Source organism: Sander lucioperca, chromosome 3, assembly GCF_008315115.2.
Source record: "Sander lucioperca isolate FBNREF2018 chromosome 3, SLUC_FBN_1.2, whole genome shotgun sequence".
In the NCBI taxonomy this organism is placed as follows: domain Eukaryota; kingdom Metazoa; phylum Chordata; class Actinopteri; order Perciformes; family Percidae; genus Sander; species Sander lucioperca.
The window spans coordinates 1,502,023-1,631,318 of NC_050175.1; the positions used below are offsets into that span (position 1 = coordinate 1,502,023).

The 129,296-nt window shown below is 41.2% G+C and overlaps 4 protein-coding genes and 1 long non-coding RNA gene across 16 annotated transcripts in view; 4 read left to right on the forward strand and 1 right to left on the reverse strand.

Moving 5' to 3' along the window:
• The first annotated feature begins 1,373 nt into the window (after positions 1 to 1,373).
• tdp1 (tyrosyl-DNA phosphodiesterase 1) lies at positions 1,374 to 21,701 on the forward strand. Of its 4 annotated transcripts, none has more exons than XM_031309486.2 (17): positions 1,374 to 1,491; positions 1,534 to 1,542; positions 1,869 to 2,504; positions 2,605 to 2,648; positions 3,162 to 3,217; positions 3,712 to 3,808; positions 3,969 to 4,003; positions 4,702 to 4,794; positions 4,983 to 5,153; positions 5,244 to 5,322; positions 5,914 to 6,090; positions 6,850 to 6,898; positions 7,127 to 7,193; positions 7,794 to 7,901; positions 8,436 to 8,538; positions 8,637 to 8,739; positions 10,296 to 10,369. In XM_031309486.2, the coding sequence occupies exons 3-17, from the start codon at positions 1,871 to 1,873 to the stop codon at positions 10,367 to 10,369; spliced, it is 1,890 nt and encodes a 629-aa protein (XP_031165346.1). In that variant the 5' UTR covers positions 1,374 to 1,491; positions 1,534 to 1,542; positions 1,869 to 1,870. The 4 variants fall into 4 exon arrangements, with proteins under 4 accessions (XP_031165346.1, XP_035855016.1, XP_035855017.1 ...); XM_035999123.1 differs by adding an exon at positions 21,662 to 21,701 and having other exon boundaries at positions 1,396 to 1,542; positions 10,296 to 10,373; XM_035999124.1 differs by having other exon boundaries at positions 1,396 to 1,542; positions 1,869 to 2,023; positions 2,057 to 2,504.
• LOC116057076 (homeobox-containing protein 1-like) lies at positions 12,484 to 35,331 on the forward strand. 3 transcript variants are annotated; one of them, XM_031309487.2, is made up of 10 exons: positions 12,484 to 12,704; positions 19,404 to 19,907; positions 22,006 to 22,091; positions 22,185 to 22,295; positions 23,949 to 24,105; positions 24,220 to 24,302; positions 25,157 to 25,252; positions 27,720 to 27,814; positions 28,125 to 28,208; positions 28,786 to 35,331. In XM_031309487.2, the coding sequence occupies exons 2-10, from the start codon at positions 19,405 to 19,407 to the stop codon at positions 29,113 to 29,115; spliced, it is 1,545 nt and encodes a 514-aa protein (XP_031165347.1). In that variant the 5' UTR covers positions 12,484 to 12,704; position 19,404; the 3' UTR covers positions 29,116 to 35,331. The 3 variants fall into 3 exon arrangements, with proteins under 3 accessions (XP_031165347.1, XP_031165349.1, XP_031165355.1); XM_031309489.2 differs by having other exon boundaries at positions 27,723 to 27,814; XM_031309495.2 differs by having other exon boundaries at positions 27,726 to 27,814.
• A 1,643-nt stretch (positions 35,332 to 36,974) lies between these two features.
• kif13ba (kinesin family member 13Ba) lies at positions 36,975 to 88,345 on the reverse strand. Of its 7 annotated transcripts, none has more exons than XM_035999121.1 (41): positions 88,248 to 88,274; positions 87,290 to 87,472; positions 86,747 to 87,077; positions 80,491 to 80,584; positions 69,058 to 69,070; positions 68,354 to 68,414; positions 68,033 to 68,125; positions 66,307 to 66,487; positions 64,287 to 64,374; positions 63,735 to 63,869; positions 56,488 to 56,600; positions 55,913 to 56,024; positions 55,571 to 55,783; positions 55,379 to 55,489; positions 55,062 to 55,196; positions 54,425 to 54,555; positions 54,178 to 54,264; positions 53,636 to 53,826; positions 53,264 to 53,543; positions 52,926 to 53,088; positions 52,676 to 52,831; positions 52,254 to 52,403; positions 51,738 to 51,863; positions 50,716 to 50,889; positions 50,361 to 50,518; positions 50,112 to 50,244; positions 49,823 to 49,978; positions 49,607 to 49,706; positions 49,271 to 49,397; positions 49,074 to 49,129; positions 48,856 to 48,980; positions 48,486 to 48,761; positions 48,231 to 48,383; positions 47,928 to 48,005; positions 47,772 to 47,819; positions 47,374 to 47,530; positions 46,413 to 46,510; positions 46,104 to 46,163; positions 45,092 to 45,668; positions 42,300 to 43,686; positions 36,975 to 40,158 (listed from the first exon to the last, which is right to left on the reverse strand). In XM_035999121.1, the coding sequence occupies exons 3-40, from the start codon at positions 86,814 to 86,816 to the stop codon at positions 43,481 to 43,483; spliced, it is 5,385 nt and encodes a 1,794-aa protein (XP_035855014.1). In that variant the 5' UTR covers positions 86,817 to 87,077; positions 87,290 to 87,472; positions 88,248 to 88,274; the 3' UTR covers positions 36,975 to 40,158; positions 42,300 to 43,480. The 7 variants fall into 7 exon arrangements, with proteins under 7 accessions (XP_035855014.1, XP_035855013.1, XP_035855009.1 ...); XM_035999120.1 differs by having other exon boundaries at positions 46,104 to 46,160; positions 46,413 to 46,543; XM_035999116.1 differs by having other exon boundaries at positions 46,413 to 46,543.
• Positions 88,346 to 118,742: 30,397 nt separating this feature from the next.
• pnoca (prepronociceptin a) overlaps positions 118,743 to 129,296 on the forward strand; it is a 16,702-nt gene continuing 6,148 nt past the window's right edge. Inside the window, exon 1 of the mRNA XM_031309508.2 lies at positions 118,743 to 118,844. The gene's annotated coding sequence lies outside the window, so the exon portion shown is untranslated. The remainder of the gene's footprint in view (positions 118,845 to 129,296) is intronic.
• LOC118494669 overlaps positions 122,410 to 129,296 on the forward strand; it is a 14,509-nt gene continuing 7,622 nt past the window's right edge. The window contains exons 1-2 of the long non-coding RNA XR_004896794.1: positions 122,410 to 122,420; positions 123,000 to 123,003. This is a non-coding gene — a long non-coding RNA (uncharacterized LOC118494669). The remainder of the gene's footprint in view (positions 122,421 to 122,999; positions 123,004 to 129,296) is intronic.

The window sequence follows — 129,296 nt, forward strand, 5'->3', positions numbered from 1 at the left end:
GTCATTTAGCATGTTATTGTACTGTATCACAATATGAGGATTTAATGGTTTAAAGCTGATAGAAAAGCAAATGCAGAACTGCCTTGACTCCTCACAGTAGCATAGGCGTAGATGGAGGGGATATGTCCCCCCCCAATATTTAGAAGAGGTAGATTTGTCCCCTCTCAAAAAATATGAAAGACAACCCACTCCCCAAAAAACTGTTCAGGGGGCTCAAAACATGTAAATTCAGCAGAATGCAGGAAATGAAGTGTTTGAAGCTCAGAATGTTCTGGGGGACGACCCCCAGACCCCTCAGTCATAATGTGCTCTCCCCATGTTGAAACCAAACCTACGCCCTTGCACAACAGTCATGTGGTTCAAACTTAAATGATTATTGTCTTATTTTGTTTGTATCTAATTCATTGGATTAAAATAATGAAATATAGCATATACCTTTTTTATATTCAGTGAAGGTTTCTGAATTCAGAAGTTCATTTAAATTTGCCCCAAAAAATTAAGTCATTATTTCGTTTCTATTATGCTGACAATCATAATAGAAATGATAAACAGAAAAAAACATCTCCTAAACAGCAATTTGAACAAAACAAACATGATCAAAGACCAAAACTTCCAGACCAACAGATTTTGTGCTATGATGCGACTCTATATGTTATTTGTCATGGTTGTGTACCAGCCCTTATATGTTAAACCTATTGCCAAATTGCTGGCCCCTGCTTGGTTTTATTTATTTTTAGTTTTTTTTTCATTCAATTATGTATATATTATTTTTTATTTTCTATTTTATGTTGTATGTTTTTATGTCTAAAGAGTCTGGAAGAATATGCAGAATCCACACAGGAAGGCCCAGCCAGGACTGGGGATCAAACCAAAGGTCAGAGCCTTTAATGCCTATGTGTAGCTGTGCTAAACACTGAGCCACTGTTCCACCACATAATAAATGTTGAAAGCAGTCATAAAAAGTCATAGTAGGGCGCCTGGGTAAAAAAGTCATAAATGAGTCATGTCGAAAAACGCCCTTAAAAATTCATAGTATAGTATGTTGAAAAAAGTGATAAAAAAAGTCATAGTATAGTATGTCAAAAGAAGTCATAGCATAGAATGTTGAAAAAAGTCATAGTACAGTAGCATGTCGAAAAAAGTCATTGTAGAGTATGTAAAATAAAAGTGATAAAAGGAGTCTGGAAGAACATGCAAAGTCCGAACAGAAAGGTACTGCCAGGAGTGGCGGTCGAACCAAGGGTCAGAGCCTGCAACGCCTATTTGGAGCTTTGCTAACCACTGAGCCACCGTGCCACTGCATACATTTTTTTATTATTTTTTATATTTATACAGTCCATGGTTTGTATCCCGCGGTGGCGGAACGACAGGAAAGGAAGGAAAAGGAGTTTCAACCCGGACACGTGTTCCTTGTGCACCTCCTGCACTGTGGTTAATCCATCCATGGTAGCGTACTACTTGAATTAGTTTGGCGGTGGATTGATACGAGGCTCTGCAGTCACAACCCCGGCCACCTGGACTGCTGCTCACTTATCTGACTTGGTAAAGCAAACATCACGCTTGGCCATTATGTTACATTATTTACGCTCATTATGATATCATCTTATCATTTGTAAATTGCAGGACTTCCATTGTCTCTTTTTGTTTACTGTGATACTCTTTAATATACATATTTTTAGTGCCGCCTATTTGCGTAGCTATAATTCATATTTTGCACATTTTTTTTAACCATTTCCAAGCTGGTGGAGGTGTCAAAGCAGGGCAAATTCTAGCTATATCAAGTGGTGCTGGGCCTTTTAAATGCTGTACTACACACACAGTCTATCAGGTCAGTCTGGTAACATCCACTTTACTGTATTTCTGGTCAGGCATGACTCAGGACAGTCAACATGGCAAGTGGACCATCTCCAGCAGTGATGACGATGATGAGGATCTTCCTCTTTCTGGGACTACAACATCTAAGCCCCACCGAGCCGCTGTATCCAGTCACAGCTCCCATCTGTCTGCCTCTCCTCCCAGCCCCAAACTGGGACCAGTAACAGCCACTGTGGAGGTGAAACCGGAACCAGCAAACACCCCTGTATCCTCACTTGTTATCGGCTCTGAGGCAAGACAGTTAGCAGCAATGAACCAGTTAAATCCAGTGAAGTATGAAAGTAGTCCGTCATTGGCTGGAAAGCGGAAGAAAGAGGTGTCAGACAGCCCAGGCTGGGCTCTCTCAGATAGTGATGATGATGATGATGATGATGATGATGATGATGGAGATGTGAAGGGGAAGAGCCTCAGTAACTTACCAAAGAGGGCGCCTCCGAGCCCTAAAACAAAGAAACCCAAGGTGGAGAACGAGCGTCCTCCGAGTCCCCACGGCCGGCTCTACTACATCGATGAGCCAGAGGACTTCTTTGAGTCCAGTATTCCTTGTCTAAATGACACCTACAGGTTTTACCTCAACAAAGTCACAGGCCTGGACAGGAAGTACAACAGTGGAGCTCTGCACATCAGAGGTCAGCAGAGTGATCTCATATGTAGATCACATGAGTACAGCTACCAGTTCTTTTAAACATTCTATTCTATCAAGTAATCTTTAGTTTTTCTTTCATCTAGACATTCTCTCTCCATTATTTGGGACCCTGAAAGAGTCTGCTCAGGTCAGTAAGTTTTATTTTTTAGCCGTGCTAGCAGCATGGCGATGTCGGTCTGTCAGTGTCACTTGATCATCTACCACTTTGGTCCAGACTAAAATATCTCAACAACTATTGGATGGATTGCTGTGACGTATTGTACAGCCACCCCTGGTCTCCAGAGGATAACTCCTACTGACTTTGGTGATCCCATGACTTTTCATGTAGTCACCATAATGAGGTTGACATCATTGGATAATTTGCCATGACATTTGGTGCCATTAATGTTCCCCTAACATCATCACTTTGGTGATCCCAAAAATACAAAACTAATGACATTCATATTCGCCTTAGCTGTACTACTGCTAAACATCAGCATGTTAACGTTGTCATTGTCAGCATGTTAGCATAATGACCATTTAGTGCAAGTACAATTTCACAGCTAGCCGTTAGCATTCCTGACAACTCCTGTATACATCTACCTACCAGGGTTGGAGGGAATTTGGTCCATTAATACAGGTATACTCTCTTTCTTCATAGTTTAACTACTGCTTTGATATTGCCTGGATGGTTAAGCAGTTCCCGTCAGAGTTTAGGTAAGTTCTACTTTTTTATTGCTACGATCACATTATCATAAACAAATCCGCATTTTTTATGATTAGTAGGAATCTGCTCATGTCCACATTATATGATGGCAGCCCCCTATATTGTATTATGGCTTGTGTAATATGGTTGCAAATGTATTACTGCATGTGAGATATTTTCTCATAAATAAACTGGAGAAAATCTGAAAAATCTCTAACCAGCTCTCTTGTGACAAGTTTGTGTTGTGTGCAATTCTGCAGCTAACCATGAATTAGTGTGTAATAATGACATTCTTTTTTTCTTTTAGTATGAACTAAATGAAGGTGATACACTACACATTTAATTATGGGGGAAATGGCATTTAAGTGAATAATTGCTGTAACAAATGAATCCCTCCAATAATGGCAAATACAAGTACATGCAAGTGGAGGAAAGTAGTGATGCTGGTGACAATCCGGGGAAGCTTGCCCAGTCTTAACATTTGGTTTTTGGCTTGTGTTTACAGGGATCGTCCAGTTCTGATTGTCCATGGAGATAAGCGGGAGGCCAAGGCCCGGCTGGTTCAGCAGGCTCAGCCTTTTCCACATATTCGCTTCTGCCAGGTACATGTTCACCACCACCCTAACACCCTTTCTCTGAAGTGCAGCTGGCTGATATTAGAAACACTTATCTGTGGAGTAGGACAGTAATACTGGAATATGCCTGTTAATGAAACTGGATTTCCATTTAAATGGGACTAATGTGTGCGACTTTCCCTGACAGGCCAAGCTGGATATTGCTTTTGGAACTCACCACACGTAAGCATTTTTTTTCCTGCCTGGTTTCATACCTGTTTGTTTTTTGTTCACACATCTCAGATCAGATGTTTTTGCAGCTTTATGGATTGCAAGGTCCAGAACTTTGTCCAGCCTGAGTGCCCATGACATTTTGTACAGACATTCAAAACAAAACAAAGTAATTACCTGCATTATCGGGGCTAAAGAAGTCCAATTATCTTTCTAGATATTATGACCACTAGACATCACAATGATTTGTAGAGCCCAGCACCTTTTTCACAGCAGACATTTTGACTTGTCAAAGCAGGAACAGCACAGGTGTATTTCAAAAAATGAATGACAGTTCTGTTCCCTTTATGTGTCCCAATAAGCTATCTATCATGTTATTAAATATACCTGAGCTTTTACTGCTATGAAAAGTCCAAATGTGTGTTTTGAAATAGGTCTGTTATTATTGCACTGGTATCAACCTTATTAAACATATAACTTGTAAAAAGTATTTGTAAACTCTCTGTACATTATGACATGATTGAACATTAAAGTGTGTTGTCATGCAGATACAGTCAGTGGTATTGCAAATTTTGGACGATACAATAATAATAATATGCATATATTTACATTTGGCACGAGGTGACCTGCATTCCAGATAGGAAAGGTCTTGGAGTGTACTCTTTATTGTTGTTGTCATGTAAAGCAGAACATTGTGTGTCTTTGTGCAGGAAGATGATGTTGCTGTGGTATGAGGAAGGCTTCAGAGTCATCATTCTGACCTCCAACCTCATCAGAGCTGACTGGTACCAGAAAACACAAGGGTGAGTCTGTCTGTTATAGTTAGTTTTTTTTAAAACCTTTATTTATCCATGGAAATGTTTTGAGGCCATAAACATCATTTGGACAGCCACATGAAAGAAGAGATAGTCCAACTTGAGAAAGTTTCTTTTTTGCACTGTATCCTGATATAAGGTTTGGAATTCCCCTGAATATATTATTTCCAAACCAGAATGTGGATGAGCCCCATGTTTCCACGGTTACCAAAGGGCAGCAGTGAGAGCGCAGGTGAGTCACCGACCTTCTTCAAGAGGGACCTGCTGGAATACCTGGCAGCATACCGCGCACCAGAACTCGAGGAGTGGATCCAACGAATCAAAGAGCACGACCTGTCAGAGACCAGGTAAACTGCAACATATAATTCAGTTGTAAGTAAATTTAAAATCTGCATAGCGAGTAACTCCTATCTTCTACTCATATCTTCTATTATCAGGGTTTATTTGGTCGGCTCAACCCCAGGGAGATATGTTGGCTCAGACATGGAGCGCTGGGGCCACCTGAGGCTGAGGAAGGTACACATTTCTCCGTTGTATTTAATTCACAACAAGAAGAGGTGGTCTGTGTGCAATTTTAAATACATTTTTAAAAATATGCATTTTCTTACCTTTCATAGTCATGGTTTCAGTTTATTTCGATGCAATGTGAAAATCAACTTTTAGACCTACTGTTTAATCTGGTCATCCCTCACACAGTCATGCCATCTTCATTTCAAAATTTGGAAAATGGTCATCAGTAGTGCATAGTTCAAACTATTTGTAGTAGGTGGTCTAAAATGTGCAAACACAGGTATTTTCCTTTTGAATGCTTCATGGCTGATTGTTTAGCAACACTGCTCATATCACTTAAAGGTATTTCCCAAAAAACACTCTCAGGTATTTGCTTGCATGTACATAGTCCATTATGAACAAGTTTCAGTTCAGCAGTAGCCCAATAACCAGGTGAGTTGGACAAATATCTAAATGTTGCTAATGTAATGTAAAAATAAATGGTATTTTCACAAGGCAATGACAACATTTAAAAAAAATTATGAAAATTAACAATTTTGTTGTATTCTCTAACTGGGATTTCCTCATCTCTTTCTTCTCTTCTTCTTCTTTTATTAGCTGTTGTATGACCACACAGACCCAGTTGCCGGGGAGGAAAAGTGGCCTGTGATTGGCCAGTTCTCCAGCATCGGCTCTATGGGACTGGATAAGACCAAATGGTTAAAAGGGGAATTTCAGCGCACAATGACCACGCTGGGGAAATCCTCTCTTCGCTCAGACCCCCCCATGCACTTGGTATGTTCCTCCAACACAAACTTGATGTGGGGCACGTTCAATCTCAAAACGGTGTGCACCGTTTTGCTACGGTTTCCCTGTTGAACGACATGTTGTTTGGTGGGTGTGTCTCTGGTTTATTGGCTGTGTCCCAGGAGATACCCAATCAGCAGAGACGTGTCTGTAAACTCGTGGTAATAAAAAGGCAGAGCGCTTGCGCACACAACAGCATGTTCAACGCACCCCCGTTTCAGTTTAAAAAACCGTGTTGCTGCGTTTCGTCGGGGCTGAACGTGGCCCTGGTCTGTTGCTCTGTGATGCAGCATTCTAATGCTTTGAAAAAAGATCAGACAAAACAAGGTTTGAGGTTACATGTTTGCACTTCCTCAGAGTCCCTGCAGGACATTTGATTGCCTAAAACCAATTTGTAAAGGGTTTCAGACAGAAAAGTGAACCCCTACCTGCCCTTTTGGTACTACTGACTGATCCCTTGTATGTAATGTACTCTGTGTCTAAGACCGATAGAACAATACACTCATTTCATAAATTAAAGTGCGACTATGTAACTTTTGAAGAAAAAAAATAACACATTCTTCCTCGTACATATAAAAAGTGAAATGCATAAGCAATAAAACGGTTTACTGAGTTTTCTCTATTTGCTGAACTTGGCATTAACCATTATCCTGTAAACGCAAGGTTTGGCCACAGTTTAGCTAAAATGACATAGCTTCACTTTAAGATTATAAAGTTTTGAATTTCTAAAACAAGTCGTTTTTACAGGTGTATCCATCAGTGGAAGATGTGAGGACTAGTTTAGAAGGCTATCCAGGTCAGTAATGTTTTTTTTGGAAATTGAATTTGTTATTATGTCATGTGTCACAGAGAGGTCAGCCTTTACTAAATGCAGGTACATTTTGGTCACAGCATGATCACTTTTGCTTAGTTGTTTGTTTATTTAATTATCCACCTCAAACAGCTGTGTTTGACTGCTCAGGGATTTGATTATTGAGTGATTGCCGTGTATTTGGTTGTGACGTACATCTCTTCTGTCCTCCAGCGGGAGGCTCTCTTCCCTACAGCATCCAGACGGCTCAGAAACAACTCTGGCTCCACTCCTTCTTCCAGTAAGTTCACTCCTACCAATCAAAATGCAGTCCTCATGTAATGTAATGTAAGGTGTTCACTGGTACTTCTATGTTACATCACCTCTGTGAACCCTGTTAGCTAGTCATGATATCTTCCATTTTTCCATTTGTAATACTCATATTGCATATGGCTGGTCACACTGCACAAGGTCCTACATAAGTTACATTTGAAATTTGGTCAGAAATGATGGGACAGGGGGATGGACAGGATGCTTTTAGCTTGGTAATGACCTACATAATAATAATAATAATAATAAATATACATTTATTTGTTTGCACAACAAATTTATAAATATATATTAATAAAATCATGTAGTAAGTAAAATGAAAGGTATTCAACTAGTTAAAACAATGATGTCAGTAAAATCCACGTGGATATGGTGAAACCTATGTTGGGTATGCCAATCTAAACAGATGTGTTTTAAGATGTGATTTAAATTAATGAAGAGATGTTACAGTTTAGTTTATACAGTTATATTCATTGTTATACATTCCTTAAAGTTTAATTCAACAGATTAATTGTGTGTGTGTGTGTGTGTGTGTGTGTGTGTGTGTGTGTGTGTGTGTGTGTGTGTGTAGCCGTTGGAAGGCAAATGGGACAGGAAGAAGTCATGCCATGCCTCACATCAAGACATATATGAGGACATCACCAGATTTCACTCAGCTTGCCTGGTTCCTCGTCACAAGGTGTGTGTGTGTGTGTGTGTGTGTGTGTGTGCGCGCACGCACGCTAGCTTTTTGTTGTTGTTGATTTTTCACTATGTGAAATTATTTATGTGTCTCAATTTGTATATTTGATTTTGTTTCTTATATCTTACATGTTACTTACTGCTGGAACTGGTGTGGTAACTCATTAATAAATGTTACCATTAATGTTATCCAAAAGCAGAAATCCATTTTGTCGTGTTTCTCATAAACATAAATCCTCTACATTCTTGTTTTTTTATTCACAGATCAGACTTTTGTAATTGAATGTCCTCCTCTTATGTAACTAGCAATATACTGTGTGTTAGATGTAAAACATAATCAATAATGAAACATGCATATGTTTCTCATCAATCTGTCAGCTGCCAACACTGTCCATGCCAATTATTTTGGGCAGCAGCACTGTGTTCAACCTCAACACTCGGATCAGACCCCATCCCACTGAAAATACATTTAGGTGATCATTTCTAATTTACATTTACATTAAAGCTTATGTGTCTATGTGTGTGTGTTCAGTGCCAACCTGTCCAAAGCAGCATGGGGTGCACTGGAGAAGAACAACACTCAGGTGATGGTTCGTTCATACGAGCTGGGAGTCCTCTACGTGCCCGCCGCTTTTGTAAGAACAACACATGGACAAACAGCCGCAGTATAACACGTGCTGCATAACAGAGCTGGTGAATAGTAATATGTGGTGTGATGGTTGTCTCCTTCCAGAACATGAAGACATTCCCTCTTCACAAAAATCCGTTTCCTGCCTCCTCCTCCTCTGGTTTCCCTGTGCCATTTGACCTCCCCCCCACATGCTACTCTCCTAAAGGTACAGAAGTGTGTGTGTGTGTGTGTGTGTGTGTGTGTGTGTGTGTGTGTGTGTGTGTGTGTGTGTGTGTGTGTGTGTGTGTGTGTGTGTGTGTGTGTGTGTGTGTGTGTGTGTGTGTGTGTGAGAAATCTGTATGTATTCATGTACAGACCGGATTATTCAGCGAGTCTCTCTCCCTTGGCATTTGATTTTTGCTTAACAGCAGTTTAGATTGGGTCCTCTCAGGTGTAACCCTGGTTAAAATACCACATGGTCTGTGCTGTTTGTACTAATTATCTTGGCAAATGGTAGTACAAACATCTTAGCAGTTTTTTTAGTTTTTTGTCTGATTTCAGCATTATACCTTAGTAAAACCACTTGCTTACTGCTTAAACTGCAGTTACAGTGACATCTAGTGGCATTTAGGTGAAAGAGTTTATACTAAAACCATAAGACCAAAAGACACATTAACTTATTCCAAAAAACACAGGTTCATATTTGTCCTAAAAGCTAACCTGTCAACTAAGCTGTGTTTTGTGTTGTAGTTTGTGGCTTTTGTGTAAAATATTCTCTCCTTTGTTGTGTGAAACTGAAACAATGTCCAAGGAGTTGTGGCTTATTGTCTTATCTGGACAGACCTAAAGTTAGGTTTTACTTGTATCATTAGTTTGTGGGTTATATCTTTTTTGATTCCCCATTTAAAGCAATATTCATAAAATGTAAAAAAAAAAAAAAAAAAAAATAATTAAAAAAAATAAGAGTATGAATGGATTTAAAATTATGACAATGTCATTCTGACTAGATCAGCAATATCACCCAAAATCTTATCAGACACTCTCTCTGCTGGGTTCAAAATGTAGTTTGCTAATAAATGGCAGATATTAACAAAATTCATTCCCATCTTCATCATCATCATCATCATCATCATCATCATCATCATCATCATCATCAGAAAGTGTTGTTTTGGAATTGACATATCGGAGGACAACTCTGCCAATTTGGCACTTTATCATAGTTCTGTTCAGTGTCAATAGTAGCAGCAGTACGCACATCATCATAATTCTACCAAAGAGGTTGAATGGATTAATAGTTTTCATGCAGTACTTCACTACTGGTTTTCAAAGTGTAGTTTCCGGAGAAGCTGAAAAGCAGCCATACTGAAATATCTCATAATCACTAGTAGTCTGCTATGCTCATTTGTGAAATTTTAAGTCATTGTATTTCCTGGCTCCAGTAAAGACAGGGTTTGAGTGTCACTAAGCCATATTTTGTTAAAATATTCTAGTACTTATTCTGTAATTATTCCAGAAATAAACATTCTCATCGTATAGATTATTTCTGAAGCCAGCGCCATCCAATCCAATTTATTTCTGGCATATCAATGCAGCTAAGTGAGCATAATTGAAAATTGAAAGGATCTATGAGATACTGTTAAGGTATTCATCCTTGAGTGGGGCATTTTCTTTCACTTAGACAGTAGATGAAGACACATTGTCCAATGTAATGTCCTTTCTATTTATCAAACCATGTATTTGCATTTTTAATTTAACTGACCTTTTTTATTTCTGTGTTTTCAGATCAGCCTTGGATCTGGAACATTCCGTACAGCCAGGCTCCTGACACACACGGCAACATCTGGGTTCCCTCCTAACACAATACACACACACACGCACACACTGTACAGACCTCTCTATTACTATTGTCAGTACTATATCTAGGTGTTAGTTGTCAGTAACATTTATTTTTTAATTTTATACCTCACTGTAGACTCACATGTTTTCTAACAATAAATAAAATGATGTTATCATTGTCTAGTTGTGATGTAAAGTTTCTGTAAATGTTGCAACAGGATTTAAATGTGAAAGGAAATATCTCATTAGTTTGGGTTACATTTTGACTTAATTCCATTATTTAAATTTATGATCTCACTGAGATTAATGTTTAGTTTCATAAAGCACCATCACATAGACAGGAAGTAAAAGAGGTTGTTATAACTCAGTGTGTGATTCTTTAATTCATTTTTTGATTCTTTAGACACAGTGCAGTAGGTCAACAAATTATCAACAGTGTCAGTGAGCAAACACATTTGTCCTTAAATGTGTCCAGAGGTCAGGTGGGACCATATTTTGGCTTAATGCAGCAGATTCAGATTCATCTTACTGAGTAAATCTGAGATCCTGCAAGAATAGACCACTTCTTCGAAATCATAATTGCTGTACAGCATGTTCTAAATATGCTGATTCAGCAGTAAGTCGTTCCTGAATATCATGTTTTCATCATGGATAAAAACTGATTTTAATAAATACAGAACACAACTTTATAAAACAAACAGGACTTGTAAAGACACCGGGTATAGTCTCTTTTCCTTACATACAGCAGTGGCTGTAAGACCCACAGCACTGCAGGTTTTCTAACCTACCAGGTTGATAATTGTATTCCTACTGTATGGTCTCCCAGGTGTTAATGTGTCACTGATTCAGCAGCTAGAATGCAAACCAGCAGGGCTCTGTGTAATGAGCACAAGTCTCACTGATCTAAGGAAGGGTCATACATGCATACATATTGTAGGTTCCTTCTGTTCACACCATCAGTGGTATTCTGGGTAAAGGAGTCCGACCCTGGTGTCAGCTCCACAAGAGTCACAAGTAGGTACTGTCCCTGTGCTTTTTGTTCTGAGGGCTGAAATTGGTGAGAATGTTAAATGTCACTACATGAACAAACTGTGACCTGGTGGTTCCAATTACTCAAAGGTCAGGAGCAATACTGTGTCCACCTCTGTCTGGTTCATGTTTTGCAACAAGACATTTGGGAGAGTTTTTGAGTATGATTAAGTAATGTTTACTTCAGCAGGATGGCTGTTTTTTTAATTTTTTTTTATTTAGTGTGACACTGAACTCTGTGTGTGTGTGTGTGTGTGTGTTTTAAGAGTCATCTAAATGTTCACACTAATACATGTAACATAAAAAAAGAAAAAGGAATTGTTTCATTGATTGTGAAAAAGGTAAAAAATTGTTGGAAAGTTGGATCTGAAGCTGTATATTATAACCACCCTGAGACAAAAGCAAACTTAGTAACATAGATAGATAGATAGATACTTTATTGATCCTGAGGGAAATTTTAGGCATCCAGTAGCTTAGACAACCATAAGTTATAAAAATCACTCACAGAAATTTAAAGAGTTAAAGGTGATGGTAGACTGTGTGCAATGGTGGTAGTGCAAAAGAGAACAGTGCAGGGATTGAACAGTGCAATAGCTTATTAAATATTAACTATGACTATGAAAAGACAAGAATGTAAACATAATAGAATTAGAATTGCTTGACAAATACATTATATATACGTTAAGAACAATATATAACAGGGAATATGTTATAAGATGTAGATATTATGACCAGAGTCCAGATTGTATAGGAGGGCTAATATAATATATAGACAGTCAGGTGGCTCATGCTGAAAAGTCCATTTCTCCCCTTCCCCTTTGTGTGGTATTGAAGAGTTGGATGGCCCTGGCGACAAAGGACCTCCTCAACCTGTCTGTTGAACATGACAGTGACAGAAGTCAGCCACTGAACATGCTTCCCTATTTAATGAACGTAAAACATAGTGTCATTAACATATAAGAAACAACCTACAGTGCAACTTCCCTATTGTCCATAGAGTTAAATCAATACTTCTCTGGCACTGACAACACAAGCTGATACTGTATTGAATTTCAGTTGTAGCCAGGTGTACCTAATAAACTGGCATCTCTGTGTGTACAGTAAATTCCGTAAACTGCGACTCCCGTCGGTCCTTGCGTCATTGTGTCAACATGGCGCCTGTCTGCCGGACAAAAGGCGAATCTGTTTGACGGTGGATTGAAACCCAATTAGAAACAGAGGAGACATTTTGGGAAAACTGTCAGTGTCCGTGTGTCCCGGCGCCCCAAGGCAAAGGATATATGGTAAAATTAACATCTGTGGAGGCTCTTAGACTGGAATATTAAGGTAAGTTAAGTCCCGCAGCTCCAACTACTGCAGTATTAAAACGGTCCTGCTAGCCCGATACATTACCTTTTCTCTGTACGGCGATAACTGAAAACTCCTTAAAATCCGACTGTGCTGCGGCGTTTTATTTGGCGGTTAATGTCAACACTGCCTAAACTGGTTTACACGGTCTTATCTGAATAATAAAGAGTCAGTTTGTAATTCGGCGTGCACATAGTTCACCAAGAAACAGTTAATCAAACACAATGTCAACTTTTACAGTTGGACTACAATGCTCGCTACCGCGATGCAGTGTATTTAAGTAGAGTGTGGTTATTACGGTGCAACAACAGGCGAACAAGCAATGCAATGTACAATTTTGTTGTGCGTAGAATGGATTAATTTATGCTCTATATGCCGAATTGAGGAGTTATCCTTCATTATCAAATTCAAAATTAAAACACGTTTTTTTCCTGATGTGATTCGGCGTGAAAGTCGATCATTTAAAGCAAACACTCGGCATTGGGTTTACCTTGACATTTGGGACTACTACAGTGGAGTCTGCGGCCACATGAGTCTGCTGTTCTGTTTTTGGGTAAATTTCGGGGTTTCGAGGCTAGTTAAAAAGTTGCCTACTGTAATTAAATGACTTGTATATGTGCTCCTGGCACATGTCTACAACCAGGATGCAGTTCAACGTTATGCCACGTCTGGTCAGGATCTTAAGTCAGGTCACTGGGTTCAGGAATAGAAGTACAGTTTATTGTTAAATCTTCTTTTTTTTTTTTTTTAGAAGTAATCGTTCAAGTATACACGAAATGATTTTGGACAAACACTTTGTGAGATCCTGTTTTTGCATGGTGTAAAGTTTGTCTGAGAGGTGTGAGGAGTGAACCTGATGGCGATGCAGAGCCTCGAGCTAGAGACAATTTGAGAGTGGTGTGACAATGTAATCTGGGATTCTGTTGAGAGTTCTCTGCTCCAGGGGGAGGTCAGAGTTCAGGTCAAGTTCAGCTACAGAGCAGCACCTGGAGCTGGTGTGTTCAGTGTCTTGCTCAATGACACCTTATGATTTGAGTCAAACTGTTAAAGTATTACCCTGGTTGTGACTGCATAGATCTCTGAAGGAGTTGAGCAGTGCCAGTCAGCACTATTTGATTACTAGTCCCTCTATCCCTACTGTACTTGCACACATGTCCCAGCCTCACATAGTCACACATGCTGTAACACACTATATTAGTCTACAGTATTCTACCTGTTTGCAGTCAGTCCTATAAATCCTAAACTCTTTGTGTGAAGTATTTGCTATTCAGGACTGTACCAGGGGTGCTGATTACCAGGTACTATGATTGTTAACACTATTAATGTGCAGTCAGGCACAATGAGACACTGGAAGAGTCCTCTTCAGTTGTGGTTTATTGTAGACATAGACAGGTGGTAAGGCAGAGAAGGCTGGCACCAATTGATTTTATCAATTTTATCCGGCAGCAGTAACTCCTCCTACCAATGATTCACCTAAATATTTTCTGTTTAATACGGTACCGCCGACGGCGACTATACATCATATCCGAACATGTTTGGATGGAACATGTGTACATTTAAAGGTTGTTTAAGTCGTGTGAGAGAAAACTCAGATTGGACAGATAGTCTAGCTAGCTGTCTGGATTTACCCTGCAGAGATCTGAGGAACAGTTAACCATAGTCCTCACAAATCCACCAGAGTTTAGAACACCAACACAAAGGAAGAGGAAGGGGACGGACATCCGGTGCAATTTCCGGTGGCACATGAACAATCCCGGAAGACGGACATCCGGCCGAAATGAGGGACATCCGGCGGAATTTCCATCAACAACGGAGCAATCCCGGAAGTGTAACCTCGTCGATATATAGTAGGGGTGGGGGGAAAAAATCGATAAAATACGACAGCATAGTATCGCAATATTTTCCGTGGCAATACTGTATCGATACACAGATGCCAAGAATCAATCTTTTATTATTATATATGTGTTGGTCAGTTTGTCTGCTTGACAATCCCATTTTGCAGCAATAAAATTGAAGTGAGATGAACAAACGGAGAAATGTATCTTTTTTAGATAAAACAGATGTTGACAAAGTTTCCTTTTAGGGACATCATTTGAAATTGGGAAAAATTTGAAGTTGGAAAAAAGGTAATAAATTGCAATATATCGCAGAATATTGCAATATGTTTAAAATCACAATAATATTGTATCGTGACATAAGTATCGTGATGATATCGCATCGTAAGGCCTCTGGTGGTTCCCACCCCTAATATATAGACTGTCTCATTACCAAAGTGAGTGTGGCTGCTGCAAATACTGTTAATCTACTGCAGCCATCATTAGAAACTTCAGTGACCACCAAGGTGTGAGATAGTGTGAAAAAATAAAAGCTTAAACTCAAACTAATCCGGCAGACTCAAATGGCAAATACAGTACATCAAAAGTTGGTTTCCTGCGCTGTGGTGCCTTTTAAAAGAAGGTTGCTGAAGTGGCTGCTAGAGACTGACTTAGTAATATAGGTTACGCCAAAATACCCCTATTTTTCCCTGGTGGGTGATTTACGCCAAAAACGGGAAGTTGCGGCCAAATTAAATGTCGGCCATAGAATACCTGCAGCCAATCAGTAACAGAGTCTGACTGTGACTCCTGTGAATTGTTGACCTATGTTTACAAAGAATTTCTTCCTGCTTAAAACACATAAGCACTCTCCTGGTCGAAGAAACATGTAATTATTACAGCGAGTGGCACTTTGCCTCTGCTTGGTGTGTTTTCGGCGTTAATCATTTATTAAAATCTGTCCAAACATTTTGTCAGCTGTCACTTGCTCATGCACTCATAGGTGTACAAGTAAAAAAAAATGTCTTGGTGTTTTGTTTGTGTTCATCTTAGTTTACAAACTTGGATTGATTTTAAATCTACAGAATATGGGAATCCACAATATTCCAGCTCCCTTTTAGAAAATGGCTTAAGGGTTTTGATTAGAGATGGGTTTTCAGATGTCGCTGTACATGTTAGGAGATGTTGGAGTAGAGGCCAGGTGTCTGTAAAGTTAAAGCCAGTTTTGTTAGCAATTCTTGCTCTTCACTGCACAGCTTCAGTGCATGTTTTGTAAGGCTGTCACTGGTTGTATGTGGACCATTGAAATGGCACTTAGATACATCCTGTTTCCTTTGATCATTCTAAAATTGTCTCTAGATTGCATCTGGTTTGCATCTAGCCATTCCATTCCCCATCTCTTTTTTTTTCTTCATTTCCTCTCATCTCTCTGAGCGGCTCGCCAGCTATTTGGAGAAAGGCATAAAAGCTGATATTTATGAATATTTGCACAGTGATAAAAATCTAGAACATATTTGTCACTTTTCAATTAAGTAGTATTCTTATGTGTTTAGTTTTCTTGCATGCTCCACTTTGTTTGGTTGTCTAAACCACAGATAGTTTGGTTGGAAAGCGTATTACAAGGAAGGATGCTATATAATGTGTTAATTATATCAGTTTTGTAAAGAGCTGCAATAACGGTAATGCAGGAGTAAGTAAAATCATTTCATTGTTAATTTGAAACAAAAAAAGGGAAACTCAAGTTGTTATGAAAATGAAAACCTAATAGTTGATATGATCATTTTGCAGTCCTGTATGGATCGTATGTATCAGTCTGACTTTATGCAGCGTGACTCATCTTCTGCTGCAGTGAAACAAAGTATGGAGCTTGGCTGTCTGAGATGTACAATTTATTTGGCATTTTTCCCAAGTCGTATGCACACACACACACACACACACACACACACACACACACACACACACACACACACACACACACACACATATACACACACAGTCACCCTCCTTTGCTATATAAGTGTCGACATGTCTGCTGACTTGGATTCTCTGCTGTGTCTGTTTTTCTTCTCGGGATTAGAAAGAAAAGCATCATGGCAGATGTGTTATCTCATTTTTCGTTTATCTCTCTATCCCATCTTGCTCTCGCTCAGTACAGTTCAGTGACTATTTTTACGACATTTCTTTTTTAGAAATGACAAAAGATCAGTGCACATTTAAAAGAACATCAAACAAATCAAACCAATATAGATGGGAAACTACTTTTTTGTTGTTGTTAAAGCTACAATAAAGTGAGCACATTTTTGATTTGAAAACATACCACACATTACATAATTTGGGTAACATTATATCATGATTAATGGGGTTAAACACGTATCCACTATGATGAAAGCCTTATTTAATCTGGAGGAATGCATTTCATATCTGGATAGCAGCTGCTGAGCTCTGATGTCTTACAATGTGTGTGTGTGTGTGTGTGTGTGCGCGCTGTAAATCGGCAGGCATGAAGCAAACGGATGTGACTGTTCTTCCATTTTGGGGATGTGAAGCTCAGTGGGTAGAGAAAGGTCACTAATGGGTAATAATGTATCAATTAATCAGAAGTAGAAAATGTAGAGTTCCGTTACATCAGCTTCCATTTCTGACACTATTCATTACCAGTATTTTTTGTGCAATAGTCACTTAATGTATTTGCATTAGTTCATTTCCTTTCCGCAGTATAAATGACTTTTATTTGCCACTGGTCAGGCCCTCTTTACGGCGTGGGTTTAAAGTGTGCACTCAATGCAGGAGGGATTCACAGAAAACAATGCATGTATAGAACGTGATGTGGAAAATTAGAAGCCAGTGCATGCGTGCATGCCCACAATTACGCAATGCAGAAGACAACTTTCGAGCATGAGTTTAGTATTACCATGTTGGACAATATTGTTTACTGTCTTCGTTAGTCCCCTTTATGATATGAACGTGACACGATGAATCCTTTCAGTGGTCGATACGTGAGTTCAGTTCAGCGACTATTATGATGCCATATCTTTTTAGAAATGACACAAAATCGGTGCTGTGGGACCTGTATTGTCAAAACTCACTTACAGTTACCAATGGTAACCACGGGTGTCGACAAATCAACCAGGACTGAATTATGTTCTCATCGACCTACATTGTTTGTGCCTATGACGTCGACTATCGATATTTTTCCAAAGCTGTTTTTTTCTCTCAAATATTTTAAACTGTACATTGTTTACATCCATGTTATCTAGTTCACAGTTTTATTTTCACTGTCTTTGTTGGTGCATTGCTACACTCCTTTTGGGCGTTACTGCCACCAACTGCAATCAACTGGAAAACCAATGGCAAGAGGTGAATCACATAGAGCTTAGATCAGGCCCAAAAAATCCAGCCCGACCCTACCCGAGCCCGGCCCGGCCCGACACATTAACTGGAATTATGAGCCCGAGCCCGATTTAAACCCGACAATTTTTTAATATGTGGGCCGTTATAACTGACGTTCTCAACTACAATTGACCCTTTGCTAAGCCCCGCCCTCCTTAGTTACTGTTGCTATGCCTGACAAGCTTTCGTGCCTGGCATGTCTATTACAGTATGTATGCACTGGTGTCAGACATTCCCAAGGAGATAATTAGTCATTTTTGGCAAACAGGGGAAATATCTGAGAGAGCAAGACAAAAGGGACTGCAGTCTGCATTCGAGGGATATATCCATGACATCATATGCAACCGATGAGAGAATAATTTCATCAAAATAGAAGCTAAAGCCTATAGGTCGTGTAATAATGTGAGCCGCCTCATACGCTGACCATTCAAATGGGAAACACACAAATTGAGGAACAGCTATGTTCATGCACAGCAGGGTAAGTGACATTTGAAAATAATAAAATAATTATAATAATTATAAATCAAACAGCTTATCCATAAATCTTGTGGAATAAACACAAGACATTAGCTTGAACACTTTGCAATGATAACATTCTCCTGCTTATATTTTTAGCGATTAACAAAATGCTGAAATATATTTTAAAGTATGTCAGTGAGCCTCCGTCTTGCCTTTAATCATCTTAAGGACGGGTTACCCACTCTGTTGCTCTCTGGGACATGTTTTCATGCTAATCAAATGTGTTTGTAGCTTGAAAGAAGCTAGCGCGGGCCGCTGATTAGCTTACAACTTCAACTTCAACGGTAGCATAATGAGGGTCCCTAAATGTTAACTGAAGCATTGAGAACTTTGTAAGTGTACAGACAGTTTATTAAAAAGATAGTTTAGAAAGACAGTAGCTCCCAAGACGGCGGACGCCTGTATACGAGAACGCGACTGTCTTTATAATCTATCTCTTTAATAAACTGTCTGTACACTTACAAAGTTCTCAATGCTTTGGTTAACATTTAGGGACCCTCATTATGCTACCGTTGAAGTGTGGTGATATTTTGAGCCTTTTTAGTGGTATAAATAGCGATTTGTTTTTACTTTCCCTGTACCCTGACTCAAGGGCCCGGCCCGAGGATAGCGGCAGAAAATATCAGCAGAGAATCTAAACTCTACAATCACAGCGCCTGTGTGCGCACTACAAACACAAGAGGGATCCACTCCTAAAACATTTCTCCACAGCGCTAATAGTGGTCAAAAACTCTACAGAGTACTGTTTAAATACTTTATTTTCCCAGCATTAGAACAACGCTCCATTTTTATGGTTTTTCTAGTTGCATAAAAGTAAAGGTTAGAGACAGTAAAATGTTCTACATGTATAGAATTGTTTCTGTTTGCAGAAAAATACTGTACTAACAAAGTAGAAAGTAAATCTAGGGGGTTCCTTTTCCTCTGCCATTATTGGTATTGTAATGATCTCCTCCAGGATGTTCCAGCAGTGTGAGGAGCCTCGTTTCACCATCGAGCAGATTGACCTCCTCCAGAGGCTACGGAGGACAGGTATCACACAGGTGGAGGTCCTCCACGCCCTGGACACCCTGGACCACCTGGACCGCCAACATGGACACAAGTTGACCCATAAGCCTCCCTACATGCCTCCCTCGTCTTCCTTGTCTTCTTCCAGCGCCGTTGTCGCCTCTTCTTCCATGACTTCCACCGCCACTCAGACAAGTTTCCCTAACAACCGACTCTCACCGTCACCTAATAACAACTTTGACACCGCCTCCCCGCTTCTACCGATTCCAGTAGCATCGCCTGTCGCCATGGCAGCGGTAGTCCAGAACGGCCTAGTTGCTGTCACCAACGGGAAGCTGTCACCTCCCCGGTTTCCTCTTGGTATTGTGAGTGGCAGTGTCACGGCGCCAGGCTACGGGTTCGAGACCAGCGAAGAGGACTTAGATGTTGATGACAAGGTGGAAGACTTGATGAGGTAAGACCAGACTAGACCTGTCTTAACTTAGACTAGGTTGGACAAGTACTGACGAGGCCAGGAATTACCAGGCCAGACCAGCTCAGAGTAGATTAAATCGCCAGGCCAATATTTTGGTCGATATTTGCTCATTGCAGACATATCGGTATCAGCCTATACAGTATGTCAGCCGACTAATGACAAGAAGTCAAAGTACAGAAAGGCCAAAGATATGTTTTGAAACAGTGTCACCATGCTATAGTTTGTCCAACAGAGAGTAATGACAAGTTGATTTCATTTCCACTGTAAAATGCCCTCCCCAGTGCATTTCTTTAGTGCATAAACATGTTTCAACTAGTTGGCAAACTCCATGCCTCATGTATTTTCATTTCCTTAGACTTCCAATAAGCTTGTTGCTGACAGTATTAAACAAGGTTAAACACACTTTATTTAAACTGTCTGTATCATTGGCTGTAACATTAGCTATTATGCGATGCTAATGATGCCAATATGAACACAGAGTAGTGTCAGCTTTGAGAGTGCTAGCTATAAAAGGTTTACCAATTTAAACATGCGCATAATGCTTAGCACCCCCGTCAGAAAAACGTGAATTACTAAATGAAGGAAGACGTGGATTCACAATAATGTACACTTTTCACAGACATCATACATTTACCGTATCATAGCAAAGTAAACATAGTATCTAAATGTATGTATCTAAATAATAATGCTAAGTGCAATGACAGTATTTTGTCCTTCTTAACTTGGGAACCTGAGATGTGCTACCTTTTTGTCACTTTTTAATAATAATAATAATAATAATAATAATAATTGCGAATTGGTAAACCAAAATCAAACAAGCCATCTCATAATTGTATTAACTGCAGCATTGTTTGTTTACCCTGTTATGACATGTCTGAGGGTCTTTCCCACAATGTTCTCACGACAGAATAAAGGACTGATGATGATGATGATGATGATGATGATGATGATGATGATGATAATGATAATGATAATGATGATGATGATGATGATGATGTGTTTAAAAAAAAGGGTCAGGGCGTCCAGATAGCTCTGTTGGTAGAGCAGCGCCCATGTATAGGGGTTTACTCCTTGACGCAGCGGGCCAGGGTTTGACTCCGACCTGCGGCCCTTTGCTGCATGTCATTCCCCCCTCTCTCTCCCCTTTCAGCTGTCCTGTTAATAAAAGCCTAAAAATGCCCCAAAAATAATATATAAAAAAAGGGTCTATTCTCCTTTTCAGTGTGCCAACTCAGTAGAAGGCTGACAAAGTTACTATTTTCTGTCACCAGTGGGGGAAATGTCTTACATGTACTTTGACGAGACCATTAAAATACTTAAGAAATCATACAACATGTATTAATCACAATGTAAGGTTTAGAAATGGTGGTTAAAATGGACTAATATCTTGTCTTATATACTGCAGTTGATACGTACAAAGTAAAGTCACTAGCACGACCAACTGGATTTAGAGCTGTCAGATAACAAGTATATTCTGTACGGTTTGCTACAACCATGACAATAATTAGTACTCTGAATTATAATTTACATAATTGCGATTGATATGATTTATGAAGAACCCAACATATTCAATAGATCGCTGCACCAGAGAGCAGGTGTTAATACAGAGGGTCTGATGGTCGACAAGCCTGCCTGTAGCTCACACTGAATATGATACAAGGATTTATGCCTACATGCAAGCACGCACACACACACACACACACACACACACACACACACACACACACACACACACACACACACACACACACACACACACACACTCTCTCACTCTCACTCTCACACTCATCTGTAGTCTGCAGTCAGACAGCTGCAATCAGATGGGTATTGATTTGAGATTGCGTGAAGATGAAATCAAACCAGAAAGCAGTGAATATTACAGCAGCAGGATCTGGCCTCTGATTCCTGCACATATTCAACAGCGGCTGGCAGTAATATATATGTGGATTGCAGAGTTACAGCTGGTTTAAGTATAGTGCCTGTTACTTTGTGCCATATGTAAAATGTGAGACTGTTGAGAGATGTAAACAATTATTGTACTTTGTGTTAAACAGTAGATTCCCCTCTCTGCTTGTAGGCGGGACAGTGCTATGATCAAAGAAGAGATTAAGTCCTTCCTGGCGAACAGGCGGATCTCCCAGGCTGTGGTCGCTCAGGTAACGGGTGAGTATCGACTAACCACCAGAAAGGGTTGACATGCCAGCAAGCGTCCAGCCTACTGACGGTACAGATCTCGCTCTGTTCCTCCTCCTTCAGGGATCAGTCAGAGTCGGATCTCCCACTGGCTCCTACAGCAGGGATCAGACCTCAGCGAGCAGAAGAAAAGAGCCTTCTTTCGCTGGTACCAGCTGGAGAAAACCAACCCTGGTAACACCACCCACCACCATCACGCTTACATCTCCTGCATAACTCCCCAACTCTTCCACTAGTAAAAAAAAGAAATACTTCAATAACACCTGGAGTTTCTTAACATTGGCTGAGCAAAAATCATGCCATTCAGTTAGGAGGACAATCCCTACTACAACACAATGGCAAGAGCTTGTTATCTGTTAAAACAGGTTGTCATTGCCAAAGTATTATGTATTGTCAAAGTCTCCTTGAGTAGGACTCTGGACACCCCCAGATTGACAGCTCTAATACATCAGTGCAGAAAAGGAAAATTGTCCCTCAGCTCATTGGTATTCATAGCTGGGATTTCAACAAGAAATAGGACAGTTACATTCCTTAATTTCATTGCAGATGTGACAAACTGTAAGTTGTAATCAAAGAGTTTTCAGACAGAAAAGAAAGCCACGGAACGTTTTTATGGGCATCTTGAGATCTCCCTGGTTACAGAAATAAAGACTGTAAACTGTTTTCCTGTGATGAACACTGAATACATTGTGGTTAGACCAACAGAGTGGAATGTACGGTATGAAAAACCAGTACAGTCTAGTTATCCTGTGAAGAAGAGAAATTAGAATCTCTTGACTTTCATTTGGCTAGATGCTCTAAAATAAATGAAAGTCAGGTGTAATAAATTACTCTTTGCCCTTACAACCTCATGATGAAGTGTACACACACAGTAAATGTGCAATACACAATGATTTCTTTTCATTATTCTATTTGAGACCTATTTTTAGGTGGTGAAACGCTAAATAGAAAAGTGCTTGTGAATTAGCAATCAGCTGTGAAACTAGTCCTACTACTCTCTAAGCATCACACCGGGCCTTTCCCATTTCCTAAATTTGTACCTCCTCGCTCCTCGATCCTCCGGCTTGTGACCCGGAAATCAGGTCGCCATGTTGAAGGACGTCCCAATTCCTAAAATGCACATCGAGGAGTGAGGATCGAGCATCGAGGAGCCTCCTCCTCCGAGTTCAAATCGAGGATACACTGATGTCTCCTTGCAGAAGACTTTTCACCCGCCGCATGTAAACATAGAGGTGTGGCAGAGCAAGAGGAGGAGAGAGAGAGAGAGAGATATAATATCCTGACAGCTGAGGGCCAGCTAAACGTCCATGCGGGTCTCTAAATTGGAGAAAATCATTCATTGGGTGGAAGGTGGTAGAGGTTAAGCTTATTTGGATAAAGAGCCCATCCACGCAGATAGAGTGTGTTTGTCTGTATATAATATATGCCTAGCCTTTATTTTTGTATAGTTCTTTTCATACAAACATTTGTAGTGTTTTACACTAAATATATAGCCATACCGTGTATGTAGGCCATAGGCTATTATAAATATAAAGGCCTATGTATATATGTGTGTGTGTGTGTGTGTGTGTGTGTGTGTGTGTGTGTGTGTGTGTGTGTGTGTTAAATACAACAAATAAAAATGTACGACCCCCATACATTCTCATCCACATTGTGAATTGAATTCAAAGTAAATATATAGAAGTTGTCATGAACAAGGTTCTGCTCCTCTGACAGAGATCATAAAAGGCAGCGTATGACAAAACGATAGACAGCTGATGCAGTGGTGCTGCATCAATGAAAATAAGCTTTCTTATTATTAAAGCTGTCTGGTGTCTGTGACTTCAGGTGCCACTCTTGCTATGCGAGCCGCCCCATTGGCTCTGGAGGAGGTGATGGACTGGCACCAAGCCCCACCTCCATTTGGCTCAGCCCCCGGGGGCTTCCGCCTGCGGCGAGGGAGCAGATTCACCTGGAGGAAGGAGTGTCTGGCTGTTATGGAGAGGTGAGCTGTCTGGGGGGTGAGGAGGAGGTGTGGACTGGCTCAGAGTGTATTTAATCGAGTTTGATGGCTTTGTAATTATACCATGGCATGGTGAACATGTGTGTGTCTACACAGTTACTTCATTGATAACCAGTACCCCGATGAAGCCAAGAGAGAGGAGATTGCCACCGCCTGCAACGCTGTCATTCAGAAACCAGGTAGGTAATAACAGGAATGAATGACTAAAATTATAATCCATAGTACATAACTATAAATTGTATATATAATTTCTTTGTTAACAAAATAGTTTTACTCTTTACTTTTAGCAACTTGGCTCACACTTACAAAGTAGTTATTTAGCTCTTGAATCAGAAGCAGCTTTTACTGATTGAGAGGACGAGCGTTTATTGTTTTGCACATGGCTGTTCAACGGCCTCTTTAATAACATGTCCATGTCAAGTAGCCATATGGCTTAAATGCAACTGCATGGATATTTCTAAATATGTAATTGGCTATGAGTCGTATTCCATTTAGTAATGACTGATGGGGAAATACATGATGATATAGTTAAAACACTCTGTTGTTCCCTCGGTCATGTCCGTTACTTTGTATACTGAGATTTAACAGCCAGTGTTGCTTTTACGTTATGTCCACTTATCAAGACTGCAAATTGCCAGCCATTGTCATATATCAGATATTAACTACTCTCTTGGTTCCATACATAATGGTCATGTTGCAACAAAAACAAGGTAACTAGAAGAGTCGCTTCATAACAAACACACTACTTATATATACATATAATACTTATATGTTGGATAAAATTAGCAGCAGCAATGAATCGCTGAACTGCATTGTAAGCTTTTATGTCTCAGGAAAAAAAAGCAAATATCATCTATCAAAGGTAGAACCTTGCATTGACTCGATGACACTTTCTGACCAGTGGAATCAAATCTGCTTGAATGAGCCTTCAAAACAGTCACATGAGTAGAGGACAGACAAGCAGCAGCCCAGTAGCTGTGATCTGAGTGAGTGAGTGTGTGTGTGTGTGTGTGTGTGTGTGTGTGTGTTACAGGAAAGAAGCTGTCCGATTTGGAGAGGGTAACATCTCTGAAGGTCTACAACTGGTTTGCCAACCGCCGCAAAGACATCAAGAGGCGCGCTAACATTGGTAATGTCTACCTCTGTGTATGTGTGTGTGTGTGTGTGTGTGTGTGTGTGTGTGTGTTTGTTAACAGTAGTGAATGTTATTAGAGTTACACACAATACATCCTAGTATGACTAAAGGCCGTAACATGAAGAAAATACTTACAAACCCAATGTATGTTATCCTTTTAAGAACCTTATATCCACTGTGCTGTCAGCCTCTAAATAAATCATTAAACACACACAAAAGAGCTTTTACTCTTCAGCACCCGTCCTTGTTGACCAACTGGATGTTGCTTGCTCTCTGTATCACAGCCAACACTGAGCTTGCTCATCACAACACTGCTGTAGAATTTCACACACACCTGGGGCCTGTTTCACAAAACCAAGATAAGGGATTAAGCCGGGATTTATCAGTTATCCTGGATGAATTAAGCCTTGACTCGGTTTCACGAAAGTGGAGGCACATAAATCACCATGGAGATTTATTCTGTGCAGCTAGCCTGCTCCCGACCAGGCTAACAGCCAGGCTAACAGCTAGCCTGCTCCTGACCAGGCTAACAGCCAGGCTAACAGCTAGCCTGCTCCCGACCAGGCTAACAGCCAGGCTAACAGCTAGCCTGCTCCCGACCAGGCTAACAGCCAGGATTTATTAATCCTGGAGCCTTTTCTGATCACCCAGCAGTGGTTTTACCCTATTGTTATCAGCCTGGATTAAAATACAACAGGTGCATATTGCTGTTCATTTAAGTACTGTTATTATTTAAAGTTGTGACCATAATTGTTTTTAATAATTATTCATGTGACAGTCATTGTTACTATTATATTGCTGTATGAAGACTGCTGTTCATATTGTTGTTAGAAGTTTGATGAATATATTATGGCAGTTGTTGAGATAATTAGAAAAGGCTGATAACATTTCAAATGTGTTTTAAATGAAGTCTGTTACTAAGGGCAACACATACAATGTTTTACATTTCTATAGTTGACCAATGCACCTTGAATTATTTTAGTTGATAAATTTTTTTGAATTCTTTAACAATAAGGATCATGTTTGCATTGTATTTGGCATTCTTAGCACACAATGTGTGTTGTCCAGTAAACTGGGACTATAATTTGGGAGGATTGTACAATTTTAAGAACATATCCTAATTGTACAATCCTCCCAAATGATAGTCTTAGTTCACTGGACCAGTAACTATCTAGTGATGTAGACTACTGTACATTCATGTAACAACAGGGAGAGGACACCCCAATGGTTTTTGACCTTATGTTTTGCTGGGGGGGGGAAATAACTGATGAATATACTCTGTTCCATTCATGTTTACAGTGTGCATGGGATTATCACTTAATTATCTTTATAGTTTCTAGATTTTAGAGTCCAATTTCTTCAGTGTCTTTATTTTCTATGTCCATATATACAAGGGAGCAAGGCATATAATATGTAGAGAAGGAAACTCGTCCTCTATAAAAAAGAAAAAAAAACGCGAGAAAAAGCATGGCTGATAATAGCGGACCGACTGAATGATAGTCTAAAAATATACATTTATGAACTACTGCTCTTAACTGAATTTTTTTGCAAAAGCAAACAGTTGTACACTTTGCATTAAAAGCGAGCAGTGGAAGTTAATATGACTTAGGAAATTTATATTTTAGCCCATGAGAGAGAGGGAGAAACAGAGTGAAAGAGATATTTACACATCATACTCTAGCGTTGTAGAAAATTGATCTTCATGGTACATTTTCTGAGTAACATTATCTTTGTCTGCTTACTTTTAAGGCAAAGAGTACAACTGTTAATTTGTGCAAATGATTAGTGGCCTAATCCTTGAATGGAATGATTATGACGGTGTCAGTTCAGAGCAGTGGTCAGTTAATGTAGATTTAGGCTACTTACACATTCAGTCGGTCCGTGATCGTCTGCTACGCTTTCTCTCACTGTTTCATTACAGCGGCCGTGTTTCTTTTCTTTTTATACAAAAAAATGTGTTTCACGTCATCATACTTCCACAAGAAGCTGCTGCTCACTCTGTATAAAGTATGTACAATGTGTATTCTCCATTTTGGCATCAGTAAATCTGTGATCGACCTCGCGGTCTTTTGAGGAAAGCCGTGGACGCGCATCTATCTGAATTACTTCAGCCTGACTCAACCTAGTCTCTTCTCCTCAGCCTGGCTTGGCCTTCGTGAAACGCACCAAGCCAGGCTGCACAGATTAGACTAGGTCAAGCCTCGCTTTATCAGTTATCCTGGATACAGGCCCCTGGGCATCAATGAGGAATACACATTCCTGGAAATTCTTGACTGTTGGAAATGCTTCCTTATTTTTAACAACAGCACTAGCAGTTGTTCTGCTTTAAAAAAAAAAAAAAAGCAACTCCTTCATTCTTACTTTGCGTCACTGTTTGCTTGCATCTGAGTGTGTTGTTGTTGTTGTCGTTGTTGTTGTTGTTTGACGTCGATATGCTATGATGAGGTTTGTGTTTTTGAAGAAGCAGCCATCTTGGAGAGCCACGGCATCGAGGTTCAGAGTCCAGGCGGTCAGTCCAACAGCGATGAGGTGGATGGCAACGACTTCCCCGACCAGGTAAACTGCACGTAAATTAGTCGTAGGATGTTTTTGCACCGAGCAGCTCAGAGGTATGCACGTGTGGAACAGGAAACGTACGGGGCTCAGTGAAGTTTGTCCGTCAGTAAAGTTAAACAGTGTATGAAACATTACACAATCTTTGTTTTGATTCCTCTTTGTGTAACCTGTTGTTTTTTTTTACATTCAATCACATATTTGACTCAAAGATTATGAATCACTAGTTGTATAGATGATTAGAGGCATTATGACACTATTCTTGTGACAGCAGACCTGGTTATTGTGTAACCTGTGTGCTGCTCTGTTACAGGGTTGTGAGGTGTCCTTATTTGACAAGAGAGCTTCAGCCAGGCACTTTGGTTTCAGTCGAGCTGACCTGTCCTCTCCAACTCAGGTACAGCCCGACTAGACACACACACACACACACACACACACACATTGGTGTACGTTCAAAAGTTGTTTTAGTCGCGGGCGCCCGGTTAGCTCACCTGGTAGAGCAGCGCCCATATATAGAGGTTTACTCCTCAACGCAGCGGGCCCGGGATTGACTCTGACCTGCGGCCCTTTGCTGCATGTCATTACCCCTCTCTCCCCTTTCAGCTGTCCTATAGAAATGAAGATTATCTTAAAAAAAAAAAAGTAGTTTTAGTCGTGCAACAGAAAACTCAGATTGGACAGATAGTCTAGCTAGCTGTCTGGATTTACCCTGCAGAGATCTGAGGAGCAGTTAACCATAGTCCTCACAAATCCACCAGAGTTTAGAATTACAACACAAAGAAAGAGGAAGGGGACGGACATCCGGCTAAAAAGAGTGACATCCGGCAGAATTTCCAGTGGCACCGGAGCAATCCCGGATGTGGAATATTGTGGATATAGACTCTTCACTGCATTGATCAAAGAGCTCTGGCCTCAGATGAAGAGATGAGGGAAGATTTACAATAAACATAATCATTTCTCCTATTCTCGCTCAGGTACCCACAATGCTCCCCAGCTGGTTTTCTGCCCTGGGTAGAGGAGGCTTGTCTGGACAGAGGGGCACTTCTCTAATTGGCCGTTCCCTCGTGTCGGGGGCGGGCCCTCAGGCAGAAGGTTCCAGATTGACAGGCGTGTCCTGGTCTCCCCCCTCGCCCTCCCTCCAGGACGAACCCACCATTCACAGCGCGCTGTCCGAGCCCCAGGACCCAATCGGTTTGGAGAAGGCGGCTGTCAATCACAGCAACCAAGCCCTAGCCAATCAGGTGGATGCGGCGGCGCGCAGTATTGGGAATGACATCAAGACGGAAACGCTGGAGGACGACTGAAATGGGTGGTGGAAATTGGAGTTGTAATGGAACAGGATCAGAGGTGTGTTAATATGCAAGCAGATTTTATAGGAATGTAATAAGTGGGGAAAAAAAGACCAAAAGTCGTGTAAACTCCAACCCTGAGATACCTCCCAACCCTACCTCCAACCACCAACCTGCTCTGCTACGCTCTTATACTGTAGGCATTACTAGTATATTATAATAATGAAAATAATAACAATAAACTTTGATTTGTTAGAGTGCATCCCAGCAGGCTATGGAAGATTACAAATGCCTATATAATAACAAATCAAACAAAGAAAGTGAAATAGATGATGAATTCTTTAATTATGACACATAGCAGTGTGTATTTCTTTGCTGATTTGTTTTAGGCATTTCAAATCTTCCGTACGGCCTGTCTAACAGGACTTGATGCATTGGGCAGATTTCTTTGGGAACTGCATTTTCCACCGCAGGACAACACTGTATTTGACACAGGGTTCAATTCATTTCAGGGTCTTGCACTGTGATCACAATACAACTGAACAGCCTCAAAATGAATTTGAAGTTAAGTTACTTTTAACTGATTGTTTTTAAAATGATGTTAAATTCATTAATCACAGTTGATTATATTTCAAATGTTGGCTGTTGGTTCCTTCCAGTGGGGAGAACAGCAGAATCACAGCACGTAGGGAATATTTCTGTGGGCCTAAAGATGATTTGAAATGTTAAAAGAGAAAGAAACAGAAGGAGCCACACCTCCGTACTCTGCCCTGGTTTATAAGCTCAATATAAGGAAGCAAAGAAAGGAATACCTAATTGAAATTTAAATAGCACTGAGTGGATAGCATTGACATGTTTTAATTCACAAACCATTCCAGTGGTTGAATTCCCTTCTTACAAAATTCCAAGTAGGTATTTTAAGTTACTATTTTTGAGAAAACCTTTTACACCATCATTGACGGCTGACTCGTCACGCCTCTTAACCGGACGGTAGGGGCAGCACGTGATCAAAAATAAATCACAAAAGGCATTTCCAGCAGCCGGTTAGCCTAAAATCAAGCCTTACCTCATCTGTTGCAGGCCACATGTTGGCCTTTGTCGTGGCTCAAAAACTGACATCCATAGAAAAGTGTGGACTCATTTTTAACTGGAGTATCTGCACATTACTGTAATTCCTTACCCAATATATTGTGATCCACTAACGTTAGGCATGTTACCAGAGAGGAATAAATCATCTTGGCCATAGAGCTGCTGCATGAGCCGCGATGTACTCGCAGGGAGTGAGTGGTGGGGGGGGCAGCGAGGCTGGAAATAGGACAGTGGTGTTTTAACAGAGCCAACGGGACAGTTGAGGCAGATTCAACTCGTTTGTTTGAGAGGGGAGACCCCATGTGGACATCTGCACTTTTTTAATTGCACAACTTGAAATTACGAAGAGGAATTTTCTAGATAAAAATATTAAAAACTTTGCGGTATTTAAATATTATGTATTCACTAGAGATCAAATTTCACAATAAGGTATTCAGTTGCTTATAATACTCAAATCCTTACGGCCTCTCTTTGCTTCCATATTAAATACAAGTAATAAAATAAAAGTTACTCAATACATAAATGTTGAAGCTAGAGGAAACAGTTGACAGATTTGTAAGAAAACTAGAATTGAATAATAGAATGAGTTTGTGGTCGATGGCTGACCAGGCGGAATGAATGCTCACTGTGAGATGATCTATAATCAGTACAGGTCAGTCAGTTGGGAGGTATTCAACAGTGTAATAACGTGTAACATGAATACATACATATACTACACATGGATGTATGCAAACACACGTATATACAGTATGTTATATAAACTGTGGGGTATGTACTGTATATGCACCCTGATCCATTTCTAGTTACAGTATATAGACTTATTAGCTTCAAATGAGACAAACTATCAGTATGAGTCTTTCTTGTTGGTGAAAGGTGAGTGAAGCATTAGCCAAAGTATTACGTTTGAATTGTGTGTATTTTCTGAGTGTGTGATAGTCATGGGTGGAACTATGTATTAGAGATATGCTTATCAAAGATGCATCAGATGTGTCAAATTATTGCAAAGGAAAATGCATTTCCTGTTTTAGGTATATCTGTGTTTGTGCTTGATATGCCATGTGTTCTAAACACATGCTGTCAAGTTGAAATTGTATTTTCATTTTAAATGACACTTTATTGGATCCATGTGATGGTGCTTCGAGTCCCTGCTGTTTAAACATTCGATTGATCAGCATGAATGACTGATAGACCAGAGAGGCAGTAGGAAGACAACAGGATTTCCTCAGAAAGCGAATAGTTCCCATTTAGTGAGCGAGTTGGATTCTCTCGAAACAACCACAGCAGGAATTGTTCTTTAGAAAAATGAATAAACTAGTAAAATCAAGAAATATTTATCTCGGTACAGCCATCGTAGAGGTCTATCTACATCCCCACAAGGAACTATTAAAAGTCAGGGTTTCCCTTTTTTTAGCCATTGAAGTGAGGGGATACTTAACCATGGTCTGATAACTGGTTGGGTTTTGTCTTAAATACACACCTTCTCTTCAAAGGGGAACACCACCTACATTATGAATTCCAATATGTTATTTCCATGGCCTAGGAAAGTTCAATCAATATTTGTGAACATGAGTTACTCTCTCTCAAAGCCAGAAACCAGAGAAGAGTCTCAAACCTTTGATGACATTAAGAATAAAGTCTGGAGTTTTCATTCTGTGGTAGCGTTGTGAGATCTGAAACAGCTCTCAGTGTCCTCTAGAACATCGTTCCCAATCTATTGTCGATGAAACACTTCCAGACTTTTTGTACTTGATGATGTCACAAATTTGAGTTTCAACACTAGTTTTGGGATTTCGGGAGAGAGTTGATAATGTTTACTAATATCGTTGGACTGTTTTATACCATAGGAATAGCATGTATGTACATGAACATAATTTTTGAAAATGGACATATTTCCCCTTTAAATTTAAAAAGTCCACAAACATCTTACCACGTGTTTATCAGGAAACATTCTTAGCGTATTGTTAAACATCCCACAATAGTATGCCACTATATTTAGCCTTTCAAAACACTTTGTTGCGTAAAGGTGGGGATGTGTGTATCTTAAAGAAGCATTCATTACATTTTTAGCAGCAAACACAGCCCTGACATATTCCTTATAACGTGTTAGACATCCACCAGACAAGATTGACTTAGCTCTGTTTTGGCTTCCACCAACCCCTAAGGACAAGCTCTGGCTCTTCAGCTGCTTAATGCTCCACTATGTTCACTATGTACTTTGTGTCTGCTGTTTGGTGCTGGGTAGGGAGTGTACAGCACTATAAGACACAGGGCGGCTACGGCTGGAAACACGTTTTAATGAGAGTGGAGTTTGGGGGCTAGAAAACTAAAACAATGAGCCAAAAGAGGAAAAATGAAGGAGCTAAAGAGTTGGGTGATACTTGTCTGGTTCACCACTAGGAGTGACCTTTTCACTTCACACATAGTAGTTTGATCCACTTTTAATATTAAAAAAGCTAAGTGCAGCTTTAATTGATCAGGTTCTAAATAAAAACTACATTTTAACGATACTGAAAGTTAGTGTTCAGTAGCTGATACTCTTAAACACTGTAGAAATTCTATCAGCCATTGAAAGTGGTATCCACCTCTTTTGTTTGTATACGTGTATTTCACTCAGCAGTGAGACACATTAACAACTGACAGTAAACCCTTTCCCACTAGTTAAAGAGTTTGGTGTGTCAGTTATTAGGTGATCCAGCAATCCAGAATCATTTTGGTAATGTTACATCAACACATGCCTTGTACTGTATGGTTTTTAGTTGAAGTGCCTTATTTATTTCAGTGCATTAACACAGGATTAGTGCATGCAGAGGGACTTCTACGATGGCTGTACATATATCACTCTATCAGAACCAATGCAAGAAAGCGCCAACACTAAAGTGGCTTCATTCAAACCGGTTTATTATTGTTCATCACCAGGTGCTTTACAGGCTAAGCTACTAGTTCAGAGTTAGAAACTCAACACAAATACCTCACTTTACCCCCCTCAGCTATAAGCTACAGCCCGCAGGTTCCTCCACAGCTGCTTCAATGTGAATCCAAGTTTAGACGGTCCAGGGTAAAAAGTATCTGCAGAGCCGATTTATTCTGAGATTAACGGCTATGAAGACGCTTCACTGGCTGATCTGGAACACCAGAAATGACAGCGTCCTCTAAAAGGGAAAATTCCTTCTCGAACTCGAGCCAATATTAAGTTTGAAAATAAAGGGAAATTCCACTCCAAAAAACAATTCATCATTCATAAGCTCCTGCTTCCACCAAGTCCAAGAAATACTTCTAAAGTATGTTTTCCCTTCTTCCTGGTGGAACACTAACAGTGTTGGTTTCAGATTGAACGTCTGAGAGAACTGAAGTTTTGTGGTGGAATGTCTCCTTCGTTGTACGGCAGCACAGCTGTCCCAGGTGTCTTTGCTTTAAGCGTTTGTAATACTCTGATCATCATTAGCAAGTGACGTAGCTTTTCTGTCATTTTCTGTTTGAATTATTTACACCAAAATATTGAAAAATATTATCCCACTAGGGGTTAGAATTATTATTTTTTTTATAAATCTGCCAAGCAGAAGCCTTTGAAGAGAACCCGTGGGTTCATTTAAGACAACGTGCTGTTTGAGATTATTTCAGGATTTTGAATCCTTGCAGTTGCTGCCTTCATGGTTTTCTCATAAAGTTGTACTTTGGAGTTGTGAAGTAGCAAATTGATGTGAAATGAAAAAGTAGTTTATTAGTGTCAGTTGTAGTCATTTTAGAGCCAAATAATCTGAAAGTAAAAAGAAATGAAAACGATAAGAGAATTAACATGAGACCATAAACAAACACACACGCGTAATCAGAAACCTCTTATCTTGTTTGTCTTTAACAGATGTCATTCCTATTGATTGGTCTTTGTTTCTTGACATTTCATTTTGCTTTCAGTTTTTTTTACCCTAAATTGGCTCCGTACTTTGTCTTTACAAAGTGTTTATTCTTATTTTCATCAACTTGGAATGCATAATAAGTCAAAGTTGTCATGAAATGGAGAACCAGTTTTCCCAGAAAGCCTTTGCTCTTCCAGTGAGATCAGCACGGTGTCACCCTGACAGTCTTCATCGCTTTAAATCCAGTTTCAGCATCCGCCTTCAGCCCTCGGTTGCCTCGCTCGCTTTTGTTTAGAAGGATGAGCTTCCGGGGGCGCCTGGGTAGCTCACCTGGTTGAGCGTGCACCCCATGTACAGAGGCTCAGTTCTTGATGCAGCAGCCACAGGTTCAATTCTGACCTGCAGCCCTTTGCTGCATATCATTCCCCCTTTCAATAATTCAGCTATCCTATCAAATAAAGGCCTAAAAAAATTATCTTAAAAAAAGAAAGGAAAAGAAAAGATGAGCTTCCTCCCGCTGGTTCTTCACACGATGAACGTGGCTGACGTTTCCCATCCGATCCCTGGCGGTGACTACATCTTGATCACATTTGTCTTGTGTGTTTTGCCAAATCTAACTTCCTGACCCTTTTACACAGACAGTACAGTAAGACATGCTCTTAACCCTTCTGTTTGGGCTGTTAGTGTGACACTATCAGGGTGTTAATGGGGTTGGAGAGAACGTGAGGTGAGGTGTGCTGTGTGAACAAAGAGAAGCACAGTGACGCCTCAGGACTGAACGTTGCCGCTGTCTGTTGCTTAGCCTTCGTCAATGTTGTGAACACACGAGATGCTGTAGGACATTTGAACAGTTGTATTCCAAAATGCTGTTTTTAATTTAGGTGAAACAAGTTCATCATTCATGCATTCAACATAAAATGTAGATGTTTCAGTGTTAATGTCCTTTAATCAGCCCATGACTGTAAATACTACTTAAAAAAGTAGGGACTACTTCTGAGTGGCTTCCATTTCATTTTGGCAATAAATTATTCAATAATTCTCTATAGAATGAAAAATATCAAACCTCAGCAGGATGTTTATTGTATCATTTTGAATTGATTTTTATCCCCTCGTTCTTTTCTATTTCAAGATTTAGTGCCTTTTTTGGACGGTAGACTGTTCTGTAATCGCTATGTAGAAAATCTACATATGCCTTTTGTTACTTTTTCATCTGTTGGATAAACCTTATTTGTTATTTTTAAGGTGTGTTTTTATTGATATTCTATTTACAAGGGAATAAAGTGATCCGAGTCTATGCAGTGTGTGTTGGTTTGTTGTGTTTGTACTTGCGACAGTGTGTGCAGTTAACACAGATAGGATTGGGGGTGGGGGGGCACGTACTGTACATGTAGATGAAGTAGATGGTTTATGTAGATGAAGTCAAAGTACTGTAAACTTTCCTGAAAACTTTTTTTTCTCAAACATTAAATACTCACAGCTAAAGTAGTAACAATCACAGAAAATGAAAAGGCCCTTATTAGAATCAAAAACTCTGCTAACCTGCTTCATCAGGACCATATGATTGTGGTTTGATCAGATTTTGAGCCACAAACGCATCAATCGTTGTCAGATTTTGATACAAATATTGCTAAACTAATTGGTGCATCCGAATCCGCGATCCCTTTCTTCCACTAAGCCCTGCTCACTTCAAACCGCAGACACAAAAATACTAATTTTACATTAAATAACCAAAAGTGTTAAACCAAAGTTCACTCTTCAGTTTGGAAATAATCCCAAAACAATCTCAAATCAGATGGAGTCTGAGATAACGACGAGGTACTGTACTGAGCTTCTAAACACATCCGTCTCCTTGACAACTGAGCAAACTTCATTGGTTGATTCCACGTGTAACGTTGAAAGCTCCGGAAAAAGTTAGTAAGAGGACAATGAGTTAGGATTGTTTTGATACAGTATAGTTGATTATTTAGAAGGGCTGGGTACAGCTACTGATTTCCCGATTTGATTTCAGACTCGATTTAATATGAATTTAATCAGGGATATTTCAGTTACAAAACCAATTTTGCTTGGATATGAAAAAGATTCTCCGAACTAATGCTGTAAATTGTACAAGGAACTCTCTAACCTGGTGCATTGTTAAAAATAATGTTTACATTAAGAATTAGCCCGTTATTTAACACAAACAGTCACACATTTCTTTACCCATACACTTTTACTGGTAAATCGAATGCAGTATAGAGGTGGATGAATAACGTCTTTGTCATGCATCATGTATTTTTGTTTTGTTTTGCTTGTTTGTTTTGTCAATGTCACCATTATGTGTACCTTTCAATGTTTAGTGAATGAGCGCTGTATGACTGCTGGTTGTCTCTGTTAGTCTTATGTCACCTGCCTAGGGACCGCAGATGGAAAGTAGTTATTTTAACTAATTCTGGCATATTTACATGGTGTTTTTATACACCAATGTTCATAAATATGCATGGTCCCTATCAAATAAACCAATAAAAAAAAAAAAACACACACTATGGCAGTACAGAATCTACAGTCAGTCAGTATTGAGATTTCTTGAGGTGAAGTCAAGGGAACCCTTTAAAAAAGGCCTTTTCCCTCGCCAAAATGGAGCCTAACTTTGGAGCGTTATTGAACCCGATGGGTCTTCTAGTTTTATATGATACCAGAAAAAGATTGATTCTGGGTTTTATGAATCGAATCAGATTGATCAGATAGATTTACATGGTTTAAAACCTGGCCCTGTTTTTAAGTCAATAGAGCCAGGTTTGTTTTGAGAAACGCAGTTAGCTCACCTCATCAAAAAGCATCTTTCAAACAATCATAACTACTTACCTATAGAGCTGCCAAGTCTTTGGGAAAGTAACACTTCTAACACTACATGCTGCAACATTAAATCAGTTTGGTACAAATAAAGAACAAATACTCTTTAAATCTTCCTTTTATTTTTTCTTACCAGATTACTGTTCAGATGATAATAAAAATGAAAATTATAAATGTATTATAATACATGTTTATTCTTTGGATTGCAGCATAGAATTGCATAAAACAATTAAATTAATCAAAACCCAAACTTGTGCTCAGATTTGTCTTTTTATAAGTCTTAATATGCGCATATATACACATACATACATACATACATAGAACCACTCCAATGGTGCACTCACACGTACACATGACACATCAAGGCAAACCCGTTCCACAAAATCAACAGTAGCAACAAACAACTGATAATGATTAGTTAGGGTGATCTAGTTATAATGTTGACCGGGCCGAGGCCACAGTAAACTCATGTCCTATTGTTCTAACTTTTCTTCAGCTGAATGTGTCAATGCTTACAGGGACTGGAGGGGCTTTTCTGCAGGAGTAACATGGTTCTACTAAAACTCCCTGACTTAGCAAGCACCAAGCCCTCTCCTTAAGCTCCTATTAGCCTTCCATTATTACACAGCTCAGTCAATATGGCTGCTGGTACCTAAGAAATTTTAATGCAACATTGCGTTGATACCAACTGCCTCTGAAATGCACCAAGAGGAGAAGTTGTGTTTGGAAGTTTTCCTGGAACCCCACTGTTGACATCATCTGTCATTGCCAAAAAACATACTGCAACAAGGCTGCATTGCATCACCTGACAGCCAGGTATTGCTTGTTTGTGAGGCTTATTCTAATATTTCAGAACACACAGAAAGTGAACTGGTTGCAGCCAGTTCAGCAGTGAGACAGGTTACAACTCTTTGGCCCCATTTTCACCTGGTATTAATTAAAATCCAATCTGAGAGACCCAATCACAGGTGGACTGCTCTGAGTATGTGTGTTCCCACCTGGCAACAGAATGGGTCTCCAAATGTGTCCCGAGTGAGCACCTGTGATCGGATCTCACTTCCCCGCTCTATATAGGGTTAGCTATATGCTAACCCTAACCCTGCTGCCACATATCTCCAGACAGCTGGGGATATAAGAGCAAGCAGCACGGGAACAAAAACGGCGCCACATCACCGACAGTATGCATGATAACATCCAAAACTCAGTCTCAGTGCTTTCTGTGACACAAGACATACTTTGAGTACATACTTCCACTCAGTTAAGTAGGCGTTCCTTAATGTGGACCAGGACACTGACACGTACACACTGCTATAAGAATGTGGTCAAATGTGGGCTAAGCCACCTCCGAATGTGGTCTGAGTTATTGGATCTCAATGCGCCCTGAGGGTGGTTTTACCTGTACATAGAGCAGTCCACTCAGATCGGGTTTTAATACCAGGTGAAAACAGGGCCTTTGGCAGCGAAAAAAGGCCTCAGGGAAGAAGTTGGCAGAACACTGGACAGGCAAGAAAGAGGTAGTAAAAAAGATGAAGACTCACTACCAAGGCAGGAAAATATGTTGTAGTACCTGGCAAACACAACAAAATCAAGCAAACTACTTTTCTGCAGGTTCAATTCTTTTTTCTTTGAACAGAAGTGGATCAGATCAGATGTGGTGCTGTAATGATCCCAGGTGGGGCACTGCTGGGTTGTAAATTCACTGATGATTTAATAGTGGTATATAAAATTCCCTGTGTGGAAGTCAGGCCTTTTTAGACTGAGGTGTGACAGCAGCCACCAGGGGGGTAACACAATGACTTTCCCTCCAGTGAGGCAGTAATACAGGAGGTTCAATCTGTGAAAATCATATTCCAAAACCCCTTTGATGTCTTTAAAAACCTGACAGCAGCTGTGACCAAATGACCTACCTCAGAAGATAAAGTTACTCCAGTAAAAAAGGGTGATATTTCTCTGTCTTTTTTAAATAGTAAACCAGAAAGGTTTCAAATGGGTTTGGAATGGTCCTGTTAAATAATAGCAGAGGACACTTCCATTTTATAGCACAACAGTGATGTGTTTAGTTAGAGAGCTGGGATTGGTTCTGCTAAAAACCAGTCTGGCTCCAGGTTGAAGGCCACGTTAAGGCAGGGGACTTGTCGCTTCAGACCGGTTAGCCCACACAGCTACAGGAAACGCAGAAAAAGATATGGAACCAAAATCTGAGCAAAACAGAAGCACTTGAGACAAGAAAAGAAACCAACAAAAATGAAACATTCTGAGGGGCTGAAGATTAATACACATCAATATGAATATGCTCGGACACAAATCACATCAATAAAAATAGAACTGAATGTGGTTCTTATGGTTGATACAGACCCAGAAATAACACTGCTGGCTGTGCTCTAATCTCTACAGTGGCAGAGATGTACACCACTCAAAGTTACCACATTAAATCCATTCGGAGCAAAACAATATTACTAATGCTAGTTTTCCATTTTTACAGTTCCTTATTGAAATGGCTATGGTGCATTAGGCAGCCCACAAGCTGCCCTTTCCTGTTTAATGTCAGTGTCACACTTCATCTGTAATGCATGTATGATGCTGCAAACTGAGTGAAGAGTTATAGAGGAAGATGTGTGCTGGGAAAAGACATGTATCTGTTGGAACCAAGTCGCTTATTACCACCATGTTTGAGCTTAGCTCTGCTGTCAAGTAAAATAATAGCTCCCAATTTAACCAATAGTCGTATTTTGTACTTGAAAGGTGATGAATATGGCTGAAGAATATTGAATTGAAGGCAGAGAATTTAAACTATATCAGTACAACAGCTAACTTGAGAACACTGAATCATAAAATAAGATCAGGTTGTATTTTCTTCCTACATATACAAGCGTTCCAGAAATGAACTCTTCCGATTCCCATCTGGAGACTTTTGTGCAAACGAATTGAAGCGTCAATATGAAAACAGTATGTGGAAGACAGATGATCATATGGTTTCTGAGGCACAATAACATAAAAAGGGACATCCAGAAGCCTGAAGTGATCTCAAATCCCTATTACAGTGCCCCGAGCTAAGACCAGGATGGGAAATTACACCAGTCAGAGCCTGGGATTCTAAATGTATCACGAGAGCAGGGAGGTGAAGGGTTGCTGCTCTCAGCTGAAGTCTGTAGAATAAGTCAAGTGGCAGCTGGTGGTCATTTCCCATCTTGGCAAGAACTCGCAGACACAACTAAATCAAAGCCAGGTCTCTCTCTCTCTCTCTCTCACACACACACACACACACACACACACACACACACACACACACCTCCCTTCCTTCATTACCACATAGCTCTTATGAACCACATTACATTATGAATTACATTACATAAAACAACCAACCAGGAGTACCTACAAACCACTTCACAACTTATAACATACCAGACAGACACCTATAGTAACCAACCAACCAATCAGAGGACTCCAGGGTCCAGATAATAAATACACAGGTAATAACTAGACTATGGTGATATATCGTCTCCTCTTCTCATACTTTTCCTCTAACTCCAACATTAGATTTCCTCTTCAAAACTCCATGCAGGAGTCAACTTCCAACAAGAAAATATTCCAACCTTTAGTCCCACATCATCTTCCAAGGCTCACATGACAAAGTGCCTCATTTTTAGGAATTTTACTGCTTCATATTAAAAATATATTGGCCACTAAACCAAAGCGCGGACTATAGTTCCTCAGATTAAAAAAACACTTTCTCACAAACCAATCGAGTATACAGTAAGAGATACAGAGTGTTAGATTAATCAATTGATCCATTTACAGGTAGATTTACAATGCTAATAGCAGCAATTTTCATGGAATCATTTGTGCAATATTAAAATAAAAAGGCTTTTTATCGATTTCCATGCGATAAATGCATGTGTACAAGCATTTCAATATAAATAGTAGATTCAGACCTCTCGAATTAAGAAGACGCATGATAAAAAAAGGAATGGAAAAAAAAATAGTATCCATAAAGATGATAGAGTTTGGACATACTGAGTGCGTTTACATGCACGTGGTATTCCAGATAATGTATTCATAATCATATGTATGCAACGTCACATCAGAAATCTGTGTAGACTCCTATACATGGATAAAATGAATGTCACCATAGAAACAGCATATAATAGCATATTCAGGTTTGCCATCACCAGTATAAGAACTTATAGTCGTTGTAAATGAGATAAGGTACTAAAGTATACCAAGTGTTGATGTTGAAATATTATGGTAATATTACTTTTTCTCCATCAATCCAACCTATCAGCACATGCCCGCTGCTCACTTGGTGAGACAGCATCGCGTAAACTCAGGACTTCAACCAAAACACTTCACCCTGACCTTAATCCAGTTATTAAAGGGTTAACCCTGATGACATCATCCGGGTTATTTTCTCAGACTTTATGAAGCTCCCCCAAAGCTACAGAAGACATTATACAAGTTGTTTCACAGGCTGAGTAGTACTCCTTATGAAGAGTAAACTAAATGTCGTGTGTAAAAATTAGTATGGAAAAAGTATTGGGAGCACTTGTGTATTTTGTTTACACTCTTCATGAATTGATTGCTATACACAAAGCATACGAAAGTATATAAAGTATGAAACAGTGCTATGATGTATTGCTAATGCTTTGCCATAAATGAATACACAAAGAATAAGGTCACTGTAAAATGTTAAAGTCCCTCTGGAATGTGATGTTCAATAAAAAACTCATTTTAAAAATCCCAAGCTCTGGCACATCATCCTGCATTTTTCTTCAGCAGACATGCCAGGAATGTTCAGTCAGTCACAACTGCTCTCTTGTTTAATACTTTCCCAAAACGTACAGCTGGTTCTCCCACTTGTGAGTCATTTAGAAATAAAAAGATAAAAACTAGATTTAAAAAACTGATGAAATGCATAGAAGCAAATCAATTCTCAAGTGTGAAATACCCAGCAGAGCTCCTCACTTTCTTTTTCCTCAACACATACACATGCCTATTCCCACCAACACCAGAGTACTACAGCCCCCCCCCCCCCCCCGGCGTCCAAATGTCAGTCACAGAGGATAACTAGCAAATTAGCTTCAAGAACAGGCATCCAGATGGCCCACTCAGATGGACATAAACTACATCAACAACCATTTTCACATTAGTAGTTGGTTCGAGGAAACTGTTTACTCGTCTACCTCTCTGTCTCGCTCGCTGCACCATGACCACAGACACGTTCTGCTAGCATACAGATGCTTCCTATCCAATGTCTCCAGTGCAAAATCGACTTTTAAAGCCTCCCAATACAAACAATTTGCTCCTATAGTGGCTTTGTCCAACAAGGACACAACTTTTCCTGCTCAACACATATAGTCTTCAACATCGATAACGGCTACGACAATATGAACTTATTTGTGCACACAGGGCAACACTGTACAACATTTATACACACACACACACACACACACACACACACACACACACACACCCTCCTTGTCCTTTCCCCTCTGCAGTCCCTGAGATCACCTCACACTTAGCACAAGGCATTCTCTTAAAACAAACACAGCGAACAGAAATTAAATATTCAGAAAAACAAATGCAAACCAAACCAAGCCATGGTGAAGGCACATTCTGGGAGGATCTATTTTCAAAAGAAAAGGAGTCCAGGAGGAGGAGACGAGTCTCAAACAAGGAGTCAAAGTGTCTGTAGACAAGAGAGTTCAGGGGAGTGGCAGCCGGAGCAGGGGATTCTGGGACATAGAGTCTCAGGACTACCAGGTAGAGACATCATATCCAGGGATGCAAACACACAGTACGGCATGGATCGAGCTCTATGTCCCTCTTACCCCAAATAAAAAAAAAATAATTCAATAATTCTAAAAATTCAATTGGATCCGTTTTGTTTCCTCATTCGCCAAGAACGCAGAGCACATACTATAGTGAGACGTTGTTTTCAGCTCGAAAAATGTGTATATTTTGATATTTTCTAATAGCTATAACTACTAATAATAACTTATTATGAATGATGAATAGAATAAAAAATTGCAAATAATAGCCAGCATCCAACCAGAAAAAGATGAAGGCTTTTCATTCTAGAAGTGTTTTTTCTGCACTCTAAAATGCCTCCCAAGTTTAAAATATATTCTCTGATGTGAACTGGGATCAAAAAAAGTGACTCCTGCCTAAATCGTGACTGGTTGCATCCCTGTATATCAGCTCAGAGAGCAAATCATCCATCTGCAGCGTCCAATCCACACCCCCGCAGAGCTCCAGCACTCCAAATGCACTGACTTTCATTCACTCTCAGCAGTCTTCCCTACTGACTGCCATTCATTTAGGGTTATCTTCCCACATGATAAATAGTCCTTCTACAGACTTCTATATACTCTGCATAGTCTTTCATCAACTTGCTTGCATTCGTTCTAAAGGGTGTCTTCATTGTCTTTATTCTACTTCCATCCATTACTTGTAAATGGACGTAGTGAGTGTAGTTTCAAACTATGGGAGGGTAGGCAGTATTTCAGTTTTGATGTGTGAGCCTGTTGCATAGCTGGGAGGAGAGGAAGAGAGGAGGAGGAGGAAGGCTGTAGGGAGTTCATCTCTCCCATCCAGCTCCTACTTTCCCTGTCTCAACTGCTCCAGGACTTGCGATTCTCCCCATGGCGGGCAACAATGGCTTCTCCTCGCAAGACGGGGACATGGGCAGGAGCAGTGAAGTCTCCCGTTCGCCGGCTGGTCCGATCACGGCAGGACAGCCGGTCCGGGCGAACCAGCACCCCGTAACCCGGTTTACATTGGAAATACCGATGACCTCCAACGGAACCGTCATTTTTGCCTGTAGGGAGAAAATAAAGTTCATCACCGCCAAGACAAAGTCATTTAGCACTATACTGTAGTCAGCTCTACCAATCAGAGGCAGTATTTTAACAGAGGAGCCAATCATGGCGCAGCTGAACTCATTCATAAAGTATTTGTGACTAGGGCTGAGACGATTCGTCAACGTAGTTCGATGTAATAGATTACGTATGTGTCGACACAAATGATTTGCGTCACGCGTAGAAAAAAAAAACATGGCTGCCTCCAGCAACACCGCAAGTAAGGATTCCTCGCGAGTTCAACAATACGTTGAGAAAAAGGCTCACACACGGTCTTCTAAAGTGTGGGAGTATTTTACTCTTAATGCCAACAACAACAACGTGGTAGTCTGTAGACTTTGTCAAATGATCCCTGAGTCAGGATAACAGCAGCAAAACACCCTAAGTTCTGCTCCCTTTCCCTCCCAAGTAGAGTTTAGATTCTCTGCCCGAGCCTGAACTTGACCCACGGGCCGGGTTGGGACGATATTGCCTGCCACTATCCCCGGGCCGGGCCCTTGATCAAACATTTGTGTTTTTTTAATCATTACTTTATTAGCCTAATTGGGTGGGGAGAAAGCTCTGCCTCTACAGCTCCTCTCTCTGGGTGGGTGTCCTGCACTGACTTGAGTGGGAGGTAAACTGGGCTACATCCTGTCTCCCCAAACTGGGGCACTGTCTTCCATAATTGCGCAACCAGGCCAGATTGTTTCAGATATCTCACAAGTCCTTTATAACGTCAGTTATAACGGCCCACATATTAAAAAGTTGTCGGGTTTAAATCGGGCTCGGGCTCATAATTCCAATTAATGTGCCGGGCCGGGCCGGGCTCGGACGCAACGTACACGGGCTCGGGCTGGATTTTTTGTGCCCGATCTAAGCTCTACTCCCAAGCATGTGTGATTATCAACACACATGTGTGATAGCCCAACGGTACGTTAGTCCGATGATTTGGTTTACCATCATCAGAGTTTCATGAGAATTTTAATAAATATATGAGATATGAACCTTATTGAAATTTGTTTTGTGTAAATTGTTAAAAATTGAGCAATGGGAAAATAATTGCCAATTGAACAATTAATTGTTAGATTAATCAAAAAATTAATCGTTAGATTAGTCGACTAATCGAAAAAATAATCGCTAGATTAATCGTTTAAAAAAATAATCGTTTGGGACAGCCCTATTTGTGACTTTGTAAATGCAATTGTAACAATTATTTCCTAGGCATCGCACACTGAAATGACAGCTAATCTTTATCACTACACAAAAATGCACTATAGTCTAGTAAGGTTATCTTTTTAAATGACCAAAACCTGATCCTTGAGGAAGTGGTTTCTCACATATTTGCATAACTTGGGTAAACGGACCCTTTAATTGTGTACCTACCTACAGGGGTGTCCAGCTCCACCCCCACCCACACTCCATCAGCGAACTGCGTCATTCCAACGTAGCGCACTGCCCCGGCCTTATTGCTTCCTACTGTAACACATGCCCCTTCTGTCAGCCAGTCAGGCAGTACGTCGTCATGGCTACGCTCTTCATCGTCCACAGAGATCTCCAGCCTCTCAAAGCCATCGCCGCCTCCTCTTCCTGAGTTGACCAGCTTGTGTTCAGAGAAGGAGTTTTCTGCAGTGAAGCTGTTGTGATTGGAAGCGGGTGGAGCGACGACGGCCATCTTGGTGACACACTGAGAAGGAGAGGTTACAACATCGTTCCTGTCAGCACCCTGCTGCTGGGGGTTTGTGGGTAACGTAGTCTCAGCGGCCAGGAGGGAGGACGACGAGGAGGAAGGTTGGAGAACGTCAGACAGGGTAACTGTAGAAACACTACTGGAGAAGTAGCCACTTGATGACTGGCTGAGGGGGCTGAGGGGGGTGATGTCATGCGGGTCATGCACAGGAAGAGAAGGGACTTCTGGGAACTCTGCCCGTCTGTCTTTGGTTGGGGGCCGGAGAACAGCAGTCTACAGGAAACCAACGGTTGCCACAGGAACAGAGGAACAGACGAGAGCATGCAAGGCAAAACAACAAAACAATAATCACCAATAATTATCAACTTCCCCAAAATGTTACAGTCACTCCTAGGACCAATCAGGTGCTATAAGATTGACATTTGCAGCTGGTTGACAGCACAAATAACCCATGTAAAGTTTGACAGACAGACAGACAGACACACAGACAGACAGACAGACAGACGCGACTCCAGATTGAAATTGGGGTCAATGTTGTGCAGCTTGAATATGACATATAACATTTGATCAAATTACTAATACGAAAAACTAAAGATGAAAGAAGACATGGCACAAAGCAAAACCCATAACCCATAAAACACAATCTGAGCTAAGAGTGACAGGACCTAAAACAACAGAAACCTCTGAGGGGAAGGTGGACAATCTCACCGTCTCCGCCTTGACTCGATTGTCGTCCCCTCCTGATGTCACGATGCGAGGGACATGCTGCTGAGTGACAAAATACCAGGTTATGACATGACAAGACTTACATTCCTGTGCTCTTGCCTTGCTGCCTGCCAGAGCTTGAGATTCACTAGTTGAACCAGTCTAGCATAATTTACTACTAATTATATACTGGACATTTGTAATCTCTATTCCTTTAGCAAGGCTAACTAAATCCCACCCTGCTCCACCATTCACACAGTTAAATGAAGACCTGAGTATTCTGAGCTGCACTGAGCTACACTGTCTGCTGACCTGCTGGTTGTGTGGCGAAGGTCTCAGCTCCTTCTTCTCGTCTCGCGCTGGAAACAGAGACTTGAGCAGTTTGGGCATCTGAGGAACCAGGGCCTTAACTGAAAGATAAGAGGCAGCAAGTCCTGAACGACCTGGGGAAGGGGGTAAGGGAGTGAGAGAGGAGGCAGAGGAGGAGAGGAAAGAAGCAAGGGAAGAGGAGCAGGTGTGGGAGGTAGAGGAGGTGTGAAATATTAAGACAGAAAGTTGAAAGCGAGTCCAGGAAAGACCAAAAACCCCAACACAGTGATTGACTGATAGAAGGAGACATCAGCCGGCCATAAGACACTGACAGATGGTTGATTTAGCCATTTACAATGTGATTGAAAAACATCCTAATCTTTGGAATGTAAAACAAAAAATAAAAAAATAAAAAATTAATTCCGTTCATTTTGTGAACGGAATTAATCTAAAGCACGTCACAGTAACATGAATTTTGACATGGACAAGAAATCACTATCAGACAGAAATATTTGGATTGTTGAGATGGAGACTGATTACACTGAAAAGGTTGTGGTAATGATTATGATGTGAAAGGAGAGGAGTTCACACTGCGTTAGACAAAGAAGGGTACAGAAATGGATGGAAGGAGCAGGCAGGACGATACATATACACACACATCACTTTTGCTGGGAAGGACAGGAACAGAGCGGAGACACAGCAGTTGATAATGTAAACAATGACACATGGGATTGTGTAGTAAACTGTGGTATTTTAGCAACATCAAACAGAAAAAGTGGAGTCTCAAGATTAAGCTCCAAGTATGATTGAGATCAGAAGAAATGGATGAACCCGCTTGGAAAGAAGAATAAAGAATTGGTAGGAGAGTAAGAGTAAGTTGGGACTGTGGAGGAAAAGTGGTATGAAATGTATCGTAGAGGAGAGAAGAAAGGAGAAGGAGAGGGGGTTAAGGGAGGATGTTTACCTTGCTCTGGTTCCTGGTTCTGTGGGGATGTTATGCCGAAGGGAGTAGGGGATGAAGAAGGGGAGGTGGAGTAGGTGGAGGGGGAAGAGGCTGGCCGGGGGAGCGTGCGGTGAAACTGAGAAGGCATGAAGATATCCTGCTGACTCTCCCATCGACCCTGAGAAACAGAAAGACGACAGGACATTGGAATATGGCATCAGAGCAACCAGATGTTAATGCTTCATATGAACAGATCGATACATGATGTTTGGTTTGCTAAAGTTTCACATTCACTACACTAAACACTAAGTTTGTTATTTAGTTACACCAGACTAATAATTACCACTGGATTAATCACAAAATATTTGAAATCATTAACAGTCAACATGATGAGGCAAGAAGCAAAAAGTGGGTGTTACCTTATCGTCCAGGCAGGTTGTAGACAGGTCTTGTCTACTTCCAGACAGCTGAGGATGAATGGGCAGAGAGAGAAAGAGTATTAAGAAATTATATTATATTGTAGTATATTGCATCGTCTTACAGTGCAGTATTACGGCATTGTATTTGTGTTTTACCCTGTGGACAGAAGGAGAACTTATGCTCCGTCTGTTGCTCTTCCCTCTGCCCGTCAGTTGCTCCTTCACTGCCACCTCCTAAAAACACACACGCAGCATATTTTCAACATATTAGAAAGAACTTGGAAAAAAAAAAATGAAAAAAACAAATCACAACTTTGATGATTTTAATTTTAACAAGCCATGTATCTTCTGGGCTTCTGTGTGTGTTAAACCTTCACATATTCCTGTGTGATTGAATGTCTGCCTATCTATCAATGTATCTAATTTCAATCTGTCTATATCTCCAGTTTCTCTACCTACCTGTCTGAGTCTATCCAGAGTCAGGATGTTCTCCAGACTAAGGACACTGCGGAGGTATTTCTCAATTGCAGCCTCGTCATCAGCTGACTGGCCGTTGTGTGCGCTGGCAGCGAGGTTAGCCAGCATCTCCCTGTCCTCTGAACCAGGCGCGTCCTGACAAAGACGTAAAATCATAAAGAAATGTGTTCAATAATCAACCCTGCTGAAAGTTTATTGGGCACATCAGTAAATGCCTGATATTTTCTCTGGCCTTACCCCGGGGATGTTGGAGACCACCTCAAAGGTGACCCCACAGCCAGGTATGGTGCTGCGGGTTGACATCCTTCTAAGAAAGTTGTGTGCAAAACCCTGGCGGCCCTGGTTAACGTTGACGCAGATCCTCTTTCTCAGGACCAGCTGCATGTCGGCAGGGTGGCTAAGCTGAACCACCACTCGAACTGTCAGGTATACCCGCTGCTCCGGCCACGCCCCCCCACGGCTGAGCTGGAGACACTCATGGACGGTAGAGTCCCATGATGCCTCTGCTTTCACCTGCATCGTCAACACACAACTGGTCACTGAAACGTTTTTCCAAACGGAGTCAAGGAATTCCTCCAGAAAATACCTCATGCGGGCCCATCCTCACCTCTCCATCGTAGTGTTTGACGATCTGCAGGTCAAAGAAGTCGTCCTCATCCTCTCCACTCAGGGTGGCATCCCAACCTCCAGCCTCAGGAACCTCAAACTGGTCTGGAGAGCTGAGGTCATCAGCTGGGAAAACCCAAAAAAAAACACTGTAAATCGACCTGTGAGTAGAAAAAACATGTGAAAAAGCATACATTATTTAGCAAAGAAGTGACTTACGTTTGAGGTTCAGGAAGAGGACAGGAGTATGAGTCTCCATGCCGGGCAGAGGAACCCTGTGAACAAACACGAAACACACACTGGGATCAACATATATACTGTGCCTTACGGAAGTAAAGTTGAGGCAATCACAAAGAAATATTAAATAAATCACACACACACACACACACACACACACACTCTGCCATGTGTCATACCATTCAGCAGGTGCTCCAGGAATGCCGCTGCCAGCAGAGGGCACCATGACAGCATTTCTTTCCTCTGTCAGAGTCAAGCGCCACTCCAGCAGCTGGGCCTCCCTCTCCATGTCATCTTCTGTCTTTTCTGTGCACACAACAACCCTCAAACATTTAACACTTCCTACACTAAAAACCACCAAAATGTAACTATCCTAATACTGAAGATGCCAACAGGCTGTAGACCACTACAACAATGAGCGCTACAGGAACAGAGGGCAGTGTTACAGACTTTTGAAAGTGTAAGCATGTTTTTATGATTGTTTGTGTACTCATGTGTGTGTGTTTTGGTGTTACCTGCTTTGCTGACCAGGCTCTGCAGGTGCTGATCAAGGTATTCCTGTCTCTTGGTGAGAGCAGCTAACCACTGCCGCCGCAAACGCTCCAGGTCTCTTTCCTTTACAACAAACCAACGAGTCAATCATCTTGGGATTCAGTTCACTTCATAGTCAATTTAAGACTTATTGAAAGAGGCAAGCAGACTGTAGACAGAGCTGTATTAAACTGATCTACCTGATAACTGTCCATCTCATCTCCTTCCTGGTTTGCTGTGGTGTTTCTGATCTCCACACAACCCACTGACACTGCAAGCAGTATTTCTGCTATCAGAGGCATGGTGCCTGAGTCTTGAACTGAACGCACGTCCACCTGGATTCGCCTTGACTGACCCTGGAGATGAGGAGGGAGAGGAGATGTAGCAGGACACAGGAGAAATATTTAGAAGTTGGCTTTGTAGGTGAAGTTTGCTCGTTCCACCTGCTGTGACCAGGTTGACTGTGGGTGTGTTTGGGCTTTTCCTTACCTGCCGAAGCTGGAAGATTCCCCCAGTCCGCACATCTTTGGCAGGAATCACTTCCACTGGGACAAAGTCTCCATTCTCATTTATCTCCAGGATTTGAATCCACAGCTCCAGGCGACGTGTTACCTCACTCCACCTACAAAAACGAACATTATCAGCACATCTGGGCAACACCAGTGCATTGGTTTTATTAAACGTGACTGGAATGCAAGAGAAATGCAAAGAGTCAAAGGTGACTGTGTGTGTGTCTACCTGTCTCGTAGTGTGCGTGTTTTGGCCTGGATAATGCTGAGGTCCCAGAGGGCGGGGTTTCTTCCTGCATCAGCCTGTCTGTGTCCATATACCTCGATGACAACTGCCCCTTCAGTCAGGTATTCAATGAAATCCTCTGTTACTGACACAGCCACCTCCTACAGGACCAAAAAAAGATTAGTCTTATACCAACAACTTATAACTGACCAGTCCCCCACCACCTTTTATAAAAAAAAAATCCTTACAACTACCTACAGTATGTGTTTCTTTAACACAATAACAATTAAACCCAAACGCACAGAGTGCATGAAAGCATTTAATCTGACTTGTCCGCTTTCTCCCACCCAGGCCTCACCTTGCAGCTGTCAAACACCACCATGCAGTGTGGGTCCTTGGTGCTGGGCGACGAGGACGATGGGTCTACTTCAGGAGCCACAATGACGGGCTCAGGCTGGTCCCAGAATGAATACTGACAGAAGACGAAGTTGGACAGGTACTGGGGAAGACCAGTGGCCTGCAGGATCTTAATCTGTAGAGGATCCACAGGTCAAAAGTCATTTAAACACCCGAAGGGCGACACAAACCCAAAAATGAAGTAATGTAAGTTTCTACTAACATTACCTCCGCCAAAATACCTTTATAATCTTTAAATACCTTTATAACCACGGTGGTTATGTCTACCTGGGAGTGTTGGTATTGGCAGTGGTAGAAGTAGACCTACTTAAAACTTTTAGGTATTTATACCACACAGTACAAGTCCTGCATTCAAATATACCACTTATATAATGCTGGATAGCTTAATGAATAATAATGCATCATATTTTAATTGTTGTATTTTGTGAGTAAAATCTGAATCTGAAACATAACCAGCAACATTTCTCTGCCAGGTAAATGTAGTAGTCCAATATTTTTTATCTGAAGTAGAACTACACAGTTAGTCAGTAGTATACAGTTGAGTTGCATATGGTAAAGTCTGCTCTGGATGTTTTTTCCCATGAACCAGTGTATTTTACTGGTGTTTCTGACTGTAAGCAGCTGTGACTTCGGTATGTGACGCAACTATGTCATGGCAGGTGTATTGCTCAGGACAGAAGGAAGAGCAGTGCGAGTGTGAAGCTGATGAAATAAGCGGTTCTTGAGAAAGCTGCGAGCAGCAAAACCACAGGCAAAGCAATCGTCCTGTTCTGAACAGGCATGTTTTGAATGGGCACTGTACTCATACTAAAAAGTTAACTGAAAATGAAGGTAAATTAAAGGTAAACTGAACGCACTTAATGCTCCATGAACTATGAAACAAAGCTCCTGGAATGAATTTAAAATATTGACTGACCCAAGTCTGAGATAATGTACTTCTCTCTGAGGATCTGTCTGTCTTACCATGCAGACCAGTTTGCGATCCTGGACTTCAGTGTCTTGGTTGTTATCGGGTTCATCTCCTCCGGCCATGTTGTCCTCTAATCCCCCTCCAACCCTCACCACCTCCACATGAAGACGCCCTGTCACCTGACCACAGGAGAGGAGAGGGAAAACATAAGAAAACAACCAACAACCACCTTACCTAGAAAATGTGTCTGTGAATGTAAGTTCTTCTACCCCAAAGCTACTCATCCACCATTTGGAGATTAATTGTGAACATTCAGCTGAACATTTCCTTTTTTACAACTTTTCTTGTATTTTGCTTTCATACTTAAATATCAATTAAGTAGCCACTGAAATTTAGAATTTTTAGAAAAATTTAGAAAAAACATTGAAGAATGTAAAATACAAGTCTAGAGACTGATGGGAGCTCTGATTCTTTATGAATTCATCTGTTGAGCGTACTTCTTCATAAAGAGATGGAGATTAAGGAAAAGAGATGGAGGAATAACTCAATTAACCAACAAGACTACCTACCTCCCCCTTCTGATTGATGATGGGAACAGCGTACTGCAGCTTGACATCGTAGAAGAGACAGGAAAGGAAGACATTTGCAACGCCGATCAGACTGTGGTTTTCCTGCTCGTCAAAGAACGGGTCTGCTCGACGGAAATATGAGCGCATCATCTGAACAAGAAAAAAAAGAACATGGAATATACACACAGGAGAACTTTGTTTTACTGAAATGCAAGTTTTAGCATGTTTTAACCACAAGTAGGACTCAACAGTGCTCATCATTTATGATTCCATAAGCTGACTAAAGGGTCTTCATTTCTCAATACATAATTAATATAGTTGTTTACTTTATTCATATACTTCTGCTTACTGACAGTGCTGTCCTAGTGACCTGGCAGGGTTATTGTGAGACTTCACATGGCAGGTTTGTCAAGCTAACTCACAGGGTTGTCATGGTGATGGAGGTTGTAGTCCTGCCACTCTTGGTACAGCTCTCTCATGTCAACCAGACGGTTCTCCATCTTCTCTAGACTCCAGATCTGCTTCCCTCGACACCGACGTCGAACCTGAATTGCTGGTTCACTGAGCACTGCATCCCTCTAAACACACACAAACACACAGAGTTATATTTTTGAGGATTGGCCGTTACGGCAAATCTGTGCATGAGTGTCTACGTGCTTGTGTGTGTGAGACCTTGCGGTTTGCGTTGAGGTTGTCCGATGGAATCTGCAGAGTGACTCTGTACTCTGTGTGTCGCTCCAGCTCCTCAGAGATGAAACAGGCTTCTTGCACCAGGAGGTTTGCCCTCACTATCTGCTCCCTCAGCCTTCGCAGACTCCTAACCAACACTACCTCCCTGAAGGAGGAGAGGAGGTGGCAGAGAAGAACAGGAGACAGAGGCAAGGAGGCAGCAATATAAGGAGGAGGTGTTTAGTGTACATTCATATCCAAATTGACATAAAAAAAAAAATTTCAACTCTCTAATTCGGTGTGTTTATATTCTTGCTCCACCAACACACAGACACTCTCACCTGTCCTCATTCCACTGCCTCAGTCTGCTCTGAGCACTGGTTGAATGACTTATCCCTCCCATACTGAGTCTCTCCAGGCTGCGGTAGTGGGACTGCTGTCCTGGACCTTGCTGGCCAGACGCTGGCCCTCCAGATGGGCCGGTGGACAGCCGGTCCGGGTTCAGCTTCTTGCGGAGCTGCTGGAGTTCCTGCTCGTACATTTGTCTCTGTCGCTCCAGAGCAGAGCGCTTCTCCTCTTCGTGCTGCCTCTCCAGAGATTGCAGGACTGCTTGCATGGGGTCTGACGGGATAAAACAAAAGTCAGGAGACTAAACTAACTAATGTTCTGTCAATGCAGAATATAGATACTCAATTTCCTGCATGCCTCCTTACCATTATTGCCCAGGGCCTTCATCATGACCTCTGTCTGGGCGAACTCATAGGAGAAGCTGACTTCACTGGACACTTCGCTGGCTGTGTCACCATCTGCATCCAGCTGCTCACTGCTGCCACTATTCTTCATCACACTACCTTCACCCTCTTCATCCTCAGGCCCCCGAGAGCGCCGCTTAGGCAGGTTGATCCTGCAGGTAGGATGTCCAGTTAATTGACTGTAATCTTTGGTACCAGTTGGTTGATTTGCTATAACCCAGTTGTCAGTGATTAGGTAATATGGGCTATATCTTTAATCATTCTCACAAGGAGCTGGTACAGAACACAGTGGCAGAATGTAATACAAAATTGGGATGCATAATAAGAACTGGATGTGTTTTAATAAGAACTGAAACAAATTGAGAAAAAATATATATTAAAAAGATATGTATTTAAAGCAGGTGCAACTTGCAAAGAATTCATGGACATGATAGTAATTATATGAAAAACTGAATATTTTAAATTGCAAACAGCATTCAAACATTGGGAGTTCATAAAATTACCTGAAGAAGTGGTTGTTTCCCCAGAAAATTCGGTCACCATGGTGAAGCTGCAGAGCACTGGTCACTGGAGAACCATTAACACATGTCCTATAAACACAAGAAACACAGCAGTGACAGGATTGACTGTTAAAAACTGATTTCTCCAGTGGTAAAAGAACTCTTAACACTGGTGCCTTGCTCTCTTGCTTTTCCCCTACACTCAGCTGCATGTTCCCATCACTCAGCCTGTGATGATGGTGTTCCTTACCGAGCATTGCGGTAGGGGGTGAGGATGACTGCAGTATCTGCCATAATGTCGATGACACAGTGCTCTGCCTGGATACCCATCCCGCACAGCTGGATGTCCTGAGAGTCTGCCGAGCCCACCTTTGTGTGTTCCTGAGACACAACATTCAAGATTGACTAGACGTTTTCAGCTGAGAGTCAGACAATTAAATAAATGTGATGGAGAGTGGTGAGGTGAGTCATGTATACTGGAGTAAAACCTACATACAAGCTGGTAAAGTGTATCCCATTTTTGTGCAAAATGCAATCTGGCCTGCCCCTGCCATGACTGTCTTGATATGACTTCATCTGTTCTGATCCAGCCCATCAAACACCAACCTAATAATTCTTTTTTGAAAGCTGTTTTGTGCTTTCAAATTTGGTATAATTCCTGTCTTGAGGCTTCCCAACACACTGTTTTCCACAAGCACCCACTGTCAGTCAGATGACAACTGACTCAGACATTTAGTCATGAAAATTAAACTTCAGTTTCTATATTCCAAAAAGGGTGCATGTGTGAAGATTTGAGTCGACATGCTATGTTTAAAGGGCAGTAGTCTGTGTAAACATGGAAAATAAGTTACAAGGCATAAAGTAAAGCATGATGAGTGTGTGTGTACCTTCAGGTAGTACACCAGCAGTTCATTGAGGGCAGGATCGGCGTTGAGGTTGACAAGAAAACTCTTATCATCTCCAACTTTAATCCCTGAAGACTGGAGAGAAATACCCAGACTCTCCAACTGCTTCTGGCGCTCCTACAAACACAGAGATCATATTCACACACTGTATAATTCAATATCTAAAATTCTTGCTTGGGAGGAGTTTTACCAAATGTAGAACATCAAACAGGGAGGGACTATGTATAGTAGCTAAATATGCTTGGTTTAATCATCATATTTATAGTTTCATAACTTTTGTAACTTGTGTGTGTACTTACCTGTGCAATCTCCTCAGTTTTTCGAAGCTTCTCCTCCCAGGTGATGGTCATCTCTTGGATCAACTTTTCTGACTCTTCCAGACGGTCTTTTAGCTCTGGAGCCTTCAAAGACTGGAAACAAAACAGCACTTGAGAGTATGCGAAAGTAGAGATTTCTACATACAGATTTTATGATTTTAAAATATATCTCACCTCTGCCTGAGTCAGTTGCACTCGTAGTTTCTCTACTTCCTCTCGGAGCTCCCTGATGATGCGAGCATTGGGGTCTTCGTTAACGACGGCATGGTTAACAATGCTTTTTGCTCTGTCCGCATAGCGCAGCGTTGACAGAGTCTCCTCATAATTGTCTGCTGATGGACTCACAGTTGCAACCATCGCTGTGCGACTGTTGCCACCCAGACAGTCCTGGAGAAAGGCAAAAATGCAAGGAGACCGATAGAGAAATGATATAAAAAATAGAACATGCACTGTATAGTCAAACAAGAGACATGTATTTTCATCAGTCTCTGGTGAACATGTTTATGGTGTATGTACCTTCAGCAGCCATGTCAGCACAGAGTCTCTGTAGGGAACAAACTTGTTCTTGTTCTTTGTTGATCCCTGTTCAGCTAGCGCCGAGATCACCAGGCCCAGTGTAGTGAGAGACCTGACAAACACACAAAAACACGAGGGTCAAGTGCCTTCCATTTTATGCATCTGTTCAAAGGTTGGTATCACTCTGTCCCTGTCCCTTAAGTGTGTGCATCTCTCACTATTTGTGTGTTGGGATTACTTAACATCAAGCTTGTTTCAAGGGTCTTTCCAGAGACATACACTTAGTATTATACTCTGCTTTAAGTAAAAGTGAAGTTGCTGTGGTGGAGCAACACATTCACAAATCTAGCCAAAAAACACAGGTTATATGCTTTCTTTCACATTTACAGCTGTACGTGCAAATGACAAATAAAATGACAACAAAATTCTTGCGAAAAAGAAAGTAACACTGTAGGGCAAAAGCATCTGTAAGACAATTTAGGGTTTAGACTCGAATAAACAGCCTGATAGGGAAAACACCCACTCATGTTTGTGTGTGTGTGTGTGTGTGTGTGTGTTGAAATGCTTTTGCGTACTTGTTGATGTTGCTTCCCTCCTTGAGTCGCTCCCCTGCTGCTCCAGTCTTTGCCGCTCTCTCACTCCCAGCCAAGTCTACCAGACTCAACCGACTCACCTTCTCCCCACTCGTCTACAGAGAAAGAGAGACAGAAAGAAAGTTGGATTATTGTCTCATTCTCTACAGTATAGTCAGCTGTTGTCCAAACTAAATAGCTTTCAATTCGCCTTGGTGGAAAAATCTGCAACAAAGGTGAACTTTGCCCAGACTATGTTCCTTTTAATGCTGTCCATAATTGACAGCATTTAACAAGTAATATTGTCCAATTATTTACAACGACGACATATGGCATGCATGTTTTTCACAGCAATAGCTACAGTAATAAATGCCACGGTCAGTGAATTCTCAGTAGGCTGGATGGACATGTAGCTACAACTGCAGCCTTGCAGCATGACATGGGTTGATTTTCATTTCTGTCCACTGCAAAATGTAACCAGCTTGTATTCTCCCTCTTACGGTCTTCTGACTGAATGTTCACCAGCTTGTCAAATTCATGGTGGCCAGCCTTATGACAATGAGCAGCACTTTGTCCACCCTGGTCTAGAACCTACAAATGTGGAGCTGCAGTCTTGCACATTTTTACAGATCTGGATCTGCTGACATTCCTGAAAGCAGTATCACACATCCACATGAGGTCTGACAGGAGGACTCTGATGGCTTATTAATCACCAAGAAGGCACTACATCAAGGCTATTCCTGCTGGGGTTTTCAGCAGCCTTTAACTGAGTATTACTTTGATTTGCCAGCATGACAGCAACAAACAACCCAGAAATAAACAACCAAGTGTTTGGCTTAATCACAAAGCTCCCCTCAATTCACTCTTACTGGATGGATGCTTTTGTTCAGAAGACGTTCTCTATGCTTTCTCCGATTCTTATGATTCCACCAACCAGGAAAGGGCCAAAATGCTCCGTTAGACTTTGGTTTCTCATCTTTCAGTCTCTTGTTGACAGGTGCCTTTGGTTTCTTCCCGCGGGCTTGAAGGTGGGGATATCACACTGCCATTTATATAGGCCTGTCACGATAGTCAATAAATCAATTTTCTCTCTCTCTCTCTGTGTGTGTGTCAAAAAATAAATAAAATGAAAAGTATATGCGCGATATCCGCCTTGTTACTCGGCGTCCTGTTTTCTCCCTTTCATTCCAAACCACACAGTTGACAACCTGCAGGTGGAGGCGGTGGAGACAGGCTCGGACATACACGCCACTGTGGACTTGTCATTGCAAGCGGTTTCAGGAAAGTGTCCGACAATGCACAGAGCATTAACTGGTACAAGCCTACAGCTGTCCGCGGACACGGAGTGCAGAAAGTGTGTCAGAGGCTCCCAGACGGTGAACTGAGACTCCGTTACCTGCTTGTCGGTCAACGGTTAATGATCGGTTATTTAATTTCATTGTGCTTTCTTTTGGAAGGCTGGCTGCCAAAAATCGCCACTTACTAGCTAATTAATTAGCCTGAGATAAACTATAGCTATCAGTAAACAGAAGTGACGTGGTGGCTGGCGTCTGGTGTGTGCGCGCCAGGGTTTGTTTGTGTGTGTGTGTGTGTGTGTGTGTGTGTGTGTGTGTGTGTGTGTGTGTGTGTGGGCCCTCCCCCGCGATTCTCCGACCTGCAGACAGCAGAGGAGCAGAAGAAAGTAGCTGCACCTTCGCCAAAATGAAGACTGAAAAACAGAACTATTTTGATAAAAACATTTACTCACCATGTGGCCACATAGATATAATTTATTAATTATATATTATTTAAATGTAATATTTAGTGTTTAATAAATAATTGTTAAATGTAGTACAGAGTCTGTAGTCTATCGCAGAAACACTCGAGGAATGCTGCAAACATTTGACAGCCGGTATGAATTGCCTGGGAGAACATACGGGTCACAAACGGCAATTCTACAACTGTCCAACAGCGTGAAAGACGACATACTAAAGGAGATCAAAGACATATTGTGGATATTTGGAAAAGGTGTACCTGCATTATTATGCCATTATCATTATATTAGATGAAAATGGTCTAAGAACGACAATATTATCGTTTATCGCAATAATTTCTGATCCACTCCTAGCCAAGCCTGACAGCTCAGTAGCTGACAAGGCTGAATGTTAACACCGGATCTTCACCTGCAGCACAGTGAAGGCAGCACATCAGCAGCTCAACATCAGCAGATGCAGTCCTCTCTCTGTCTCTACAGTGGACCTGATCAGGCACAGTACCTAGGCTATGTTGGCTCAGAAGCACTTGACAAAGCCTGATAGACTATCATGTACTTATGTATGAAATACACCAGTGAAGTACAAGCCTTTGAACAGCCAGTGTAGTCAGGTGCACTTGTTAAGTTAAATAACTATATATTTTATCAGACCGTCTGCTAAAAATCCATGGTCAAACGTGTCTGGTGTTAATATCCGCTGGTTGTCTTTATAATAAGACTTCAAATGGAAAGAGTTTTTCCGTCAAACAAACATTGAGGTGCGTGACACTTCCCAGATCCTGTGATATTGCCCTTCTTATTTAGGAAACAGGTTTACTCCTACACTACCCTCATACTTCCATTAATCAGTCTGGATTCCACACTGCATCTGTGCACTTCTTCAGTGGTGTGACCTTTGTACAAATATAAACATTTAAATGACTGAAAACACATCTTTTTAACAAATGCCTCTAATCACCCTCTTCCAACTTTATAGTACTTTTCCTTAAAAGCTATCCATCTTCTGGGGGGGACCTCTAGCTCACCCAGTCAGAGCGTGTGCCCCATGTAGGCTGAGTCCTTTGCAGCGGCGTGGGTTGGAGTCCAACCTGCGGGCCCTTTGCTGCGTGTCATCCCCCATCTCTCTCCCACTTTTCCTGTCTATCCACTGTCACTATCAAATAAAGGGAAAAAATCTTAAAAATAAAAATAAATAAAAAGCTATCTATCTTCGCTGTCCCCAGCTGTAATTCTACATTTTCTCTAGTTTCTACTCTTTTCTGATACATTAATGATCACAATAAGAACCCTGTGACCTCTGAAAATCCACCGACTTAGAGTTAGCTGTATTTGCTGCTTAAGAAATTAACACTGAGAAACAGGCACAACACACACATTTCACTCTGTTGCATACAGATACATACATAGTGTGTAACGGTTACTGTAAAATATGTATGTGTGCAAGGGGGGGGGCTTCCATTGTAATATGAAAACAAAGGAATATGTTTGATCGTAAAAAATAAGTCACACATCTCACACACCTCAATCCTGAAAAGACCTGGTCATAAGACTAACTGATAAATATCTACTCATACAGATCAGCCAAGTACTGCTTCAAATCCCCCAGAGTAAAGCAAATTATTAAACAAACAAGAGATTGCTATCTTGGACACTAAGCAAAAAAAATACTTTTATTCTTTTTTTTTTTTAAAAGAGGACCTAAAACTGTAAATACCTACTGGAGAGCCAGATAGATGAGAGGCAAAGCCAGGGACTGTGAACACCAGTACATACAGTAGGAAGCTACAACTTAATGTAATTCAATCAATACAGCTATTTACTGCAATGACCAATGAATGACTTGATTTTAAGAAACAGTGCCAGGTCCTGTTACCTGGTGGTGTCTGACCTGAAAAATAAAAACCAATAAACCAACTCTACTTTATTTTTTATGTGTATGTGTGTACAGTATGTCTCTGCATTTGTATTCATTGTGTACAGTATGTACAGTAATGTCCTATTCAATTCTTAACTTCTAGCTGGCTGATGAAATAGGGAGAAGGAGGAAATACCAGCCACTGTGGCATTGTCCTTTCTTAACAAGGGATTCAGTAACCAGGAAAGATGATACCTGGGTCAGTAACCAGATCAGCAGGCAGGACATACAGCTTGTCAGACTACTTGGCCACAGCTTTACGGCACCAGCACAGAACAAGTGTCAGGGCATCAACACATGCTACATGGGTTAAACTATCTAGTATCATCCTCCTAGAAATAAAAAGGGAAAAACAATTCTTCTTTAACTCTGCACTATACTAAACTAAGTCACCAAAGCTTGACTAGATTTAGCAAAGCACAGAACAAAAATAGCAAACAACTGAGAGTTGGCCAAATGGGGCCAATGTTCAAAGTGACTGAACTTTGAATGGCGTGTTTGGTTGACAAGTCTGAGCAGGGCATGTTATAGAAAGGAAATCCTGATGAGCGTCAGAATGACTCATCTAGCACTGGGTGATATTGCTACTAGTCATGGGTGGCTTTATTTATTCTGTTCCTACATCACTGTTCCTCACACTGGCTAAGCCGTTAGGGGGCACAGATGAGCTCCAATGTTATGATCATTATAGTCTATTTCAACGACATTTCATTTCTGAGATTGTTCAGGTGCTGCCGGAAATTCCGCCAGATGTTCCTCATTTTGGCCGGATGTCTGTTACCTTCCTCTTTCTCTGTGTTGGCGTTCTAACCTCTGGTGGATTTCTGAGGACTATGATTAACTGCTCCTCAGATCTCTGCAGGGTAAATCCAGACAGCTAGCTGTCCAATCGGAGTTTTCTCTGAGCTAAAACTACTTTCTAACGTAAACATGTTCCACAAAATTTAGCAGAGGCACTGCTGCTCCGTCCGGCGCTTAGCGCCACCCAAGACGATTGTGTTTGGTTTAAAAAAACAAAAGACAATAAACCAGAGCACGTTTTTCTCCCATCCAGGAATGCTGTGAGGACTAGCCAGACCTTCCTCTGCAGCACAGTGGAGGAAGGTCTGACAATGTGAGACTATGATCATAAAAACCGAAGATGGTCTGCATATAATTAAAAAGTAATTAAACATTACATCCAGTTATTTGAGTTAGTAGACCAAATGTACAATCATTTTAAGGATGAAACCAACAATTATTATCATTATTGATTACTATAGTAATGATTGTATCGATTAATTAGTTAATCTTTAAGCTTATAATAATTCTGTATCATATAAAACAAAAACAAGCTGAAACCAGAGAATGTGTGGCACTTGATAAATGATTGATTAATTGATTATCAAAAGCTGCCATTTATTTTTGCACCAGGCAAGTATTTAACAAGCACTCTGAGGCTTCCAAACAGATTAGGTGTTACTGTAGCTACTGTTTTTCACTGCCTTGAAACGTAGTCTGAGGATCGACTGCTGTTTTAAAGCAATAAGCTAACACAGGATGTGTCAGCTATGTGATTCATCCACTGACTACAGTCTATGTATTAGCCGTTTGCTTGATGAACCTACTGAGTGACTGACTGACCAACTTAATGACTCTGGGTGTGCCATGAAAACAGAGCAGCAGATATCAGCTGACAAACTCAAAGTCATGCCTGTGAATTATTAACAGGATTCGCTGGAAATGAGAGCAAGTAGCAGGAGAGCCTAAGTGGGTCAGTGATGAAGAATTAGTCATTTAGGTCTTTTCTTGGAGTGCCTGGTCAGACAGCTGAGCTGACATCATCCAATTTTGTAACTACCTTTTCACCCACCGACTGCAGGAGGTGATTGATAGACACCAGACACTGTTTGCCCGGTCAAGTGTAGACCATTAGACATACACTTCTGTTGTGGTACAGATAGAAAGGTCTGGACTCTGTTGACAGTGGGGATTCACTACTAGTAGGGATGTCACGATACCAAAAATCTAGTATTCGGTACCCATACCAACAAAAGTACACAATACTCAATACTAAAGTCGATACCACGGTGTGTGTAAAAAAAAATAAATAAATAAATAAATAAATAAAAAGGAAGAAAATAATAATACTTAAACATGAATTCCTTTATTTAAACATTGGGGGGGGGGGCAGCATCATGTCACTCTTCTTTCAGTGTTTTCTTTTAGTTTCAACTTTCTGTTATGGTGTGGAGTGGAGGGGGAGGAGAGCGTGATTTACAAAAACGTCAGTCTTCTGGCCCCCACAGCCCGTTGCTCTGAAGCCTGGCAGCACCACACAGCCAGCGTACGGTACCGGAACTCCCAGACTGCAAGCATGTTTAGTTACGCCTGTTTCTCTCTGCCGTTGTTGTTTTTCACAAAGAACCGGGCTGGTTAAAGTTAACTGATGCTATAGAGGTCTGTTAAAACAAGCACTATCAGAGCACATGTTGGGTTGGCAGAGAGAAATAGACTCACGTGCGGTTTGGGAGTTCCAGGTGAAGTGGTGAAAGCTGCCGCCGTAGATGTACGGTAAAGCCAGAAGCTGAATGCGGTCAAGCTGTACAGGGAGATGATGGGCTATTCGCTGTTTTTCCGTGCTGGTCGGTGTTCTTCTTCAGCATTTAGCAGCAGTCTAGAACATTTTTAACGTTAGGCGTATAGACCTTTTCAATGGAATTCCATTGCTAGGCAACAGCTTGGCCCCTTGTTAACTTCCTGTCAGTTGATGCCATTCACATACACTGCAACAGGAAATCATGTTTATGTTTACATCTGTGAAAAGGTCTATATGCTGCCCCCGTCAGGTCCCGAAGGATTGCATCCCCCGGTACCTACGGTGCTGTGGAAAAATGCCAATAATATTTAAAAAAATAAATAAAATACTGGCAAGACTATAACAGAAAAACAATACCACATCCAAAATGAATTCACCAATAAATCTATAGGATTAGAAAATAACCACAAAATGTAGCAGATGGATTCTGGGAGAACAGAAGGTGAGGGAGGAACAGCATTAAATGTCTCATGATGTGCAAACTGGGATGAACTTTTAGTGCACACATTGAAATATAACGTAATACCAAACAACTAAATACATAATTAAAAAAACGAATTGTGTTAAACAGTGCCTAGTCTGGCTTTGCCAGACCATCTACATGCTGCGGAGCAGAGGAGGGTCTGGCTAGTCCACACGACATTCCTGGATGGGAGAAAAACGTGCTCTGGTTTATTGGCATTTCTTTAAACCAATCACAATCGTCATGGACGGCGCTAAGCTCCACACGGAGCTGCTGTAAAATAGTTGTGCGAGAGAAAACTCAGATTGGACAGATAGTCTAGCTAGCTGTCTGGATTTACCCTGCAGAGATCTGAGGAGCAGTTAACCATAGTCCTCAGAAATCCACCAGAGTTTAAAATTCCAACACAAAGAAAGTGGAAGGAAACGGAAAATACACGCATCCGGTGGAATTTCCTGCAGCACCGGAGCAATCCCGGAAGTGGAACATCAAGGATATAGACTAAACAGGGCCCTACCCCAGCATGTGTGTTATATCTTACCCCAGACTGCAAGTCTTTCAGTGTGTGTGTGAGGATGATGTTGAAGACAGCGTGTGATCGACTGCTCTCCTCATTCATGTTGGTAGCAGCGACAGTCCGAGACTTATTTCCCTCTGACATCAGAGACTCAATGTCCTGTCAAAACAGAAATCAAGCAATAAATACATGAATAATAATATCTTCCCATTTTGATTCTCCCTGCAGAATAACCTTTTAAGACTGAAGAATATTATACAGTACATCTTCTGAGATTCTATGCATGTTTACATATTTAGGGACCGCTTCACTTGGTCATTTATATAACTAGCCTCCTTCCAGTGTGATTGGTGGGATTGCTAAGCAGACTGCTGCCATCATGTGAGCAATGCTACAAATCCTCAGTGTTTAAAGATCAAAGTGAGAAGGAATACAAATAAGATGCACCGCACACGTGTCATAGTGGCTGCCATTGAATGTGGCAGCTAGGATGCAACACAGCAGTAGACAGCAGTGTATCAGCGCGTCATTCAACCATAAAAGCATGGCAAAAACTATTTAGATAAATATTTTTACCTTGTAGCTAGCCACAGCTAGTCGAGACAGGCCATCCACGTAGGGACCCAAAACTTTATGTTCCCTCACCCTCAGAGTTTGTCTTCCCCTGGACAAAACAATAAAAGCAGGTTTTAAAACACAGACAAACAACATGGTCACTCTTGGTAAATTACTATTCATGTGATGTATTAGCAGGGGTTGCAATATAGGCTCAGCTGGTTGTGGCCACCACTACAACTTTCCCCAGTTCATAGAGACTTTGTTAGCAATTGGCTCTCTGACCCCGATTCAAACTTGCTCCAGGCCTGACAGCTTCATCATTCTCTGCTCCACTGCAAAGCCCATATGGCTGTCAGATGGTCTGCTTCTCTTTGGCCCATTTTACTGAGGTGAAAGGTCACATGGTGATTGAAGGCCAAATGTTATGTTGTCTGGGGAAGCAGACACAGGCCTGTGCTCCTGATTTACTGCTGACCTGCTGGACTTGCACTGGACTCCATCAGTGACTGCAAGGCAGAAGAGTGATCTTTTTATCTACTGACCACAGCAGCTGGTGGGACCAGAATCCACAAGCCACTTTCTCTAGTTCTACCAACTAACTTGAGGTTAAAGGGGTGGTTCAGAATTTTGGACATAGGACCTAATTTCCAAGTTAGCCAGTGTGTTATTTATCAGTGGAGACCGTTTAACACTTTTCATCCAGTCCTTCCAGTTGTAGAGTTAGCTGGTGCTAGGCTAGCGCAAGTCAACAGTATCTGCTAGCCTGCCACTAAAAACAGTCTTACCCAGTCCACAGTACACCCGAGGCAAATAAATTATAACGCCAGACTATCGATGTAAATGTCTGTTGATAAAATAATGTTAGAAATAAAACTACCCTTGCATCTCAATTATCACATTACATTTTGAGGGAAGAGTTTCTCAGCAGCGGCAGAATTTTACTTTGCTCCGGTTAGTAGTACTGCACCGAAAAGTAAACAGAGAAGCGCACTCCAGTCGGGACACCTCGTAGTAGCTTAGTACATTGGTATTGAAGCATTGGATTGGAAACTAAGGACTAGGCAACATGGTGATTCAGTGTGCATTTAGAAATTGTACAAATAAACCAAACAGATGGGCACCACAAAGTTTCCACAAATTTCCATTGGGAGATCCAGAAAGGAACCAACTGTGGCTTCTTGCTGCTGGCTTGGACATCAAGACACTGGCGGAGACTCTACTCAAGTGGTCAAATGTGTAGTGATCATTTTAGACCAGAGGACTTTGAAAACCCCCTCAATCTAAAGGACCACAAGTCACTGACAACGAATGCGGTTCCATCCGTCTTTCCAGATGCACCAACAGCTACTGATGAACAGGTAATAACTTTTGGTAGGCTACTCTAGCTAATGAAGCTAGCCCCTTTCATAACGTTAGCCTAGCTGCTACTGATAGATTGAGACTGACAACGTTAGTGGAGATAACGTTACAGTTCAATGCATTGTGGAGAGTGACAACGTTAGCTAACGGTATAGCTACACTCTTGGTAGATACCTGGCTGGGCTAACCGCTAACTTTAGATAATTGCTGACAGAAAAGTCATGTAAGCTCGGAAAGTTTACATGCAAATTGCAGCGGCAGGTAAATAAACTTGTGTGATTGTCATGGAAACTGGCTCTCTCAGTAGCCTAGGTAATATCACTCCGCCGCTGCTGTAGCCTACGCTACCAACTACAGGGAACAAAGTATAACTACTGCAATGCCATGCAAGGGTAGTTTTATTTCTAACATTATTTTATCAACACAGACATTTACATCGATAGTCTGGCGTTATAATGTATTTGCCTCGGGTGTACTGTGGACTGGGTAAGACTGGTTTTTAGTGGCAGGCTAGCAGATACTGTTGACTGTGACTTAAAACCACAATCTTATCTCTCAGTAGATGGATTTTACTGTGAAGAAACTGTTAAGAAGTATATTCTTCTACAACTGCCTACAGAGAGAAAGAAAATGATTCCTCTTTTCATGAAAGTGTTAGAAGATTAGCTGGAGATCATACCCTTTGGGGTCGAGCAGATCTCGGACCTTCTCGTTGTAGATCTCCATGTAGGACACCTCAACAGTGAAGCTCTCCTCCTCCCGCTGTTCCTTCTGGGTTCGATCAAACAAAGCACTACACAGCCGGGGAATCAGACCTGGCTGGTCCCCTGAACCCATCATGGTGTACGACTTTCCCGAACCTGTAACAACACACACAGACACAATGTCAATTGGAAAGGTGAAAATGGCAGCCTATGCAAAACACAATCAACAAGTCATGCAATTTTCAATGAGTCTTTAACTATTGAAACAACCTGGTATACATTACGTGGCCACTTCATTAGGTACAACTATGCAAATGCAATTCAATGATTTGTTAATTACTGAGGTTCTAGTTAAAGGTGGTGTTGTACTGGACTGGATTATATTGATCAATGTTTTGTCCTTGCAATTTACATACATGAGCTGAGCAGATTATGGGAAACAGCCCTGAATATAATGGAATCCAGCACAACTCTCTAACTAGAATAGTTTAGTTAACTAAAATCTAAAACATAATACAATTAACACTTCTATGATAGTGTCAAATAAACTGGAACATTATAGTCATCATAAAAAGTGGTATGGGATTGCAGTAGGCAAGGCAGCTTTATTTATATAGTACATTTCAGCAACAAGGCAATTAACATAACTCACATAAATTCATTTACGTACATAAAAAAATAAGACAGGTACGAAATACAAGAATAAAAGTAACAGTACTGTGTAAGAAATTAACTATTACTTTAAAAAGGCAGCATCAAAAAGAAAAGTCTTCAGCCTTGATATAAAAGAACAGAGTTGAAGCAGACTGTATGTGGAGCATTTAAACTGAACGCTGCTTCCCCATGTTTAGTTCTGACTCTGGCGACAGACGTGTCCCAGACGCCCTTAGAGGTCAGGCTGGTTCATAATGTAGCAGCAGATCAGAAATGTATTTTGGCCTAAACCACTTAGTGCTTTATAAACCAAAAGTAGTATTTTAAAATAAATTCTTTGAGAGACAGGAAGCCAGTGTAAAGACATTAGAAGTGGAGTGATGTGATCCACTTTCTTGGTTTTAGTGAGGACTCATGCAGCAGCTTTCTGCATTAACTGTAGCTGTCTAATTGATATTTTAGGGGGACGTGTAAAGACACCGTTACAGTAGTCGAGTCTACTGAAGATAAAAGCATGGACATGTTTATCCAAATCCTGCATACATTGGTAATACAGTGGCAACTAAGTGTACAACTCGTTATGGCTTTTGTGTAGACACTGGACTGATTTATCAGCTCTAACAAGTTTGTTGAAAGATTTGTAGTGTTGACATTATGTATAAATGAGAGAAGTGATTATCTTTTTACACCGTATCTACACTGGACATGTTCCTGCCCTGTTTTTTCAGTCATCAGTCTGATCTGAACAACAACACTGCTTTAGTATGTTTGAGTTTTAGCCACATTCTGTAGGTCTATCATGTTGGTTGGTTGAGACCTGCATTTGAGCTTTGGCATTGTTTTTCATGCTGGAGAGAGGAGAGGCTGTCCAACCTTCCTGCCACAACACATCCTCTCCTCTCTTAATCATTATACAAAAAGCTTTAGGGCACTAAGCTAATTAGGGAAAAGAGAAATTGTGTCCTGTAGGTACTTAAAAGGCTCTGTTATAAAATATATTCACATCATATTGACCACAGAACAGTAGGTTGTCTCATGGTAAATTACCAGTTTGTCCATAGGCAAAGATACAGGCATTGTAGCCCTGGAAGGCGTTGCGGAGAAGACTTTCCCCAAGGCACTGGAAAACCACCTCCTGGCCTAGAGAGAGAGAGAGAGAGAGAGACAGACAGAGAGAGACAGAGACAGAGAGAGACAGAGAGAGAGACAGAGAGAGACACACACACACACACACACACACACACACACATTTAGTCTATATCATTGTGAATATTTAGTCTTGCTAAACTGAACTGTTTGCGTGGCATTTTGGTGAAGAGATGTTTTCAAACTTTTAATAATGTGAACTGGATCAGTTAATGAACCAACCGGCAAATCTCTCCTTATCCGTCTCATCCATGGACCAGAAACAGTAATCATAGGCAAAGACCTGGGAAGTGAAAACAGTACCAGTATGAGAGACAAACAAAAAGATCCATGGCTGATGTAACGTCCATATAGATATAATACCTCCTGTTTTAATGCAATGCTTGTGCATACATGTAGAGTCTCTTTCAAAAGTTACATTTTAAATTATATTCATCTTACCAGTTAATGCTGTTATAATGTAATTAGCTTTAAATGAGAAACAAAGTTGGATATAAATGACTTTTTATCAACATTGTATACGTTATGTGTCAGCACTATGGGAGATTTTCATATGATAGAAAAAAAGACCTTTGGAAATGCTGACATACAGTAAAGTGAGCCGCACAGCCAAAACATGTTCGAAAGGTTTCCTAGCAACAAGTATTCCTTGAGGGTTTAAAGTGAATGAATTAAACAAGACTCTTCTTCCAAAAACTGTTTTACAAATCATGACTTTGTATCACTGCCTGTTCGGTTGGTCACAGTTCACAAACAGTCAAAGAAATACAGCGGCTTCCTTGTTTAACACAGAGATGATTCACAACCATGGCATTAGCTCAGTGTTAAAAATGGCTGTGCATGTTTGTTTGTGTGTGTGTGTGTGTGTGTGTGTGTGTGTGTGTGTGTGTGTGTGTGTGTGTGTGTGTGTGTGTGTTTTCTGTTACCTTGGACTGACTCCTGATGATGTTGGGAGGGTCAATGTCCACAGCAGCAAGTGGAGAGATAGGAAGAAGACGTTTAGTGCACATTTTACAGAGGATGCAGTATGTTAAGCCATTCAGAGCAGGCTGTAGTTCTTCTTTTTCCAGGCCGAGAATAGAAATGATTTACAGTATCTATCTGTTTATCAACGTTATTAACTAATTATCATGTGTCCCACTAATCAGAAAAGAGAGGGAGCGGGTCAGAAAGAGAAATAAAGACACAGGTGAACAGAGACAGACAGAAAGACAAAAGCAGAGCTAGAGCTACTGGCCTCAGGCTCAGTCACTTTAGCACACATTTGATTAAAAATCAGCCTTGATCGTGAGTAGCTTGTTTACATCTTGTTTGTCACATGTCAAACCAACTTCCTAGGGGATTTGGTAAGGGTGTGTGTTTGCATTCATTTCTGGGGATGGGTGAATTGTGGGAATAACTGTGTGTGGGCAAATGTGTGAGAGAGGGGGGATTGGCCCCAATATCTGCTTGATCTTTTACAGAAAAACTGAGGAAATATATGTGCAAGCAGGCATTTACACTACACACATATAACCACACACAAACATGTCAGAATTCTGAGCATTTAGCCAACAGCCATGTCCTTTAAAACCGATCTTCTCAGCACACAGACAGTCACTCCATCTGGCTATCTCTGCATATGAGGAATATCAGAGCATTTAGACAAGGCTAATCGATTTTAAGAAGTCTGTTATAAAACTAAAAAAAGCCATTTTAATAATGAAACAATAACAGAAACTTACAGAAAAATAAACTTCTCTTTAAGATCCTTTGCAGAATACAGAAAAATATGCCAGATGCAAATTCCAAGAGCACTTGTTTTTTTTAACAACCAATAAAAAGATACATTCTTAGACAGATCTGCTGATAGCAGCACTGTATATGTCCAGATACGATTATGACTGGCCTATAATTACACTCGCCCTCACTGTTAATGCATTAACTAAGGGTACAGCAAGTTTTCACTCCGTATTTTACATGGACCCACTAAATGGTACGCCTTGAATGGTCTGCAGGTTTATAAATGTGCATTAATGTAAGTTGGTGGTAAGTAGAGGTGTGAATCTTCACTGATCTCCCGATTCGATTACGATTATCATGTCAGCGATTCGATATCTCGATTCATCACAATGCGTCAAATACATTTTTCTATTAAAGCCATATAGGATATTTAATTCATAACTTTTTAAGCTTCAAAAACAAAACATTCTGCAGTGCTGTAATACTAAATACATTGGATACATAAAACTACAGCACTGAGCACATGGCACCTCCTGAATGTGCAAAACATAACAGAATATGTAAACAGAAAGGTTGTTAGGCCTACATTAAATTGTAAACAGAAATAATCGATTATGGCCTGGCCGATTATCGATGCAGCATCGTCCATGTCCACGATTCAATGCATCGATTATTTGATTAATTTCAACACCTCTAGTGGTAAGGATGGGCAAATAACAGTATCAAAATACTTGTATAGCTCTCATAGCATTAACAGCACATCTGTCTGGGCATTTCATCATTTTCAGCTCATTAGATACAATATTTGCTTTTGATCTGCAGTCGCGAGATGCAACGTCACATATATTACAGATCACGCTGATCAGATCTTAACATCTCAATTACCATGTGGTGCACTTAAGGAACACAGTTTGGGACCCTGCGCCAATATTAATTACCACCATTAAATCATTTCAACATTTTAAACTACCTGGCACTCAGTCGTTCAGCAACAGTCGTCAACTTATTCTGCAGCCAAGCTCAGCATCAATCTGCTTTTTAACTCTGCATTTGATTTAACCTACTGGACAGAAAAGAGGGGAGGTATTTATTATACGAGGACAATAAATAAAGAGTGATATAGTGACACTAGCTGGAGGTGCATTTTGTTATTTTCAAGCCACTGCATCCTATGAGCTAACAATTTACTTCTGCTAATGTCATGTCAATTCCTAGTAATATTTGAACAAAACTCCCTGACATGCTTTATCGTCATTGTGAAGTGATAGTTGCCATGAGGACATTAATGCCATCCATTTGGTTGGTGCTTTAATCAAATAGGCTTACTGCAATTTGACAGCTTTAGGACTGGCAGACCCTGAGGCAACGCAATCCAGAACACTAGCAGTCCCTTCTTCTTCCCATTATCCCATACAAATCCTGCAGTGCTCAAATGGATTTCTCCATGGATTTATATATTTATATCTCAATGGATTTTATAACGCCCGTCCGGCGTTTCTATAAAATCGTTTTCTCCAAAGTCTAAAAAGATATGCACTTCTTTTTCTGATCTTCCTCACTACAGGTAAACCCCTAGTCACCTTCCTCCTCCATCTGTGCAGAGCTGGCTCCGCCCACCAGGTCAGGGCAGCTGTCAGAGAGCTGCGTCAAGTCAGATGATGAGGCCAGAGGTAAGAGACTACGAGTGGTTTACACACACACACACACACACACACACACTCAACTACATTCATTCTATTAAATCAGTAATGCTCACCATCAGTGCTACATGCCTGACCTGACACTATATCAGCCCGTGACCCTAAGCTACATCACCAAAATGTCCTCAGTCTAAATGTCTAAAACTAGCTCTCGTGAAGATAGAACTATACAGGACCAGACACAAAGGCACTCACACACCTGTTTCCTTTTACCCATGCACATTCTTTACTAAATGCCAAAGCTGCAGTTTTTGCACAAACCAGCCAACATCCAGTCCAATCTGTAACACTTCATATTTCACTGACGTTCCACTGCTGACGTGCTGCATTCAGACAGCAAATGCATGCAGTCATTCCTATCTGAGTCCTAAGTCCTAACTGATTCCAGCAGCTTTCTTCAAACCAGGATGCAATTAGGACGTCTTCTACACAGCGTTGACGACGTTAAACCAGAATACTGTTTTTAGTAGTAAGAGAGAGGGAGGACGACGATTCCGGGGGTGTTTGAAGGGGGGTTTTCACTGTCAACAGTTGTTGAAAGAAAAAATATAACAGGATGCTAATGTAATTCTGTAAAAACAATTCTATAAACAAAAATCTTTACAGATGGGGTTGCTTGGAGTAAAATCTTGTCAAACTGGAGTCCCTCAACAACATATGAATTTAAAGGTTTGCTGATATTTAATTGTTTATTAATCCCTGATTCCCAAATAACTTTGTTTCTCTGAATGCTCTTCTCAGGAGCTTTTATAGCATCCTACATGACTATGCCTACCACATCCCCACAGTCATTTCTCCAAACACTTTCGGGAAGAAATTGGTGTGGCAGGTTTTGACGTACATAGTGATGACAGCTGTCATGGTTGCTTCAAAGGCTGCAGGCGAGGATGGTCACTCATGTCTTGCGCTCAAAACGCCCATTAACGAAGCTAGGGGCCACCCTGACCAATGAGATGGGAGAATGAGGCAGTCAGGAGAGCCGTGAGCCCGCCTCCCTCGGTCCTTGAACACTTCTATTTGCCCCTCCTCCCTCCGGCCTGCTCCTCCGGTCTGATCGCCGTCATTTAAAAAATAACTTCATGCATGGTTGCTGCCCCCCACCCCCCTCTCTTTCTCTACTGTTCTAGCATTCTTTTTTTTTCTCCTCTGAGACTGTACCATCCACGGCTGTGGGAGGAATGAGGAATGGAGGATGGAAAGGAGGCTGAAGGTAGCTAGGGGGTTAGGGAGGAAAGAGGCTGAGTCTGAGACTAGAATGTTAAGCTGAAGCAGAAACAGCATCAGCGTAACACAGTACATACTGATGGAACAAGACTACAGGACATGAATAGCATTGTATAGGACCAATAGTTCCACACATACAGTGAAAATGTTAATATGGTAGACAGCCTAAGCATATCCTCCTACATATACAAAGTGTATGTTGAAGGGGACATAAAGAGGATTATACCAAACACTAATCACTTTTCAAATATACATTGACAGTCCAGTTTTCCTGCAGCCTACGGATGTTGAAAGATGACTTCACAGCCATGTCAAGGAGGCCATATTGCACCACCCAGTGTGAGGCTGGTGTTATTCACACAGCTTCTGGCAGGCGTATATAGTTCACCTGCATTTACGTCATTTCTTGTAAATACGTGGAATGTGGAAAGCTGTTGCCTTAAGACGGATTTGTCCTATTCTGGATATGAACTCTATGTTTCATGGTTTCTATAATGCATGTGAGGAATTCTATCAACTATCAAATTCAGGCAGTGCACATTTTTGACACAATACAATTCAGAAATACAGTCTGCCAATTTACTACTTGCACTTCTTTTTAAACTCTTTAAAAAGAACCATTTAAATCAATGCATGTGTCTTGCCATTAAGCCCTTGCATCAAATAGAAAACCCTATGTGAGGCACATTAACTCTGGGTAGTTATGCTTTCTCATGCCAGCTTTCATGCTCTTCATAGAAATTTAACAGCAATGCTGACCTAGAAAATATAAATAGTTTGCATGGGTAATGTTTTGCATAATGCCAACAGTAAACCAGTACATACGTAAATAAGACATTTTCTTGCTGCTAAAATTCCTCGGCTAGGCCCAGACTCTGGATGTTCAGACCCGAGCCTGACAGCCAACAATGATTTCCTGTCCCTTACCAGACCTAAGCTCAATGCTTATTTCACAAATTCATACCAGCTCACACAGTCAGGGTTCAGCCTCACTCGTAGAAAAATCGGCATATTTAGATATAATGCTGGTGTCTAACTATGCATCGTTGGAAAGGCACACCACATGGGCAGTGGTGACCATGGTAGCCTCCTCACATATTTAAGAGAGGGACAAGTGCACTGTTTTCTCTGCTCCTTCCTTCTGGAGCAACTACACCGCTAACGAATGGCAAATTTATTGTTTCCTCTTCACTCCTTTCAGTCTTTAATTCTTCGGGCTTAATGCTGACTCTTAACTCTCTTCACATTTACTCTGGTTTAAGGTCAGGGATCACATTGATGCACTTTAACTCTTCTCACTACAGTCCAGACAAACTCAGTTTGTGCTCATGGTGATGTATTTATAGGAAAGTCCAATATTCAATGGGCTGCTGAACAGCAATCGTTTTAATGCACCACCCTTTCTCCTACTGCTCTGATTTTCTGACAAACAGCTTGTGAATGCGATGTTGTTTGGCACCTAAGAAGTCTCAGATGATTATGACCAACACATAAACGCACCACACTATTAAAAGCATTTGCTGCAAAATGTTTGCAATTCTTTTAAAATAATGTTTTTTTTATTCAGACTTCCTAAATTGATTTTGTTAAGTCAGTAGCATAAACTGTCCAAAGCCCTACCTGAGCCTGGCCAAGTGGTCTGAAACCAGAACATTGTGGAGAAAATGAACCAGTGTGGCCTGTGGATAAATGACTCTTTCCTTTATTTCTAACCCTGTTATTATGTTAGTGGGCTGTTAGAAACTCCCACCACCACAGGGTTGGTTGAGGCTGTACTGTTTAAGCACTTTGCCTTACCCTGCATCAAAATTCCAGCTTTCTAAATTAATAAATATACTGTAGATCCTTCAGACACACACAATGTCCAACATCATTCCAAGAGTCGGGCCGCACAGTCCCTTTTGTGTATCTCTTTGGAAACCAAGCCGCTTGTGTTTGCCTCACTGATGTCTGACAGGAGACAGATCGTTGTCAGTGTGTGTCAACATCCAGCTTCACCAATCCACTGCAAACAGCCTCAGGTCATCATGCAAGCTGTAGTGTCTGACAACATGGCTGCAGGGAGGTTAGCTGTCTGCTTATCAGACAGACGAGTACAAAGTGACCTGGCCCTAAAGATCAAACTCTGGAGGTTAGGACATCCCTGGTGGTTGAAAAGAGATTCAGGGAGGGCAGGTGCAAAAGCAGATAGTGCACACATTTTATTTTGTGTCCTATGTAACATAAGATTCTCATACCAGACAGCAGAACAACCATTGTAAACCTTGGCTGTCAGAGAGCATAGAGATTGTGCATCATAGCATTACTGTAATAATCCTCTATAGGCAGTGCTTAAAGAAAGCCCAGAAGTAAAACTTCATAAAACAAGTTACCACTGCAGTGAGTCACAGAGTGGCAGCATGAGGAACTTAAGTCTCACTGCCCAGTGTGCCCTGCTGGTGGAAAAACTGAATCAGACACAGGAGCAGAACACACAACTGACAACTGAGGAGTGAAAGAAAAGGAAAATGAGCTTCATGTGAGGTCCTTTCAAGTTATTCATGGGGGAGAACTAAAAAATATTCTGAGGATGTTTTGATCAGGTAAACCACAGGCCCTAACTTCAGTCCAAACTGAAATTGCGTTTTGCCCTCTGAGGATAATTTCCCAGTCTATTTGTTAGCAGGTACACAAAAACAGAGGTAAAAATGGAAAACAGCTTTGATTTGAAATAAATGGGCACTATATGTCTATACTCAAAAAACAGGTATGTGCCAATGTTTTAGTTGTAGGGCATGCAGGCAGAGTCCACTTAATAAGACAGTCAACACTTACAAATGATAGTTCTACTTCCCAGCTGCCCTGAACCATTTAGTGGATGGATATCACATTAAGTTTTTTAGTTAACCCTCTCCGGGAACCATCACCTTATCATGGTGGAGAGGTTTGTGTGTCCCTATGAACCTGAGGGCTGTGTTGTCTGGAGCTTTGTGCTCCTGGTAGGGTCTCCCAAGGCAAAGTGGTCTCAGGTGAGGGGCCAGACAAAGAATGGTTCAAAAACCCTATGAGTGACCGAGGAAGAGATGGAGTGACCCTGCCCGGAGGAAGCCCGGGGCCCCCGTCTGGAGCCAGGCCCAGATGGAGGGCTCGTGAGCGAGCGTCTGGTGGCCGGGTTTGCCACGGAGCCCGGCCGGGCGTAGCCCGAAAAGTGGGAGGAACCGCTGGGGTTGGGTGCGCTGCCACATGGGTGGCGGTGAAGGTCAGGCGCCTCGACGGACCAGACCCGGGCAGCAGACGCTGGCTCTGGGGACGTGGAATGTCACCTCTCTGTGGGGGAAGGAGCCGGAACTGGTGCGGGAGGTGGAGCGCTACCAGTTAGATCTGGTGGGGCTTACCTCTACACAGTCTCGGTTCTGGAACCATACTCCTGGATAGGGGCTGGACTCTTTTCTTCTCCGGAGTTGCCCAGGGTGTGAGGCGCCGGGCGGGTGTGGGGATACTCACAAGTCCCCGGCTGAGCGCCGCTACGTTGGAGTTTACCCCGGTGGACAAGAGGGTCGCCTCCCTACACCTGCGGGTTGTGGGGGGGAAAACTCTGACTGTTGTTTGTGCATATGCACCAAACAAGAGTTCAGAGTATTCAGCCTTCTTGGAGACCTTGAATGGAGTCCTATATGGGGCTCCAGTGGGGGACTCCATAGTTCTGCTGGGGGACTTCAACGCGCACGTGGGCAATGATGGAGACACATGGAGAGGTGTGATTGGGAGGAACGGCCTCCCTGATCTAAACCAGAGTGGTTGTTTGTTGTTGGACTTCTGTGCTAGTCATGGATTGTCTATAACGAACACCATGTTCGAACATAGGGATGCTCATAAGTGTACCTGGTACCGGAGCGCCAAAGGTCAATGATCGATTTTATAATCGTTTCCTCTGATCTGAGGCCGTATGTTTTGGACACTCGGGTGAAGAGAGGGGCAGAGCTGTCAACCAATCACCATCTGGTGGTGAGTTGGGTCAGGGGGTGGGGGAAGACTCTGGACAGACCTGGTAAGCCCAAACGGGTAGTGCGGGTAAATTGGGAATGTCTGGAGGAGGCCCCTGTCCGACAGACTTTCAACTCACACCTCCGGCGGAGTTTTCGTGCATCCCTGTGGAGGCTGGGGGCATTGAACCCGAGTGGACAACTAGGTGTGGAGGGGTTGTCTTGGTTGACACGCCTCTTCAACATTGTGTGGAAGTCTGGGACGGTGCCTAAGGAGTGGCAGACCGGGGTGGTGGTTCCCCTTTAAAGTATTGACTTTTTAATCATGGAGGGTTTATTGTAGGCTACTTACAGTAACGAGCGTAGCGTTAGTTTATCTGCGCCAGCGGCTGTAAATAATGTATAATCTGTATTGTTTCCAATCAGTTACATGTGCTGCGTGAAGTAACGCACACACATCGGCTCTGCTGTGTGTGTGTGTGTGTGTGTGTGTGTAGCACGGGCATCGCTGTTCAGAATCCCGTCTATCTTCCATAATGCTTGTATTCAAATGTCATTAGCTTCACTGCTGTTAGCCACCTCCATTGAGCCACAGGGACCTGCTGTAACATTAAAGCACTCTAAAGGGTGTTTACCTTCCATTTGATCGTGTTTACTTGCTACGTTGCCATCCTCTTGAACGACATTAAACTCAACATCTAGTTCCTGAGTGGTTTCATCTGCCCTGTTTAACGTGTTGAAGCTCCCCGGCGGCGCAGTAGCGCTGTAGCTGGCCGGTGAGGGCTGCTTGAAGGCGTCGTCCTCACGCTGCTGCCGTAAAACTGGACACGGCAACGTTAAGTGCCACTGCGGCGACATCGGGTCATCTTCCAGCAATGCTGGAGGACAACAGGCATCTTGCATCGCAAGAGTGCTGTACAAAAATTTAATTATAGTTTGCCTCAAACCTTTTATTTGGGTATTTATTTAATTCGCATAATTTCTTCCCCAAGTTCATAAAATAAATTTGGGTCGCACATAAATTGACAGGGTTGGTCGGAAACCGGAACCAAACAATTATTTTTGTTACGCTCCTCGTTGTTCCTCTAATGCGTTATATTGATTAGCAGGTTTTCTGCTAAAATACTAGACTGCGTTCTTGGTGCTTATGAGAATATCTGTCTTGTACCTCCAATCATTCTGTTGGTCTAATAATCTGATAATCCTTGAAACACATTGTGCCAATCAGTTTAATGTAGGCATCATCTATTGCAATATCTGTAGTTAGTTTGTGCAGATAGAAGTATAGAAAGGGTTTGGATACACTCAGGAAGCTGCACTCTTTTATGCATTATCTACTGCAGATATGTCAGTTTTAAACAAAGGGCATCCTCGTAATACAGTTAGCTAAACAAACACCATGCACCTGCAACATCCAAACTTTACAGCATACTTCTATTATGCACCCACTCCAGTCTTTGTCAACTATTAACAAAGCAACATGTTGAGTAAAAGATAATCCTTAGATGTAAACAGTATGGAAATGGAAAATGGAAAACAAGCAAACAAAATGCCAATAGCATCTGCACGCTGAGAGCAGCAGTCAGTCAGTCCATCCTCCTGCTGCTTCCTCGCTCCTTTGTCACCGAACGACAGAGAGAGAAGCTACAGCTCTGCTCGTTTAGTCCTCCATAAAAGTCACTGGGGTAGGTTTATGGTCGACAGATGCTTGAGTCTCCTAAGTCAAGGAAGGGGCTTCACGGTCTCTGACAGCGACCCGGAGTTAACCTCCCCCTGTGTTGCCACAGAAACGGAAGAGCTGAGAAAAAGGGAGGAAGCCAGGCAGTTACGACCCGACGGAGTGAGGGAAGAGAGGAGCGAAGTGGTCTGTCTTTTCACGTATAATTGTCTCGGTCTGGCTCTGTCTCGCTGCTGCCGTCTTTCTTACAGCCAGAGGCACCTCTGACAAACACACACAGAAACACATGCTGCTGCTGTTGTCTGCTCCTGCACCTCAGCCTGAGGCCAGCCTTATTCACTACTTCTGATCTGGCAGTCTGCAGTCAGCTCCCCTAGTCACAAGAAGATCTTTCAACACAGCTGGCTTCCTCCAAGATGGCGGGTCGGTAGTCAAACATGGCCTACTGGCTGATTTTGAACCATTACATAATTAAGTTAAACAGCTGTAATTATTACAGTTTCTCATTACAAATGGAGGTGATTAACTTCACAGTTAAGTCCTCCAGGTGTTATATTTGCCACAGTTTTCTGGGCCTGACCACTACTGCAATACTCCCTCACTCAGACACCTCCCCGACAAGACACACACAGAGTACATGCAGCCACCCATTTCTGTTCTGGCCAATGCAACCAAATCTATCTCGCCTAATGCCTCAGAGACACCCAAGACCGTGCACAATTGTGACAAGCACAATTCTGTGTGAGAGCAATAAAAAGGTAGCTACAGAGTTCCAAGGCTAAAGAGTACCCAAATTGGCACCGTTAAAAGTATGCCTAAATAGCTATTAGCACGCAGTTCCTGTTGGCAATGTTGCCATGGATGTACAGACAACTATCCCTGGATTACTTTGACACTTAAAAGGCTCTGACACACCAACCCGACCACCGACAGAAAAGCCAGTCGGACTGATCAGTCTCCCTGAGTTGGTCAAGAAGTGCCTCAGAACACACCAAAGAGACGCCGACTTGAGAGTACATTCTGCACGTGCGCGAGACATAATACGTCTCCATAACAGCAGGTGGCGCTAATCTGTATTGCAGCCCAAAAAATGAAAACCGGCAGCTGAATGGACGAACGCGTCACGTGGGTCTGGCTTCTCCCGAATTTTAAAACAGACCATAATGGCGGCTCATTCAGAATACAATCTCATATTGGACTAAAATAGTTCACCGAAACATGTTTCTGAAAACATTTTAAGAGAGAAATAAGCCGTGCAGTTGCTGAATCTGTCTTCATTTCAGATCAACAAAGGTCAGTTTAAAAGATTTTCATCAGATTTTCGTCACGCTCATCCCGCTCGTCATTTCCGGTAATTGGTCATTGAGTCTGACTACCCACTGGCCGATTCAACAAGTCAAATCGGCCCAAATGAAGGCCGATAGCTCCTCCGACTGACAACGGCACAGAACACACCGAACAGACTCGAGTTACTGACCTCGCCAGACTGTCAGATGGCCGATAATCGGGTTGGTGTGTCAGCGCCTTAAGAAACCTTAAAAATATTTAAACGTTTCTAAAGCAAGTTTTTGATTCGCGATGGTACGATAAGGGAGAAGATGGGTTTAATCATATCCTCAGAATGTTTAAGTAATACTGAATCGAAATATATGTGTATCACGTCTGTTTTCAGATTTATCATCTTTTCAGAGTCATGACTCAGAGAAAGAATACCATTTCACGCTAATTGTGGCAATTAGACGATAAGGGTTTTAAAGTCCCATAGATAGCTCTATGAGCTGTTTGTGTTGATTAGAGGGAGAATCTACAATAACTAACTCACCATCGTTTTTAGAACACCTGCATGCACCTGTCCCTTTCACCTCACTCGGTATCTTTACCTCACATAGTTCCCTATGCACCCAAATGCATTCCTTTTCTTGGTGTCAAAAAAGTACACAAACGTTAAATGTGAAATCCCCAACAACTCTTCATTTAGTGCTCCATAAAATGTATACTGTAATACACTGTACCTCATTACAAAAAAAACATTGTTGTGGACGTAGAATGTAGTCAAGCTACTGACAAACGTACCTGGAGTCTGCTTTGCCCAGGTTAGCTCCGCCAGGATGGAGGATCGTTTGGTTCTTCGCCATCTCGACGATACATTTAGTGTTTAATTCCTTTTCTGTGGATCAGACAATACATAGTGTTACAAGCAAAGCACTAAACCTCACAACACATTTCTACTGTTATCATTGATTTTTTTCAACATTATTACACAAGTTGTATGTCGCTTTGCCATCTCCAGCTCTATTTCATGACAAAATAGGATAGACAGTGTAACAAAGATATCACAGTATCAACAACATACAGAAGTACACACATATGTCCCTTAGATTCTTCCCATGGTGGGAATACAACTGCAGAAACTTACAAGCCACCTTGTAAACTTTGACCCTTTTACCAGCCAACTTAATGTTCAGAGAAACGACCCAAAATGTTTACTGTCCAGTAGTAGTCATTTACTGTCACAGAAACTTTTACAAGCATTAAACCAATAGCTACTTCTTAGTTTAAGTTGCATTATTGATAAAGCACAAGTTAAATAGCATAATAGCTTCCTGTGACGCTAATCAATAAAACAGGACTTTCCAGGGAAGTTACGCACGCACAAAGCTACTTTATCAAGGTTGTAGTTTTGCAAACTACAACTTTAATGTCCCATTAAGAAATACAGTACATTCCCTACATATTTAAGGAATGCATGAGTACAGACTAAATATCTGATCTTTTTTTGGTAAAATACATAGCTCAAGTGTTCCTAGTATAAAGCACTACATATTAGGTTTGTTTTCATAGCTGAGTCAGTTGTATAACCTTCTTATAGAAGCCTTGCTGTGAAAGTAACCAGCAGAAGTGTTGGAAAATAACAACATGAAGTGCACTGGAAATTCATGAGGCTGGTAAGTCTCTCCATTCATCTTTCTTGCCAATGAGACCTAATGATGGTTGTCTACACACAGCAGGTCCTGGGCATCCAGTTTTTGGCCGAACTGGTCGAGCATTAAAAAAAGGGAAACCCTGACGAACTTCCAGCAAATTTGAGATTTGCTCTGCAAGTCAGTCTGACCAAGAGCCCATTCAAGCACATTTCCAATTTTTCCAAATCGAGGCACCAATCACAACCGTTGAGGCGGGCTTTACACAATGACGATAGCACAGCGACAGTGAGCAGCTTCTTGTTTACATTCAACATGACGACCACTGAAGCGCAGCAACCCGTTGATGCCGCTGTCGCTGCTACGTCACCCGGATCGTTGGTCTGATTGGTTGAAGGACTATCCAACTGCGCCCAGAGGCATTTGAGCGGCGTCTGTTGGTGACGCCCCTTTGGAAATGAGCTGTGAATGAACCTTGCCCAGACCCCCTCTCAGTTACAACTGAGAAGGGTCTGGTGTCAACCAGGCTACAATGTTTGGGCCAAAGCCACTAAAATATGACATGTTTTTCTTGAATGGCCAATTGCTGCAATGTACACTACACTACCATATAATACTTAATTTCTAAAATAAAAATGTCTTGTTAAGGGTCACAAAATATAAAATTTACATAAATAGGATGTCAGTAATACGGTCCGCTTTTAATGAAAATAGTCTTGATCTTGGCCTGTAGAATGTCAAATTCATGCTATTTAACCTGATAAGATACGGGTGGGACTCAGGATTCTTTGCCCCACTGTGTGGCTGCTGGTGGGGATATCCTCTTCTATTTTGCCCCCTTTCACAGGGAGGTCAGAGGTCAGGGCAAGAACAGCACTTCTTTATTTACAAATCAGTGTTTTCTCAGGAACACTACAGCAGAGAGGAGAGAATAAATAATGTCCTTCAAATGTATGGCCTGGTTCAAGCCTCCCAGGTAAACAAGCATCCATCCTGCTAAGAAGTGTACTGGGTATCTTAGCACTGTAGTGACCATCACCATTTGGCCCAGTATTTACATATAGACTGCTACATGTCTAAGACACAACCATTCCCCATATGACTAAGCATGTCTCCATTATGCAGCAAGCATGCAAGAGCATGCAAGGATTTTAAACTTTAGCAAATGTGTTAGGACAGGATAAACATTCTGTGGTATTAATTCCTTTCTTCTACAAGACCTGTCTAAAGCAGTATTACACTGCGTCATTTTATGCTATTACGCCTTCAGCTGCTTTTTCTGACCAAGGCATGACTACTCTGAAGCAGAGATGCGCACATAGAGTATCATGAATTAGGGTATGATGGTACAAGATCCTCAACAATCAGTGCACTATCCAGGGTTGATTAGAGTGTATAGGACACAGAGCCATTTCATAGACCTTTCCTCAATGTGTGATGACTTCACCAAACAACAACGTATTGCTTCAGTGATAATGCTGTTTTAAGAAACTTAGCATACTTGCCAAACAGTACCTGGCCATACAGGTTAGGGCTGGGCGATATGGAGAAAATCAAATATCACAATATTTTTGACCACACACCTCGATGTCGATATTGCAACGATATTGTAAGGTTGACAATTGGTGCTTTCACAAAATATCTTCCACATTTAGATTTTAGATAAATAACCATCATAATGTGGATATAATGACTAAGTGGGTAAAGGCAAATGATAGAACAGTTAGAACAGTCTGGTAAATTCAGAAAATGACATCACTTTACTGTAATGCAGCCTTTAAAACCAGGAAAAGACTAAAGTTACCATGTAACAATATTACAATTCTTCAAAATCTAAGACGATATCTAGTCTCATATCACAATATTGATATCATATTGAAATATTGCCCAGCTCTAATACAGGTCCAATCTGTTCCTGCCAAGAGTGTTTTTAACTGCTGCGCAGGTGGTCAGAAGGCTATGTATGTTTTACATGCCTAATTGTTAGCATGGTGTTGTTTTCCTAACAAACACATGCCAAATTACCAATTTAATCCTTCTGTAATGACAGGTAAAATAAAGAATGTCACTTCACAAGTTTTTTACTTTTTCCTGAAAGTGGCTGCTCAAGTAGACTACTCTAACTTCCCATCAACAATCAACAATCTACCATAATTTCCCTCCCTGAGATACAAAGGGGGAATCCCAACCTGAGGAGCTCTACGTCTGAGGAGAAGCTAGCGGTGCCTGTGCAAACCAGCAACATTAGGGATTTAAGGCTAAACCGTCTGTTAAGAGAGCCTCAACACTGCTGTTCCTGGCAGGAACACAGGGGTAGAGCCATGGAAACTTGGTGTCAAAGGTCAGAGGACCTGAATCACCCTCCAATCCTTCTGCTGTCAAGGACACTCCAGAGCAAAAAAAGCAGGGTGAGCCAACAGAGACAAAAGGAAGATAAAGTTAAACAGGGGGACTGACACAGACATCGAGGTTGCACTTCCTCTCTTCTTCTGTTGCTGCTGCCTACATTACCCATGTGCCCCTACTGCTGCAGCTGGACTTCCTGCTTAGCAGTAGGGATAGTGTGATGCGGTGTGGTTATGAGGATAAATGTACCCATTGTTATCTGCCTCTCCTTGCTCCATAACCAGCTCACACTTTCCACTTCTCTGTGGTCCTTCCCTGGGCTACCGGTGCTGAGGCTTGGCACAACAGCCCTGACATCAGCCAGGAAGCTGATTGGCCGTGGTGTTGCCGTTGCTACGCCTGGGTTTGCTCTGTTCTTCGAAGGCCACAGCCATGGGAACATGGAGCATTACGCAACGTTAGCAAATATTCATTCAGACTCACTCCCTTCCTGTCTTTGTCCAGCAAGGCTGCTACACCACCTCTCCTCCTCAACCTGGGATACACAGGGACAGTGCCCTCAAGGTTAAAGAAGCCTGCTTATTATTTCAGTGTCACAGGTCTGAATCCCTGCACCAGCTGGGCACATGCGATGGAGGAAAGTGAATGTGTATTCCTTTGCCCTCCCTTAACTACTGCTACTGTGTCCTGAAGAAACTGTCTCGCAGCAGAAGACAGGGAAAGAGCTGTACCTGAACTGAGCAGCTCAAAATGTGTGAAGGCCTGAATAGCAAATGATGTGCTTGAAAAGAGCACCAAGAGCAATTTTTCTAGGAGCGATTGATATGATGGAAGAATTCTGTGTCCACTCAGAGATTTAAGTGGTATTTGGGGGCTATTTGAATTCATAAAAGTCTAAACACTGGCAGATATGGACAGAAGCTCCATTCAGACAAGGATCAGAGAGGCACTACTGGAAACGTGGCACTGCTGGTTCCAAACCCTTTCCCACTGCCTTTAGTAAGCCATCAATTTGCCTGCTTGTTTTCCTTCACCAAAATCATAATTGCTTTTTCTTGCTGAGCAATGGAAGACACATGCAAGCATTTGCTTACAATGTTAACAAAATGTGTTTGGCATGATTGAAAGTGAGCACCAGTGAAAGCTGGACATACAGGTAATGCAGGTTGCTTCTCTTAAAAACCTGGCTGCTGCCAGGAGAAAAAATACATAAAAAGGACTCTTTGTTGGACTTTGCTTGATTGAACTCATCTTCTTTTGAAAGTGGATTTTGGGTGCTTGAATAATGGTTTTTCAACAGAAAAAAACAACACCGTGGGGGTTGTGTGTTCTTTACTCAGTATTATGTGTTAACTCAACAATGGAATTAAAGGAAACCACAAAACAAGCAGGTGTTTCTGTCAAGTGAGTCTGGCAGACAGTTTGCCATCACCTGTACCTGTCAGGTTAGTGGGATAAACTTGAATGACTAAATGAGTTGACACTGACAGCAGGAAGTGGACATGGGCATACTGGGAAGTGGTCAGAAACAGAACGCTCCCATTATAAATAAATTAGATGTGACCAGAGAAATCCATTACAGTAAATCCCTACCTTTGTGACTCTAAATCTACCTGATCTGAAGCTGAACTCCACCAGAGCTAAACTGTAGCCTCTCTATCCATCTCACCATCTACATAACCACAACCCTGGTAGTCAAATTACCCAACATCCACTGACTCATGTTTGTCTTTCAAAAACAGAAATACATGGAATTTCTGTGTGTCCAAAACAAATGTCTAACCTTGCAGCGAGCCATTTCTGAAAAAGTCACCCAGACTGCTGAGTTTCTCTACATTAAGAGTTCATAGTAAATCCCTGCCTATGGGAAAAGTGAGGCTATCCACTGCCTTGGTCTTGTGACCGACTTCTCCAGCTCAGGGGGGGGGGGGAAAGAGAGAGATACATGTGATTCATTCTGCCAGTTGTCAGTCAACCACTCTGCCTCAGCAGCTCTCCTCCTCCTCCTCCTCCTCCTCCTCCTCCTCCTTTCATGGGACATGACACATGGTCTCCTACAGCAAAAACACAGCTTGGCAATCGACCAGAAAAGGTCATCCGTCCTTTACTGCATGCTGCACTTAAAATCTGCAATATAATTAACCAGAGCATTTGCACGCAGATTTGTGTAACACTGTGCCTTTGTTACCCAGGCTTTTCTAGAATTAGGGATGAGGATGTAACAATGTAGCAGCCCAGGAAGGATTGGTGGACTAAAAATACATGCATGTTGGCCTAACGTAAGTGAGACACTGTTGAAAGGAATAAGAAAAAAGCTTCTTTTTCTAGTAGAAGATACTGTGTAACCGAGTGCACTGATGCATCTAAGAAGAGTTTTGTCTGACATCTTGCTGTTGCCCTCCTTAAATCATACCAACCCACAGCTATCCTGTGAAACTACTGACTTGCCCCACTGTTGCAGCAAGTGACAGATGAAGTCAAGAAGCTATTGGCATCTGTATCAGCCAGCAAAGGAGCCAAAGCGTCTAGCATTTTTAACAGTAGATTGCACACAGCAGCTTAGTTTTAAATCTAGCAGTAGCTGGATGGCTGAGGGAAAGCCCTATGGCAGCACTGTACAAACATGTGCCATACAGACCACAGCTTTTTTTATTCTGCAGTAGCTCATTTAACTAATGGGTGGTGATTTCTGACTGGCATCTCATTCCCAGGAAATTGAACAGGGAGTACTTAAATCAAGGCAGTCTCCTGGGTAGAGTGTTATTGTAAAATGCAGGGTTTTTTATAGTAAAACATGTGGTCTATGCATTATATGAACCTGAGATGATCTATCTCCAATACTGTCAATCTGATTTTGGTGTATTCATAATAATAATAATAATAATAATAATAATAATAATAATAATAACAACAACAACAATATGAGTTTTAGTCTATACATAACATAGCCTCAATGTATCCATCGTGTTAACCTGACATTCAGACAATGCAGACAGATGCCGTCTCCATATTCAGCATTCATTTGAGAGTCAGTGTATGTGAGCAGACTGAAGCCCTCTCACCTCTCCTGTTCATCGGCCGTACACGAACAGCCACCTTGACATTGGCGTCGTCCAGGCTGGGCTCCCCCATGCTGACTCCTTACCCAGGCAGGGGATGTAGCGCTGCTCCGAAATAAATCAGCTAAACAATCATCCAAAAGCCTGGAAATGTTGCGCTAGCCGGACTGTCAGCCAGCTAGCTTAGCTCAGCTTTGCTCCAGAGACCAGGCATGTCCACGGGCAAACAAAAAGCCTGGGCAAAACCCCGCAGGAAGCCAGCCGCCGCCGCCGCTGCTTATCTTCTTCTTCTGCTCATATTCCAGGCTAATTTAAATCCACAGAGACGTGGAGGCTGGAAGGGAAAGGAGAGATGTAAATTAAGCAGCTGATGGATGTGACTGAGCAAACGTATGCTATCTGCACGGCAAAAAAAACGGGCTAGCCAGCTAATTTTGCCAGGCAAACTGAAGGGCAGCAGCGACAGGAAAGAATAAAGTTTTGGCCATTTCCAGCCAATTGACTACGTAACATCCACAGACACAACCCAACCTTCGAGCTACATACCTTGGTGGACTCATCCCAGAGGTGACACCGCTAACCTACAAGTACAACCGAGAAAGATCCCCAGAGAACCGCCTGGCCCGATCTACTTCTTCCCAACGGAATCCACTATGTCCTCCCTCTGTACAGTCTATGGTCGAGCTACAAGCAGCTAGCAGCATCCGCCCTTCCGCTACAGCATCACCTCTTCAAATTAAAAGCGCATCGGTTAAACTCTCGTCTGTCAAACTTTGAAATCGAACTAGAACATACACGTGATGTGACAGTTGTTTCTCAAGACAAAAGTATTTTTTTTAGGATGAGCTAAAACATATGCTACATTTACCTAGTCCTGATCATATAACGTCACAGTATAAAATAGGTCCTGAATGCATTACTTTTCTGCGCCGCTAACGTTAGCCAAACCACCAAAGAAGCCGGGACTGCTGTCAAACGAATTGTAAAAACTTCTGGTCACACGCCTTTCAGTTAAATTATCTTTTCAAACTAATGTCAACTGGGAATGTAGTTTAGGTCAGAACCCCTAAAATAGCTAGCGTTAGTTAGCCTAAATAACTTCAGCACACTGCTCTCCCTGCCTCGCCTAACGTTAACCTCACCCACCGCATTAATATAACGTTAACGTTATAGACCTAATACTAACTACGGATTCCTTTGAAGTACATGCACCTGTTAACACTGACTGTTCGTTTAATTTTGTCGAAATTATCTGTTGAACATGTTTACATTACTCTATTCTTAGTTTAGTCTTCACTCTGCGGTTTCCACACCAGGGGGACATTAAGTTAAACAGCCGCAGGAGACTGTTAACCGACTAGTTAGCGAGTAGATAAAAGTGCCGGTCAAGCTCGGTTAGAAAGAAGTCTACTTAAAATGGTACACGCCATCCAGAAGAAACTGACTAAATAACAATTCATGGTACCCGTCTTTTGGATAAAATATTGGGAAAAATGTCTGTTACCAGATGTGTTCAAGACCCCAATCAGTCACGCGACACTTCCGCTGTCCACCGTCAACAAGGTTAAGGTTAAACTTCCCGTTATAGTTTTCAAAATAAATCCAGTCCCATTATGACACATTACCTGATTCAGACAGGCCAGTTTAGTTTGCATTCCACCTCACACAAGTACAGTAAAAAAACAAAAAACATTATAGCACAGTACCAGCACTATACAACAAAACACTTACAAATACACAGCACTGAAATAAAATATGCCGGTATTAACTACACAAAAATACAAATTTTAGGTAGATATCAAAAACTCACAATGCAGCTATTTAAAGCAATTATATTTAAATATATTAATGTTTCCACCTATATTGTATCTTTTACAATAAACAATAACAATAACAAAAACAACTTTGCCATTTTACATGCTGTCAAGTATAATACTCAAATGGAATGCATTGTTAAAAAAATGTGGGTTTTGTTGTCACTATGACACTATGCAAACTATATAGTGCACAACAGTCTGAAAGATACTTCATTTAGCTGACTTTTGTCAGAATTTTTGAAAAATGTTTATAAGATGAGATAAGCATATTGATTAGTTGCTGTCAGTCAGTTGCAGCATCACAAAGACAGAAATAAGTATGCTACAGATAAATAGAGAAGTCAAATAAACAAAATGAAATAATAATAAGAGAAAGACACAGTTACAAGTTTAAAGTAACAAGTTATGAGGTAAAGTGAGAACCTTTTGCATGTTTACTGTATGTTTATGTGCGATGTGTCGCCATTTTTTGTTCTCTTGACTGCCCAAGACGAATTTCTCAGGAAACAATACAGGCTTATCTTATCTTATCTTATCTTATCGTTCATAAGCCATAATGCCATTTAATGTAACTGTGCATAAAACCAACCTTGGTTTTAATATTTATGTAATGTTTAATAACTGTAAACATTGAGTTCATGATTAGCAAATAAAATCTGTGATTATATGCTGTACTTTGATGTATAGATTCATTAGTACTGACATTGAAGATGATAATTTGCACAATACAGCCTATGTAATGTAAATGCAACTCAAGGATTCATCAAGATGAGCAATTCATCATCAGTATTGTTTATTACAGATAGATAGATAAACGTTTATTGATATGTATTCCTTCATGACTGAAAACCTTTATTTATTTATTTATATTTAATTCTGTAATTCTTATGTCTAATCTAAAATTACAGCAAAAAGCTTTTTTTTAGGATTAGCTATTATTCTGAAAACAAGTACCGGAAATAGAGAGACATTCTGCAACGAAACAAATCAACTTACTGGAAGGTTTCTGACACCTGCTGAACACTAGTGGTACTACAAGATATCATTATTATACAATAACACATATTGCCTAATATTAGGCATCTTCTAGCGAGTAAGTGGTTGCATTTATGTGCTGTGCCTGAGAAACTAAAGGCAGTGAACATTTAAATATGAGGCTGGGGGGGTGGGGGGAGGGGGGATGTGAAGCCAGATGGAGGTGCATGGTGAAAAATGAAGGAAAGGATGATGAGGGCCTACATCAGCTATAGAAGGGCTTCTTCACCTTTTTTTCTTGGGAAGAATGGATCATTAGTTCACCAAACAGGACTTCACCCAAGTCTATATAAGTACATTTTAAATCAGCTTCCACAGACCAAAAAGAGGAATTGGTCTCTTCACTCATCCCTTTTTCAAAGGAAATAGGCCCTGCAAATGTTCCTGTCTCAACCAAAATGTCTCATAATGTGTCTGCCTAATCATTCAAAGACTTTCTGCCTTTTGCATTTTAAAAACAGTGTGTACACTGAGTGCTTCACAATCGTATCCCAGCAGTTTGGTGTCTTGTGACTGTTGCTGGGATCTGATCAGTGGAGCAGGTGAAACCACTAGAGGGCACTCTGCTGTCAAATGTAGCAGCATTGAAGTGTAATGTGGTGGAGGACAACACTGGCTGTTTAACATCCCTTGCAGTGTAGAATTGACCACTTGTTTAACCTTTACACAGCCTACTGTAATTCTTTATGGAATGAATTTAAAGTATATTTATGTGGACATTATATCGTTTTTTTTTTTTTTTTTTTTTTTAAAATATGATCTTCTTTGTTTGTTAATATTAGAAGAAGAAGAATGCATGCCTTCATTTATCCAGCAAGGGGAAATTCACATGTTCACTCTGTTGGTACAGTTTTTACACACATTACACTACTACACTAGTTTTTACACACATTACACACATTACACACATTGTTTATGGTTTGCCTAATGGTAAGGGAGTGGAGGTAATAACTTACAGTACAATCTTTCTAAATTTCCCCCAACATCATTCAAGCTTACCTAAACTAAACTTTCTCCCAGGTGAACTGCAATCGGAAAAGGTGACCAGAAGGACAGAGCGTATTCAGCTCTTGTCATCACAGCGTCGAGAGAAACACGCAGACAGAGATGGTCCCCCGCCTCTTTTTCCAGGAAACATGTACACACCAGCATCTGCTGTCATTGCTTATGTCTGAAGGATTTTCAGCTGTCATTTTTTTCTACTGGCTGGCTCCCAGTCTGGTTGTTGGTTGTTTTTTAAAGAGAGAAAAAAGTGCATTGGTCAGCTATAGCATTCCATTCAAAGATTAAGACTTAGAAAATGAAAGTTGTAAAAAAGCAAATGTATGTTTGAAAATAAAATATACAGTATCAACACTACTCTAACAGTATTTGACTGTATAAAATGTCAATGTATTCTGTACCCAAAGGCTTTGCATAAGCCAGAATAAACCGATAAAGCACCAGGATGTAAATGTAATCTCATTGAAATAATGCTCTTAAGCAGTAAAACGGTGAGATGGCTAGTTTCAGTATTGAAGTGTTCGTCGTACTTGCTGGTCAAACACTAATTCACATTTTAGAGAACACATTATTTTTGTAAGAGTAGTCTGTTGTAAGATTAAGGATACAGTCTGTATTTGTGTTAATCATGTTTTATGATTATAAACAGAGTGTAGACTAAAATGCATAGTCATGACATAAAAGATATAATTCAAGCAGTCAGCTTGCAGTCAGAAGCTAGTGGGCAAAACAAATCAGGCAAGTAGACAAGTAATCTAATGTGGAGTCAAACTGTTTCAGGCAGGTAATACAAAGGTCTACACAATGAACATAGACAAACTGCAATGGTTAACTGAGAGTTTTTATGTTTGTATGTATATGATACAATATATCCCAATTCAATGGCTGGATCCATTCAAGGACTGGGCCCAGGATGATGGGTCCCGAGACCTGAAAGCCATGCTGGACCTGTGTCTCCATGCAATCCTTAGCTTGGAAAGTCAAACATTTCCAAGATGATCACCTTAAAGTTGCCCTCAAATGGACGACAGCGTCAAAAGAATAGTTTAACATTTTGGGAAATATGCTTATTCACTTTTAGAGTGTTGGATGAGAAGAGTATTGATACCACTCTCATGGCTGTGATACCTGGGGTTAGTAGCCAGGTAGTTAGCTTAGCATAAATCCTCAAAACCATAGAGAATAAGCTAGCCTGGTTCTATATAAAGGTAACTAAATACACCAGCACCTCTAAAGCTCTAACAGATTTAAAACCAACATATATTGCATGTATAACAAATATTCATCTGTAACACCCTGTGATTAAAAACATATTTAGGCTGCTAATGAGAACATGAGTTTATTTCTAGTTTCAATTATTTAGGATACACCCTGCAAATTGTATTGGTCCAATTCATGTGATAGTAGTGACTGAAATCCACCTTAATGTAAAAAACTAGTAATACAACATAGACATGTTCTGACTAAACATGTTGATGAGGATCGCTTGAATACTCCTTTAAAGCATGAATTAGCACCCAATGGATACTAAGACCTGCAAAGAGTACAGTGGTTGGGTCCTCAAAATTCATTAAAAAAGAAAGCTGCATTTGCAACCACATTTGAAGGAGCATTTGTGCCTTGTCTTTTCTTTATGATGTATCCCTTACAGACATGCAAACTTCCCTCCATCCAGCCCCTAAAATGGGGCACAAAATGGCTGATGGGGAACAGGTGAACAGGCAGGAGGTGGGGTCGGGTCGGCTGGCAGAGAGGGACACTTGCTAGGGGCGATTAGTGGACAGATGATGGCAAATGGACTTCAGTGAGACTCATCCAGGCTGAGGGAGTATGGGAAGGGAGTGAACAATGACACCCTAGAGGCACGTTACACAGAATGCATTGTGTGCTTCTGGAATTACCTTTGCACAATGTCCAATAGAAAATCAAGTGATAAATAAGTTTAAGTAAAACATTCAATGTTTGAGGACATATGTATGAAAATATACCATCTGCTAGGTTTTTTTTTTTTACCATTTATGACTTTCAATTAATAGGCTGTTTAAGGCCAAGCACATTTCATTTCCTTTTCCCTCTGCTCCCCCACCCCTCGCTCTGCACATAGCCACTCAAATGACGTATAGTGCTACGTAAGTGCTGAAGTGAATGAGGGGATGTCAAACAATTACTGAATCATGCCACTCCTCTTATACGTACTGTAGGAGAACTGGAAATAACAGGTTTAAACAGAGGAAGTGGGGGGGGAGTACGGAGAAGACAAGGATGTCACAGCTGTCACCATGACACACTGTAAGTAACTGGATAAAAAAAATCAAGTTTCGCCCCACAGGTCTGTTTACTTTCTTTCAAGCTGGTTAATTCAAAGTAAATGTTTGGACCCCACACCCGCAGGAAACCTTAGAGGCTTCGAGTGATTAAGACTCCCACGGGGGTTTTCTATGCAAAGGGCATAGACTGTTTATATTATTTAATTTCATGTAATGAGGAAGTAGCCTTTTGTTATCTCCCTCACACAGATACATACAATACATGTCAAATGAGAGGTCAGAGGTCAACAGGGAGAAGCACCCAGGAAGGGAACACATTGAAAGGTTAAAAGGTAATTACACTCTCAAATTCTGCTAGAACCCTTTCTACCAACATATTTCAAAAAAATAATTGAACAGAGCAATGAAGGAGCAGCTGTAGGCATGGTCTTGTGGCTACATTGTGTGTGAAATAACCTAGTGAGTACAATTTTATTATTAGTGATAAAAATAATTATAAACTAAAATAAATAACATCCAAGTTGTGAAAACAAGAGCAACAATTCACAGCCATGCTAGGGACAGTGGAGTAAAACAAGATTATGAGGAACAAGGGAGTAACAATTCTGCATTCAGAGGAAAGGAGAAATACATTAAACTAAGTAAAGTATTTTTGTTAATACTGGCTCTGGGGTACAGTAGTGGGGAACAAAAGTTTGGGGCAAATGTTGCACCCACAAATCATGTATCCATGTAACCATGTATCAGCTAATTTATATAGCTCACATTACTGTATTGTGTCAACAGTTAACTTCATTTAATATTGTATGTGGCAATTGTTCCACCAAAACAAGTTCCTTCCCAAGATCATTTTGCAGAGCCAGCATCGCTGCGTCTGGAGCTTAGCGCGGCCCAAGATAATTGTGATTGGTTTAAAGAAATTATTGTTTTGGTTCTCCTATCCCAAAATGTATCTGTGGTCAGACCTATCTCCACAGCGCTGTGGAGATAGGTCTGGCTATGTGAGACTACTCGGGCGGTAACTGCCAACTGAAGAATGCAGCGCAAGCCTACAGCTTATTAAGCTTCTCACAGTTGCTTTCGTACCTTTTACTCAAATCAAAAATAAATTGAATGTCAATATACAAACTAAAGTGCATAAACTGTATGCAAAATAACACATAGCTACAAGTGAGTAAAGATACAAAATAAAGTGCATTTACTGTAAATAAAACAGGCAAATTATAATACCCTATATGCCACATTAACGACACTAATATTCTGCGGAACCTATAAAAATGAACACATTTCACAGTTACAATATGCTACCAAAACTGTGGGGGTAACGAAAGGGGCTTTGGGAAACTAAGATGGAGGGGATAATGAAGAACACATAAAAAATAAGTTATGCTATGTACAGCAATGTATGTAGGGCAATGTAGTTGTAGTTGTGTGTTTTGGGGTAAGAAGCTCAATGAAAAGGGGACGAGGTACAAATCTTATTTAGCAACATAAAAGGGATTTAACAGGTTAAACGCTAGCCCACCTCATAGACAATTAAACCTATCAGCATGTTATCTGGATTGATTACAGTGTAGGTGCTGTTCCTTTTAATGGATGAAGTACAGCAAAAACAAACACTCTTTCACTTTGATCATGGCAGTTATGAGGGAAGTGTCCCCAACCGAAAATCTGACAAAAACTACAGATATATGGTTATTATTTGCTCCTAGCAGGCATGTTTGTCTACCACTGCAGCAGCTCAGAATGGGTAGGCTGGAGTAGAAAACAAACGTACTACAAATGTACTTTCCTCAAGTTCACGGCTATGAAAGGCTTGTATTGTTATTTAATACAACAGTACAGGCAACAATAGAGTAATGGTAATGCAATAATATAACACAGAGGAACCTATGAATTATTATTTAAATAACTTTAATGACACAGTAAAAAACAAGATATGCAGACAGTAATATAAATCTTGACTGTTCATTGCATTGTATTTTTGTGTCAAAGTTATGGTACACATCTGTAGGAAATTGAACTTTCTCTTGTTCTGTATTTCTTTTGCCCTGGTGTGTGCGCGTGTGTGTGTGTGTGTGTGCGTGTGTGTGGTGATGTGAGTGATAAGGGTGGAGGGGTCCTTATCTGCTCCTTCGCTGAGATGACTCGATTACTGTAATTGTTCCGGCCACTAATCAGACCAAAGCAGGAGATGGTGTGTGTGTGTGTGTGTGTGTGTGTGTGTGTGTGTGTGTGTGTGTGTGTGTGTGTGTGTGTGTGTGTGTGTGTGTGTGTGTGTGCGTGTGTGTTTGTGTGTGTGTGTGTGTGTGTGTGTGTGTGTGTGTGTGTGTGTGTGTGCGTGTGTGTGTGTGTGTGTGTGTGTGTTTGTGTGTGTGTGTGTGTGTGTGTGTGTGTGTGTGTGTGTGTGTGTGTGTGTGTGTGTGTGTGTGTGTGTGTGTGTGTGTGTGTGTGTGTGTGTGTGTGACACGATTAGCTGAAAGATGGATGTATTGGGGATTCTCAACATTAGCTAAGCTGTTCTTCAAGTGATATCACACTTGTGGAATTGTCAATAATTCCTCTTACAGATGATCCAATTAAAGGCCAATGGTACATTTTGACTTTATTTTTTTGACATTAATGTTCCACAGAATGTTTTTTGGTGTTTTTCATTATTCTCCAGCAATTAAGGGCTTGGCTGCCTTGCTCAAGGACATGCTGACAGTTGTTACTGAGGATCAGGAGAGCACTACACATTCTTCCTCCCTGGGTAGGCAGTGACAATGTGGTATATTAAATGTTCCACAAAGTGGGGACATTAACTAGCTTTTCTTGTTTCCTGGTCTGTCTGCAGCAGACAGCAGTCACAACAAGTTACAGGAGCCAGCCGGTGATTGGAGGGCTGCCCGGTTGAATTCCCAAAAGGCTTGGGGAAGTCCAGGCAGGATGAAGACATAATTGAGTGATGCTACCCTCCAGCAGTGTACTGTACACACACACACACACACACACACACACACACACAGTTTCAGTGCTTTTTTTTATAATGATGTCTGCTACTGAACACTATTTTTTGTTAAAAACAAGGCTGTGTGATACTTAACAGTACTTTTGGGAAACTAAATTGTTAATCAGACAGACTTGTTCAGCCCAAAACTTAAACATGTCCTCTAGTATTTCAACCTGATCTCACAGAATTCCGTGAAATGAACACGGCCCCTTAACTCAAAATCTGTGGCAGTTTCACGGAATCGCAAAAAAATCTGGATGGGCCCACGGAAGAATTCCGTGAAATGAACACGGCCTCTTAAGTTAAGGAAAAGGTCGTGGGTGGGCTTACGTTTCCATGACACGCGGGACAACAACGGGATGGTTGGGTTTAGGAAAAGAAGAATGGGACGGTTGCGGTTGGGGACACGATCCCCGGTCTCCTGGGTGAAAGTCCTGTGTTTGACCCATCCACCCCCCCCAACCATCCTCCCTACGCAGATTTTCGGGCTTTCATACTACTCACTAGCATAGTCACTCCTAATTCTAGGTCATCTTCTCATTGACTTTACATTGGCATTGTTTTCCGTGGTGGCCACATGAAATTTTCACACATTCCTTGCCACCACCACGTAACGCGGTGTGCCAGCCAGTTAAATATTTAATGTTGAACAACACTCTAAACTTGTTAGATACAGCCCAGTCTTGATTGTCCTACCCAGTCTGGAGAACATCACGTTTTAGCATCTGAACATGATCTGAGAGCAGTCCACTTTTGAACATAGTCACGACCTGAGCGATGTGATGTCATCCTGTCCATTACAAGAGGCAAAGCAATGCATCAAACCTCCCACATCTCTCAAACCTGAAGCTCCAGCCAACCAAACCCTAATGAGATCTCAAATGGTTGCTTAATATAATTGTCTTTATTGCCTATTGCCTCAGTGCAGGGCATGGCGGGGATTAGGGGTGCAGTTAGTGTTGGGTGTGTGCAGGGTGGGGGGGCGGAGGTATGCGGCTAAAAGCAAAGCCCTGTTCAGGAGACAGTGGAGATTGCTCTTTATGGCCTTGGTGGCAGAAGTCCATGCCAGAATATGGCCGTCCATTACAGCGGGCTCTATAAGGGTAATGACTTTAGCAGCTTTATAGCCATGAGCTCATTACTTAGACAGGCCAATCTCATCAGCAGCCGCCCCGGTGACCAACAAAGCAAACTGGTTCGCGGGTAAAAACAGGCCCAAGGGTTTTCCCTGTGCAGTCTGGAAGAAACTGTGTCTTGTGTAGACTGAAGGCACCACACATAGACAGAAGATGAGGCTTTCCAGGGGTTTTGATGGTAGACTTTATTTCCGACTGTCGTCCCACTTACTGTGCAAAAGACCCAGGCTATGATGTACATACACTGACAAAATGATAAAGATTGTTAAAATGTCTGGACATTGGTGGGTCTTTGCGTGCCTGCACAGTATGCATGCTTGTACGTTTTTTTTGCAGATAGAGAATCTGTAAGTCTCCAACAGACAGGCAGACAGTGATGAAAAACAGCAGCAGCATCATCATCATTGACTCTTCCTGCATCGACTCATCGGCCTGGTGCTTCCTGGGTCTGCAGTGTTCAATAGGGAGCTGCAGGAGTTTGTTTGTTTCATCTCACACATCAACCACTGACAGATTTATTTTAAACCCAGAGTTTGATAGTACACAGTGGTCTAGAAGCTAGGGATGTGGCTTGTGATGGCCAGGGTAAAATGTAATTTCATGTTTGTTTTATCCTGTGTTCAGCGCACTCATTCACCCGCAGGTATGTTATACGTCTGTTTCATTCATAAAATATGTCGTTGTGGTTGTAAGCTAGTAGCCTAGATTAAATTACATCCTGCTTCCATTCAGCGCAGACGTTTTATTGCTCCGTGTTTGGGTTGGCCTACTATTTTCTTTTCTCTTGTCCCCCTGTACTTGTGTTATTAATATTAATATTAAGTTATTAAGTTATTATTACATTGGTTGCTACAACAGTCTTTCAATGCTTTGTTTGGTTTATCTCACGATACATCTAAAGTTTACTAAGTTACCGTATGCAACACTGGAAATGCAACGATGCATCTGTAACTTATTGTAAATAAATGATTTTCTGTCCGAGCAAAATATTCATCGCGACTATATGACCTCCCCGTAACACTAACTCAGTAATCTCCAGTGGGAAATACAGCACCGTAAAGAAAATACCTGTACGACAGCAGGTGTGGTAAAACACTACTGCTTTTGTCCAAAGCTAGAATCAACACAAACTGAAAGTTACATAGCAACTTTAAAGACCAAGTTAACACCAGCTAAATTAGGTGACGTAGGAGTGTATTTCAGGGCGTGGTCAGTACATTATGACGTCTGTGGTTACAGGTGCAACAGTCTTGAAACCTTCAACTTGAGTGAAACACGGCTTGCCGCCTGTTATGGAGTTACTGTTTAACTTTTCTTCATTTCTGCAATATCGGTGCATGATAACTACAGAACACTTAGTTAGGGAAATGTGCAATGGCAAAAAAAGAAGCTTAAACACTTGGTTAGGTTAAGCAGAATCAGAATCAGAATCAGAATCAGAATCAGAATCAGAAAGGGCTTTATTGCCAAGTACGTTGCACATACGAGGAATTTGTCATGGTGTTGTTGGAGCATGTCACACATACAAATATAAGAAGGATAAAAAGATATAAACAATATAAGTATAAACATATACACACAGTACGTATTAATAACGATAAAATACATTTAAATAAATAGTAAAATAAGTTAAACAGTAGTGAAAAGGGACGCTACAGCAGAGTAGGTACAGTGGCATGAGGAGCCAGAGGTGGGGTGTGGAGAGAGTCAGGATGGATTCCGAGCCTTGTTTAGAATGCTAGTGGCGGAGGGGAAAAAACTGTTTATGTGGCGTGAGGTTTTGGTCCTAATGGACCTCATCCTCCTGCCAGAGGGGAGTGGCTCAAAGAGCTTGTGTCCGGGGTGGGAGGGGTCAGCCACAATCTTTCCAGCACGCTTCAGAGTCCTGGTGGCGTATAGGTCCTGGAGCGGCGGCAGATTGCAGCCAATCACCTTCTCAGCTGACCGAATGACACGCTGCAGCCTGCCCTTGTCCTTGGCAGTGGCAGCAGCGTACCAGATGGTGATGGACGATGTGAGGATGGACTCAATGATGGCTGTGTAGAAGTGCACCATCATTGTCTTTGGCAGGTTGAATTTCTTCAGCTGCCGCAGGAAGTACATCCTCTGTTGTGTTTTCTTGACGAGGGAGCTGATGTTCAGCTCCCACTTGAGGTCCTGGGAGATGGTAGTTCCCAGGAAGCGGAAAGACTCCACAGTGTCAATTGTGGAGCCACAGAGGGTGATGGGGGCAGGTGGGGCTGGGTTCTTTCTGAAGTCCACAACCATCTCCACTGTCTTTAGAGCGTTGAGCTCTAGATTGTTTTGCTTGCACCAGGTCACCAGGTGGTCAGCCTCCCACCTGTAGGCGGACTCGTCTCCATCAGAGATGAGTCCGATGAGGGAGGTGTCGTCCGCAAACTTCAGAAGCTTGACGGACTGGTGACTGGAGGTGCAGCTGTTGGTGTACAGGGAGAAGAGCAGAGGAGAAAGAACGCAGCCCTGGGGGGATCCGGTGCTGATGGTCTGTGAGTCGGAGACGTGTTTCCCCAGCTTCACATGCTGCTTCCTGTCAGACAGGAAGTCAGTGATCCACCTGCAGGTGGAGTCAGGCACACCAAGCTGGGAGAGTTTCTGCTGAAGCAGAGCTGGGATGATGGTATTGAAGGCAGAGCTGAAGTCCACAAACAGGATCCTGGCGTAGGTTCCTGCGGAGTCCAGGTGCCGGAGGATGTAGTGGAGGGCCAGGTTTACTGCATCGTCTACAGACCTATTGGCTCTGTAGGCAAACTGCAGGGGGTCCAGGAGGGGGTCGGTGAGGTCTTTGAGGTGTGAAAGCACAAGGCGCTCAAAGGACTTCATAACCACAGAGGTCAGGGCGACGGGTCTGAAGTCATTAAGTCCTGTGGTCCTTGGCTTCTTGGGGACAGGGATTATGGTTGAGGTCTTGAAGCAGGCTGGCACGTGACATGTCTCCAGTGAGGTGTTAAAAATGTCTGTGAACACTGGAGACAGCTGGTCAGCGCAGTGCTTCAAGCTGGATGGGGAGACAGCATCCGGTCCAGCAGCTTTCCTGGGATTCTGTCTCCTGAACAGTCTGTTGACGTCCCTCTCGTGAATGGAGAGAGTCGTCACTGAGGTGGGAGGGGGGGTGGAGGTGGAGGGGACCTTTAAGGAGGGCATTGGTAGGGGGGCCCAGGACCCTGCTGAGGTGGGCGAGGTGGAGGTGATGCACAGTGGCTGTAGCTGTAGGGAGGTGTCGTGGGGGATGGTGTCAGGACTGTCCTTTTGTCTTTCAAATCGACAGTAGAACTCGTTCAGGTTGTTGGCTAGGTGTCGGTCATTGAAGGAGTGGGGGGTTTTAGGCTTGAAGTTGGTGATCTGCCTAAGTCCTTTCCAGACAGTCGCAGAGTCATTAGCTGAGAACTGGCGTTGGAGCTTCTCAGAGTACCGATGTTTAGCCTCCTTCACTGCCTTGCTAAATTTGTACTTTGACTCTTTAAATCTGTCTTTGTCCCCACTCCTGAACGCCTCTTCCTTAGCCAGCCTTAACCTTCTGAGTTTGGCTGTGAACCAGGGTTTGTCATTGTTGTAACTCACCCTGGTGCTTGATGGAACGCAGCAGTCCTCACAGAAGCTGATGTATGACGTCACAGCCTCTGTGTACTCATCCAGACTGTTGGTAGCAGTCCTGAACACATCCCAGTCAGTACAATCCAAACACGACTGGAGATCCTCCACAGCTACACTGGTCCACTTCCTTGATGTCCTCACTACAGGTTTGCAGAGCTTTAGTTTCTGCCTGTAGGCGGAGCACAGAGTTATGGCAAATAAAAGCCAATATTAATGCTTGTTTGTGATGAAACGTGAACTTCAGTCTCTCCAGCATTAAAGTCAGATGCACTACACTCCAATGCACCACCCTGACCTCTCACTGATACTTTCCACATTGCTACATAACCAGCACACTGCTTTATGCAGTGGCACTCAACATTGCAATTGTCATGTGCTGCAAAATCTGTATTTTTTGTTGGGATACGTGACTGTTTGGCTACAATAGTCTGTTCATCTTGTAATATTAGATTATTTGCCTCTTTAAATAATATATTTTCCTGTATGTAATGGTTCTCAGTTGTTTTGTTATTGACCCTCAGTGCTAATGGTCTCTTTAGCTAAATGTGTTGCCAAAACCTATTGCACTGTAAAGTTAGTTTCATTTCTCTGATTTGTGGAAAATGAACTAATCGAGCTAACAAGCTTGCTAGTGGTCAGTCAGAGGAAGAAGTTTACACTGGTTAAATAAAAGTAAATTGTACAACACAACTAATAAATTACGATAGCCTCCTCCATTTCGGACTCTCTGGCTCTCCGTCTTTCAGAGGTCAGCACTGTCAAGATAGCTTGCTATTGGTCAAACTGAATCTAAATTGAACTCTACATTTGCACAGATTAATTTCACCTCCTGGAGCAGATCCACTGATCGCGGTGGTTCCATTGGAATTAATTGATTTTGCCGAAAGATTTTGCCTTTTTTAATCCTGGTATGTGTTCAAGCCAGGCCTTCACGTCAGACCTTCCAAAGACTGTATTTTTTACTTAGTCTAAAGGCCCTGTTGGCTCTTTCAAATGAAAGTGCTCCCAAAACCTTCATAGTAAAGTATTTTTTTTACGTAACTCTTAATTTCATACTTCCCCTTTTTCTATGTCCTCCAATTTAAACTGTCACATCAATACCAGTCAATAGGTCAATACTATAGCTTTCGGTGCAACAGTGATTTTGTCCGTGAACTCCTCCCTGTGTAGTTCCATGAAATGTGAAGCTTTGCTGCTGCTGTGTGGGTCTGTCTGCTTGCATCGACGTGCATGTACGAGCTGTGCATGATTGTGAGCCAGTGAGTGAGTGTGTGTGTGTGTGTGTGTGTGTGTGTGTGTGTGTGTGTGTGTGTGTGTGTGCAGACGTGAAGCATCCAGGGAACACTGGTAGATAACAATGTGTTTCTGTTCTCTGCTCTGCTGAACACCAATCACTTCCTCTTTCAGATAAGGCCCAGAGAAATGAAAATAGACAAGTGAATGTGTGAGTGTGTTTTTAAGTCATGTAGGGATGTGTGACAATAACCCATTAAGTGTTTTAGAAGTCTTGTGTTAAATATTTCTGCAGTATTGCTGATACAGCTGTCCTTGAGTAACTTTTCTCATCTTGGTTTGGACTGACCCCTCAAGCGGAAAACCCCCACAAAACATTGGGTCAGGCATCTCTTAGTCCCTGATGCTTTGGCCTGCTGACCACATACAGATTTCTTAGCTAATGGTTCTGACCTCTATTAGTGCCCCTGTTCCATCACAGATTCACCTCTTCCATCCTCCTGCACGTATTGGCCTCCTCCTGCTCTGCTCCTGACACCATCTGTTTCTTAAATGTACTCTTTCTTTTCCACTCCTCACCCCAAATCCTAGAAGGATGCCGCTGTCCCTCAGGTTGTCAACATCCAAACTGCATCAAGACATTATGACACTCAAGTGTGGTTGAACCATTAATGTGACACAAAGAATGAGATTTGGTAAAGACAACCTGAAAAATAAACCACTACAAATCTACCACAATGCAGGATGATGTGACTCGAAGGAGGCGTGCACCGGCGGAATGTATTGATGAGTCTTTTGACGACCTTTTAATGTGAATATGGTGCACATTTGATGACTAAAAACATATGAACTTGTCACATATCCCTCATAGATATATTCTGATTTTTTATTTATATTTTGATAATGCTTCCCATACAATATAAATAACATGGGTCGTGAGGCAATTTAAGTGTTAAAGAATGCCAAAAAAAACAAAACATGTATGCTACAAAATATTGTTTATTTAGAGTTTCCTCTAATGTTTGGTTTCTTTTTGTTACTCACTGGATCATTTTACCTTTGAGGTCTATACAAATATTCAAATAGAATAGGAAAACTAAAATATAACTTTTTGGTCATAACCTGTAAACATACAGCTGGTAATGAGGGGTATATGCTGATTTGATTTAAAGGTATAGTTTGACACTTTGGGAGATACACTTATTTGCTTTCTTACCGAGAGTGAGATGAAATGAGTCTGTAGTGTAAACATGAATGGCCAGCAAGGAGATGGTTAGCTTAGCTTAGCATGAGGACACAAGGAAACATCTGGCTCAGTCACCATGAGGTTATCAGGCAACCAGTAGGCTAGAGTCTCAAGAATACGGAGCCCCCCTGGTCCCACTTTGTCAAAAAAATTAATTATAACTATCTCGTGGCCTCAAGATAGTAACTCATGGCCTCAAGATAAGTGTATATAAAAGGAGAATGCACAATGGAGCAGCTTTTCTCCCCAAAAATGTGAAACACTTAATGAACCAGTCTGCACACTCCACTATAGGCTAACTTAAAATCAGAATCAGAAATACTTTATTGATCTTTATTGATGCTATTGATAACCCGGGGGACAATTCTTGTGTCACAGTTGATGTGCACATCAAGACATTTAAAGGAATATAAATAATAATAGAAGTTGGTAAATAAACAAGCATATACATGTAAAAAGTATAAATATAGGCTATAAAATATGAAGAAGAATTATAAAGGACTATGGATATGCAGCCTACAAGATTTTTTCTGGTGTCAAGCGCCCGGCCCCGCCATCAATCAAATAGTCTTTGTCACGCCCCAACATTTGCATAGGCTCCACCACTGACCTGAGGTCAGCTTAGTCTTCTGAATCTAGCTAGGTCATGCAGATCTCCAGAGGTACGCTATTTAATTACTAAATTCACTTCTGAGACTTTTTTATGCGAGAAATCAACTATGTCGAGGTCAAATATGGGCCGTTTTACGAAAATTGATGGCTAATTGCAAATTTTGTCCGACTGTGTGTCGCAGTTCAGCAGGAGCTCAGCAGGCTACGTGACAGCGGCCGGTGCTGCCTCGCAGCCCGGCGTGTCCTACTTCATAGACTCGCTGTGAGCTAGCTGGATCATTGTCATGAAGGGAAGCCAGCGGCGCTCCATACCCGCGCAAAGTCACCGGTTCTGGGTAACTGGACTACAAAATGCCAAGGCCCTGATGGAGCTCCAGGGCCTGCAGCTAGACGTGATTCATAGGATTGAAGGGACAGTAGCAGCTAACGAAATCCCTAATGTTCACAAAAATGAATTAAATTGAAATCTGACACCATAGTTAGCTTTATAAGACCTTGGGGTACATGTTATCTAAGTGGCGTGACAAAATTCAAACTGTAAATATACTTTAATTATGCCAAAAGTGAAGCTAACTAGCCGCGATCTGTAAACATAGGATTGGAGGGACAGTAGCAGCTAACGAAATCCCTAATGTTCACAAAAATGCATTAAATAGAAATCGGACACCATAGTTAGCTTTATAAGACCTTGGGGTACATGTTATGTAAGTGGCGTGACGAAATTCAAACAGTAAATATACGAAAGTTATGCCGAAAGTGTAGCAACGATCTTTTCTCATAGGATTGAATGGGACACATAGCCTAGCTTGCAGCTCCGGAGCTCCGCAGAGCCCCGAGCCCCGGTCATCCAGTAACCGAGAAACGGTGACTTTAACTGGGTATGGAGGTTGCCGCTTTCTCGTCAGACTGTGTGGAGCTCCTAAAGTCCGACACGTCTTACTAAATTTGCAATTAGCCATAAATTTTCATAAAACGGCCCATATTTGAGCTTTATATAGTTGATTTCTCGCTTAAAAAAGTCTCAGAAGTGAATTTAATAACGAAATAGCCCGACAAACAACGTATAACTTTGCAGTGTCTGAAATATGAGACCTGCTGTCTCGTCTCCAATGTGTTTCTATGCGGTTCGCTCAAACCAATCAGCGCGCAGCTTATCTAAATATTCATAAGCATACCATATTTGGAAGAAAAGCTCTTGTTCCAAATAGAGCCATATTCACAGGGTAGTTAAGGGCCTAATAAAATAGCATTCGGGCAATTTTCAGCCCAACCAATGTTACATACCCTATTAGGAGACCTTAAGGAACAGTGTAAAATATCCTATATAATCATTCTATCACCCCTTTAACGGACAGACATGAGAATGGGATTGATATTCTCATCTGACTCTTTGCTTTGAAAGCAAACAAACACATTTCCCTAAAACTATTCCTTTAAGGGGTCACAAATCAAGAAGTTTGGGAAACACTGCTCTATATGGACACTGTGTACATCTTCACACCTCTATATGTTACAGTATTTTCTTTAACTACGTATGTGTGTATTCAGAGCACATCATTACCAGAAGTAAGGATTTTAAAATGTAATCAATCCTTTTTCTTTTTTATTCAAAACATTTATTACAGACAATAAAGAGACAACAGGAACTGAGAGAGAGCGGTACATGGTAACTGTCTTTAATCCATAGCTAGATGCATAGGTTTGCATATTAATGGGCAAAAAGAGGACTTTTGTACTTTGACCAAATACATTTAAATTAACCGTTGTCTCAGAAGATAACTTATCGGGCTGTTCACTGGCTGCCTAACCTTGTGACTCCTTTTGGAGTTGCAGCCCCCAGGTTGAGAACCATTGGTGCTGGTCAACATGCCCCAAACTGCCACCTCAGCCTATTAATAGAGACGTTGAGCTCTACCACTGATCAGTCACCATCCAGAGAAGAAGCTCGGTGGGCTGGGGAGGGAACACTGATGTAGAAATCCCAGGTGTGTCACTGCGGCCCGTTTATCTTAAAATTGAGGAGCCTGTTTAATTCCGTTCCTTTCTCTGTCTGATCCTCCTTCTTCTTTTATTCATCTTGTTATCCTCCTCTCTCCAACACCATTCTATTGAACAACCGATGGCTAGGTTATTGACGCTTTGGTCATTGACCAGCTGATGACTCCCTGCTATAAATAATGGGTATTGCATTGAATTTTACAGCGCCATACCAGCTCTCTGTCATCATTAAACTCCATGGATGCAACAGGCCATCACAAGACAGTGATGGAGAAATATGTTTATTCCATTATTTGCTCATGAGCTCTAGCTGATGTGACCATCTCAGTGTGGCTTTTAGAGGCCGATAAATCAGCCATAGCCATAGTGGTGGAGGTGGGATTAAAACCTAATTGGCTCTAGCCTCAATGTCTACTGTTATGAAGCAGGCAATGGCAAAAAGAGCACCAACTAGCTGTGATCCCCTCTGTCGTCACCATTAGCATCAGTCAAGGCCATGACAATGAGGCCCTAACCCTTTCAAGTGATACTTGCTCTGATGTCACTGACATCAGGTTTACAAAATAACGTATACTTTTTGAAATGTATATGGAAATAGGAGAGGAGAAAATAAATTAAGGCAAATAACATCAATTTATCATTTGGTAAATGTCACATAAAAGTGAAACAACTGCAAAGCAGCTACACCACACGGATTAAATTAATGATACAGTTGGCGATCACGAAAGGCAGAGACAAGGAGTGCAACATTTCTTTTTGTACCAGTTCAACAATTAGCACAACATTTAAATAAACCATAATTAAGCTATTAGAAAAGGACAATACTTTAGTTTAAACACATCTACTGACACACGGTCCGATGGCAGTAAGAAAATGGCTAAATAACCGGTAATTAAATTCATAACTTCAGGTAATAAATGAACATTGACCGTTGGCGGAGGAAAAGTAGTCAGTGAAGAAAAGGGTTTCACCACACACATGAGCCCGTGCCCTCTATACATACACTGCAAACTAGAGAAAAGGTGTAAAACTATAAAATACAAAGTGTAAAAATAACATCACACATGCACCTATGGGGCAGGTGCTGAATCCTCTACTCCTTGAACGGCCGCTCGCGACACTCATAAAACACAAAGGAAGTAAGTTCACAGAATCCATAAAATCATAAACTACCATAACTTTAAGTAACACAACTCCTGGGAGAAGCAAAAAAAACTATACACGAGGAATGTAAATTAAAAAGTGAAATGACATGTTTCTTTTGACGGTTGTGATGTCACAACTACTGGTAGAAAGTGCTGCCGAGAGTACAGATGTAGAAGACAAGGAAACGCTGACCAATCCCAGCTGTTTTTGGCTGTGGTGCTTAAAGGCAGGGTTGGTAATGTTAAAAAGCAACAAGGTTTGAAAGTAGCATCTCCTCGTGGCTCTGTCCAACCCCTCCCCCTTGATCCAGACTAGCCCTACGGTAACCCAGCAAGCAACTTAGAAAGCAAGCTTAGGGTTGTGAATATGTTACATTCCATTTTGTAATAATTGAACAAAGCCTCTCTTATCTGTTTTAATTGGTAACATAAGTTGGAATCATGAATTGTGACAGTTTTTTTTCTCCCTGAAGATTTATCTGCATGAACCTACCTTGAACCAATCCTCCTTTTCTCTGGTGCCCTTTTCTTATCGATATACTCTCAGTCACGCTTTTGAAATGAATGAAGCGATTGTTAGAAAATGTATACATCCTTGTGTGTCTCATTAACCCTTAAGAACATTGTTGAACTGAACACTGCTTCGTGTTGCTTTGTTCCCAGAGATTTCACAAGTGCTTTCAGAGTCAACTCAGAGAGGTCAAGCAAGTAGATGATAGGATATGAAGCACAAAACAATAGTGATTGAATTGTTTTAAGATTATTTTTTGGGCTTTTCCACCTTTATTTGACTAGGTGAGAGAGAGAGGGAAGACATGCAGGAAATCATCACAGGTTGGATTCAAACCCTGGACCTCTGCATCAAAGCATAAACCTCTCAGTATATGTGCCCCTGCTCTACCCACTGAGCCAACCCGGCAACTTGAATTGCTTCATAACACTTAGCAACTGTACAGCAGATCTGTCAGGCTTTGGCTTTATCCACAACAAAATCAGTGTGCATGGAGTTGTAGTGAGAGCAATTTTTTGGCGAGGGTGGTGTCCTTTTTTTAAAAGTGGTGTCCTTTTTTTAAAAGCTTTTTTTGGATTAATCCGTCTTAAACAGTGTGTTTATCTTCTCTAACATAAGCTGGCTAATGAGTTTACTACCTTGAAGACCGAGGTTCACATCATCAACTAACTACATGAGTTTGAGAGGTTACAGGTTAAAAATGCCTTGTTTGCATTTGGAAAAGAGAAAGCTTGAGAGGCATAGTAGGAGTAATTCAGCAATACATTCACAGATTGACTTGTTTTCTTTGATAATTTTTTCCAATTTATAGGACGGCTGAAGACATTAAAGGGGCAAGAGAGGGGGAACGACATGCAGCAAAGGGCCACAGGGCGGAGTCAAACCAGCGGCTGTGCATCGAGGGGTGGACATCTATATATGGGCACGCACTCTACCAGGTGAGCTACACAGGCGCCCACAGATTTACTTGTTTTCTAATGGCTGTATGCTAAAAGTAATGTCAAGAGAAGCTGTAGGGTCTCTGCAGCGCACAAACACCAGCGCATCATCATCAGATATGATATGGTAGATATGGTAAAGGCGGGACTATGACCACATTACCGTTAATAGACAGGGGCTCAATTATATGGGAAAGAATGGCAGCAGTGGAGAGGAAGGGGGCAGTCACAGCAACCTTTTTGGCATCTTGGTCGGTAAGATAATGACAAGGTCTGACACCTTCTGAATGAATCACATCTGTGACATTTGGTCCATTGAGAGGTTTTCACACATGGTCAAGTGGTTAGCAACACCCCCGCACCTGCAACTGAACAACATGGCTCAGAGAAGAAAAGGTCAAGATGGTTGAGTTTGAAAAAGTTGCAAACTTTCTGAAGCACTTAAAAACAATGGCTGAATGCACTAATAATACATTTCCTATTCAATGCGTTATTTAGTTTAGGAAGTTGAAGGATGAGTACAGCATCCATTTAGGGAAGCACCTTAAATAAACTTGTCTGTCACTTATGTCATAGGTGCTTCTAATAACACATAGCACATTGTTGTCTCACTTTGGATGGTTAACATCTCTTTTGAAATCAGTCTAAAAACGTTTCACACTTTATGTTAATGCCAACACATCTTCCACTTGAATCACTGCAATACTCCTTCAAGATGACATGGAATTTAACAAAACGAACCCCCACCCCTCCATCGACGTCTTTGTTTTCTCCTGAACCTACTTCAAATTGAGGCTTGGGTCTAAAAGTCGAAGAATTCTTTTAACCAGGTCTCGATTGGATCAAGCCTCTCAGCGCCTGGCAGGGAGAAGATAAGACCTGTTATCTCTTTCAGACAAACCTGCAACCTCCCTCCGTCCTCCCCATGACTGCACCAGAGGAAGGGGATAAGACAAAAATACATCCGCATAGATATAATTAACAATTGTGGTAATGATATTACAAAGTGTATAAATAAAATGGAAAATCTAGAAATTGAAACATGAAAGAATAAGTAGTGACAACAAAAACGTTGTCTGGGTTCACGGTGCAGTGACATTGAACCAAAAACCAAACAAAAAAGAAAGCTTGTTTGCCATAAAATGAGCATAACAATAAGCTGAAAGATGCTAAAAAGCTCTTTAGAGAACAGAGTTGGACGATAATGTTTCCATCTCGACGGCTGACCCCCAAAGGTGTGGTCCTGCCGGAGTAGAGTTGTACAAATGAGGAAATAGAATATTTGCCATTCGCATAATCCGGTTGAAATTCATTTACATTTTAAGGAACATAACCTTCAAGCCATAATTTATACGTGCGCATGCATGCGTCATAGGCAGTGTTGTAGTCGAGTCACCAACTGCCGAGTCAGCGTCAAGTCTCGAGTCTCCAGTGTTCGAGTCCAAATCCAAGGCCGAATCACCAAAGAAGAGTCCGAGTCGAGTCCGTGTCGAGTCATGAGTCCAGAGAATAGCAACTAGAGTCCGAGTCCAGGACTCGAGTACTCCATCACTGCCTACATAAAAGTAGTCAGAAACTTCATCAAATTTCCGAGTCCTGTTTCATGAATGCCTGAGTCCGATTTCATAAATCCTGGGGTCCGAGTCCAAGTCATCAGAGCGCGAGTCCAAGTCAAGTCACGAGTCCAGAGAATACCGACTCAAGTCCAGGACTCGATCACTCTATCACTGGTCATAGGTGCAGCTCCCTGTCACATACAAGTGTGAGACTTGAACTACAGTAGAAGCTTGCTGCTATGGATGGGATTAAGTGGCTAGTGGGAGAAACAGCATCTGAATTAAGGAAATCAGACGGATTATTTATCTGATCATTGCTTAGTGGTGCTTAATATAATACTTATAATTCTTGGTTGGGCCATAGCCAAATATACTTCTACCGTAGCACAGCCTATCGCAGTCATGGTAGTGGCATAATTGAACACAAATGTAGTTAGGGATGCAGTCGTGGCCTAAAGGTTAGAGTTACCACTGAGGTTACTTTGAGCAAGGCCCCTAAAGGCTTGATTAAACTCCGGAGCAGATGGGTACACAGACAGCTGCGGACACCACGCGCACATAGTAGCTCTGTTTATACTATTCAGTTGGAGGACGCGTTCCAAACATGCGCAGTAGATTGCTACGCTACCACTTGTAGTGGAGCGGCTGCATGGACATGTCTGAACAAGTCCGCGTGGTCACAACAAATTGGCTGTAGGCAGACGTCAACACCTTATACAGTCTATGATCTGCACAGAGTCTACGCATACATTTTATGATGACCCTCAGCACTTGTGACGTGAACGCAGACAGTCTAATTTCGCCTCAAGCCCAATTGGTCTCTGATGAAGCATGGCGATTTCATGGCGATGAAAATAAATGTACAAGCAGTGGCTGGTAGATGTAACATGCATCATGGTTAAATGAAGCAAAGCTAAAACATTACAGTGCTATGTTGTCAACAGACTCTTGTTTAAGTGGTATTCTGTGTGTTGGGAAAGTGGACATTTTGATTGGTTTTGATAAGTGAACAGTGAACAGTGGACTGTAAACATCATTTTGCTGGTTATTTAAACCACAACAAAGAACAGTTAGACAAAATATCTGTGTTTAAACTTTGGTGGCATTAGCTCAAATATAAATCACATTGGTGTGTCTTTAAATAATATTGTTTTCTTTCTTCTGGTTGTTTTGAAGCAGGCTAAAATTAGCATCTGTTGTGGTTCTGTCTAATTTATTGTTTAACTATCAGCCATTTCCTACAGGAAAAGTCTTAACGAGTATTTGATTAATGATATTGATTCATTTGGCGGAGGAAAATCTGCTTCATGGATCAGACTCTGACATGAGACAAAGCAATGTCTCTCATTGTTTCTCAGTCCTTGTCTCAATTACTCACTTTGTGTTTTACACACACACTACATTTCTTTAAATGTCTTCATTGCGTAATGCTGCTTTCAGATGGTGAGTTGCCTCTGTAGAAACCCAACATTTCACTGTGGTGCTGTTTGGCTCAATTAGCGATCAACTATCTGCAGTCGGCTCCACAATACAACCTAATTGCTCATTTAGCATTTTGTGTCTCTTTTCAGATTGCCAAAACACCAGAATATGTAATTAGGGGTGGGTGCACGATGAGGTGAGGCAAATAAAAAAAGCATTGCAAACCATCATTACTGTGTGGCTGATTGTCTGATGAGGTTTATTTCCTCCTGTCTGGTCTCTTAAGATGGAGGAGAGTATAACTTTGAACTGAAGGAGATATGCATCTGATGACTCTGTCTCTGCTCTCATTATTACGCACTATCTGCTCTTTGTTAACTTGATTTGTGTGTGAGTTAAGTCCACATTATTTGATCTGAGCTGAGTTGAGCCAAGTCAAATTATTTAATTATTTGTAGCCCATTTCTGATAACCAAGCTACCACTGCTGCCAATCAGTGTTAATTACAACCAGCTAGGGAAGATTCATCATCCACTTCATTGTTCAAAAAGTAATTATGTGGGTACTGACAAGACAAGAAGAAGCATGGTCTTCACAGTGAAGTCATATCCTCAAACCACCGGGAACTTCAGGCGATCACAATTCATATGGCTGTTCTGCACGAACAACTTCATTTCCTTTCAGCAATGATGGTAAGAATGTCGATGCTTCTGACATTTTACTAATGTTATGTGAAGTGCTTTGAGCTGGATCACGATATGACACACTGTGTGAACAAGTGGGTCTGGACAGAAATGTTAGACGAGTGGCCACTGAACCTGTGGTGTCTTGATTATGGGACAGTCTTTTGGATTATTTGACCAAGCTGCTGTCTCTCCTGCGATGCCTATCTACTAATGAACCACTGACGAGAAGAGACAAACACAGTAATAGCCTATTGAACTCCAGAAGGCTGTCTTTACTGCTGAAACAACCTGTCTGTCCGAACAACAGTTTTTGATGACATTATACAGAGATGAGACGTCATCAGTGACTCATAAATTATAAGATGTTTTCAATAAGAACAAAAAACCTAAAGGCATCTTAAAGGAATAGTTCAACATTTTGGGAAACACACTTATCCACTTTCTTGCTGAGATTTAGATGAGAAGATTGATACTACTCTCATATCTGTTTGTTATATGAAGCTGGAGCCAAGAGACAGTTGTTTAGCACAAAGCTAGCCTGGCTTTGTTCAAACGTAAACATTTTTTCCTACCAACAAGACCAGCAGCAATCACTAAAACGGTACAAAAACCGAATATGAAAACAAGGGGGGGTGGGCGTTTTTACACTTTGGTTTTTGCATGGATTAAACGAATGGGATATACCATGTAGGGGCGTTGAAATGAATCATTGCATCGATGCATCGTGATGCAGACCTGGATGATTCTGCATCAATTCAGTGACAGACCATAATCGATAATTGCCTACTGATGTTACTTGTTGATTTTCCGGCCACTGCTGTTTTTGCCTTTTGTCTGCTGTGTTCAGACTCCGCTACATTCAGAAAGTGTCTTTTATGAGAGCAGATACAATAAAAAGGGAGTTCATAAATATCTGACTGCTTGAATTTGTTGATGAAAACCATGTGTAGCAATATATAATATTGAGGAGGTGACGCATCGTGATGCATCGTGATATCGATTTGAATCGCTGACAGGATAATCGTAATCGAATTGAATCGTGAGACCAGTGAAGATTCACACCCCTAATACCATGTTAATTAATAAGCTTTAGAGGTGCTGGTATGTGGATTTTTGTATGTTCAGCTATGACTTACTGTTACCCCCTATTTCCAGTCTTTGTGCTAAGCTAACCATCTCCACTACCTTCAGCTTCATATTTAACGTAAAGACATGAAAGTGGTATTATTCTTCTCATCAAATTTTTAGCAAGAAAGTAACTAAGCATATTGAATATGATTGAATATTGAAATGTCAAATTTTGTCTTTAAAAACCATATTAAATGTCCACTGGCATGTCTGTCAGAAAATCAAAGCTTGAGCAGTGAGTGACAGAGGTATTTATACTTTAGACCAGCTACATAATGAGAAAGTTTTGAAGATCTGAGAGCTAGTTTTGAGGCCCCAGGACATACTTTTACTTTTTTATTCGCTTAAGATTAGCCCTAAAATGTTATGGAGTGCCATGGGGACTCAGTCTTGAGGCGCACCCAATCATTAAATGGTTTGTTGATTTTCCTGTGAGAGGATTAGTGTCCAAGATGTATGCTAAACTGATAGAAGCATCCATAGGAGAACTCCCAATAGTAAAGAAATGGGAACGAGAGCTGAGCCCTGAGGGGAACACAATTAATTGGGAGACAGTTTGGGACAACATTTTCCACTGTTCCAAGAACCCAAATCACCAGCAGATCCACTTCAACATATGTCATAGGACATATTGGACTCCTCAGAAGAGATAAGTCTCTAAAGTCATTCCCACTCCCTATTGCATGTTCTGTCAACCTGAACAAACTGGAACTTTCCTGCACATGGTCTGGGAGTGTGAACAGGTGCATGAGTTCTGGCATAAAACATCATCAATAATATCTGATGTGATAGGATGTTGAATTCCTACTGACCTGATTGTTTTGTTACTTAATGACAACTCTAAATTACACCTGCTTAGGAGACAGAGGAAAATTTGGCTAGCCGGCTCAACTGCAACCAAGAAAATGATAGCTCAACGCTGGCTCCCCACTCGCTTTGTATAAAATAGTGGTTGCTGTATTTTCTGGACATAGTCATGCTTGAGCTCTCTGCAGCAAGGATCAACAAAGCCAAATCAGCAACTATCAGCCTATGGAAAAGCGCAACAGCACAAATATCAGTCCTAATGACCTCAGCGTCACAAGAACTAGAGGAGAGAGACTAGGCAAGGTGGGATTCCTGTTTGTTTCTTAGTTTTGTTTTCCTCGAGACTGCAGAGTGTGGGGGGTGGGAGAGGGCTTATGTTCTTGTTCAATTTGTGTTTATCTGTTCTGTGCACCATCTGCTATTACTGGTCACACGTTGTGTAATTTGTTTTGTATGTCTGAAGGTGCCAATAAAAAATGTTTTATCACAAAAAGAAAATCAAAGCTTGTTTGTTGGTGAGTGTGTGTGAGGCAGAGCCTCCAGCAGTTTGGACGGTGGCCCTGAAGGACAAACACAACAACTTTTCAGAAAACTCGCCAGAAAAAGTAAAAGACACAATGGCATTTGGTCGGGCTCAAACCTGAAAAGGTAGGTACGTATGAGACAATAATTACTTACTGCTGATTGGATGCATGCTCTGTCAGTCTGTGACAAAAGGAAGTCCTAATTCACATTCATTTTCACATTGCTGCCTCACACAGGTCAGGATGACAAGATAAAATAAAACTTCATTTATCCTGAGAGAAATTGTTGTTTAGCCGTTGCAATACAATTTCATGTTGTGCTTTGTGAAATGTTGTTGTGTTTTGTTGTGACACACAAAACCTTAGACAGGAAATACTTCAGAAATAGTAAACTAACCCACCAGGTTTACAGGACAGAAACCTATTTTAGGTTGCTTCAATTCAGCTCTTCTAAAATTGAATAATACCCCCGTCAATAATTAATTCTGCCTTTTGTGACTTATCGTACAAAAATACGACACACTGTAGAATCAGAAGATAGGATTGATTATAGGACTGATAGAAAAAGGACTGCCGTTAAGACCCAGCCGAGATTACGGATCTTAATCTTTAAAATGCAGATTAATGACAAATGAAAGAGAACACCTAAATAAATGATTGGAGAAACATAATTTATGATTCATTTTCTATGGCCTTCACAGTCACCCGATCTCCAATTACACGAATAAAAGCCACTCTTACACAATTACAAGTGCACATAGTCTGACGCATTTATGCTTAGCATGCACGCACACGCACACGCGTGCACACACACACACACACACACACACACACACACACATAGTGCGTCTCACTATCTTTGTGGGGACCCGTCATTGACATAATGCATTCCCTAGCCCCTTACCCTAACCTTAACCATCACCACTAAATGCCTAACCTTAACCCTTACCCTCACCCTAACCATAACCTAATTCTTACCCTAATCCTAAAACCAAGTCTTAACCCTCAAACAGCCCTTTACCCTTGTGGGGTCCAGCATTTTGGCCCCACACACACACACACACACACACACACACACACACACACACACACACACACACACACACACACCAGCTATCCATTCACCAGGTAATACAGTTTTTTACAATCACTTTGGCACTAATTTCAGAACCTTGACGTAATTTTTCAAAACTCTAGACACAAAACTCACAACCAATGATCACAATGCACACACTTTTTTAATTGCTTGGATACAACACACATAAACCAAAGATCATTTGTTCATTTAACAAAGATCACTTGTTCAATATGACACAATTTAACATCAAAGTACTACTATTTCAAAAAGCAATTCACACATTACATTTCAGATGATTGTCTATTCATTCCATTACAATGATCAATCTATCTATCAATCGATACAACTACTCAAAATGATAAGTACCTGTTGCATTACCCTTAATGCATAGTTGTATGGAAACAGACAATATATATATATATATATATATACATATATATATATATATATATATATATATATATATAGGTATGAATGTGGAACTGTGTGAATGTGACAGGTCGTCGTTGCAAATGAGAATTTGTTCTCAATTGAATTACCTGGATACTGTAAATAAAGGTTAAATACAGTAAATAAATAAATAAATAAATAAATATATATATATACCACATTGGTCTGTAGTATTCTCTCTACTACTGCAGTAGTTTTACAGGGATATATTTATATGTAGTACCATAATGAAACATGTATCACCTATTTTGTACTATAATATTTAATGATTGTATGAACAATAACACAGGGAAACTATGGGTAGCTTGTGTGTGGGTGATCTAAAGTAACGTTTCAATGGTATTTCACAATAAATATTCTCATATATACTCACATTTCTTAGTGTCTTGCTGGTATCAAATGCTTTATTGAAAAAAATAAAAGTAATTACTTGATTATCTGTCTAGTTCTGCAGAAAACCAAATATCTAATTGATGAAAATATTCATAAAATATGACAAATAACCAGTTTTGACATTTAGGTACAAGGACTTGCTGCAAAGTCCTGTTAATAACCTTGGTGTCAGCTTCAACTTTATTAGAGAGAAAAATATTTTCTACTCTCCTCTCCTCTCACTCTCCTCTCTTATGCAAAGAGATGCCACACTTTACTGTAAACATAATGAGATGTTAATTGATTCATTATATTTCAGCCACACATCCCTGCTGTCAGTAAACTTTGTTTCCTCAAAGTTTTTTATTTATTGTTACAGACCCCTGTGTGTTTAATTTTCAGTTCCATTCTGCATCACAGCAAATGCATGGCTAAAGTAGAGTAACCCTAATCAGAAAGTAACAGAGCGCATCCTCCTGATAATGAAGGCCGGACAGATGCATAATAACAAACTCTGCAACTCATCTCACACACTTGTCGTGGTTCTTTTGTTTGCAGCGCTGCTTGTCGTTTGTGAGCAGAATGACAGTAATACAGTCCTGCCACTGCCTGAAGAGAGATGTTGGAGGACATCTGGCTGTCACTCCTCCACCATGTTGTGGGAGTGACAGTCAGACGTCCTCCAACCTCTCCTTAAAATAACGCTGCACATAAATACAACATTTTCTTTGTTTTTTACAAGGATGTAACAGTATGCAGTCTGAGTACATTACTGTAACATGCCAAGTAATAACTGATAGCATATAGGTATAAGGAATAATCAGCTGAAAGGCACAGATGAATGAAAAATAGGACTTAGTAACCTTGTTTGCCAATTTACATTTAAGCTAGTCTAAAGAGGGTCTGGCTAGTCCACACAGCATTCCTGGATGGGAGAAAAACGTGCTCTGGTTTATTGGCATTTCTTTAAACCAATCACAATCGTCATGGGCGGCGCTAAGCTCCGCACTGAGCCGCTGCCAAATAGTCTCAGGAAGGAACTTGTTTTGGTGGAACATGTGTACGTTCAAAAGTAGTTTTAGTCGTGCAACAGAAAACTCAGATTGGACAGATAGTCTAGCTAGCTGTCTGGATTTACCCTGCAGAGATCTGAGGAGCAGTTAACCATAGTCTTCATAAATCCACCAGAGTTTAGAACGCCAACACAAAGAAAGAGGAAGGTAACGGACATCGGTGAAAAGTGGAACGTCGTGGATATAAACTACATTTAAGCTGATGACTTCAGAGTGTAAAACAGACAATAACAATTTGACTGTGGCAAATACATAAGGTTTAGTCTCTCGCATACTGTGAATATGTTTGGGTAATGGCCGGTACACTGAGGGAATTTAACAAAGTCACGCTACAGATGTGTTCACTCAGTTAGGGAATAATGTTAGATCAGATATAGATATACTGTGGGGAATGAAATTTAGAAATGCAGTCAAATGCAATAGAATTTACTGAACCAAAGACAATTATGGAGAACCTGTGCAAAACATTTAAGTCCCCTACACTTACAAATGTGTTTTGCTTATTACTTTAGTTGGATGTTTGAGCTTCACTGTGAAGAATGACGGATGTTCAGAGTGTGACATAAATGGTGTAAGAGGTAAAGTTACTCTATGCCCACCCTTTAAGACATGTAGATACAAGCAGGATTTTGTGACATCACAACGTGGTCCAGTATGCAACTTTGTGTCCAGCAGTTAAACTTTTGAACAGTGTGGAAAAGAGTAGATTTAATGCAAAGAATTTGTATTTATATATAAAATGTATTTGGAGTATTTGTATGCCAAAAACATGTCTGAACAGGATCTTTAAATTATACTTCAAAACTATTTTTTTTTTTATTTCTAAAATGTCATTAATTTGTGTTTTTTTTTCTGTATTTAATGTATTATTATTTTCATCATGGAACTCAACCAGAAAAAGTTAGAAACCTCCAGCTTTAAAGATTGATAGATGAATAGGTAGATGCCTTCCTTCATCCCTCCTTTTTCTTCAAAATCTTTCCTTCTCCTTTCTTCTCCTCCCTCTTCCTCTCTCATTCAGTCATTTTGTCCCCTTCTACTTATTTTTCTCTTGCCATTTTCTTTCTTGCCTCCCTCTTTTTTTTACTTCCGTCCTTTGGCATTTACTTTTCTTTCTATCCTAACTCCTCTCTCTCTCCCTTCCCTAACACACTGTCCCTGCTCTGCCCCATCTTCTTTCTCCTCCCTTCTTCTCTCTGATTTCCATCCCTCTCTCCCTCCCTCTGTTTCTCTCTGTAATGAAAGAGGCAGTTTTGAAAGAGAGAGAGAGAGAGAGAGAGAGAGAGAACCAGAGGAGGAGATTGAATGGGAGGGGTGGGTCCCTATAAGAGCAGCTGCCTCCAGCCTCCACGCAGCCAGAAAACCCACGCTGAGACTGAGGGAAGGAAACATATACGCTGACAAACCTTAACTTGCACCCAAGGGACCCCTATAGGCACCTACAATCTCAGCCCAACACAGGTAAGAAGACCCGGTGGAGAAGGAAGGAGATGGAGGATGAAAAGAATTGGCTTGACCTCTGACCTTTGATACAGAGTCTTTTTTTGCATTTTGCATATTTGTCGTGTAAGTAAAGGCAGTTTGTTTCATTTGTTAAAAGATTGACAGGCAGGATTTTACATTGTACAAAAAGCCCTACTGGAGTCACACTTTACAGAAAGTGAGGATAGAATTTCACGTCCCTTCACCTCCTTACTAGTTTCTTCTAATGCTGATAATGTAGCAGGTTTGGAGAGCCCAAAAAATTACTACAATCTGAATGTGAATTCCATTAATTCAACTGAAACAATTGGACACAAGGAAGGGAAAAGGACATCTTTGTAAGAATTTTTCAGCACTGTTAAGAGTCACAATTTATTTTCCCCATTTCAGTGTTTGCCTCCATCACTCGTCTATCATCCACACCTGCTGAAGGGTCCCAGGCTAACTGTTGCAGCTATTGTCCCGGTGCAGTGACCCTCTGATCCTTGAGTTTCTTGCGGCTGAGTGCTTGTAATGATGCTGATCAAACAATTTAGTCTTTACGTATTGTTGACAGACAGAGTGGGTCAGGATAATGTCTGAGTTGGTTCTCATTAACAAGCCACTGATTCTGTGTTTCACAGAATCGATGCAGCGCCTCTAAAGAAACAACTACAGACTATTAAGTCCTATAACTACTCCCCAAAGGTTAAATACTACGTGTTTGAGTGGTTTAAAAGCACAAGGCAGCCAGGATGAACACACTACTTAGAGCAGGAGGTGTAGACGCTCCATCTGAGGACTACACATGCAGTTTGTCTCCAGAGGGAAAGGTCATATATAGTTTGTCCTGATTAATCATTAATCGTTAAGGCCTGATTTACTGCCGCGCTCTGGTGCGTTTCAGGAATGAACGGGGAGTCTTTGCACAAAGCTTATGCGTGTATGTGTTTACGCTGTAGGTTAAGACCGGAGTAATGAAAGGTAATTTGGGTGAGCGCACTTTGACTAATCAGGGTCAAATTTTCTCACTTCATTAGAGGATTATTTTTAGGTTTTCAAAGGCATTTGCCTGAAGATAACTGAGTCAATATTTTCATATACTTTGTTTTTTAAGGCAAAAATTGGCCAAATTATTAAATGATGAAAGTTATCTTTATTTTAAAAGGTTTAATTTATGGGAGAAAATCTGAAATATTACAGAGCAATGGGTAGAGATTGACTCATTCCACTTTGATTTTAAATATTGATGTTGTAATGAGTAAATGCAGTGGTGTGGAAAAACTGGAAGTCATTTTGAATAAATCTGATGTTGGTTTAGTTGTTGACATTTAGAACCATGTCACCCAAACTAAAAAAAAAAGTAGTTCGGTACAACAAGGGAGGTAAAAAGTTAAAGACAGTAGTGTTTATGGATTTTATTGATCATATATAAAGCATCTGGCCACATCTGGCCCATAGCGACGTCGCAGACCCCCTTGCTCTTTATGACCCAAAACCCTTTTGTATTCTTGATGAACAGTATAAATTGCTTCTGTGCAATGATTTGGACATGATAAATAGATTTAATATTTTAACTTATGTTCATTAGTAGTAGAAGCATTTCTATTTCTGTAATGGTATTACCTGCTAATATTATTTTCCTGATGCCTTCAGGCATTTATGTGTAAAACCCATTATTAAGTGTTTAAACTGTCAGGAAACGATTATGAGTTAATGAACTTTAAGATTGGGTGTCACCTTTTTCTACATTGAATAATTAACATCATGTTTTTGTTCAGCCTGGGGCTCACATTTCATTTGACCTTAAAAATAAACTCCATAAACAAAGACACTGCTCAAAATTGGTTACTTTAAGTAAGGTTTTGGACTAAAAGCCGCTTTCAACAACCGCTGGTGATAAGAGATTTTAAAAAGTGCACGTATCTGGTTCTACTTATCTGAGTAATAACAAAAGCGTCTTGCATTATCAGAAAGAAGCTGATGCAGATCTGCAGATAGCGCTTAGGCTGAAAAAAACGTTCTGAACTGATTCAGAGAAAACTAGAGGCTGCTTTCTTATACCTTAGGGCAGATACTCAAAGCATTGCTTTGACTGCAACAGATTTCTGCTGAAATGAAAAGCTGTGATATATAGCTAATTTAAGGTAAATACACGTCAGTAGTATTCAGAGATAGATATGTCAGACACACCTGCTGCTGGTGATGAACATTCTGTGTTCCTGTGGATAGACGGCCAAACATATATGTTAGATGAGGTGACAATGACATAGGAACCTTTTGGTGCAAGTCCCTCACAGACAAAGGGCAAGGTTGTTATTCCATTTCACCATCAGACTTGGAGAAGAAGCCCAGATAAAGTTGTATTTTGTGGAAAAAGTGCCATTTCTCACATTTTTCTTAGACTTTAAATACTCAAATTGCCATCATTCTGTCCACCTACTCACACAAAACAGTTAAATGCATTGAGTTCAAGCACTTTGGGTGAGGTTTGTCAAAACCCATCTGGTAAAGAAGCACTGCCACACATATGTTTTATGAGTCAAGCGACAGTAATGGCAGTTTGGGGTAAATCAATGAAGAACCGGTAGTCAGAGTGTAGATAGTGAGACGAGTAGAAAAAAAAAAAACATCCACTTGCAAAAATCGAAAAATGCATCGACAGATAAACCAAGAATAAAGACAGATCCATAGAGTAGGTGGTGTTGATTAACTTTAACCAAAAAACACACTGACTGCACAAAACATAAGGACTGTATTGGGTTGCACCCCCATTTCCATAGCCACATATCTCATCTCAGTAGCAGTGAATTTGCGGGTTTCCTCCACAACACAGTACATTAATATAAACTTCAGGAAACCATTCTCATTCGAAGGCTGGACGGGGAAAATGGAGAGAGGATAAGTAGTGCTGGATCACAGGTCACACGGCATCGTGCGGGTGTGTACAGCTCTGTGAATGTGGAGTGGACTTAATCCAAGGATACAATTTTCCTAACACAGCAGGCTTCCTGTCCATCCTTTTGTACTGGCAGGATTTCACAGAACCTTCTTTATGTCTCCTTGCTGCCCCCGGTGTGTTCTTCTTACTCGTTACCCTGCCTGTTTCCATATCAAAGAAGAACGGACTCTTGTCAGATGCAGTTGATGCAAGGATGTATTTGGAAAGCTGGATATGTTTTGCTGTCAGTTGTCCTGAAACAAAGAAATCCCCTGCAGCTCAAAAAGCATTTTCCCCATTGGTGGCTGTCATAAAAAGACAGAATGAATGATTTATCTTTTATTATGAAATTCTAAACCCAGAAAAGAAATGTTTGTGTAACTTTCCTGGATGTGGGCTCAGGAGAAGAGACAGTACCCACGAAGCTAATTAGCTAACTGTTTTCATTCCGAGTCTGAGATATCAGGAATATCTGAGAGCTGTGATATTGCCTTGGTGAAAAGAACTACAGAACTAACCACAAAATGGCTGTAAAACCACCTTTGAAGACAACAACATCTAATAAAATATGTACATTATCAAAGCCCTTTTCGCACAGGACTAGTATTACCTAGGGACCTCTAGTAATTTGTAATGTCAGTAATTTGTCAAAATTACCGACTATATTTCTCCAAACACAGAGGTTGTGTGACAGTTTTGACAGAGCCTTGAGATCATTTGTGGGAGACAATGTCAGTAAATTTGAGTAAAATACAGACTTGACTTATTGTCCAGTTGTCCAATTGTCCAATTTACCTTCACAAAAGTGCTTGTTTTGCTACTGACAGACTCAGATTAATATTCTAAGTGTCTGACAACATTATGGAAAGGATTTCTAAGGAGGTCGACCTTTCTGTTAAAGAGTAAGATCCTGGGTGCCCGCATAGCTCAGTTGGTAGAGCAGGCGCCCATATACAGTGTGGAGGTTTACTCCTCGAAGCAGCGGACCTGGGTTCTGCTCTGACCTGCGGCCCTTAGCTGCGTGTCGTTCCCCCTCTCTCTTTCATTTCTTTGGCTGTCCCAACCCACCAGACTCTATGAAAATAAACTGTGATTTTAGCACCGATTTACATGTGAGAATACGTTGGCTCTATACACGCTAAAAGTATTGCTTTTTTAAATGGAGTCTGGTGGGTTTAGCGCTAGCGACTTCAGAGCTGTTTCTGATTAAACAGAAAGGTCTCAACGAGGTTTTAAAGGTCTATCTATGTAGGGATCCTTTCCATAATGTTGTCAGACACTTAGAATATTAATCTGAGTCTGTCAGCGGCAAAATAAGCACTTTTGTGAAGGTAAATACAAGCTGGACAATTGTCCCATTAACTTACATTGTAGTTTGTTTCGCCGCTGCCGACTGCAGTGATCTCGTTTAATACTGGACCTATGTCAAAGATTGTTGTTCCCATCAGTCACTTAGACACAGAAACATAAGAAAATCCAGCTTGAAAAAAACAGTAGTTAAGAGTTATAAGAGTTTTAAGAGTAATATGAGTGATTCATTCAGGTGTCTGGTTTTTACATGTTAAACTGTACCAAATACAAACAGGGCATGAAGTTAACTTTTTTGACCACCAGTCCCTGTGGCAGGTGGATTTTTAAATCCACCTGCCACAGGGACTTTTTACCAGCCACTTTTTTTGTGTCATAAAGGTGAAAAACAGGAATTGCTGTGTCTCTATGATCCTATCCTGTCCTATTGATGGTAGCCTACTCGTGGACATTGCTCCGTCATCACGTGCTGTAGTAGGGGGGCCTGCCTTGGTAATCCTGCATAGGGGCCCGGTGTTGGCTCGTTACGCCACTGCATATAAGAGATGAGATGACTGACAAAATCAGGAGTAGCCTACGTGCGCCACAACAACAACAACAAAACACTGGTGAATGCGCAGACCATAACACAAGAATTTTTTTTGTATAGTTCTTAAAAATAAAAAAATAAATAAAAAAGGAAACTTGTTTTGGGGAGAATAATACTTATTACTATTAATTCATTACTCTGGGCTGAGATTTCCTAGGAACCTTACCAAAAAGGCTCAGGATGCTGCAAATGTTGGTAAAATATGAAAAAGGCTGGTGGATTTAAGACACAAAATAAATATGTATTGAATGAATCAAATATGAACATATCTGTCATTGTCAGTGGCTTGTTAATCTTTACATTGTTAGTTAATTTCCTATCCTGGCCTGGGACACACATTCATACGGTTTAATAAAGTACTTATTGGACTTTAACTTATCATTACACTTACAATAACGAGAGTAGCTGTCCTCAATTTAGGTCATCGTGTACGTCTCATCTGCGTTTTTTCCTGCATCCACCGTGTGCGTTTGTGTGTGATTGTGTGTGTGTCTGTGCGGGTGTTTGCGTGTGATTGCGTGTGTATGTGTGTGTGATTGTGTGTGTGTCTGTGCGTGTGTTTGCGTGTGATTGCGTGTGTGTGTGTGTGTGTGTGTGTGTGTGTGTTTGTGTGTGATTGTGTGTGCGCGTCAGTCGCGGGGGAAACGGAGCAGCCCCGCCCGCTGCAGAGAGCCGACAGTATTGAAACAGCAGCAGCTTCAGTGACAGCGTACATTGATGTTAAAATGTATACATGTTGACAGGACGGTCTGAAATGTTTTGACGGTCTTTCGCTGTACGTTTTGTTGGTAAATGTGAGATGTTCGAGTCACACACACGTCTCGTCTTCATATCAGAAACTAGGAAATTAACTTCACCCGTTCTCACTCCCGCTTGGTCAGTGGCTGCACGTGGGATGCTGGGATTGTGTGAGTATTGAAAATGCGATAGGGGGCCCTGGCTGTCAATCAATGTCTTCCAGTGATGCGGGCCCCTGATTGGACCAGACCCGTAACCAACGGCGTAACCTGCTTACCGATAGTTAGGTGTCTGAATCACTCAATTCTCATTGGCTACCCGCCAACGTGCAGGTAGATTGACAGTTTCACCCACCAATCACAAAAGTTACCCGCATTTGGCAGGTGGGCGGGTGCCAATTTCATGCCCTGAATACAACACAAAAGTAGCTAATTTAGGCGATGATTTAAATGTTGTGGCTACAAGGGTAACCATCTTGAAACAATGCGTAACAAAACCAAAGTCAGAATAACCGAAAGTTGTCCCTATTCTGCAGAAACTGTCTGAAAAGCTTCGTTTTAACTCGATCCGTTAAATCCCCTCCCGAAAAAGCTCAGTCTTTCCGGGTCTTGCGCATCTGCGCTCTCTGAGTCTCTGCACCATCATTGCAGCCGGGGAATGACTGTAACGACACTGAAGCAGGACTTTCTACCTAGTATAGTTGTGACATCACAACTGCACAGAAGTCCTGATGGCTCGTTAAAAGGCACAGTTTCTGAATATGCATTAATAAGCATTTCTCTATGGATTGAGCGTTTTTATAAAAATAAAGCTAATAGAACAGTTCAAAATATAACCCTGTTTTGGAAGTGTCCAAATGCGTATAATTAGAATAAAATATAGTGCACACTACCAAGGCTAGCAAGTGACAAAGGGCTTAGTGAGCCAGCCACACCTGAATGGAATGCAGCCATTTGTATTGTTACCAGTTGCACCTGTGTCCGACAAAGTAATATGAAGTAAGTAATAGCAATAACTCATAATACAGACATGGGGGGGGGGGGGCCGAAGACAAATAAATGTCAAATTTGTGCAGGTGGGATAGAAAAGCAACAAAAACAATTACAGGGCATCACCTCATCTCAAAAACATAAACAAAAAATCTATATGAAATGAGTTTGATGTGACCCCTGTGTACGTGAGTGTGAGCACACCTCCCAACAATTAATCTAACCTTAAGTGATTAGGTGCATTGAGAAGGGAAATTGATTTATCTTAGCGTGTCGGCCTGTAATGGCGTCAGCATCTAATCTACTGCCACGTCACACATAGTCGGACTGACAGGGAACATCTTGTAAAAGCACTAAAGGTTTCTTCTATATGTCAAAACGCCCACTTTGCAGACACGTCTGTGAGCTGACCTGACCTTTAACCAGGAGAAAGAATCAGAAGAAACAATGCCTTTTGCCAGTAGTAGTGGAAGTGCTGTTGTACTATTATTATTTGTGCTTTCTTACAATAATCTCTGCAATACACTAATCATGTTGATACAAGAATAAGGCCGATATTGCTCTCAAGTAACAGGTAAAATAATTAATGAGAGAAAGGGCTTTCATTTTTCATGAAATAGAATTTAGTTGATTCTGTGCAGCATTCAGTGTTTTTGAATTCATGAATCGTGGAGAATAGTGAAGTCCCTTGTAAACTTTTATGTCAAAGGTAGTAGTAGTTTTGTCATGTTTTGTATGTATGTATGCAAAAGACAAAGAGTGCGAAAGTGTATGACGAAGGACGGGGGAGAGAAAGAAAATGAGTGGGTGAGAATGAGACTTAAAGAGGCAGAAATCAAATAGAGGAAGAGAGACGTAATGACAGATAAACTAGTATAGGTAGATAGTGTATGTGGGAAGTGACAGACTCTATTAATATATACTAGATTAGATATTTATGATCAACCTGATACCTGGTATCAGGTTGGTAATATAGAACCTGGTAGAACCTGGTGGAAATATAAAACCTGGTAATATAGATCTACTGTCCTGAAATGTGTCACACCAATGACCACCCTGCCATTTTGCCAGATAGCTATCAATATTAAAACAAAGAGCACAATGTATTTTAAGTGGGCCCAAGACAAGCTGTCAATCAAAGTGACTTTTCTGACAGTTAAAGTAGTCTGCCATCTGGCTCCAGGCAGAAGACTAAATAACATTTAATTACCTGTCAAAATGACTCATCAACGAACAAAGCCAACATCATGAATATGCTCTAATTATTTAATATTTTATTTGTTTTCATTAATATGCTGGTTATCTCTCCTTTAAGAGTTGGAATGTATTGTTCTTCAGTTTAATTTAAAGCTATCACATTTAAAGCTACAATTTATCAGGCCAGTATACACAATAACTTTAGTGTTAGTACTTGAGAACATCTTATATCAGTTACTATTTCATCGCCCTAATTTTTTAGATGTATTCAGGCTTTTTATATATGAAAAGTCAATAAAAGAAAATCTCATTTGCATATTGATAGGCTGGGTTTGAACTACATTGAACTTTTAAATTAGATTTAACTTGAGTCATTAAAGACCCCAACTAATTATTTAATACAAACACCATAACATAGAATTTAGATAAAAAGACTTTTTTTTGTTTTGTTCATAACTACAGTGTGTCCAAATGTTCGGAAAAACATTATATAGAAACAACCAGAAAAGTTACAGCCAAGGTACATGGTGTACTGACGTGAATTTGCCAATATTGTGGTTCTTACATTTAAGTTACATAATAATCTGCAGTCTGGATTTTAAAAGAGAGAGGAAGATGGATGTACACTGCTCCTTCGTTCACCCACGCGTGAATAATCCGGCTTTAAGTCTCTCTTCGGGCCGAGAGTAATTTTTTTTTCATGATGAGAAAATGGCAATAATGGAGAAAAACGATGGTGGAAACAGTTGATAACACAGTGTGAGACAGTTGTGAGTTATCCTGCATTTGAATGTTCCTGTAATTTTAACAGTACTTATTCATGGTTGACTACAGTTTTGTAATCAACAACTTGAAGATGGTCATGATGTGAGTACTTTTTCCATTTAACCAGGCAAAGCTTGTTGAACGTACTTACAGGAGACAGACTACAGACTGTGTGCTGATGTTCCCACTTAGTCAGTAAGTGTCATTTAACTTACTATATGTTAGTTAGTTAGTTAGTTAGTTTATTTTGAACATGTAAACATGCTGCATGTCGGGGAACGACATGCAGCAAAGGACTGCGTCGAGGAGTAAACCTCTACATACCGGGCACCTGCACAAATGTGTTCTGCACTTCTGACCCCCACAGTTATTGTGAAAATGGTTTGGTTGACAGCACCATTTTCACAATAACTGTGTGGTGGTGGGGTATCACATCACAAGTTGAAATGTGTTTTAATGATGACAATAAATGTATTTATCCTATAAATGCATATGGCTAATTTTGTAAGTGATATAAGTCAGTAATTAAATTGTTGTACTTGATCCAATTTAATCACAAACCACCGTATGCCCTCAGAATAGCTGCTACTTTGGTAACCTTGAATTGCAACTTGAGCCTCTTTCACACATAGTTTTCCAGTAGACTACTGGTATAACCTTTCAGGCATTTTCACTATTCACACGTGTACTACATTCAGGAACCTTTCTGTCTTCTGCCTTTTCACACATGCCATGGCAATACCAGAATAGACTTTTGGATGCAAACCGGCATACAATTCAACAGAGAGTGATGACCAAATAAAGCCTCATGAAGCTTCAGGAACCATTTTCTTTATTTTCTGAGCCCATTAGATGGCGCTCTCTGTTCAACAAAGGGTTGAAAGCACAGTGAAATGCCATTCCTTGAACCTTTTTCTTTAAACCAAGAGCGCCATCTAATGGGCTCAGAAAATAAATAAAATGGCTCACGAGCTTCATTTGACCATCATTATCAACAGAAGAAGAAGATGGGCAAGGTCTGATGTACGTGCACGCGGCTGAGGACATCACTTTTTATTTTTAGGAACATGGCGGGCATGGAGCTGTTTTTGTCCTGTTGCCAATATTCGTAATGCATATTAAATTTAACAAGTTTGTGGGACAAGTAATGTTTTTTTGTGATGTACTTGAATCCAATTGAAATACATCATCATCGGAGTCTTGTGATCGTTTTGCTTGCTTTGTGTGAAAGCGTCTTTCGTCAGACGGACATTACCCTATATGTGCTTGTCCCTGCAATTTTACTGCTTCCATTCACAACACAGCCATAGCTGCATTTTCCCTGACATGTTTCTGGTCTTGAGGTGGGAAATTGGCGGAACAGATTTCCCATTCACACATGACTCCATGCAGAAAATGTTCCTGAACATTTCAGGGATATACTGCATGGCGTGTAAAAGGGGCTTTGGATTAGATATTTGTCAGGTGGCAAAACAGCTCAAATGGCACAACATCAGCAGGTAACAGGTTGAGGCTGGATGAGAGATAGAACTGAGAGATATTCTATGGACAGGGGTTCCTTTCATCTGAAAGATGTTCTTTATTATGATATTATATCATCTACTGGACTGTAAGACCTCCATCAGCAGCGCCTCTGCGCAGCACCAGACAGTAATGACTTAATTAACTGGTTTATTTATTGGTTAATCAGTTAATTAAAAGCGGAGTGATTGGGTTTGAAGGGCTCTCGAGAGAACCTGGCAGACGTCAGTAGAAGACCACAGAAAAGATCAGTCATTAAGAAGTCCAATTTATTTTTTTTACAGATCTTTTAATAGCACAGAGTACTTTACAGACAAGAGGACTGAAAAACAGATAAAGACTACAGTCTATGGAGTGCGTACCTGTGTGAATGTCATATCTGTATTATCCTGACTGCAGTCAGG

Coding starts and splice junctions, on each gene's coding strand:
- tdp1 (XM_031309486.2), top strand. CDS start 1,871: ATGACTCAGGACAGTCAACATGGCAAGTGGACCATCTCCAGCAGTGAT. Junction 3,809..3,968: donor CACATATTCGCTTCTGCCAG/GTACATGTTCAC, acceptor TTTCCCTGACAG/GCCAAGCTGGATATTGCTTT. Junction 4,795..4,982: donor TGGTACCAGAAAACACAAGG/GTGAGTCTGTCT, acceptor TTTCCAAACCAG/AATGTGGATGAGCCCCATGT.
- LOC116057076 (XM_031309487.2), top strand. CDS start 19,405: ATGTTCCAGCAGTGTGAGGAGCCTCGTTTCACCATCGAGCAGATTGAC. Junction 25,253..27,719: donor CAAGAGGCGCGCTAACATTG/GTAATGTCTACC, acceptor GTGTTTTTGAAG/AAGCAGCCATCTTGGAGAGC. Junction 28,209..28,785: donor ACCTGTCCTCTCCAACTCAG/GTACAGCCCGAC, acceptor ATTCTCGCTCAG/GTACCCACAATGCTCCCCAG.
- kif13ba (XM_035999118.1), bottom strand. CDS start 86,816: ATGGGGGAGCCCAGCCTGGACGACGCCAATGTCAAGGTGGCTGTTCGT. Junction 51,864..52,253: donor TCATCAATCAGAAGGGGGAG/GTAGGTAGTCTT, acceptor TCCTGTGGTCAG/GTGACAGGGCGTCTTCATGT. Junction 49,398..49,606: donor GAGCCTGGTCAGCAAAGCAG/GTAACACCAAAA, acceptor TTGTGTGCACAG/AAAAGACAGAAGATGACATG.